Source organism: Tauraco erythrolophus, chromosome Z, assembly GCF_009769465.1.
Source record: "Tauraco erythrolophus isolate bTauEry1 chromosome Z, bTauEry1.pri, whole genome shotgun sequence".
Lineage (NCBI taxonomy): Eukaryota > Metazoa > Chordata > Aves > Musophagiformes > Musophagidae > Tauraco > Tauraco erythrolophus.
Window position 1 is genome coordinate 14,858,530 of NC_141496.1, and position 144,179 is coordinate 15,002,708.

Genomic DNA, 144,179 nt, shown 5'->3' on the forward strand with positions numbered 1-144,179 from the left:
GATACTTTAGTTTACTTTCCTATAGTAGAGCAAATGCAGCATTATCTTGTTAATCTGTTTTAAGTTGTTTTGGTTTTTATTAAATTTAACAGTAAGTAATGCTTGAGTCACTAATAGGCTTGTGTATGTCCCTTACAAAGGAGTTAATGGGCAACATAGCTTGTGAAAGCTGGAGTGGAGGAGTGTTGGGAGGTTGGAAGATACTGGGTATTCTACTGCTTCACGGTTTGCAGCCTTAGGTTTATGCCTTAAATTACTTGAAAAAAAGTAAATCTTTGCAGCACAGCACTATTGTAAATTCTTCTTTTTCTCCCTATGCACAATGTAACCCCATACAACTTCTCTTGCATTTAATAAAGATCTAAGGAATTTGCTATATTGTACAAAATTACTGATGGATGGGAGAATGTTTTTCCTGACTTAACATCAACTTTGTGTCATGGGTTAAAAAAAAAGACAAGTTTGTCCAAGCAGTGTCTGAACAATGGTGGTTGAGAGGACAGGGTGCTACCACCAATACATTTAATATTTAATAAAGATCCTGTACAGAATTGGGATAGTAGTATGGCTTTAGCTGGAAGAAATAATCCTGAACTTTTTTTTAAATACCAGGTTAAGTGTTGGAAAAGGACAAACACTTCTATTGCAGGTCTACTGGTTATGATAGCAGCTGTAGCAGACAGGTAATGGAAGTTGTCTGGGTAAGATGCAGCACTGACCTTTTGTTGTGGTTCAACCCACCTGGCAACTAAACACCACCCATCTGCTTGCTCCCTCTCCTCCACTCTGGGAAAATGGGGAAGAGAATTAAAGGGAAAAAGGGAAGGAGAATCATGGGTTTGACATAAGTATAATTTAATAATAATATAAAATTAAAAGTAATGAGAAAATAATAATATATGAATGTATGTATTGATGATAATAATATACACTAGCAAGTCATGCACAGTGTAAGTGCTTACCACCTGCTGACCAACACCTGTCCTGTCCCAGCAGACAATTCTGAAACATATATGTCCTAATACCACAATCCTGCGGAGTGAGAGGTTTGAAGAGAGACAGAGAGAGAAGGTGCACTCTGAGAGACCAAGAGTATGAGAGCCCTCAGAATAGCCAGAGCTGCTTCTTGGTCAGCCCTCATCTATCCACTGGGCATGATGTGTTGAATGGTATGGAATATTTTATTGGCCAATTTGACCCTCAATCCAAAGTCTAAGTTCAAATCATTAGGTGATTTCTGGACCCTTTGTCCCAGCTGTGCTCCCCCCAGCCTGTTGTGCTTCTGCATACTGGCAAGAACACGGCAGCTAAAAAGTCCTTGAGGTCTCAGTGCCAACTATAAACATCAGTGCACTGTCAGCATTCTTCTCATAACAAATAGAGTCATAGACTGGTTTGGGTTGGAAGGGACCTCAAAGATCATCCAGTTCCAATCCCCCTGCCATGGGCAGGGAAACCCTCCACTACACCAGGTTGCCCAAAGCCTCATCCAACCTGGCCTTGAACACTTCCAGGGATGGGGCATCTACAACTTCTCTGGGCAACCTGTGCCAGTGCCTCACCACCCTCACAGTGAAAAATTTCTTCCTTAGATCTAATCTAAATCTGCCCTCTTTCAGTTTAAATCCATTGCCCCTTGACCTATCACTACACACCCTTGGAAAAGTCCCTCTCCAGCTTTCCTGTAGGCACCCAACCTGGAAGGCTGCAATAAGATCACCCCAGAGTCTTCTCTTCTCCAGGCTGAACAGCCCCAACTCTCTCAGCCTGTCTTCATAGCAGAGGTGCTCCAGCCCTCAGATCATCTTCATGGCCCTCCTCTGGAATCGCTCTAGCAGCTCCATTTCCTTCTTATGTTGAGGACTCCAATCTCAGACTAAATCTAAACCAGAGATCTTCCAGCTGCTAAAAAAACAACTAACTGTCCCAGTCAAAACCAAGACACCTTTTCCTAGTTGAAAAAAAAAAAAAAGTTATTTGGTATCTCCAAGCAATCCACACCAAAAACTGCTAGATTGTTAAGCCTCTGCATTTTACCTATAGCACTAAGGCTTAGAAATGTATTTAAAACAAGCTGCATCGTAAGTGAGAAGAAGCTGAGCACATGAAACACTTTTGAAAGTTGAAATAAGGCACAGGACAGCTTCATGTACCTACCAAGTTTTTAATTTTTATTACATAATGTATTAACACCACTTTTTTAAAAAAAGCAAAGAATGACAGGTCAAGTTTAGCAGAACAGTGTGGACTGGCACTAAATGAAAACACCATGGATTTGATTAAGCAGGTAGAAGAGGTGCAGAGTTCAGTGCCAGTCCAGGCAGATTAAATCAGTGTTAAACCAATACTCAGTCCTGTCACAGAATACTGTTTACCAGATAAGTTGTCTGAATTGCAATCCTTTGTAATAAAGGATTCTTGAAAAGGATTCTACAATTCTTTAACAATAAAAGGTAGCTGCTTACTGTTTATCTATTATAGATCTCTGAATCATCCTAGTTATTTAAATCAAGCATTCACCAGAAAATGCTTCAACAGAAGTACAAATAAATACAGGCAAAACCAGTAGAGGCCACTCATGAGTAGGTCAGGTTTCCATTTTGCTAAGTCAGTCAGGAATTTGACTGTGGAATCTCTTACTAAGCCGTAAACCAGATCATACTTGGGGTCTGTAGGGCCTGAAAATACTGCCTTTTAGTCTCAGCATTCATAATAAGGAATGACAGGCATTTTTCAGAGGTAAGCACCCTGATCAGACTAATCAGTCTCCATTAAAACATTACAGCACAAATGTCTGTAATAGGGACACAGTTTCTGCCATAAATTTGTCTGCAGGTGTTCAAGGACACTTTCAATACCTAAACCTCTCATCTAACACAGTGGTAAAGTCCTAGTAAGTCATAAATTAGTGTTAACAGCATTGAGGGGTGGTTTGATTTTTTTTAGTCGGAACAGCATACTGACTACTGCACTAGACAGAGGCACATAAACAATCCTTAACTGGTTACAGGTGGATTAGGAGTAACTAAAACACCTTAGTCTCTGCAGCCGATTTTCTAAGGAAAGATTAGTCTTTTGCATCTTTACCTTTAGACCAGTTTTGCAAACTATTTTAGACAGTAAGAGCTTTATTCTGATAGGTCCTGAAATTAACAAGTTTTGAAAGAGTATTTGGCTACTTTAATTTTCCCCTTCTGGTCTGCAGTCCTAGTAACTCAAGCTGTTAGTGTACGTAACTCAAGTTGCAGCACACTTAAAAGGTGAAATGTACACAAACAGTGATAGCTTATTCAAAAAGCTCCATCAGTATCGTATTTTCTTAGAGTTGAATGGTCTGGTCAAATCAATTTTCTCTAAATTCTGGTTTAGCATGAATACAAACACTTCAGTAGTAGAAGGAAAGATCCTTTATCTGCTTCCTCCACCTATAAAGATCAGTTTACATTTTGTGATTGGCAATAAATATGTAGATTGGCTGCACAGGAGAACATTTCCATTAGACCTGAGAACATCTGTTACAGAAGTCTCTTCATTCAAAACTAGTTTCAAGAAAACTCACTTTCGGAAATAGACCTGTAGTAGACGGGAGAAAACACATTTGTTTCAAGTCATGCAGCAGAAGAGTTCCTGCTGTAGGAATCTTCATTTTGTCAAACTCTGCCTTCTCTGTGCAATTATCAGCACAGACTTTCAAAGGCAGTCATAGTTCACAGTTTCTCTGAAACATTACCTAAGAAGTCACTTCCTTATCCATAATCAGAGTTTTTCCCTATTATCAGCTTGCTTACCTAACTCATGATCAGAGGCATGTAAAATTAAAATTTATTTGCTGCCAATTAAATATCAGTAGAATTCAGCAAAAGACTGGACATTTAAACTTTCTGGGGAAGTTAAAACACATACTTGGAAAACTGGGAGACATACAGGTATTAACTCGTGCTCCATCTACTAGCATCCAGCACATCTCCTGGATGTAAAGAAAACTCAGAACATGATATTGCAAACCATTCAACTTAATAAGGCCAAATATCTTTCTTAATGATAGCCACCTACATACTGAAACCAGGACAACACAATACTGTGACTCAACACCTGCTAGCCAGCTAATCCATTCAGTGAAGGAGCATATCAACATGTTTCCTATAGCTTGTAGGTCTCAAGAAAACCCTTGGGTTTCAAGTCCCTCTCTAGGCAAAGAGAAAATGTAAGACCTATTTCATTCAAGATGTGATTCAATCAGACTTTTACTTTTGATGTAAATCTCCAAAGTAGAAAAAAAATACTGAAGAGCAAAAAAAAATTGTCAGAAGTTGTATGAAACTACAAAGTTGTAAAACTTTTGAAAAGCATACAAAAGGTTTGTATTTCCATTTTATTACATCAACATCAGGATTTACCAAAGTTCTATATATGCTTGCATCAAATTGCTAGATTGACAGTCAAATTTTCTACAAAAGTATACGTATGAAGGTGTTTAGTTTCATCAGTCCCAGACTGTTACTAAAAAACTGTACATCTGAATATTTAATGCTACTCACTTAATACTTGAACTCATCTACTTGTGTTTAAAAATACGTTCTTTCATGTTTGCCTTGCAGGTTAAAAATGCCAATTTTCACTGAAGTTAGAGGTAAGACTTCAGATACAGTTCTTTTACACCAGATGCAAAAGAGGTTAAAATATCAGGCTAATATATCCCCAATCCAAAGGAATGAAAAGCATCTCAAGCTTCCTCCAAATGCTCTTGCATCCAAAAAGGCCAACTCCAACATAATGCAGCATTGTGATGTGCTGTCTGTCTCCAGGAGTTCTCTCTCTGGATCCAGAATTGTTTCAGCAGAAGACACTAAGGTCCTTCATTCTTCCAGCAGAACAGTGCACAGTGCATCCTCCGTATCAATCATTATTGAGGCTATTGCCCCATCATTGAACTCAAAAGATGTTCCTCCATCTACAACCATACATGCATCCCAACAACGGGAACGGACACAGACTCTGCAAAAACCCAAAAAAAAAGTTTTCACAAAATAGCTTAAAAAAATTAAGCATCTGAACAGTAAGACTGGTTCTTGGACATTCCTTGTGTGGGTCAGTAAATGTTTAATCACACAGAAGCATACTTAGAGAAGAATTTAGCATGGTACTAAGCAGTAGAATCCCCCAGCTATCAGTACTTTGTATAGACACTGCAGAAGAGGACTGCAGGACTTGTTCAAATGGAGAAGACTATCACTCCAAGAGTCTGAGAACAGCCTATAACTATTGGAACTGCAGTTTAAGTGTATTCTTTAAAGAAAGCTACTGATGATCCCATTTAATAGTGATTTACGTGATCTTTCACAGAGGAGTTTTCAATTAGTTTATGATTCTAATGTACAGTCATCACGTTAAGACGAACATGCAGTTTCAACTAGCAGCGCTTGAGATTCAAATAATTTGGATAGAAATATAATCTATTTTGTAACATGAATCATTCACAGAGAGAAGGGAAAGTAATTTCAAACACAAAGCTGAAGGTCAACATGCTTGCCAGGCAACATCATAAATAGGTATTGCAGCACATTACTGTCAATATTAGAGTTTGACTACTATATCTTTAAGCTAATAAATTTACATTTAAGCTTATAAAACTTAAGGCAGCTCTTTTAGAGCTGGACAAGACAGAATAAAGCTACTAACCATCATCTTCTTCACTTACCTTTAAAAGGAAGATTAACTTAACCATTGGAATTTATCCTTTCACATATGTATAAAGTGAGAACACTATTAAATAAAGAGATCTCCAAACTTTTTTCTTATTGCTGGATGAGAACCAATAGTTATGCCAGAGCAGCTGCAAGACTGCAGTCTCACGTAGATGTGCTTGATTGTTTCTGACTTAGGCCTTGGACTATACAATGATCTCCAAAATTCAATCAACAATTATCCAGTGACTTAAATTTTCAGGAAGACACATCTTTTACAAATATGAAAAGCTTGGAAGCACAGCTGCAGTGTCAAAGCTTAATTGGCCTGTGCATCACTAAAACACAGCCAAGTCTGGACACTGCAGAGCAACATGGAGCCATGTTCCATTCCTCTATTTCACTCTGGGCAGCTACTATGTCAAATGCCATAAGGAACAGCAATGGGGAGATGCCTAGTATCAAGAGCTAAAGATCAACTGTGACAGGCAGCAAATTCTACTTAAAGGAAAAATGGGCAGATATCTCTCATAGGTATGCAGACATTTGTAGCTCCAGTATAGTTTTTATATTAGATACCATGCTGAGGACTCCAAAGACAACACCTATGGAACCCATGGATGAAAATGCGATTATTTTAACCTCTCCTCTTACCACCTCTTAACATTTACTCACCCTTGAAAAACTCACAGATCCAAATGACTAAGAAACAGTAAACATTTAGAGACATGACGCATACACAGTGGGCATCTAATATCATAATATTTAGTCCCAGTAGCCAGAGATATGCTTTATTACTAGGTCATAAAATGTCATTGTAACACAGATGCGGCTCAAAAGGAGCAGACTTCGGGTCTCCTTCAAGTCAGAGCTCCTTTTGACATTTCTTTTGATATAAAAGGTTGAACTGACATTTAATTAATCATGAGATACTGTATGGTTCTCAATACAGTTATTTTGAACATACAACTAACAGTTGCATGTGTTTATATTTAATTGTGGCAAACTCCAGAAAAATCACAGAATCATTTAGGTTGGAAAAGACCTTTAAGATCATCGAGTCCAACTGCCAACCTAACGCTGCCACGACCACCACTAAACCATGTCCCGAAGCACCACATCCACATGTCCTTTAAAAACTTCCAGGGATCGTGACTCAACCACTTCCCTGGGCAGCTTGTTCAGTGCTTGCCAACCCTTTTGGTGAAGAAATTTTTCCTATTATCTAATCTAAACCTCCCCTGGCACAATGCCAAGTTAAAATGACTGAATTACCAAATAAATTAGTTCAGACGTGCACTTAGTCCAACCTTCTACTCTAAGCAGACCTTACTTCCAAGACACATTAGGTTGCTAAGGGCCTTGCCAAGTTTTGAGTATCTCCAAGGACAGTGATAGTACAATCTCTGGGCAACCTGTTATACTGCCCAATCATTGTCACTGTGAAAAATCTTTCCTTTTTTTCATCAGAATCTTACATCCTATAAAATCATGGCTGCTGCCTCATACTCTGCTCTGAAAAGAGTTTAACTCAGCCTCCTCTGTAACCATCCACCGGTATCTGAAGACAGCCACTGGATCCACCTTGTTTAGTCTTGTCTCCTCCAGGCTAAACAAAAGCACTGCTTGAGTTCACTTGGGGTATAAAAACCCCAAGCATCGCTACAGGCTCGGGGAAGAGTAGCTGGAGAGCTGCCTGGCGGAGAAGGACCTGGGGGTCTTGGTTGACTACCAGCTTGATATGAGCCAGCAGTGTGCCCAGGTGGCCAAAAAGGCCAATGGGATACTGGCGTGTATCAAGAATAGTGTGACCAGCAGGAACAGGGAAGTGATCCTGCCCCTGTACTCGGCACTGGTGAGGCCGCACCTGGAATATTGTGTCCAGTTTTGGGCCCCTCACTTTAAGAAAGATATTGAGCTCCCAGAGCGAGTCCAGAGAAGGGCGACTAAACTGGTGAAGGGGCTGGAAAATAAAACTTATGAGGAGCGGCTGAGGGAGTCGGGGCTGTTTAGCCTGCAGAAGAGGAGGCTGAGGGGAGACCTGATTACAGCCTACAAGTACTTGAGAAGGGATGTGGGGAGGTGGGGGAAGGGCTCTTTACATTGGTGATGGGTGATAGAACAAGAGGAAATGGGTATAAGCTTAGTCAGGGGAGATTCAGGTTGGATGTTAGGAAGTATTTCTTCTCTGAAAGGGTTGTCAGCCACTGGAATAGGCTGCCCAGGGAGGTGGTTGAGTCCCCATCCCTGGATGTGTTTAAAAATAGGGTGGATGATCTATTTAAGGATATGGTTTAATGGGGATTAGGGACGGTTGCACTGGATGATCTCTAAGGTCTTTTCCAACCTAGAAATCTATGAAATCTATGAGTCTCTCCTTCATACACCATGTGTTTTGGCCCCCTAATCATCTCAGTGGCCCTCTCCTGAATTCATACCCGTTTGTCAATGCCTGCATCTCATACTGAGAGCAATGGCACACACCCAAAACTGGAGACAGTTAGACCCTCTTATTCTGTAAGATTGTGCATGGATATAACATTAACAAGGTATAGCACAGCTTCGAAACACTTTCTTCCTGTTGTTATTAGAACAATATTCAAGCCCCTCGAAACACAAACTGGATGTTGAAACACTTCAAGGGAAACTCCTGGATTACTCATACTTTGACAAATACACAGAATTCATTAACTCTTCAGCGACTACTAGAACCAATACTTACTTTGAGGAGAAGCCACGCTGCTGGCTACTTGAGAAAACTCTGTTTACAATAGGTTCTCGAATACTGAAAAACATCTTTGGTTCTTCTGGATTGTACAGCAGGGACTCATTGTAATCATTTGTTACTATAAATAGAGAAATCGGCCATTAGTTTTTCCAGAGAAAATTAGTTATTCTTAGAAACACACCTTCCTCCAGGAAAGAGCAGCTTCCCTACCGAGAGGGAATACCAAGTCTTGCCAAACGTTTAATAGCCTTCACCTGCAAAAAAAATTAATTTTACAGAAGATTTCTTTCCATTCTATTCCATGATACACACTCAACAACTCTCTTCAGGTGATTAAATATTGAGTGTCTCAATAGGAGTACTGAGTGTCTTAGGAGAACTGGAATTCTTCTGAAGATCTATGCATACTAAACTCTAAATAAGTGCTTTCGTACCAAGTCAGACATTTTTCACCAAATGTGCCTAAATAATGTTTATAAGAAAGATTAATATTGCAGAAGGGCTAAAATACTGAAAGCAGTGCTAAGTGTTAGGAGTACAAACAAAATGAACTGGTCAAGTTAAGATACCTTAAAGAAATCTTGCCTTTTTCACTAACCTTTTTGTACTAGTTCCGCGTTCAATGGCATATTCAAACTTCCATGCTTTTTAGCTGTTGAGTCAAGAGAAGGAGCCCCAATTAGATAGGTGTATTTTTATATAAACTTGGCCAGTAATGCCACACTGTTCACTCACCAATCTTAAGGATCTCTTCAACAGCTTGGTGTGCTATCTTGTTAATATTATAGGACCTATACAGAAAAGTAGAAGTCTTGTTTAACAGGCAATACAACTTGGGAGAAAAACAAAAACAAAGCAAGAAATCTTGCATACAGATCATGAACTATGATCGATATGAGGAAGAAAAAGAAATAAAGAATGCTATTAAGTGTGAACTGACATCAGTTTCTTAAAAAAAAAATGCCTTAAATTAACTCTTAGTTTGTCATCTACGTGTGGCTTTGTAAACCTTAATAATCCATTAAGTGAAGTCTTCAGGAAAGAAGAACGTGATACACAGGATGTAGTCTCCTTATCAGTAATCCTCCTGCCTTAAAACCCCAATAATTGCTGATTAATGTCTGCATTAAAAAAATGAAGCATGAGAGTTCTACAGTGTGTTCTTATCTCTTCTATCCACTTCTTGTTAATTAATTTCTTCTGTTAGTTCTCATTTACGGCACCCAACACTTCTTTACAAATTATTATGCCTCTCTGTCAGTACCCTAAGGTTTGGGCTTGAATCACACGACAACTGGTGTATATAGAAAAGGAAGAGTCAGATCAGGCACTTCAGCATTTGCCACACTTGGACGTGCAAGAAGTCAGCATAAAGCCTCAGCCTGAACCAGGCCTAAACAGAAGACTCCCTGCTGCACCCAGGCTCTAAAGGGATCACGTGCTAATCAAAGCCTCCATGCAGCAGCACTGTGAACATCTCAGTTGCTCAGGTCTCAATACAGCTTAAAATCATAGAATTATAGAATGGCATAGGCTGGAAGGGACCTCAGAGATCATCTAGTTCCAACCTCCCTGTCATGGGCAGGGACGCCTCTCAACTAGACCAGGCTACTCAAGGCTCTGTCCAACTTGGCCTTGAACACCTCCAGGGAGGGGGCATCCACAACTTCTCTGGGCATTTATTCCAAAGTCTTACCACCCTCGTACTGAAGAATTTCTTCCTAAGATCTAATCTAAATCTGTTCTCCTTCAACTTAAATCCATTTCTCCTTGTCCTATCAGTGGACACTCTTGTAAAAAGTCCCTTCCCAGCCTTCCTATAGGTTCCCTTCAGGTATTGGAAGGCAGCTATTAGGTCCCCTCAAAGTCTTCTCTTTTCAAGGCTGAACAATCCCAGCTCCCGCAACCTGTCCTCGTAGCAGAGGTGCTCCAGCCCTTGGATCATCTTTGTGGCCCTCCTCTGAACACGCTCCAACACATCTATGTCTCTCTTATGGTGGGGACACCAGAACTGGATGCAGTATTCGAGGTGGAGTCTCATAAGAGCAGAGTAAACGGGGAGAATCACCTCTCGACCTGCTGACCACGCTTCTCTTGATACATCCCAGGATGCAGTTGGCCTTCAGTCCAACCTCAGTCCAGCACTTCTGTCATGGCAGTAAAACACCTCAGACTGCAACAGATGTCCACTATATGTCTATCAGACTACAGTGCTGCTGAGGGTGGTTATCCATGGCTCGCTCTCTTACACTTACTGCTTACCTGCAAGCCTGAGCAGACACTAGCAAGAAACTGAGCTACACAGTCTGAAATTGTTCTCTCTCTCAACGAGATAGCCTTTTATGCAAGGTTTGGCAGCTGAAGGAAGCACTTGGACATTTAAATGCCTCTCAGTCTGAGGAGGTCTGAAATCCCAGGAGAGCCCCCAAACCACAGGCTAAGGAAGGTCACTTCACTGAGGCTTGGTCTCCGTTTAGAGAAGTCGAGCAGTACACACTGAATAGGGCAATGGAGGTGTGCAATCCTGGAGTTTGGTCCCTGGTTCTGAGATTACTCAGTACAGAATGTATAAGCAAATGAAATGCGTAAGAACAGCTCTGAACTAAGACTGTACATTCCCAAGGTACTGAACACTAGGAAAGTTCCCCTAGCATTCTGCCCGTTTCACCCTTGGCAGTCTCCAGGACTAAGTTATGCTGACTGAATACAAAATTCGGAATGACAAAGAAGAGTAAATCCAGTAACCATGGTTACAGCATGAATATTCATTTTTGAATTTCATTAAAAGCTTCAGTTTTAGTTCATCTTAGCCTGCCACATAAATCCAGAGCCTGTTATACAACTTTAAGCTATAAGCACAGCCAGATTTCCAACTGAATGAAGCTCTCAATGTACACGTCTCTCACATCTCAAAACCAAATCGATTAGGCTTACATGCAGTACTGCAACTTGTTTAAACAGAAGTTAAGATAATTCACCCCTTTGATTAAGCTAGCACAGCTCTGCTTAGATATGCCTGTCTTTGTTTAAGGAGAATATTTTGGCAAAGAGACTGTGCCCTTTCAATTAAGTTTGAAAGAGGCAAGGGGTTTGGAAGGAGAATGGACAGCAGATGTGCCAGAGAATGCTTTACACTGTTTCCAAGTATGTTTTGCCATTTCTTAGAGCTTAGATTTTTATGTGTTTTCTGAGCTACTTCATCTACACATTTTAATTTTATCCAACAAGAGTAGTCAGAGATTCCCCTAATATGCTCTGCAAATCAGAGCAGAACCTCTTTCCCCCATCGCCCCAACCATTCATCTCCACATGCAGCATGCAACCTCTTTCACCAAAATTACACCTAAGGTAAACTTCTGTCCCAATGCCTCAGCTCCTCACCCTTTCAACTCTTCTCTCTGTATCTGCAAATGAGGAGTGCTCTGCACTTCTCATATGTCTCAGAGACAGCTTTGAACCACACCAACTGTGAGAATATTTGGACAAAACTGACATGCACTGACTTATCCACAGCCTAAAAGAGTCTCAGTATGGACAAAACTCTTAAGCTAAATAGGTCCCTGTAGCTTATCTGAAGCGGTATTTTATACCAAGTAGAAAGAAGTACTTACCATGCTTTTGATCCTGTTCCAGTACACACATTAAGCCCTGAACTCTTCTGTTTTTCCCAAGGACCATCATCAACAGATATCTCATAATAGGAGGCCCTATGAAGCGAGAATTTAAAACTGGGTTTGCAGGACTTAAAGTTCTCCCTGAATAAGACAGAACACACAGCCTTATCAGGCACATAAAAATTTAGAGGGGCTAGTTTCAAATCTGGATGATAATTTCACAAGCTTTGCACAGTGTTTCCAGTTTGTCAGCCACTTTCAATTCATTGTTTTATAGCAGTTTTTATAATTGACAAAAGTGATTTGCAGCATGAACTTTTAGGTAGTTTTTCTGCAGCCACTTTTCATATTGAACTATACACAAAGAACTGTGGTTCATCTGGGAATAGCTTCGTATACAAGCAGGTTTGCTGGACTTATAAATCAAACTACAAATACATTACCTTCCTTGCATAATCGTTGAACTACTGAAAAACTGCATTTATTCTGTGATTGAGTCTCATAAAATTACATCAGGGAACGCTAACATGTAAGGCATTCCAACGTCATTAAGTAATAGCACGGCTTCAAGCTGAATTCTTGATCACTTCAGTAATTAAAAATCCGCTGTGATTCTTCACAGTTTTAGTTTTACAACAGTCAGCAGGCTTACATTTCTCTCCAGGGCAAATTCTTCCTAAAACTGAAGTGTAGTACATCTTGGGGCACAATCATCATTCTGCACAGTATTATTCATGTATCAGGGTATTCCTACTGTTAGGTTCAGACAGACCAGACAGTCTCTCTGTGTAAGCTTCAGAACATTCAGGGGTATATTTATGAACTAAAGTTGCTGATGGCCACAGTGCCTAATTCAAATAGTACGATATAGCCTTCTTAGAAAAACAGCACATTCACTGTGTTCAGCATGACTGAGTTTCACCCTCCTTAGTAGAAGCTTACTAAGTTTTTGCATGCTGGATATGAAAGGCGTTTTTTTCTTTCCTTCAATCTCCTTGTTTTCTTAACTGACTTGTAAAAAAGACCTTGGAAGAAGCACCTAGAGTCATTTTGTCTTAATATACAGCACACTTGTGTATTTGTACTGAATTCCAGAAGATTCATCTGTGTGACATCATTATTTAAGTCTTCAAGTGTAAGGTCCTATTAATACAGTATTTATTACTAGAGATTTGTTCCTACAGGCATTGTGTTCCTCAATGCTTCTCAAATACACTGGAACCAACAAGCACAATGTATTTGTGACAATCAGAAGCAGAGAGCTATTATAAAGTGTTGGAAGCTGCTTTGTGTTCCTCTGTCACTGTATGTTAAAGAAACTTCTTACAATCTTGACAAAATTAGGTTTGATTTAGTAGAAAGCACAATTTGTATATCTTTTGAGACTAATTCTTTCTGCCAGACTAGATGGAAGATAGAGCACTCATGGACCATTTATACTGTTTCCAGCAGACATCACAGTGTCCCAAGCACTATACAAACACAAGGAGATATAACACACTAAAAGTTTTTAAAATTAAAAAAAAAAAGATACACAATAAAGGGGAAAAGGATACAAAATACAAGTAAAAGTCTGGCCAAATCCTGACCAAAGATTATGTTTTAACTCCTTCCTGTACCCGCAGCCACATTCCCCACATCCTTTTTATCATTTCACTGGCAGAAACGCATTGATCTTCAGGACAGAAAGGACAGTCAAAGGTATCCTGGATAACGCAGTACAAGAATTTGATACAAACTCGTTTCTTAAAACAAGGAAGTAAGTGTTTACCCACAATAACAAAGCTTCTGCCAAAGGCAGGCTGATACCTTTGCTCCTAATGACAGAGAGGCAAGGAAAGGTCATGTTAAAAGCTGTTTCTGCTTGGTCATGCTCATGCTAAAAAATTATGAAAAGATATTTAAGAAGAGATCCAGGAGAGGAGGCAGTTTAAGGACAGATATTTAAATCTTCAATCTACTGTAAACATAGTAACTGAAGGCATTTTATTACATAAGAACTAACCAGGAAAGGAGTAAAACAATGAAGAGGAAAGAAAGCAGCCAGGAATAATTACCGGTGAAAGAATGGCCAGACAGGAAGGTGAAAAACAGAAATTAACATCTCTGTGCTTACATCTCTGAAAACATGCTTTGTAATCAGCAACAATACAATCAGTTTTATACATTCATGGACTAGAACTGAAATTTGACAGCAAAGACATCCTGTCACCGATTGTCAATTGCAATGTCATAAAAAGAAATAAGTCTATTGTGCCTTGCTGCAACAACAAACAATTAAACATACCTGGATGAAAGGGATTCCCCAATGAAGACTTCATTGAGCGCTCTCACTGGTAAAAGATGTGGACCAGAAACATCGGATCCTGCAGATATTGAACATAACAGTTTTGAATCACGGCTCCAAAACGCAAATTTTCAAAAAGAATTCACAACTCATTGGAGGACACACTCTGCTGTCTGGGTTTGTATTCTAGACCTAGTGTTCCGTTTTCTTCAAGGACTCAATTTTTCACTGATTTGGTCTGTAGCCAGTCACTGTCCTTTACTAGAGACTATAAATATTTGAACCAAGGTCAAAGAGGTAATGATACTTATGTTCAGACCTTGCTTTCCCTGAAAACTCATGGGCACCAGACAGATTGAAGTCTTCTCTTCTATCAGTCACTCTTCCAGCCTAGTTAAATTTACTTACAGTGACTTAACAGACATTTCTGATAAAGTTCAAAGAATTAAACTTTATACCACTGGGTAACTAAGAGGGATTAACAAATTGTTCATGTTGACTAAGGACTTCTCAATGAGGAAATGCAGTGCCAGACACAGTTCAAGGATAGAATCATGCATCCTCAATCCATCATAAAGAAAACAGTCGAAAGTGTCCGATGACCAAAGAATTACCCAGTGAGAGATTCTCACCTCTAGTTTCTCATTTGCTTGCTGGCAGTATGTGACCAGCTTTTTCAATTCTGAAGTAACCTACCTCAAATTTAGCACAAATTCAGAGCGCGCACACACACTCTTTTAGTGTGGAGCAGTTAAGTGCACAGTCAAATATTCATGTGGTAATCCCCAAGTGTCTACAGTAACCCTAAGAGACATCATTTAAAAAAGGTAAAGGTATTTCGCCAGCAGATAATACTATTTAAAAACATCCTTAGATTAACCGTTAATACCGAAAACTGGTTCTAAGTGTACAGTTGAGAACAAACATATATAAATAAAATATACTCCCTTCTAAAATACCTTAATCTGGGTCTTCAGCTAATGAGAGCTGTCTCCCCCTGCCTCTCAAATACAGCAACTAGACTTCAAATACTTCAACTCTTGCACATCTTTATCTCCTATTCCAACTTATCACAGCAAAGTGATAATATTTTTGTCAGATTTTAACCTACTTTGATCCTGGAATCTTTCATTTATGTGAGCCCTGCTGTGTTGCTCTTGGCTTAGCTGCTGCTCATGTAAATCTACAGGAGTTGGGTTAATACCAGTTCCTTCAAGATACAGTCGGATTCTTTGCCGCCACTGCCACCTTAGAGAGGAGAAAGAAGTTGGTATCAGTAGCTGAAATATCCATTACGGAATTAGACAGGATCAGAGAGTCTTCACTCTCAAAGCAGAGCATTTTAAGGTTGAAAGTTAAATATATTCAAAGTCACATTTCAAGTTTTATAGCTTCCACTATCATTTCTAAAGTTGCAAAGCTAATCATACTAAAATGTAAATACTTTCCACTTACCAATTTGCTACCTAATGTTTTTTGTATGCGTGCAGTAAGACAACACTGGCCAAAAGTAGTCCACAAACATTATAGATAACAACACAACTTTTTAGGCATGTGATCCTAACTTACAAATTCATGACTGATGCAATGCCTTTGAGAACAACAAGCTCTCAGGAATTTATACAGCAATACATGCGGTATTTTTACCATCTTTCATCTGTATTTGGAGATGTCCAGAAAAGCAGCTCTATCCACCCCTTTTTACAAAAGGGCCACAAGTATCCTCTCATTTTAAGAATCTCTCCTAGCCTAGGAACTTTAGGATGCCTAAGAGGAATTCAAATGAAGAAAGAGAAAGATGTAAAATGCATTCTTCCTCATCTGTTACAACATTCAATTTTTTTTTTCCTACACGAGGTACCAAATCCTTTTTCCTCTTACAATTTAGAGCTTATATAAAACAAAACAGCAGTTTTGATTAAGAAAGCAAATCACAAGAGAGTGTTATGAGTGCACATTTTCCCAGTTCATACTATTGATATCCATTGACAGTAACTAGTTTACATTTCTTGAAATTACAGCAAAGAAGATTTACACTTTATATGACTACAGTACTAGTATTATCTCGTTGTGTCCTGGTTTTAGCTGGGACAGAGTTAGCTCTTTCTTTTTAGCAGCTAGAAGAGCTTCGTGTTTTGGTTTTACTCAGAGGCTCGCTCTGAGAAGAATGTTGATAGCAAGTTGATGTTTGTAGTTGGCCAAGGACTTTTCAGTGTGCCGTGTTCTGGCTGGAGTGCAGAAGCACGGCAGAATAAGGAGGGAGCATAGCCAGGACAAGGGGGCCACAATTCCCCTTGTGATTTGTGGTGGAAGTTAAGATTGAGGGCCAAACTGGCCAATTAGTATTCCATATCATGCAGCATCATGCCCAGTATAAGGGTGAGGAACAGCCGGACAGAAGGGCTTTTTGCGCTTTGGCTCTTTCACCACTTCTGCTCTTTTGCGCTTGCTGCGCTTTTGCTCTATTGCCTGTTTTTTCTCTCTCTCCCAGTACTCCCACTCTCAGAGTACTCTCTCTCTCTCTCCCCCTCTCTATTTCAGGGCCTCGTGTTCGTCTGGGATTGCAGCTTCGGGACGAGACGGGCTTCACATATGAGGGGGTGGTGAGCATCTACACTGTGTATTAAATCATCTGTATTAAACTGTTCTTATCTCAACCCACGGGTTTCCCGTTTCTCCTTTAATTCTCTCCCTCATCTCTGGGGCTGGGCGAGGGTAAAGTCAACGACTGGGGGGGGAGGGGGAGGCGGTTTGGTTGCCAGAGCAGCCTAGCCCACGACACGTTGTCATCCTTGTAGAGCTTCATTCAACACATGCTTAGTATAATTACCTATCTGTCCTTAAATTCTAAGTATGGTTTTAGGTAGTCAGGCAGACAGCACACAGTGCGTATCATAATGCTAGCCTCCTTACAATACTCAAGCTAGAAAATGTCAAAATTAGAAAATGAGACTGTTATTCCTATTAATACCCCTATTCTGAGATCCTATTACACCGACCATCAAAAAAAGAAATATGGGTAGTCTAATATAGTTTGTCCTTTATAAATCAAATATGTTGATTGTTTCATGGGACCATGAGGTAAGTGCTTACACAGATTGTTGCACTGAAGTGGCTGATGCTTCAAGGATAAGGAGAAAAGACAAACTTCCTTCTGCAGGCTCCTTATACAACACTAAGCCACCAGAAGCTTTTCCAGAGGGGCTGATCCAGTTACTCACGTATTTTAAAGTTTCCTTAGGGCAAAATAAATCTGAGAACTGCAAAGTGAAATACTCACTCAGGATCTTTCTTAGGAATATCAGTTCTTACTATTCTGGAAAAATAACCAGGGAGATCGTTTCTGTTTCACTCTAGTGAGGCTTCAGCTCCATAATGAGCAACAACAGGAGTGTCAGCAACAAAAACGTATCACAGCAGCCAACAAAACATTAGAATTGTCTAGATTATCAAGGGAGGTTACCGGCATTAGCACTACCAGCTTTATCTAAGCAACTTAGCATGATAGAGAGTTAAAAGACTCTGTTTTCTAGGTCTCAGAATATGTGAGTTGAAAGTACTTTTTCATTTAGCAATACCTATTGAAACCCCTCCAGTTACTTATAATCATTCCTCATGACTGTATTCACCTCATTTCAGAACTTTTCTATGGTACAAGTACAGTTAAACTTCAAGCTACAAATTAAATATGCTAGAAGTATAAACAAAAGCCAATTGCAATATATTTTCACGTGAATGACATTTCTGTTTGAAGGTTTGCCATCATAAAAGTATTCTGGAATGTTAATACACCACAGAACAATGTCTATTTTTTAATAGTTATTAAAAAAACTCTTCCATATTCTGTCCCTTAAAATTCAACTTGCTTCCTTCCTAATTCAAGTGAGATTCTTCTATTTCAAGAATATCTAATATAGAAAACAACAAGCTATCTTCAGCATAAAAAAATGCTTTGCCTTACACTAATCTGTTAACAAAATTTAAGCCACTTCTTTAATCACCAAAACCCCAGATGCAACACACCGATCATTTCCTAACTGTACAGGCTTCATTAGCTTTATGGCACATCACTGTACTACAAATACTTTCGAGTGTCGAAATATGTAAACCAATACACCCTTTACAAGAATGCAGTTCCTCATTTATGAATCTGCTTAAGTCAGAAAAGCAAATCAGTTACTGATGGTCGTAACAAAAGTCTTTTTGCTGGAACTGGCAGCCAATTTCATCCTTTGTATTCCAATCTCACCCTTGACCACAAACCCATTTTTCAACATGGTAAATATTTACACAGAATTCACGATTTGAGGCATTAAGATTTTACTAAGGATTGTCTGCTCCTTAGGAATTGTACATCGTCAAGTATTTTCCAGTCATAACATGTTTTGGAAAGCCAAAGATCAGTGAATCCTACCTGAACTCACCACGATAAAGCTTCTGTAGTGCTTCAGGAAACGAGTGCGTGTATCTCACAGGCAAGCATAAGTGGCCCTCTGATCTGGCAGCAAAAATGGACAATGAAAATGACAGTTTAACTATAAGATTTGGTATCTTTAAAAACAAAACAAACACCTCTGTTACATAAAGCAAAGCTACACTTTGACCTTTATGAACCTGAACTATTCTTATATAATAGCACATCAGCAACAAAAGACACCTTTCAGCTCCTGAGGTGTATGTATGTGAGACATAGGATATTTCTCCCATATTTCCCCTAAAAATTGGCTGTTCAGCTAGCAATCCTGCAGGAATATGTAGGTACAAATATAGTTCCTGTCACCATAGTTCTAGGCAAGCAGTTCAAGCTTAATAAACTTTGCAAGTTAGAAAGAAAATTTCCTCCATTTATACACAACTTAGTGATACGAGACAGGTAAGCAACATGTCTATGATCAACGGAATTTCTAGTGAAAGCCAAAAGACTAAACACTGCTCCCCTTTCACGAGTGATACTTGATAACTTGAAGGCACTTGTTATTTGAACCCTGCTATTCAGGCGTGATAGTGTAGAGTATCTATTCACAGCATCTGAAAAGTTTTGAAAGAGGAGTAAGGTATGGAAGAAATTAAAACTTTTGGCAACTGCTTTCTTATCTACTACAATTCAATTAACTGGTAGTATCACAAAAGCAAAAACCTAAATCTGGAAATCTCAGCAGACAGATCAGTGAATTCTGAGTTTTACTTGCCATTCATTTGAAGGTTATACCAACCAGGCAGTACTAATACACTGCATCCACCTGCCCAAATCAATCTTATGGCTAGGTGGATGCAACTTACGTGGAGTTTATAATAGGACAACTAAATGCCATTAACTGGCTGAGGAGACTGCGTCCTCTGAGGTACGACATGGTTTACACAAAGAAACTGGAACAAACATCTTCACATGATGCCCTATTGGATTTCCAATAGGATTCACCTTCTCCATAAAGAAACCAAGTTTCTCTGTGTTCAGGCACCACACTTAGTTGCTTTTGTTTAGTCTCTTTTCCCATCTCTGTTCTACACCACCATCTCTAGCCTCAAGCTTCTGGTTAGTAATACACGTTAACTAGCTGCAAGTTTTGTTACACTGATGTGTGAATACATCTGTGGTAGTTTAACACAGTCATGCTCATCCAATACTACTTAACGTCCTTTCAGGTGAGACAGGATAAATCCTTGTGAAAACTTTTCTAGTAAAACAACAGATTCACTTGATATCTACAATCCACTATCTACAATCCACTAAACCAGACATTTATGAGGCCAGATGCTAATGGCATGCTTCACGCATCATGAAAACAGATGCATACTGTGCCTGATATTAAATAAAGCACTGCTTTCCCAAATGTGTGTTTACCTTTCAGGATCAGTATTTACTCCAATAACTGGTTTAAATTTATCAAAGACCTTACTGGCTGCCAACAACATTGTACCATCGCCTACAGAAAAAATAAAACAAAAGTTAGTTTCACTTCACATTCCAGTATCCCAAACAAAAGAGCCTCAAATGTACCACAGCGTTATCACTACGTGCTTTTATATCAACAACCGAGCAGGTAACCTGCACAAAAATAAAACGGGTCCACAAAACTACTGACACCTTTCAAAACAGAGTAGTGACAATGGAATTCAGAATAAAATGGCAAACATGATTGGAAAAAGTAAAACTTATCTGACAGCTATACATGCCCAGGCAACTGAATTCATAGGAGTCCGAAAAGAGATTCATGGAAATTTCTGTATGTTTATCAGCTGGTAAGAGAATACTTTAAGAAAATAAATTTGAAGAGTATTGCTAATCAAAGCCACAAGAGACAGGAAACAACACCAAATTTTACTATGAATCACATGAAAACAACGACTATAGTTCCATCTCAGTTGTTCTCCTAGAAGGCATAATTTAAAGGTCTCACTTGGCCCCAAGTAGGCATGTTTGGAAAAGAAGTCTTAGATAAAACTGTTGAAGCAGAAATCTTGAAGTGTCATTGGTTTCTTCAGATATTAATATTCCTTCCTGTCTGTTAAATGGAAGGACAACTATAACCTGAATCAGTCTTTGCACCAAGATATAAGCTCTGAAAACCTCAGGTGATGTATTACTTCCCAGCTGCTGCCTCATAACATGACAAATGCTCCCACAGCCAAACTGGCACTTCAGTCTCCAGCTCTGAGGAGTTCTTTGAAATCTACAGGAGTATATTAGGATGCTTCAGGAATGTACAGATATCCTTTTCTACCCATTCTGCATGGTAACTAGTAGCTAAGGGCAAGGTGGACCAGTGAGGAGGAAAGAAAGGCAGAGCAGTAGCCAAGCAACTGCCACAGATGATGGAACGTTACATCAGAGCTCACAACACATTGCAGTATTTGCAGCAAATCACAAAATAACACTGAATGAACTGCTGTGATTCAATGTTAGAAAGAAACAATCAGGTTAGTTGCTCATCAGCTTTTCAGGCTGCTCAAAAGTTGCATACTTTTACCTGTAGCATCCAACCAGACATTCCAGTCACTGGAATTAAGTGCAAAAGCAGGAAAGACATTTGAGTAAGGGGAGGAAAAGGTAGTATGTTAATCTCCACCTCACATACCAAAAACCAAAGGGTTTAGGGCTATGTATAATCACATGACAGCAAGCATTTTGTTCTCTTTAGTTGAAAAGTATAGTAAATTGCACAGTTTATACTGTTTTACACAAGACAATTAAACATTTCCAAAGTAGCCATGCACTGGGATTCGCTTTCTAGTGCCACTATTTTAGATACTAGAGATAGAGAGGATGGTCACAACCATTGCATTTTGTCCTGTTTTCTGACAATTAGATAAGCAATTTGCTTTCAAAATGTGCATACATCCAGATGCTTTACACACTGCAAAATATTTTTGAAAAATTATCTATGAAAACATACTGAAACAAATACTTCCCTTCCGTAAAGTCGTACCTCCTGCTGATATAACAGCATCTGCCCACCGAACTGTCTCTTCATTGTATTCTCGACGTTTAACAAGACGAACTTCTATCTTCTCATTCCTATAAAGTGCAGAAAAGACTGAATATGTCCCATGTTTTTCCTTGTCCTATCCTTCTGAAAAACTGGCATGTAATTAAAGACTGATTACAGCAGTATTCAGCTTACAAGCATTTGAAACTCACACAAACCCTTTATATATTTTTCATTTGTTTTCAGGATAATGCAGTCTTAGTTAACTGAACTACTTCAGGTTATGATTGTCTCAGAAACGACTGTTCATCCGCATCACCCTGTTTTCAGTGTTGCTATTTTATTAGAGCTTGTAACACAAAGCTTCCTTTTGTTGTTTTACACAACTCATGGATATTTGCACCGTGCCTGAAATTCTCAACATCCACACATTCTTACCGTAAACTGTCCACAACATGTTCCACGTTTTTCGTATGAATGCGATGCCGCTCCAGCAGACCAGCATAGTTAGACCCCTTCAAAGCAAGCTGTAAGACATAAATTGATTTTGTAGAAGTTAATCACTACAGTAAATGTTCTTGAGTAATAGAAAGAGAAGCTATAAAAAAAAAGCATATATTTTATCTCAGTAGAGACACATGCTTTTCTAAGCATTACATTAACTACATCTCTATATACATCCCAGTCAGCTTACATTGACTAGTTCATTAAGTGGGTTACATGGCCACAGCAGCCAAGAATCACAGACCTTGTAAGGGCTCTACAGAAATATGCAAACAAGTATGCTACACTGATTTCTATACCACTTCGGATACATTACTTTTCCTGAATCTCCTAAGTAATTTAAACTCTAGGCAAATCTACATAAAAGAGTTATACTAACTATACTTGTCATGTGCTAAAAGCACCCAGACAAACAGCTAATTGCCTTAAAAGTTATAAACATTGTGCTATAGAGAAAGAGGACAACACAAAAAGTAACAGAAATTATAATTAAGAATACAGGGAGTCTTTGAAATATCTAGCACATTAACCTTCACATTGTACTTGAGCTAAAATGGAAGACTGCCAAGTGTCGACAAAGGTGACAATTCCTCTGCCTCAAAAAAAGCTTAAGGACAATCTACCTACTCCCTTTGATACTGTCCTCTGGATTATACACCAGATCCTTCGAATTCACATCCATAACAAGACAAACAGTATTTAGCGGTTGCATTCTAGCACCACTCTCCTCAGAAGCCAAAGAATTTAAATACTTAAATCTTGACACACTCTTTAGACGATGGAAACTTTCTGCAGTTCATACAGGCAGACTCTTATGAGCAGGCAGGTGAGACTGCTGGCTAAAGATTAGATTTATTTTTTTTTTTTTGCAACAGGTTTCTGTGCAAGTAATTCAGTCACCATCTGTATGCATTCATTCTTCACCTCACTTAACAATGCTCATCTGGGGCTGGTACTGCCAAATATGTGTTTTCATGGAGATTAAGCAAGTAGGAGAAAGAGGGTAAAAAGGATGTTAAGCAAAAGGAGTTTATAAATACATTCATAACAAAAGTCATCCTGCTTTGAGCATCTAGACTAGATGACCTCCTGAGGCTTCTTCTAGACTGAACTATTCTACAATTACACTGTCATTGCTTCCTTTCCCTGAATAGTTAAAACCAGTTTATCAGCACAGAAACAGAACTTCTCCTAGAGTTTGTGTAGAGAAATTCATCTGTGCCAGGAGCTTTTAGCAGGCACTTCCAGCAATTTATTCAAGTGCCTTTACTCAAAGTTGCACACGCTTCCAAGAGAGAGTGGTGCCAGCCAGCCACATCTGATCCCATTTCCATAGAGACTCCCACACTACAGAACTCCACAGTAAAGGGGAGAGGACTTCCAGAATATGACAATTACGGTTAACTGCAATCCAATCCCAACAAATGCAATTTTTCTTCATCTGACACCCATTGATGTCAAGAAATCCAACCATGAGCTAAGTACAAAGACAGACTTGGCGCTGAAGAAATTAGAGCGAAGAATGGAACTGCATCACTGTCCTGCTCAATGTATTCACAATCAGCAATCAACTTGCAGAAACGAAATCTTCAGATGATCCTACAGCTCAGATCGGGAAACTACCTCCAACAGAGGGGCTCCTAGACTTTGCCTGGATGCCGCCAAAGGCAGAGAGTGGAGTAACAGGCAGCTGTGCTTGGTCACACACACATATAGGCATGTGGGTGATAAGAAAACACCCAGACAAAGCTCTCAGGTCATCTTTACAAAGCTTGTTAGGACTGGTTTACTGGGGTATGGAGTGTTATGTTCCATTAATTGCCCACACACTTGAACCCTTTGTTTCTAATTCCCCAGCTACAAGGCTTGCACACCCCCGTACACCTCTTGGTCCTCCAGAACCCACAGTGTTGCACTGGGAATTTGAACATGACACTGTGCTGCTGTGAGGAGGGAAGGAGGACACAAGGCTATGGCCAGTTACAGCACTGCCCATTGCTGGGTCTGCTGTCAGCCTCTCGTGATCCATTTGCAGCAGAATGGAGAAAGCCGGAAGGAGAAAAGACGGTAGTATTCACTTCCCATAGCCAACATCTGCTGCTGAGCACCTCAGGTCTGGTGAAAGAGGGATTTTTCCACCACCTCTTTGGTGGAAGAGGGATTTTTCAATTGCACATTTGAAGCACAAATTGACCTTGCTTTACCACCAGAAAGAACAGAAAACCCACAGCAAACAACCTCAAAAAAGTCAACTGTGTTACTAAAATCCGGGTTCCCACTCACGCCTCCTCTAGAAACCTCTGCTGCGAATGAAACACAAGCACCTGACAAGCAGACTGCTGCTGCAGCACACGTTTTTCAGGCTGCTATTTCCACAGGCTATTGCTTCCACACAAAACAGAAGCTGAAAACTCCATCTTGCAGTTTTATGTACCTCATTTATTTGGCTAATTTATCAGCATGCTACCTTTCAGCTTGGCCAAAGAGCACTTTTAACTCAGAACAATGACAGTGTAATGAATCTCTGCATGATCATTTTCAGGCTTCTGAGCCACCAACATCAGTGGTGAGCCTACAGCTAACATTTCACCAGCATTACTCACAAGAAGAGGTACGGGTAGTGACACTGCTGCAGAACAGAGTCTGTTCTGTAACTCACACTTGCCTTAGGTGGGTTAAATTATTTCATCAACAGCTTCAGAAAGCAGAAGAGAATGCTCAGCAAGTAAGCTGCCAGTATCCTGATGACTGAAAAATTTCCATGGGTACTTCTACTCTTGCTAAGAGCAGCACAGGTATCTAATGTGCAGAGGACTCCTCTGAATGTAGCTCTAGAATAAGTACCAGGTATTACTAAGCAACAAGATAAATAAAAAGTTAGGGCCTTGAATTTTAAATGGCTAAGCTACATCTACGGAGTTAATGAACTGTCCTACTTCGCAAAAGGCTCCAGAAATTAAAACAGGCTGCTCGTCTCTAGCCTCATCCCTTTAGCTCAGAAATAAACAACTCACAAGGTCATTCATCTAAGAACTCACAAAGAGACAGCCTGCCTGAGCCTAACCACAGTCAAGTATATCACATAGGAATGCTAATCATCAGCTGCTTTTCACGTGTCTACTCCAAAGAACCAGAGAAGTGTCTACAGTCCTTGTGGTCAGAAGCCACAGAACCACAGAGTGGTTGAGGTGGGAAGGGACCTCTGCAAGTCATCTGGTTCAACCCTCCTGCTCAAGCAGGGCCACCCAGAGCTGCTTGCCCAAGACCATGACCACATGACTTTAGAAGATCTTCACAGATGGAATCTCCACCACCTCTCTGGGCAACCTGTCCCTGTGCTCAGTCACGCTCACAGTGAAAAAGTGTCTCCCAATATTCAGACAGACCTTCCTGTATTCCAGTTTGTGCCCACTGCCTCTGGTCCTGCCTCGTATCCAGAAGCTCAACACCATACTAAAACTACGACAAATGCTGCTTCTCAAAAGAGCTCTGCACTGAGGATAAAAAAAAATAAGATAAACTGAGACCACCACCTCCTTTTTACTTTAAAAAAGCTGAAGGCAAAGATCAACAGTCCAGTTGCTGCGTGCACGATCACCTCCCCAAAGAGCCTGGAAGGAACTTGTGACACACAAAAAGCCCCAGACTGCAGGACAGCCTGGCTCCCAAGCCCACTGACCAGACAGGCCCACAAACCCATGTCAGGCTTGGGTCTTACCAACCAAATCTCTCAAACAGGCCCGTAGGTTTTAGCTGCTGCATGACGACAACTTGCAAATTCTTCTTCCTGCAGAGGAAGCTCTGATTTACAATTGTTGCAGTCATCTTTCCAAAGGGAAAGGGTTTGACAGGCTACTTTCCACCTTCAACATCAGAGAGTAAGTCTGCCAGTCTTACTGAGCAGGTACCTTTATACCAAGTATTGACATTCTTGGCTAAAATGTGAAAAAACTATTATGACAGACCCATGATGAGTTTATTTGGTATTTCAAGCTGTATGGAGTAGCAGTTTGATCTAAGTATCAAGTCTACCTAAAGAAATATGGAGTTACACCAAACATGCAACAACATTTACGTAAGTGATTTTGTATAAGGTAGTTTCCTCAGGTTTTCTTTTATAAAATCCTCACTGAGACTTAAATGAAGTAAAGCAACAGAGTTCTGATGTTTTACAGGAAAAAGTTCTCATCCAAAGTTATCTCTCTACTTCATTTCACCACTAACCTTTTTATGAAAAGTCATTTCCTTCCACAGAATACACAGCTACATTTGGCCCATGGAACTGCAGAGAATCTTATAAAACTGAAAAAGGCCCAAACTAAGTGTCACAGGGTAATAGCATATACTCCTGCAAAACTTACCCATACTGACACAGAAAACCTAAAAAAAAAAAATCACAAAGAATGTTAAGAAGCCTGCCAGTACACTACAAGGAGTATACTGCAAAACACAAAACATTTAAACTTAGTGAAATTCTTCCAGAAACTGCCAGACTACAGACTGACTTTCTCGACATGAGCTAGAAAATAAAAATGCTATCCGTACAGAGCTCAGGAACTTCAAACTAGAGTACACTTGGCATTTCTTGGTGTTAAAGTTGTAAAAGCCTACGTGAGGGGCCACACACAGGTCTGGAGCCCTGCACTGCACGTTAAATAATTTCTTCCAGTGGTTATCTGGAAAGATCAGTAAGAGCAAAGGAAACTGAAAGTACTGATGAATAAATGTTATCAGCTAATGGTCTATAAACACACGGGAAACATGGCATTTGCTAAGGCTCCTGGAACAGGAAAAAATAAGGCTAGAACGTACAGGAAATGTCACACCAGGCTAGTCAGCTACAGGGGGCATTAGTGGAAGTACCCAAAAGCAGAAGTATTCCTGGAGAGTAGGAAGAAACAGCAAATACAACTGTAGGCCTATTAATCTGACCTCAAGAGCACGCAAGACAGTAAAATAAAACGTATGAATATACATGAGAGCTATTCTAGCTAAAAGTGCATTGGCGTACGAAAACACGGACCCACTGGCCAAAAATACACTCAGGCATAGCTTCAGTAGAGTTCTTAAACCTCACAGGAGAGATGCAATGCAAAGCAGGCTTCCAGAAGAGCCTGCATGGGAAAACACACTCAGGTGAGCAGAACACATCCTACGATGAAGTTATTTTTCCTTAGGAGCCTGAAGGAGAAAACTGCTAGACTGAATGCCTGAAAAAAGCTCTTCTCGTATCTTCCGGCCTGATGCTTTTTTAATTAGAGGATAGTTTTTCACAGAGCTCCTTTAACAGTCATTTAGGCACAAGATATTTGCTTGATTGCCTTCCTTCTGGAGTCTTAGCTCTCACCTCTGGCAAGTCTCACCCCACTTGAACTGTGGGTCTGCTCTACTTGAGTAATGCTGGCCCTCCTGGAGTAACGCTGTGCAACAGGACACGGCCCGTAGCCACAAATACAGAAGCAACACGAAGCCAAGCAAAATCCGAATGCCCAAGGTTGCGTACGTATGTGGATTTTGATCCTTGATTTAGAGAATGGGGAAAAGAAAACCCATAGCTAAGTCTTACTGACATTGCTAACCTAAGCATTAAGATAAACTAGTACGCTCTCTTTCAAAACAGTGATGTGAACGTTGCCCAGAGTGAAATTCTGAATCGAGCACTTTCTACATCTCATCCTAGTACACTAAAAAAAAATATATTCATGTTATCATTATTAGGCTTATTCTGAATTTACAGCACTAACCTTCATGTCACCTTAAAACTGCCACTGCACCAGGGTAGAGTTAATGCCTCAATGTACCAATCAGCTATTTTATGACTGTTGCTCACTTGGGAGTTAAACTAAATGTCTGACTAGAAGCAAAAATAAAAAAAGCATAGATCTAGAAATTATTACTCTAAAATTTCCACAATGAGCTTGCCCACACACACAGCCCAGCAGGAAAACAACAGACCACTGTTTTCCAATCTACCTAATTTCTACAGAAAGAACCACGAAACAAATGGATTTAGAGAGCAACAGCTAAACACAGAATTTTGAATTTTAACTTGAAGAGGAAAATACTATGACCACTATAGGTATAATCACCTAAACATTTCTAACAGTTTAGTTTTTTCTAACATTTCTAGCACTATCAAAAGTCCTGTATTTTCAGAAATTGTCTAGATTAACCACATCTCTCAAGTATAGACAAAGTTAGTGCTCTTGGTTTTAAAAGAAGCAAGCATTTATTTTGACAGGAATATGAATATAGCACATGCTTCAAATAATACACTCCTCTTAGCTTCCCTGAAAAATAAGGAACACTGACACAAAATTTGCTTAATTACCAAAGCCAAAGACTGGCAATCTACAGTTGCATGCAAGTAATTTTCCTGTGTTCTAGTGTTGACTGCTAGTTAAGTTGAATCATCATCCATCCCACTGAAAACAAATTGTTTTCCTCACAGGTCAGGCAGACACTGAATTTTCTGATTCCTTAAGAGCTCCAGTCATATATTAAACATTCCTATTTCATAGTGTAAAAACAATCCACGTACAAATAAGTGGGATTAAAGCATGATTCAGCTTCTGAATCTTAGATAATAAGGTGCAGAAGACAACATAGACAAAAACAAACTGAGCAGTTAGCCATGGCAGAACCTGCCAGTAGAATCTGCACATTGGAGAGACATTCCAAGTGCTACACACAGAAGCGTCTGCTAAAAGGACAGCCACAGCAACCTTGAACCACAACCCTTCAGTGGGTTTTCCAGCAACAGTTGGAACTGATGGGGGAGTTGAATTTGGTGGTTGCATGCAACAGATGTCCAGGTTTGGATATGACACCAACTTTCACAGTAAATAAAGGACAGCAGGGCCACCCTCAATTTCTTCTAAATAGAGAATTATGAAGACAAGTATCATTTATGAGCTTCAACTGCTGTATTTATAATAATGACAGCAAGTTTGCTGATGATACCAAGCTGAATGATGCAGTTGATACTCTACAGGGAAGGGATGCCGTCCAGAGGGACCCTGACAGGCTGGAGAGGTGGGCCAACATCAGTTGAACTTCATGAAGTTCAACAAGGTCATGGGCAAGGTCCTGCACATGGATCAGGGCAACTCCCAGAATCAATACAGACTGGGGAACAGATGAGAGCAGCCCTGCCAAGAAGGACTTAGGGTACTGTGGATGAAAAGCCAGACATGAGCCGGCAATGTGCGCATGCAGCCCAGAAAGCCAACCATATCCTGGGCTGAATCCAAAGAAGCGTGGCCAGCAGGTTGAGAGAGGTGATTCTGCCCCTCTCCTCCACTCTGGTGAGATCCCACCCGGAGTACTTACACCCAGGTCTGGAGTCCTCAGCACAGGGAAGACATGGACCTGTTGGAGTGGGTCCAGAGGTGGGCCACAAAAAATTCCAGGCTCCTTGAATTGATACTTCGATAAATCTCAGGATCAACCTTTCACTAACAGGGCAAGTTTCAGCAGAATCATGCTTGTGGTACTAGTAGATTAACCCGTTTTGGGACATCCAGCTCTTTCAGGGACCTGCAGTCCAGCTCATTCCAACTAGCAGGAATCCTCTGAAGCAAACCTGAGAACTAGTTTCACTAAGCAGCTGCAGATTCTAGGTGAACTTAAAATGCATTGGTTTCAGATACCTTACTAGTCAAAAGAAGCAATCCACAAATGTGTTGTTTACAGGATCGTTTTAATAAGGAGCATTTGCCTTAGCTAAAGTAGCAGGGAAACCATGCAGCTTCCCAAAACAAAGTCCTACTGAGAATCAGCATTACCTAGGCTTAGGTTTAAGTTGTTTATAAAGCTTCAAACATGAATCAAGCCTTCAATTACAAACTACCACTGAGTTGCAAGCCGTAAGCATTAAGTCCTGTTCCTCCTCCCTTTCCAGTCTGGGTTATTAGACATTATACAGGCCACTAACTGCTTGCTTACAAAAAAAAAAAAAAATGGTAGGTTACCCTACGCAGTAGGTCAGTATGTACCATAGAAGAAAGCTGGTAGGCTGGTCCTACCCGACCAGCACTCTTGCCAGTCTACTGTTGATGGATGTACTAAATAGCAGTGAATTGCTCAGAATTGTTCCTAATACTGTTTCTGGCCATTTGCTAGCTTTCTATCAGTTTCCTACTTTGCCCCTCAGGCTGTACAAGCCAAGTGGGCTACTTCAGCTAGGAATTTTTTTTCCTTATACTTTGCTCGGTTTTCTTCAGCAACTTAGATGCCTCACTTTCATTAGATAGCCACAGCAGCCTTTCAAGTGCTGCCTTTATACCTGCTACAGAGTAATGATTATGAAGTGTTTCGCACATTGTAGCACTTTGTATGCCATTATTTCTATAGTAACTAACTTCGATACTGAATTTCTTCACTTGGTAAGTGAAACTGGCAACATCGTGCTCCTGAATCTTTACTGAAATGCTGCTTTGAGGCAAGAGTTTGATCTGCACATGAACAACAGTAAAAATGCCATCAACTGTTTTCTAATTCTTCATCTACCACATTGAAGTATTATTGTCATTTTAACCACAACTGAAGAATACACATAGTGGTTTGCAATTCAAAGACTAAGGCAGAGCAAATTGTTGTGTTAACTATAAACAGAGCAGTAACCATTTTCTGCACTAACAGGTTTCTAGAAACCCAATGCAACCCAGGCAATTCAATCATTGAGTTCTCACTAATTCAGCAGGATGACAACACAATGTCATAAATCACAACTAGCTAAGTACTTAAAAACAATATTAAAGCCACTTCCAAAAAGCAGCCTTTTCAGCTGTATAAAGTACCAGATGCTTGGTGAGATAGTTCATGAAGTTTAATTTAGGTACACTGAAATGCCCTACTTTTGCAACTATTGGCTATATATGACTGAGTGTACTTGAATGATGTGCTGGAAAACACAAATGCTATGGAAAAAGGAATTACTAACATCCCATTTATTTATTTTCGTAATTTTCCAGACTCCTCTTACCACCGAACGACAACCTAGAAGGAACTTTTTAATAAAGCAGATGCAACTGAAGTTACTTAACACTGATGCAAGTATATCAAATTTCAAAGGTAAAGATAAACAAATGCACACTGTGGTTGTGTAACCTGAAAAATGCTTACACCCATCCCACCTTCCAGTGGACTAGCTCAAAAATTTTATTTCTGAAAAAGTGTCTTTAGCTTTATATAATCTTGATGTACTATAACCTGTTTTGAATTCTGTATGCCTCCAATCCAGTAGACTGAGATGAAAATTTTTTCCCCCCACTTTTCAGTGTGAGGTAGAGTCAAGTACAGCCCTACCAGTTTTCAAACACTTGTGCTCTCTAGAAGAGCATCTACTGAAACAGCTCACATTACAAAATAAGCAGAGATGGGCAGTCTGAACTCAACAAAACAGTGAAAAGCTTCACAGAACCACTTCATTCATTAAATATGTTTCTATTTAAAGATACTACCTTCAAATGTACCACTGTACATTTGGATTCACAAGAGAACACGGGGTAAATACCCTAATACTCACGGCTTTTTAGAATAGAATCATAGAATGGTTAGGGTTGGAAGGGACCTCAGAGATCATCTAGTTCCAAACCCCCTGCCATGGGCAGGGAAACCCTCCACTACACCAGGTTGCCCAAAGCCTCATCCAATCTGGCCTTGAACACTTCCAGGGATGGAGCATCTACAACTTCTCTGGGCAACCTGTTCCACTGCCTCACCATCCTCACGGTGAAAAATTTCTTCCTTAGATCTAATCTAAATCTGCCCTCTTTCAGTTTACATCCATTGTCCCTTGTCCTATCACTACACGTCCTTGTAAAAAGTCCCTCTCCAGCTTTCCTGTAGGCCTTCTTTAAGTACTGGAAGACAATAGCTCAACTTTCTCTTTTCCCAAAGAATAAAACACAATTTTTCAAGATAAAAGAGTCTGATGAATTATCTGATTTTATTTAAAAACTTGAATTCAGTTGAACTTTGAAGTTTTTCATATTACTTTTTCCTTCTGCTACCTTCCTTGCATCTGTAAAAATCCTACTGTTTCGAACATTTTCTAAATACAGTTCTAGTGGATCACAAGAATCCAGACTGAAGCACAGTTCTCTAAAATAGAAAACTAAGAACAAAATACCTGGCTAGTTTCCAAAAGCCCACCTTGGGGTGGTGATGTGACATTTACAAACCTGAAACACTAGTACTTCAGAAAGGTAACTCAGAAGTGACACTAAAAATGTATCTTTCACCATTTAATGTAAAAGAAGGTAAAGATTTTTTTTTCTGTAACTAAAATAAAATCACCTATCAAGCTACAGGTAAAATAGTACCTTTCTCGCAAGAGGGAATTTTCTAAGAAATTTGAAAATTTTAATGTGCAGATGAGTAACAGATGGTGCTGTAAGCATCTAAATTAGGAATTAGTAGTGGTTCTGTGGAGTTTTTTTCCTTAGGTGCACAAGAAAATACAAGCTCCAACTGAAGCTCTCCCACCTGCTGGGAGACTCACCTTCCTTCTTGACTCACCCTGCTCAGAATGCTGTTGGTGCCTAACACCAAAAATGAAGTCACATTGTGCCTCTTTTAGGTGACACAATATGCTGCTAACAGGTTACCTTTTCTCAACCCAGATAGCAGTTTTCAAGTAAGCTACCTGAACTACAGATTTCTGAGATGACCACTCCTGACAATTTGTTGCAGCAGTCCAAAAAAGCCAAAACTTGTTACAAACCTCCAACTCCTTGCTCTGCCTCCCTGCTCCACATAAGGACACATAAACCAGCCACAGAGTATCAACTGTGGTCCACAATGAATCGTCTTCCTCCTATTAAGACCAAATCCAACATAACTTTTCATCTGACAAGACATTTTCGAAGGTAATTAAAACTGCATGTGAAGTGTGTTTGGACAGCTAAATTTTTTATCTTCTCTGAATACCTTCCAGAAGCGAGAAGTCAGCAGCTGCATCTCAACTGCGCTATCAAATAAAAAAAAAAAAACAGGACTCAGGAAATCAGCTTTATCTGCTACTGGGATATTAAGTTCTCTTAGTTTACATAATGACAACAGCAATGCTTGCTCTGCGTGGGTTTGCTGAGAGTGAAATAAAGAGTCAGTCGGGACATACAGTAGCTTTCAGTATTAGTTGACTGGATCGTTCATTTTTTTTAACAAGCCATATTTAGATGCCAATCCAAATAACCCGGTCAGAGGAAATTCAAATCGCTGTCATTTGTGGTAAGCAAACTGTTTGTAGGGATTTAGGAAAAAGACTAGTATTTTTATTTAACTTAAAGCTGGTAACTGCAAACGTTAAAAATCCAGTAGTTTCTTTAAATCTCATGAGGGCAAACAAAATTTTTCCTCATGTGATCTGATGCACAGAATTTACTGATGCAACACTGGGGCATTTCTTGGTATTAGAAGAGAAATCTCTCATTTTCAAAGGTCTCTAATCTCCCTCCCGAACTAAAGACTCCAAAAACCTCCCCTGTACAACCGCATTCAGAGCGCTTAACTACACTTTTCAGAATTAGAATACTAACTATGGCAGTCAGATGCGTTTAGGTACAGTTATAAACAGATTTAAAAGACTCATTTGTAAGTGTGCAAGCATCTGCCACAAGATACATAAAAACAACTACCAGAAGCAAGCATGCATAGCATGTATCTAGAGATACAGCAAAAGATTTAAGCTTTCACAGATCTACTAAAGACTCTTTCAAGAGCGTTTGCCCTTGCTCCCCATCTATCCCCTCTCTGTTCTGCTGTCTGGATCACTGCTTCACCTCTCCCATCTTCACGCAGAGAAAAAATTGAGGAATCGTGACCTTGCAGCTTTGACTTGGTAAGATTTAGTAGTGTTTGTATAGCATGACTCACTTGGTGCGTCCAAAAGAAAGGCCACAGAAGTATTTAGGCTACAGCTGCTCAGGGCCTCATTGCCCGTTAGCATCAGCCAGCCAGTCAGCTTCGACACGAAGATATTCTGCTGCTTGGAGTGTACTGTGATTTATACAGTATATCATATATGCAACACGTTATGATCTGTATCATATTTTAGCATCTATTGGTGCATGTCAGTGATGCATCTGTCTTCAGCCTCTTTAAATATAAAGCAAATCCCACCTAATGAGGATGTGTGCCCAAAGGCACACACGCAGTGCCAATTCTGCGTTAAGTCACCTGCTGCATTTTCTGTCTTAATACACAAATACACTGATTGCAACCAGTAAGTGCAGGTCTGCTCTCCTGTCTCAGTAATCAGGCACAACTGCTTAGGCCCACAATGACCATTATTTGTGCTGCACTAAAATATGAAGCTTCCAAGTAGAGAAGTCTGTTATCTTCTAGGAACTTGCAAGCACCTCTTCTGCCTTGTAGGCAGACAAGCCTCATATGGGTTCTCAAAGCTAAGGCCCCCAACACTGCCTTGAAACTTAATTTCTGTATTTCAGACAGCCAGCATCTGGATGTCAGATGCTGACAGACAACAACAGAATCGTGCTCCTCCATGCATATGGGCTCCCTCAAGCCACCACACTGCCACACCACAAGCCAGCTCTAGGGCAAGCCAGTAAAACGTAACACAACACCCACCACTACCCCCCATCTGGGTCAGCTAACAGCTTAAAGCATCAGGTGAGCCAAACCCTTCCTATGTGCTTCGATGACAGCCCAACCGCAGGCTTTCACGAGGCCTGGACTCCCACCCTGTCCTCTGGGCGGCCATCCGGTGTGACAGAGCTCCCAGGCCAGACTCGTGACAGCTTCAGTTCTCAACCTTCAGGATAAACTCAGCATCACCCTGGGTAGCAGCAGACTCATTGCACATCCAAGGCCAGCGTTTGGCCTCACTTCTCAGAGACAAGCAGCCTTGGGGACCAGCTTCTGAAGTGTCCCCAGGAGAAGCAGGGACACAGGGAGCACAGAGCGCAGCTAATCTCGGGAAGCAAAACACATCATCTTCCCAAGCTGCCTGCAAAGGACGTGGCGCAGAGGGTAAAGGACACTTCTCAGCAATCACTCTGCTAAGAGGTGATCTCTGTCCACAACAGAGAGGGTAAGAGTTTCCTGAACCTTCACCTAACGTATTTACTGAGACTGCCATTAGCTCAGACAGTTTGAGGAAAAAAGCCTGAGACCAGAGTCACAGTAAACTGTAAATACAAAAATTTTTACAGGTCAGCTAAAAAATCTGAGAAACAGGCAGTAAGGGGAATTCCTTCACTCTCTGATTTCCTATTTCAAAAACCTAATTCTGGAAGAGTGGCTCACCATGTTCTTGCACAAATCTTTGTATTCCCACCCACGCAGCAAGAGCCTAACTTAACATTGCTACGCACACAGCGAGGCAAGTCAGGCTACCTGGTGACACTACGAGTTTTACTGTTGCAGTTCCTCACATGGAAGTCTCTTCAGGGGAAAGCTAGATTAAAAAAGCACCAGTCCTATAACAAAAACTCTAGAATTCTCTCAAATATGGAGAATTACCCATTAGTTTATTCAAAAGAAAAAATTCTAAAGCGTTTCCGCAACTACTACAATCAGACACTGCGCATTCATAGCTGCTTTTTTTAAAATGCATCTTCAGACCAAACCAGGCTACCGATCATGCAAAACACACATTCCTATGAGAAGGGAAACTGCAGCAATCCACATTCAGTGGAGAGGACCTTTAGGGACCTGCAACATTAATGACACTGCGTGCTAAATGATTCACTGTCCCAGTCCTGGGACAAGCAGTTAGGGAAAGGCGATCAAACATGTGATTTTGTTTTCCTTGGTTGTAGCTGCAGGCTCAGGACAACCTGATTGTCTATACTTAACAGCAAAAAATGCTTCCTCAAGAGAAGCTTAAACAAAGACAGAAAAGCAGTCTGACAGATGAGCTGTGAGAGACATTGTTTTTCCATAGCCACCACATGAAAGGAAGCAGAAGGACATCTCAGCAACAGGAACCTACATGTAGGTGAGAATAACACAGGCAAAGGTTTTCACATCAAATTTGGTTCTATATGAAACCTGACTAGACCTCTACAAAATAGTCTAAAAATGTTTGGACAGGAATTCCATAGGAGATGGATGGTCAACTAAAGTACACAGAAAAATACAAGAACTAGATGTTGTACTTTTTACCCTAGTGCTTTACAAAGTAATGCTATGCAACCATAGCATTTGTCCCTGGAATGCAAGTTAATCACATTTGCAAGTTTAATTTAATTACAATTAAATGTTGCAAGAGAGGTCTAAAATATTTCCAGTTGTAAGAGACCGAAGACCAGACAGACCCAAATTAATGGTCTTATTCAGAATAAAGACAATAATATAAGCTCATAACCTGGTCTGCACAGAATGCTGGCAACCAAAGTAACTCCAGCAGGTACCATCCTTCAGCCCACTGGTGGCAGATGAACACTGGAAGGAGACAGTCACAGGGTACATGGAGTATATGGATGGGGTCACTGAGCAAAGTGGAGATGAACACACTAGACACTCAGTGCACATATCAACTCTTTGAGATGCCTGCTTTCCTTAACATACCTCCACTAATGGAACAGCCACCTGTTTTTGTACCGTATGTTTCTTAAAGACCAAAGAAGAAAGCTTTTTTAAAAGCTATAACAAAACAGATGCATGCAAATGAGAGATCTGGCTGTTTAGCTGGAGATGTTGGAAAAACACCTGAAGGATGAAGTAAGAAAGTGAGGCAAGGATATAGGGCAAAGGAGCAGAAGGAAATGAATGAGTTCTAAGTCTCGGGGGGGGGATTTTCACAACACAGCACTTTCCTCAGCATGCATTTCTCTAAGCACAGTCTTCGCATTACACTCCGCAAGAAAAAACCTGCAGCTTGCTGCAGAAGGCTGGAATCACTCCGAGGATAAAACCCCGACACGCTTACTCCACAAATCCCTCGTCAATTTGCAACAGATGAACGGGAGGGAGGTTAAGCGGCGCTGCTCGTACCCCCTCTCCGAGTGGGGCTCACGGTCTCGGGAGGCGGCGGGACGGGCACAGCCGCCCGGCAGCGGCCCAGGGCGGGGAGAGCGGCCGCGCCCCCGCTCACTCCCAGTCACCAGCACCGCGCACCAGGGCGAGGGGAAGCCCCCGGCCCGCTCCAGTGGCCGGTCACCGCCGTGGCAACCCCTCAAGCTCCCCCTGCGCCCGGCGAGGCCGGGACCACCGCCCCCTCCCGCCACTCACCAGCTGCTTGAGGTCCTCCTCGGAGAGCCCGGCGTAGCGGTACCGCTGCTGCTCGAACTCGTACCGTGTGGTCTTCACCACCACGGCCACTCGCGACGGCCGGAACCCGCTGCCCGCCACCCCCAGCCCGGCGCAGCCCTGCCTCCGCGGCGCGCACGGCCCGGCCCTCGCCGCCGTCGCCCCCCGCCCTGCCGCCGCACCGCGGGCAGCCGGGCTCAGCCCGCGGAGGGTGAGGAGTCGTCGGCGGGCGCCGCCGAGCAGCGGCAGCCCCGGCAGGGCGGAGGACGCCCCCGCCGCGCGTGGGAGGAGCGGCGGGGAACGGCGGGCGGCCGCCCGGCTGGTGAGGCATAAGTAGCCATGGAGGAAGCTCCGCACGGAGGACATCGCCCGGGCTCGCTCCCCCTGCGCGGCGGCAGCTTGCGACCGGCGAGCGGGAGGGCGCAGCGCTCCCCGGCGGCTGCTGCCCCCGCTCTGAGGCGGCCCCGGCGCCCGAGCGGCGCACGGCACACATGGCACGGCCGCGCCGCGGCGCCCCACCCCTCCCCGCGCGCAGGCGCCGCCTCCACCAATGGGGCAGAGCGCCGCTCAGACACCGCCCCGCGCCGGGGCGGGGCGGGGCGCGGCGGGGAGCGCTGCCCAGCGGGGCCCGGCGCCGCGCGCGCATGCGCCCTTCTCGGCCAACCGCGCGGGCCTGAGGGCGTGGACGGCGGGCGGCGAGCGCCTGTCTTCCCGCGCCTCGGGAGCACCGGCTGCGCATGCGCGGGGCGCGCTGCGTCTGCCCCCTCCCCTCCGCCGGCTCGCGGGCGCGGCGGGAGGCGCGGGGACAGCGGCACGTAGGCTGCGCGCGCCGCCGCCGCCCGCTGAGAGGTTCCGCGTCCCGTCAGCGGCGCCGCCTCGGCGCCTCCCAAAGGGGCACCGCTCGTGTCCCCTCGCCGCCTTCCAGGCGGCCTCCGTGCGTCCTAACGGTGTGTAAAATGAAGCCGGTAGTGTCGGCTGGTGGAGGCGGGAGCTGGCGCTGGGCAGACAGTGGGAGTACTGAGGTGGACCTCGGTGAGGTTCCTCGCCGGGAAGCTGGCTTGCTTCCTCGTTAAGCTTGCCTGAGGAAAAGGACTGTGAAAGTCAGAAAAACACAGCAAAAGGACCAAATGCTGGATCTTGTGAGGACCTAACCAGAAACATGTAGTTCGAGAAGTCCATCTCTTGTGACCGTTCTGCTCTTTCGTTTATCGCCCTGAGCGAGCGCAGAAAGAGCCACGACCGTGAAAGCAGCAGGCTTGGGAAAAGACCTGTGCAGCAGCGCTGTGAGCGCCTGCGAGTCTGCGTTTTGCAAGTCCGGGTAGAAAAAAAAAAAAAATGATCAGCAGTTACTTTCTAATACTGTGACCAAGCGATCTAGAAACACTGTGAGTTTTTATACCATTATTAATAACTGCCTTTTCCGGTATTGGCTTCCACAGGCAGTGCTCCTGCACTGGAAGTGCGTTTGCGCACGTTTTCCTCGTTACTCGTCTTGTGCCTGCTCTTTCCCGGGGGAACTCGCGGCCTCCTGCTGTGGGGAGGGACTGAAGCAGCAGTTTGGCCTGTCAGTGCAGCACCTTTCCACACTGCTCTGCCAAGAGAGGTTTAGGAAATGAGAGCAGACAAATTCATTCGGCCCTTCCCTATGCTTGTACAAGAACACAAAAGCTCCATCCCGTCTTTGCTGACAGGTAGGAGGATTTTCTATCTACTGATTAGCTTAGCCTTGAAGGAGGCTACCAGAAACCAGATTACCAGGACAGTAATTAAACATAACTAATTCCCTTGCTAACCAGAAAGCGCTTCATTCCGTCTAACCATTAACTTTTGGATTGTACAAAGCAACAGATAATATGAGATCCTGGAGACTAAAGGATAGAAGAGGTTTTGAAAATTTACGGCTCTGTTCTGAATGGCATCTATTTTATAACTTACTTGACCATCGAGCTGCTCCTCTAGGATTCTGTGCTTCATGCATTACCTATTTATGTTGAACCGTTTTGATCTTTCTTTGAAACACAAATCAGCTTCAACCACTAAGGCAAGCTAGAATATGGAACAGTACTTTACTCTGAGGCCATGCACTCACTATGTTACGGTCTTTTGAATTAATGCCCACAGCAAGCATTATAAGCATAAAATATGAAATACATATTTTAAAATGTAAATTCAACACAGTAGATGATACTTTAATGTTCTGGACGCAAAGCTGAGGCACGGAGCATGAAATGATTGATCCAGGATTCCCAGAAGGAAGTCTCTGACAGACTAGCTGAAGGGTACACAGTTTGTCTGACAGCCCATTGTCTATACGGAAAACAGTTTAAACTTTCCATAACACATAAAACAGAGTTTATGGAATGTTACTTACAGTTTGCATCTTACTTTGTAAATGGACCTGCTTGCAAAATGTTAATAGACACTACTTAACTTCTCCCTTACTACACCTTTTGATTTGAACATACACCTGGCACATGGAAACAAGACACAAACACCTGTCAATGACACGTTACTTATTTTGAAATATATTCAGTTTGTGACATGTCTTCATGCTCCATCTTCAATGACTGTGACATGTCTTCATGCTCCATCTTCAATGACTTCAGAACAGCGTACTCCGTGCATTAAGGAACAGAGTAATTCATACAGAATTAAATCAATAAGCATAGGCATTTTAGCCTGTTATTCTTAATAGGATACGAGTATGGAGCAGGGGTGAATTCCCACTATAATAACTTTTTAAATCCCTAGCTGATCACAACCAGCTTTGTTTTGGGCACAGAGTATGTAAAAATGGACACCTCAACACTTCCTGCAGTAAGGAAAATGCTTCAGAGTCATGCTCGTTTTAGACACCAAGGTGTTATAATACATGAGGTGAATTTCAAGACACAAATCCACAGAAAACCAGGCAACCTTAGCTCCATGTTCTTCAAGTTATATAGCAGACTTTAAAAAACTCGTATGTAATAAACTTAAAATAATCTACTCCGTGTTACAACACAATGTAACTGGAAAAATTTACATGTAAACATTAAAATATTCCTAAGTCATTACAATAGCTGTGAAACTGGCGGCACATGACTGTACCGTCAGTTTTACGTAAGGTCTCTAAATGTAGCCTTCTTCCATCCAAAAGAATTTACACATTGCTTCCAGTGTAGTTACAATCCTTGTGGAAGTTTGTGAGCAATGCCGTCTTGTGATCGTTTAATTAACAGGCAGTCATATAATTGACTAATCCAATCACATTCTCTAGACTTTCTTTATGTGCCCCTAAGTACTGCTGGTATCTGAAAATGATACTTGTGTTGAAAATGGTAATGCTGTTAGTGTTAGTGGCATTCACAGAGGAGGAGGTAAACAGACCATCACGGTAACATTTCACAAAACTGAGTCCTCAGATTTTGAGCCCGGCTGACCACAGCTGTTAATTGTGATTATCCAGGGAAAACTCCAGACTAATGCTTAGAGAACGTGACACTCATGTGACACGTCAGAATCCTACAGGGCAGGTAGATGAACACATTAGCAGGTGTAGTCTGATTGAATTTCTGATCCCAGATTCTATCTATGCTTGCTTGGATTTTGCTTGCAACGTATGTACTCTCATCAATGATTACATAGTTGGGTCATATAATTTGCTTTTAAATTCCAAAACGGAGGAGGACACTTCAGAAAAAGCAAAATAAATCCATTTAGTCTTATGAATGCAAATTATTGGAAGTTTTTCACACAAAACTAATGGCATGGAGCAAGCTTTCTTGTCCACGCTTTCATATGTTTTAATGAAAAGTAATTTACTTTTCTACTTTTCTTTGCACTCTTTGTTTATGCGAAACAAGCTACACCATCCCTGAAGTGGACTAACACAACTGACAACCATTTCAGAAGCAATTTGAATATGCTCAAACAGCTGCAGGCACATTGTTTTGTCAGAATAACTTTAGTGTTTGTGAAAGACGACTCAGGAATCTGAACTCCACTTTTTAGACAGACAACGGCTACAGAACAGGCAATGCATGCTTTTTCTAGATTTTCTTGCCAGCATGTCCCAGTGCTAGGTCTTCTAAAACCCAGCTAGGGAAAAGAGGATGCCGTTTCCCTCACTGTCATGTTGTACAGGCTGACAGTAGCACTGAAAGCAGTGTCAAAAGTGCTAAAGGTTTTCCCTGTATTCATTTATTCAGTAGAGACATTACCAAACTCTTAACTTCATACGGTTTGCCAGAACTAATTCAGAGGTCGCTAAAGATTGGGACATAAAAACCTGAGTGACGAGATTGAAGAGGTACAAACACCTCTGGAACGTAAAGTAAGCCATTTAGGCTATCCCATCCAAGTGGATTTAGCCAGAAACTCATAATCTTAGTGGCAGATATCTGCATATGTATCCTTATATTAGAAATTGTCAGTTTTCCCTCCTTTTGAAAATTATTACTGCACTAATACATAAAAGCTTCCGGTTGGGCATCCCTTAAGTATATAAATTATTCACTGGGATTTGTTAGAAATAAACAAACAAACAAACAAATAAAATTAATCTGAAAAAAAAAACTATAGAAGAACAGGGTGTGCCACAAACAGCAAAATTATTGATGTCTAGTTTCATATAGATTTGGGTCATCTCCCTACACCCCTCTTCAGGCCACACTAATCCTGTACTAACTCCATCCTTCCATGGTTTTCCTTTCTCCTCCCTCCCAGCAAATGCTACCGTGTGTTCAAAAGCCAGAACGCGCCACAGCCCCACAAGCCTCACAGAAAATACCAAGCTTATCCTAAAACTTTTTCCTCAAAGGATATTTTCCTCTGAGTTTTGTCACTCAACAACTGCCAATTTTCATGAATGGCTTAAATTGTCTGTGAGCTTTCTACCTCCTCCTGTCCAATTTTTCTTAAACTGAGCAGTGGTCTGGAAGTGGGTCTAACAGACAAATGGATGGAGTACATAACTGTTTACATCTTATTTCCTTAAGAAAACAGGCTTGAAATTCTGCAACATGGAAGGAACTGTCTGTAGAAAGCTCTAACTGGTACACAAAATAAGGCAACTAGTTAGGTGGAAATTAAAGCTGTAAGAAAAATTTTTTATTGTTCAGGCATAAAAATTGTTGCTCCAGCTGTCATAAAATGACAAACTTTACATTTTTATTACATATTAGCTTACCTTCAGTCTTGAGAAACAATGAATTTTAGTGCAATGAGACTAAACAGAATAAATAATTAGGATCTCAAGAGTAAAAATTCACACCATAAATATGCTTGCACATGCGTTTATTTATATGTCCTCTATTAACACAGTATCCAAACTCTTCCAAATAGTTAAACATCTCTTTTCCTCCTCAGCTTTTAGGAGACGTCGCTTCGTGTTTAAGAGTGTGTTTGTGCGCATGAGCGTGTGTGTCCACGTGTACATTTGTGTATGCCTGTAACGATCTTGGGAAGAGGCAGGTCAGAAAAGAGTTTGTTTGTTTGTGAATGATCACAAGCCGTATTCCTTATGCTGTGGGAGCAAACGGCAAAGTGTAAGTCCTATGTCTGCAAAAGTTCTGTTGTGCCTGCTCTGGAACGCTTCTTCATTTGCCAAGGATTTTACAGCTGTAGTAGAACTTAGAGGGATATCATGACACTCCAGTGCTTAAATCCTGTTTCACAGAAGGCTTTGATTATCAGGACAGACTTTGAAATCAAACTCTGCATTCAGTGCATAGCCAGCTGAACTCCAGGGCAAAGCTATCACCGTGACCTGTTGCTAAATACGTAGGGCTGCTGTGTTTTACAGCTGCTGAAGTTTTTATGACATGGAGCTTTGTTCCTGAGCATGAGTTGCCGCAATGAAATATGAAGGTCAGTGATGTAAATATTGTTGTGGTCAGGAATGAGGCTGATAGAAAAGGACACGATGTACAGCTAGTTGTGGAAAGAACATTTTTGTTATTGACAGACTGAAGAGTCAAAGAGAATTCCAGTGCTTCACTATACGACACAGGTGCCCTGTTGTGAAGCACTCCCCTTTTCCTGAAGGCAAAAATCCAGTCCCACTTGAGCTTACTGATCCAGATGCGAAATCAATGCCAGATAAGTGCTAATTTTGGCAGGCTATTTGGGATTCAGTATAATTCAGATTCTAGTTCAGCTTCATCGGGATGCTAACCTTGACAGAGCACTGAGAATTCGGGAAGAAGCTGGTACTCTTCCAACTTCATACGTATATTCAGATGGAAAACTAAACTGTAATTTGACTCTTCAGGTGTGATGCAGCTTTTATAATCAAGATATCGTTACAACTACCTTAATTAAAAGGACTTTGGATATTTCAGAACATCGTTTCAACTCTGAGGATGACAAAGAGATAATATTTGGTAGCCAACCACATACAAGGTGCAGAGAGTTGCAGCAGAATGATTACATACATAATTTCTTTTGACAGAACTAATAGAGAATGATTAGGTAGAAGGCAATAGTTTGTGGAATCAGTTTTACAGAGTGACTGGGTCTTTGGCACTGTTGGGATTATTGCACGTACTAGGATGTGTAACATATTCCACTATTTCAAGGAATGATGCTGTTAAGGGATAGCTACAGCTCAGGCAGAGGTAATCTCAGATAATCTCACACATTTAAGATAAATTTTTATGCAGATATCCAGTTATACTGTGCATGCATTTATTTGCCTACACCAAATGGACAATTAACAGTGCAGGTGCTTGTTTTGTGCCACTGAAAAGATGTTCATGAGTGCAAGCAGGTACACTTGTAGATCTTAAAGCTAATGTGCCCTCTAGAACTGGCTTGCAGATCTGCGTGGTGAATCCTCCTGGTGCTTGTGGCCGTAGAGGCAGATTGTGGTACTTTGCCCTTTAACAAAATTCTACAACCAGTATACAACTCCAGATATTTTCAAAGCAAACAGAGGAAAAACTTGCTATGAAGGCTGGTTTCCACAGGTCTTCGTCATGCTAAACTGCCGCTCCCAATTCTGCTTGTATGTGCTTACAAACGGGATGCTGAACGTCACCACACAATTTTAAATGTTTTCAGTGAAGCCTGATTTAAAGCTTTCCAAGTGTATGTTGTAAATAACAGGTGTAAAGTACCAAATATCTCTTCATGTATATTATTAGTTCATGGTTATGTGGTTTTTATCCATCAGTATGACGAACAAGCATACATTTCCCATAAAATTCCTTACTTTAATAATGCATCTAAATATATTTAATTCTAAAATCTGAAGCCTTTGTTGCACTTGGAAGCTGTTGTGTCATTCCTGTTTCAGTGCAAAGCAGGCCTACTGGAATCCTCAAAAGTGCATCTCAACTTTTTTTCTGAACATTAAGCTGTCCCTAAAATTAATCTTTGCTTAAAAGTCATAAAGCAAAATGCATCTAATTTCCTGCCTCCAGGGACTGATGAGTCAGCTTAGACATTTTGGGAAGATGAGCTCCCAGCCATGCTCTTGTAACCTCTGGTAGGTGTCATGAGCAGACTATGGACTGCCTGCAGTTCCATCTAGAATGATCTGAAAAAGAATTTTTTAAAAATCTTGCTTATTTGAGCATATTCATCTTTTGAAACAATCTGGCATTTCATAATACCAAAGCAGCAGGTTAAAGTCCGGATATGATCAGTTCCTGGTTTAGGTAAACATCTAACTAGATAACACAGGATTATTCACAAATATTTGAGCATGTGAATAGTGAATGAAGCCTGTGACCCCCCCTCCATGTCAATAAAGACAAGCACACAAGCACTAAGGATTCCAATGTCTAGATAGGACAATGTGTCTGGGATGCAAATCATCTCACTTTATACAGGGAACACTGTCTTAACACTTCTTGACAGTGGCTCAGTAAACTGTGAGAAATCCGACATATCTTCAAATAGCTCATTGCTTGTTACAAAGTACCCCAGGGTGGTTTTGATGTGTAATCTCTACCACTATGACTGGTCTGCAAGAAGAAGATACAGCTGACTACTGCCAGGCACGTAATATCACTGCCTCAGTATCTGCTTAAAAATTGCTGTGGCCATCTGGCCACCGCTAATACTTACTAAAAATTTTAAACTTAACAGGTGAAATGAAAGGCCTTGAGTTTGTCAGAATAAAATCTGATTTCCCTCCCTCTCTTTCCTGATATGTCAGCATTTAAAGACAATCAGAGAGTTACTTGTCTTTTCTCCTCTTCTTTAGATGTTAATGGTATCTGCTGCAAAGAATACAGAAACTTGGGCTCCAACAAAGAAGTTAATTCTTAACTTTTCCTCAGTTTTAATCAGTATCGGGGGGTGTGTGTGAGATTTATGTTTTGAAATCCTTAACAATTGGTAAGAATTTAAATTAAATTGACAAGAAACGTCGAACAAAGATAGCAGTTTTTCAGTAGCTGCCATGGTGTTACTGAACAGTAGTTCCTTTAAGAACTTTAAAAGTATTATACCTAGAAATAAAAAAAAAAGCTCTTGTAACATTTTAAATCTTGATAAACACCAGCAGATGAGAGAGTCCTAATGAGGCCAACATGGGAGGTATGTGTATAGTGGACTAGAAAACATCTCTAAAATAAAATAAAGGTTGCACTTCTGTGATGTGACACTGTCTGGCTCTCAATACCAGTAGTCTCCAAATTCCATGCAATTCTTGGTGGATCCATATGGGACACACTATGTCTTCGCACACTATGGCTTTCTCTTAAGGTCTATGGCTACATATGGAGAGGCTTCTTGGGACTTACCTAGTCCCAAGCATCTTTGAATTCACTCTAATAGCTTGTAAAAGAAAATTCCATGCCAGGAAGGAGAGGACACCTCAATCAAAAGAGAAAAGCCCTCAGTAAGGGTGAAGTTAGAAGATTTAAGAGAGTTATTGGTGAGGGGCAGTATAAGATATAACGCATAAAACATTTCTTTGCCTAGTGACACTGTCTTCATTGTCCCTCACATGTACTTTTCCAGCTTCTCTTTTCCCCCTCAGGGATAAAAATAAACAAAGTCCTGCAAAATCAGAAAAGGGAAAAGGACGGAAAACATAAGAACCATCCTACCTATAGCCCTATGCTATTTTACTGCTATGACTGACATTTCATACTCCCCTGTGAAAGAAATGCCTTATGCCTCTAACAAATAACAATTCTTTCTAGATACTAACAGGGTTATGACACTTTAAGGACCTTCTGCTCTTTCTGATGATCATGATGGGAAAAAAAAAAACCCTGTTTCTAAATGTAAACAAAATGCATTCTTTTGGAACAAGGGCAAAAGCTCCTTATGGCTATGAAGAAAACATGGAAAAATCTCTAGAAGTGTCAGAAGCAAGGAGTAACATTTTCAGAGACATCTTAGTCACTTATGGGTCTAAGCAGTGACTTCAGATCACTTGCTACCAATGGCTAGGTATTAGCGCTCTAACAGATCCACCTTCTGGCAGGATGATTTTTTGAGCCTGACATAGATACCTCGTTTGTTTGTGCTGCCAGTGGAAAGAGATGGACACCATGGAATAGTTGCACAGTGTCCCCTAATTTATGCATATTAGCAGTGCAACTCAGTACTCCTAAATGGTGAATTTGTAACAGCCTGTAGTCAAACTGCTTGAAAAACAGGAGTAAGAAGACTTTGTCTGCACAGATACCTGACATGGGTCTGCCAACATACACGAAAGCCCCAAATCAATGGTTGACATCTATTAGCAAAGCAGGAGGAGGTAGAGGCAACAGTTTGACACAGAATCATAGAATCATAGAATGGTTAGGGTTGGAAGGGACCTCAAAGATCATCTAGTTCCAACCCCCCTGCCATGGGCAGGGAAATCCTCCACTACACCAGGTTGCCCAAAGCCTCATCCAAACTGGCCTTGAACACCTCCAGTGATAGGGCATCCACAAATTCTCTGGAAAACCTATGCCAGTGCTTTATCACCCTCAGAGGGAAGAATTTCTTCCTTAGATCTAATCTAAACTTAGGAAGGGCTGTAGATGTAGTTTTTCCTAGACCTCAGTAAAGCCTTTGATAGTTTCTCATAGTGTTCTGGTTGAGAAACTGATAACTGCTGGCCTGGATAGGCACACCCTCCTTTGGGTTAAAAACTGGCTGGACGGCCGGGCCCAAAGAGTGGTGGTAAATGGGGCTAAATCCGGCTGGAGGCCGGTCACCAGTGGGGTTCCCCAGGGCTCAGTGCTGGGTCCAGTTCTGTTTAACATCTTTATCAATGACCTGGATGAGGGGATCGAATGTACCCTCAGTAAATTTGCGGACAACACCAAGCTGGGAGGCTGTGTCGATCTGCTCGAGGGTAGGGAGGCCCTTCAGAGGGATTTGAACAGACTGGATCGTTGGGCTGAGGCCAATGGCATGAGCTTTAATAAGGCCAAGTGCAGAGTCCTTCACTCGGGGTATAAAAACCCCAAGCATCGCTATAGGCTCGGGGAAGAGTGGCTGGAGAGCTGCCTGGCGGAGAAGGACCTGGGGGTGTTGGTTGACTACCGGCTTGATATGAGCCAGCAGTGTGCCCAGGTGGCCAAAAAGGCCAATGGGATACTGGCGTGTATCAAGAATAGTGTGACCAGCAGGAGCAGGGAAGTGATCCTGCCCCTGTACTCGGCACTGGTGAGGCCGCACCTGGAATATTGTGTCCAGTTTTGGGCCCCTTGCTTTAAGAGAGATATTGAGCTCCTGGAGCGAGTCCAAAGAAGGGCGACTAAACTGGTGAAGGGGCTGGAAAATAAAACTTATGAAGAGAGGCTGAGGGAGTTGGGGCTGTTTAGCCTGGAGAAGAGGAGGCTGAGGGGAGACCTGATTACGGCCTATAAATACTTGAGAAAAGATGGTGGGGAGGTAGGGGAAGGACTCTTTACATTAGTGATGGGTGATAGAACAAGAGGAAATGGGCATAAGCTTAGTCAAGGGAGATTCAGGTTGGATGTTAGGAAGTATTTCTTCTCTGAAAGGGTTGTCAGCCACTGGAATAGGCTGCCCAGGGAGGTGGTTGAGTCCCCATCCCTGGATGTGTTTAAGAATAGGGTGGATGATCTACTTGAGGATATGGTTTAATGGGGATTAGGGATGGTTGGACTCGATGATCTCTAAGGTCTTTTCCAACCTAGAAATCTATGAATCTATGAATCTATGAATAAACCTACCCTTTTTCATTTTAAAGTCATTGCCTCTTGTCCTGTCACTACACGTCCTTGTCAAAAGTCTCTCTCCAGCTTTCCTGTAGGCCTCCTTTAGGTACTGGAAAGCTGCTATAAGATCACCCTGGAGCCTTCTCTTCTCCAGGCTAAACAGCCCCAACTCCCTCAGCCTGTCTTCATAGCAGAGCTGCTCCCGCCCTCTGATCATCTTCGTGGCGCTCCTCTGGACACGTTCCAGTAGCTCCATGAATCATAGAATCATAGAATGGTTTGGGTTGGAAGAGACCTTAAAGATCACCTAGTTACAACCCCCCTGCCATGGGCAGGGAAACCCTCCACTACATCAGGTTGCTCAAAGCCTCATCCAACCTGGCCTTGAACACTTCCAGGGATGGGGCATCCACAACTCCTCTGGGCAACCTGTGCCAGTGCCTCACCACCCTCACAGTAAAGAATTTCTTTCTAAGATCTAAACTAAATCTACCCTCTTTCAGTTTAAAAACAATTCCCCTTGTCCTATCACTACGTGCCCTCGTGAATCTCCAGCTTTCCTATAGGCCCCCTTGAAGTACTGGAAGGCTGCGATAAGATCACCCTGGAGCCTTCTCTTCTCCAGGCTGAACAGCCCCAACTCTCTCAGCCTGTCTTCATAGGAGAGCTGCTCCAGCCCTTGGATCATCTTTGTTGCCCTCCTCTGGACCCGCTCCAGCAGCTCCATGTCCTTCTTGTGTTGGGGACTCCAAAGCTGAATGCAGAACTGCAGGTGGGTCTCAGAGAGCAGAGTAGAGGGGCAGAATCCCCTCCCTCGACCTGTGTCACTCATTGCAGGACACACCCTAGACACAGGCCTGTAGGGTGCTAGGTCCTTTTTATCCACAGGGGTCAGGTACCACTCCTTGCCTACCAGGAGACCAAGCTCCCTTACTAGGCTATTCTATGTGCCTGGCTAAGGGGAATTCTCTGTTCTGTTTGTTGAAGCAGATCTACCACACATCAAAGAATGTAAGGCTTACAAGTCCAAGGAGGGGAAAAATGAAAGGGGAGAGTCATGCATCTGTGGCCAGTGGCATTTCCCTCAGCAGGGAGCACTTTTGGTCCAATCATTCACAAATTGTCATATCAGCATTTTTCATTGCTTTATTTGTTAAATTATCTAGTGAGAAACTTTTTCATATGGGTAATAAAGAATTCTGCTGGTCTTTCCTCAGCTAGATATTACAAAGACAACTGGAGGCAAACATAGTTACAATACTTAGCAGAGAAATGAATTAGCAATGAAAGAAATGGAAGAAGAGATTTGCTTGACTTTGGTCAGCCTAGAAGATTGCTGTCTGGTCTAAATACATTTCCTCAGTTCACCTTGTAGTCAGTGGGTAAAGATAAATATTTCCCAAAGAGTTCTTGATCCACTCTTAAAATCTGTTTAAAGATGAATTCTTCTGTTTCTCTCCATTTATATTTAGAACAATTTGTTGGTAAAAATATCCAGGCTGTAACTGGAGAAATACGATCGGATGAAAATATCAGGTACAGCAACTTATTCTTTATGGAATTTATGAAATTAATATCTCTACTTGAAAGTAAAGCAATGCAATTAATTTTTTTTAAAATGGAATAAATGTCTATAATGCATTTTAAAATGGTAGAAATATCTCTACTACCTTATACACTGTCCTCACAAAAAATTAACATCCTGTGGATGATATAGTGAAGAATTCTGTGTAAAAAATTCTAACAAAAATGTCTTGCAACCATGTATTTTTCTTTCTGTTTTGGAAATGGGAGTTCCAGGGACAGACGTGTAAGATGTGAGTATCTGCATGTAAAGTGGAACTTGGATACCAGGAACTGAAATGTATGCACAATTAAAACCTCATGGTTCTGCGAATAATAGAAGAGATTAAGATAATCAGGAAATACTAGAAGTCATCGAAAAAGCACTCGAAAGGGGTTGTTAGAACTGCTGTCAGTAACCGGACGTGGATGAAGGACAGATGCTTAAACCAAAAGGTCAAGAAAAAACAGCACCTGACACTCATATCTCCAAATCTGTTTGCTGGCTCCATCTGAATATTTGTATCAGAAGTCTCTGCAAATCAAAATAAATATTTAACTTGTAAATCCATGCTCCTACACTAGTTTGACATTCCCTTTTCCCTTTTTTTTTTTTTGTTTTTTGTTTTTTGTTTTCCCCTAAAAGAACAAAGAGTTCTTATCATCAATAATTCTGGAAAGGAATCAAGCTCCATCCAGAGTTTTTCAAGTTACCAGAAACTCTTTGTAAAGTCAACAGAGACTATTTAGGAATTACAGAGGGAATGTTTGATTATCTGAGAGCAATTCAGGGAGTTCTCAGAGCTAACAATTTTCCCATTTCCTAAACAGAAAAAAGGTATTTGTGAGAAAATGTTGTATAAGAGCATCATGCTTTGTTTAGAGCACTGAAGGCTACTGGAATGTAGATAAACAACAATTAATAGTGGGAACAAGCACTGTAAAATGCCATCTGTTTGCCTAAAGGGGAAAAAAAGACTTTTTCCTTAAGGAAGGAGTCACTGGTACTTGTTACTCGTACATAACTAGATTCTTGTTGAATAATTGTTAACAGGAAGAGTTTACAGTATAAGGACAGTATGTGGCTCAGGTGAAGAGGGAAACTAACGCTATGAGCAACTACTCAAACATGCCTGCTGTAGTCCTTCTATTACAAAATCAAATTTAATTGGCAGTTCCTGTATCCACTGCAGGAATTTGGCACAAGCAAGTGAATTCACCCCAGAAACATAACTTCTCTTTTGCTGAGATAGAAGAGCCTTAAGTCCGACAGCTTTTTCTGCCCTGCTTTCTGCAAATGTGACCCCAGCCTTGTTGTGAGCTGTATTAACGGCTTCTAGAGAAGGATTAAGTCAGCAGCTTGTTCTAGTTGCATTCTTCCCTCTGAGGAGCCTGTGTTTTTCTTATGTGGAAGAAAGCTGGCAAAAGTGATGTATAAATCTTGACCTACAAATTTCTGAGTGAGGTAGTTGTTACAGCTGATCAAGAATCAGTGATTTAATGAAGTTAACCACTGCATAATAAATATCTCAGTACACACATTATGCTTCTAGCCATTAGTAACCACCTAAGCACTGATGTGAATGGACTCAACTTTCACTTTCCGAAGGAACAACTAGTATCTCAATACCTGTAGTCGTTTCTACTTAAATATACTGAAGAAACCTTTAGGTAAAGCTTGACAATATTAAAATTTCTTAACCCTCAGCCTGTTTTCAAGAGAGTATTCCATCACTATAAAGATGCAGTAAATTGATCTGGCAAACCCTTGCATTTTAACAGTATTAAGTCAAAATGCTAAACGGAATTATCCTCTTCTACCTGAAAAGGGGTATCTATAACAGATAAATATTATAGTCAGCATGAAAAAAAAAAACCACAATTTTCATTGCTCACAAGAAAATACCATGAAAAGATTACAGCATTCCCAGGAAAATTTCAGCTTACCAGATGCACTGCTGCTCACCTTTTCTCGTCATCTTCATCATCACTATCACAATTTAATGGCTGAAAAGCTATTTCTGACTCTGTGTCTACTTGATTAGCATCTGGCTCTTGCTCAGCAAAGCTTCGCAATGCCACAAGGCGGTGATATATTGCTGCATACAGGTGCCCAGTGTCTTTCGAGCTTGCCTGCAGAACATAAAACGCATACAGTCCAAGCTAATCAAGAAAAATCTCAGTTTTTCACGGAGAAGCTGACTGAGAAATTTTCAAAAGTAAAGATCTATATTTTGTCCTTTTTCATTTCAGAAAATAAATACAAATAATGTCAAGTTCCTTTAAGTAGTCTGAGTTTTGTAGCCGTTGATTATTTTCTCTGTCGTTACAAGAAACATAAGCTTAAACATTATTATTTCCCCTGAAGAATGGCTCAGTTTATACTGAATACTTGATATTCCAGACAATTCCTGAACACGATTCTAGAAGTAAGAAAGCACTGAAATTTTAATATATGTATTGCATTTCAGTTTGCAGAATAAATAAGAATTTTAAAACCTAACTACAAAAAATTATTTGTGATTCTAGTATTTAAAGATACCATGAGTTCTGCTCCTATTGTTGAACAGAAAATGAGCATCATCCAGAGGGTACTAAGAAATGGAGAAGACAGCATTTTGTCGGTACATAAAACCTTCAAGCAGCTATATCCTGAGTACTGTGTTTCATTCTGGTCATCACATCTCAAGGATATAGTACAATTGCAGAATGTAAAGAGAAGGGAACCAAAAATGGTCAAGGATGTGGTGCAGCTCCTCATGTAGAGTTGAGACTTTTCAGTCTAAAGAGATGGATGACGATGTGGTATAACTCAGGATTTCAAAATTATAAAAGCAGTGGATAAACTGAATGTGGTGCAGCTGTTTGTCAGACCACACAATAAATGCCCTAGGGTACACTCAGTGAAAGCAGTAGAGTATCAGGGTAAAATAAAGTGCTTCTTCACAGAGTCATAAGAACTTCTTGAATTTGCTGCCTCAGGAGAGAGTGGGGACAGACAGCATAAACTAAAAACAATAGGCCAAAAATATAGTATTGAAAGTTTAAAACAAAAGGAATTAGAAAAATCCAGGGACAATCATTTCACAAATAGATAGCACAAGAAGCACGTAGGGGTGAATGCTGTCAAATCCCTAATACAGCACCTAGAGACGCTGGGGGCTGATGAGGTGAACAGACCTACAAAGTGGCCATGCTTGCCTGTGCTTCCTAAAAGCACTACATTTGGGCACTGTTAGAAGTGCCAGTAGAGTACTTCTTACTTTCTTCTAAAGCAGATCCTCTACTAGAGAGTAACTGAATGCATATGGTCTTCTGTAGCCCAGTTCTAGACTTCCGTGTATCATGTGGAGTCATTTCTATCTGTATCACTTGACAACAGGAAGAAATATGCCTTATTTGAATTGGAATGACGCATTTCAGTATGTACAGGTGGAAGAGCTAGGCAAATTGGGAAGCAGCAGCAGATAATGGTTGCCTTCTGTGCTACACAGACTCACGGCAGCAAACAATTCTCTCCCTACAGCCAGGCAAAGCAGCAAGCAATTCACAGTTGTTCAGGTGTCTCAACTGCAAATGCAATTCTCAATGGACAAATCTGAGCTCTGAACATAACATGGCTTTTCAGGAAACGCAGTGTCATAAATATGGAAGAGGGAGGTATTCAGTCTGATAATTTCTATCTGTAGCTTTCGACTTATCCATTCAAAAGCCAGAATTCCTCTGTCCCTTTAATCTAATATGAACTCTGGCTTCTGCCAAGAAGGGTGGACTCACCTCCGTACATCCTCTGACTCTTCATTTCTACCCTCTCCATTGTGCCAGTACCACCACCAGGGTGATCACAGGGTGAATAAAATCAAGCTAAAAAATAACTTGGGAAAGCAAAAAAAAACCCCACCCAGATCAGTTCTCTGAACTGCCTCACTCAGAGCTGTGCAAATTCCAATGCCACCAAAAGCAGGAAGAAACAAGCATGAGGGGAGGGGGCAGGGTCAGCCCTCTGTGCATACCTGAGTGAGTACTACAGGACTAACCTAATGGAATCTTGTGGGCTGCCTCCTTTGTAGTCAGCATCATAGGACTGTTCTCCCTCGAGAAGCCCTTTGGATAATATCCCTGAACCAAATGCATCAATCACTCATGTGACATGAGAAAAACAAATTTAAAAGGCAGTTAAAAGTATCTGCTGGTGCCTTGGAGGAGTGGGCCCCACTGACTACTAGACCAGCCTGATTTACGTTCCAAGGCTTTGGTGATGCCTGCTGGGTGTCTCACACATTGACCAGTTTGCCTTCCACACTCAATAGTCGCGGTGTTAGTTTGGCTGGATACCAGCTATAGGGATGGATACCAGCTGCTTCAGTGATGACTGCAGAAGCAGCTTCCTGCAGCCCTTGCCACACAAATACAGCTGTCATATGTCTCAGTTTCCTAATAGGTATCTTTTTTACTGTCCAGAAGTACCAGGACAGAATTTAAGGAATGCTTTCATCTATATACACTAGAAAAACTGTGCATCGCAAATGGAAATCTAGGACATTTCTAATTCTCACATGCAGACCAGCTGTGCAGCACAGCTGTAGTTAAGTCAATCACTGTTTGGAAGTGATAGACTTCAGTGCTTGCAGATACAGTGCGTGGTGCTCTGCTTGTGTATGGCATGTGATGCCTCCTGGAAGTGGTGACTTATTTTTCTTGCCCAGGAGGCTGAACCCTCCCCAGAAGCGTCTACTGGGGAAATCGGAGACGTCCTTAAACTCACATAGATGCTCACTTCCCAACCTAGGACATATGTGCTATTTATTTGCAAATAAGTCCACTACATTTCCATCCTCAACTTACCAGCCCCTGCTGGAGAACACCAGGATTCCCAAGACTACAGCATTACATAAGGTGACACTGCAAAACCTGTGTTCCTCCTCACCTGAGAAACAGAGGTCCTTCACTGCATGGATTATTGCAAGCATTGTGTCAACCACGGCATGAAGCTGCTGCCTTGTATCGAAGTAACTTGCAAATAAGTAACTACCTGTGTAGAAATTCTAACAGTGTTGCTGTTAGAATTAAGAAAGAGTAATTGCTGCATGTGACTAGAATTATATCCATTCCATTGGTGGCACGTGAAACAGAGTGTGGAAATGTTTGTCCTAAGGCTATATCCCATCCTCACACCTTTTTTTTCTAAATACCAAGGGACAGCGCTTCTAACTCATTTCATAATAGCCATGTAACAGGTAAGCTAAGCAGAGCCTGACGGAGCATCAGAGGCCGTTTGCTAAAACCAAAGCCTCAGCAAGTCGTCAGAATCTTAGATGAAATGAGGATTTGGGTGGGGTTTTTATCTCTTGCTTACCTGAATTAGAAATACTTGAACAGAGTGGTCCTCTTGGTCTGTTGCAGTGAAGCACAGGCTCTTTCTGTTTGCTCTTTTTATGACCATTCGATCCCAGAGTCGGGTGTTGAGAATCAGTCTCAAGCTGCCTTGATTTCGCATGACTAGAATAAGGTTTATATATAAAGTTATTGGAAATGTCTTCATTTTTGCTGCAGCAGTTTCCTCTAGCACTTCTATGCAACTAATATTTTCATGAATTATTCTTTTTAATTTGTTCTAAAACCTGATATGGTGAGATATTTTTTTAAATTATTTTTTAACATACCAAAATATATTTGTTTCTTTCAATACGTCTGGCACAAAAGCAAATAATCTGCAGAAACTGCGAAATACAGTACAAAAAAATGACAGCACAGTAAAACCAACATTCCAGAAGTGACTTGAAACAGTGCTCCTGGACAAGCAGAATCAACAAAGAGCAAACTGTCAGACTGGTGACTGAGCTAAAGATACATTGCAGAAGAAATACACAGAACCTGACAACCTATGCAAGCATGAGTGTACAAACAGTGAAGAACGCCCACTGCCTCGGTCCAAAACACAGCTGACTTTACCAGGCAATGTTAAAAAGATTCTCGGCAGCTTGGCTGAAATATGGCTGGCTACTCACTTTTAATGTTCTGAAATAAACTTATTCTAGCCAGTAATAGTACAAGTTATTTTGTGTTTTGTGTATATGTTACTTTGTTATTTAATTCTTACTTAGCCTTGACTGCAACATTCCACGTTTATTGCTAGAAATGTCATTAAGCCTCAGGGATCCTCTGCCTCTTTCAATCCAGGTTAAAGAAAGCTTATGAAATACAAAGAGCTTGCAGTTGATCTGAAAGAGAAATACATGATGGAAATTGCCAGCCAATGTTAATTTTACTGGTTCTAAAACTTTATGTTTTTAAACCTTTTGATACAGCTTTAATACACCCATATGCATGTATACAAAGACAGATATATAGATACATCACTATTATTACTTCGAATGAAATGGCTCCCAGATCTGTGCTAAACTTTCTCCTAGTCATGGAATGCATCTCACTTTACTTTTTCAATTACTTCATCTTCATTAACTCTTCATTGGTGATATCCACTAACACGGCTGAATTTGTTGCAAGTGCTCTACAGTCTTATTCCCTCACTCATTAGAAACATTATGCAGCCCAGGATACCAGTACCACTACTAGAAGAGTACTACTCCAAAGTAAACTTTGGAGTAAAACTTCGATGTTCTGACAAGACAGAAGATTTAATCGATATAATGGTGTGACTTTCGATGTTAAGATTTTTTGAATTATATACAACGTCGCTATTTTCTGAGAAAATAACATTTTGAAGATGAAGCATAGCAAGATATGTCCTGCCTGGTCAGAAAGATAATTTATATTTTAGATGAACTATAAAACTAATTACTTTGACAAAACATTGTTTTTTTCAAAAAAAAAAGTTTTGTCATAAAAAAATCTTTATTCAAATCACTTCCAATTTTGAAGTTTTAGTTACTGCTGGTTCACTGTGTAGATACTTATAAAACATAACTGTAGAATGAAGTTCTGAAGCGGTCACTTACTGAAAGGCACTATAAAATGAAAATATAATGAGAAAAAGAAAATATCAGCCTACAGAAAAATGGGTTAGCAGAGGCAAATCTTTAAAAAGTGAAAATCTGAAATATAAACTAAAGTTATTTTCAGATTGCTGCAATCTGTAATAGATCTAGATGTTCTTTTCAACAAAAAAAAACCTGCTCACCATCAAGGCTTTATGAAATACACACCTGTAATACGTTGTGTTCTGCTTCTTCTCCAGTTATAACTTCAACTTTATCTAACAGAATTTTCTCCACTGGCTTGGAAATACAAGCAGCTGCTGATTCAATTAGTGATGCATTCCTCAACAAAGCTGTTTCAAGAGGGAAAAAAAAAAAAAAAAAGAAACCCCTTTCTGTACAGGGAATATTTTCAGGACAACAAAACATAGGATGGCCTGTGACTTCAGTAATCCCTGTGATGTCTGATATTATTTAGTGTTATTAACAAGTTTTTGGCCAAAGCAGTAAATAGAGGAGAAAAAAAAAAAAAGGCCAGAATACTGCAAAATGTCTCACCTGTCTAGGTTCATTTTGAATTGAACAGGGCTCTCTGCCATTGCAGTGGTTTGCCCCAAGGGACAATTTGCAGAAACAAACACTAAATAATTAGAATTTGATTTTCCAAATGAAACTGGTCTGTCAGATTAATAAACAATGAAAGACATCTGTCCCAATACTCCGAATAGTAATACATATACAATGAATATTTGACAAGAAAACAAAAGGACAATATTTGAAAGGAATAAAATAGTTATAAAATTTTGTATATTTGCATAATCTATACACGTTTTCCATAGGCTTTAATTATTTTTTTTTCACTTGTAAGAATGTTTATGCAAAGTAAGAGGATCCAATACATCCATTAGTAAAGAGGGGTTCAAAATTTGGCAAGAAGGCTCAAGACAGGGGCCTATTTGAGATTCCCTCACAGCCTAGGTTTACGTGGCTTGCCTAGTAGAAAAGCTCACACTAGAGTCACAAGCAACCCCTGAAATCTCTCTGTACAGAATTTTCAGTCCTACAATTAGGATACAAATATGGCAAAGTAATTTATATGAGCAGTCACAAAACACAAGCAGCAGACAGTTTAAAATTTTAGCTCAAAAACGCGGTGCAAAAAGCATTCACAAAGTTCACTGCATTTTTTTTTAAATGATAATCTGCAATAAATAATAATAATCTGTAAAACCCTCCTCTCATTTCCTGAGTAACTTAGATCATTCATTCTGAAGATAGTGCAGTTCAAATGTCATAAACCAAACTGTAGCTGCCTTCTGAACACAGATTTTGACACATTTTGCAAGCGAACTAGTAACTGGATAACTTGAGAATAGGTTAAAATTATTGGCCACCACTCATTTGACATCCTCTAAAATACAGTGAAACATAATAATAAAGCTAACCGCAATTGTCTGCTAAGTATGCTTACTTGTGTGAGGACTGACATGAAAAGATTCTCTGTACATGGATGTTATTTCTCCTTTGTATGAATCAGCTTCATTACATGACTTGGGATGCTTTTCAGGACTCTAGAAAGAAAAAAAAAAAAAACAGACAAAATAAGAATTCTTATTTAAATAAAATGGATATGTTCATCTCAAACAGAACACTGAATTGTTTAATGCTTGCTAAGCTAAAGTTTAGCAACTGTAATATCTTCAGAGTAAAAACTGATCCAGATGATACAATTTCAGTCTCTAGTAGGGGAAATTTTATTACCATAAAATCAGTACATCATTCTTCCACCAAGAAGAATGGCCTCTTTGTACGGATCCTGGACTAAGATTTAAATCCATTGAAGGACTTAGATGTTTAAGTACCAGCTAATTTCCAGTTTAAGCACTTAAACCCCATAAGAATAGTTTAAAACTCCCAGACACCACAAACAACCTGAAAGGAATTAAAAATTTCCAAAAACTTCAGTTTTTGCAGATAAAGTTTCTTAGGCATGTCTAAATAAATCCTTCTGGCTCCTGACAATGCTCAGTGGCCACACTCCTACTTTATAACTAAACCTTGGTCAGAAGTCATAACCCAGACCTGTGGTTGCCAAACTTTTTCACTGGCAGATATGCATACTGTTTTCATTCTACTTCTACTAGAAACTGAATTTCAAGTTCATTTAAACGGTGCAGACCTCAGCTTGGGAACTACCTTTTTGTTTGAGTTTCCTTCAGAACTCTATCCATTAAGCTATCTCACAGCATGTACAATACAGTTTAACATGGATGCTAGCTAGGATGCGTGTTCCATTTTCCCCTCAGATTAATTTCTCCCATCTCTTAACAGTTGTGATATAAACTATTAGAGCAGTGGGGGCCATATTCTTTTATGTTGCATTGCAGCTGTCCCACTTTATAAGGAATATAAAACAAACCCTTTTTCGGTAAAAAAAATGAGCAAAAGAGAATAAGGGCATACTGGTATGGCTTAGTAATTAGAGTATTTATCTAGGATGGGCAAGATAGGAATGGCTACCCCTTCTACAGCAAACATTTACATATTTTTTTCCTCAATGGTCATTGGAGTCATATTTACTCACATCTTTAAAAGACCGGGAGCAGCTAAAAAGAATCAATCTCTGAAAAAAAATTACACTCCTCAGTACATTAACCTTGATAAAAAGTCTGCCAGCATTTACATATCTTACCAAAACTCTCTCAACCATGTTTTCTCCAAACACAAAATCAGAATTGCTGCTGTTCTGTACACTTCTGTCTTCAAACAACTGTCTTCTACAGGAACAAAATAACATAATAATGTGATTTAGAACTATTTATAACTTTATAAAGAATATAAATAACTTCATGCATGCATTTTACCACACCTAACATTAAAGACAAACAAAAAATGACCACTTAAGTGATCAGACAAATTCTTTAAAAAAATCTGAGAATATTCTCTACATAACATTTCACAAATGTTATGTAGAGAATATTCTACATAGCGGGGAAGTTCCGCTGGACTGGAGGCTGGCGGATGATACCCCCATTTACACAAAAGGGCGGAAGGAGGATCCGGGAACTACAGGCCTGTCAGTCTGACCTCGGTGATGGGCAAAGTCATGGAACAGGTTATCTTGAGTGCTATTAATGAGCACATACAGGTTAACCGGGTGATCAGGCCCAGTCAACATGGGTTTGTGAAAGGCAGGTCTTGTCAATCAAACCTGATCACCTTCTGTGATGGGGTGACCTGCCTGGTTGACGAGGGAAGGGCTGTGGATGCAGTTTTCCTTGACCTCAGTAAAGCCTTTGATACAGTTTCTCATAGTGTTCTGGTTGAGAAACTGATAACTGCTGGCCTGGATAGGCACACCCTCCTTTGGGTTAAAAACTGGCTGGATGGCCGGGCCCAAAGAGTGGTGGTAAATGGGGCTAAATCCGGCTGGAGGCCGGTCACCAGTGGGGTTCCCCAGGGCTCAGTGCTGGGTCCAGTTCTGTTTAACATCTTTATCAATGACCTGGATGAGGGAATTGAATGTACCCTCAGAAAGTTTGCGGACGACACCAAGCTGGGAGGCTGTGTCGATCTGCTCGAGGGTAGGAAGGCCCTTCAGAGGGATTTGAACAGACTGGATCGTTGGGCTGAGGCCAATGGCATGAGTTTTAATAAGGCCAAGTGCAGAGTCCTTCACTTGGGGTATAAAAACCCCAAGCATCACTATAGGCTCGGGGAAGAGTGGCTGGAGAGCTGCCTGGTGGAGAAGGACCTGGGGGTGTTAGTTGACTACTGGCTTGATATGAGCCAGCAGTGTGCCCAGGTGGCCAAAAAGGCCAATGGGATACTGGCGTGTATCAAGAATAGTGTAACCAGCAGGAATAGGGAAGTGATCCTGCCCCTGTACTCGGCACTGGTGAGGCCGCACCTGGAATATTGTGTCCAGTTTTGGGCCCCTCGCTTTAAGAGAGATATTGAGCTCCTGGAGCGAGTCCAAAGAAGGGCGACTAAACTGGTGAAGGGGCTGGAAAATAAAACTTATGAGGAGTGGCTGAGGGAGTTGGAGCTGTTTAGCCTGGAGAAGAGGAGGCTGAGGGGAGACCTGATTACAGCCAACAAATACTTGAGAAAAGATGGTGGGGAGGTAGGGGAAGGGCTCTTTACATTAGTGATGGGTGATAGAACAAGAGGAAATGGGTATAAGCTTAGTCAGGGGAGATTCAGGTTGGATGTTAGGAAGTATTTCTTCTCTGAAAGGGTTGTCAGCCACCGGAATAGGCTGCCCAGGGAGGTGGTTGAGTCCCCATCCCTGGATGTGTTTAAGAATAGGGTGGACGATCTACTTAGCGATATGGTTTAATGGGGATTAGGGATGGTTGGACTCGATGATCTCTGAGGTCTTTTCCAACCTAGAAATCTATGAATCTATCTATGAAATGGTATAGAAAGTATCACATTGTATTTCATTAAGATTATTGCAAGGTCCTGCATGTGGGTCAGGGCAATCCCAAGCACAAGTACAGGCTGGGCGGAGAATGGATTGAGAGCAGCCCTGAGGAAAAGGACTTGGGAGTGCTGGTGGATGAGAAGCTCAACGTGAGCCGGCAATGTGCGCTGGCAGCCCAGAAAGCCAACCACATCCTGGGCTGTATCAAAAGGAGCGTGGCCAGCAGGTCGAGGGAGGGGATTCTGCCCCTCTACTCTGCTCTCGTGAGACCCCACCTGGAATACTGTGTTCAGCTCTGGAGTCCCCAGCAAAAGAAGAACATGGAGCTACTGGAACGAGTCCAGAGGAGGGCCACGAAGATGATCAGAGGGCTGGAGCACCTCTGCTATGAAGACAGGCTGAGAGAGTTGGGGCTGTTCAGCTTGGAGAAGAGAAGGCTCTGGGGTGATCTTATTGCAGCTTTCCAGTACCTAAAGGGGGCCTACAGGAAAGCTGGAGAGGGACTTCTGACAAGGACGTGTAGTGACAGGACAAGAGGCAATGACTTTAAACTGAAAAAGGGTAGGTTTAGATTAGATTAGATCTAAGGAAGAAATTCTTCCCTCTGAGGGTGATAAAGCACTGGCATAGGTTTTCCAGAGAATTTGTGGATGCCCCATCACTGGAGGTGTCCAAGGCCAGGTTGGATGAGGCTTTGGGCAACCTGGTGTAGTGGAGGATTTCTCTGCCCGTGGCAGAGGGATTGGAACTAGATGATCTTTGAGGTCCCTTCCAACCCTAACCATTCTACGATTCTATGATTCTATGATTGAGGATGTTCCTTAAAAGAAAAGAACAAGAAGCAAAACAACGTGCCTCCTCCTCAGGGAAGCATCTTACACCAGAAACTCCAATGAGTTACATTTGTTTCCCTGTTTCCTTTTGTTCTAACAAAAGGTTACCAACAATTAACAATTATTCCTTCATGTTGATGCAGCTCTGGTACCCTTCAGAATAACACAGCCCGCAGTGCCTTACAGGCACTCCTCGGTCATCCATCTAATATCTTGGAAAGGCAGAGGGGCAGTATATTCTAATGCAGACATTTTCAATTCACATAATACTGCAAAAATGTAAAGGTCTGATAGCAGATGGCTTATGATGAGGTATAACTACAACAGAAAAAAAAGATCTTTTTTTCCGTTTTTTCATGACCTGTTCCATGGATATACTTAAAACGAGAAGTGAAGAAAACAAAATACTTTCAATCTGCTCAACTACAGTTTGGGGTCAGAAGGTATCACTAGATGTCTGTGCTTCTTTCTATCAAGACAAGCTGAGAGCATCTGAAGAGCAGCAGAAAGGAATTCCAGCCACTCCAGCCAGGAAGTCGGCTTCATCAGGGGCTCAGCGTAAATGTCTTTATGCAAATACACACAGCATGGGGAATAAAACAAGAAGAGCTGGAAATGTGTGCACACCTGCAGGATTATGATCTTATTGGCATCACAGAGAGGTGGTGGGATGAATCCTATGACTGGAGTGTCGGAATGGAAGGATACAGGCTCTTTAGGAAGGACAGGCAGGGGAGAAGAGGAAGAGGTGTCACCCTCTATGTCAAAGATCAGATGGAGTGCATGGAGCTCCACCTGGGGATGGATAAGCAGCCAACCAAGAGCTTATAGGTCAGGGTTAAAGGGAGGGCAAGGACAGGTGACATTATAGTGGGGGTCTGCTACAGGACACCTGACTGGAAAGATTGAGCGGATGAGGCCCTCTACAGACAGATAGGAGCAGCCTCACGTTCATGAGCCCTGGTCCTCATGGGGGACTTCAACCACCTTGATATCTGTGGGGACAGACAGCGGGGACAACACAGCAGGGCAGAACCAATCCAGGAGGTTCCTGGAATGCATTGATGATAACTTCCTCCTTGAAGTGATAGAGGAACTAATGAGGAGAGGTGCCATGCTGGACCTTGTTCTCACCAACAAGCAGGAGCTGGTGTGGAATGTGAAGCTCAAGAGCAGCCTTGGCTGCAGTGATCATGAAATGGTGGAGTTCAAGACATTTAGGGAGGCAAGGAGCGTGCTCAACAAGCTCACTGCCCTGGATTTCAGGAGAGCAGACTTCGGCCTCTTCAGGGATCACCTTGGTAGAGTACAACGGGATGATGCCCTGGAGGGAAGAGGGGACCCAATAAAGGTGAATAATATTCAAGGATCACCTCCTTCAAGCTCAGGAGCAGTGCATCCCAACAAAGAGAAAGTCAGGTAGGAACACTAGGAGGCCTGCATGGAACGAGATGCTCCTGGACAAACTCGGACACAAAAAGAAGGACTACAGAGGGTAGAAGCAAGGACAGGTAGCCTGGGAAGAATACAGAGAAAGTGTCCGAGGAACCAGAGATCAGATTAGGAAGCTAAAGCCCTGATAGAGTTAAATCTGGCCAGGGACATCAAGGGCAACGAGAAAAACTCATATAGATATGTCAGTGATAAAAACAGATCTAGGGAAAATGTGGGCCCTCTCTGGAAGGAAACGGGAGACCTGGCTACCTGGGATATGGAGAAGTTTGAGGTACTCAATGACTTCTTTGCCTCTGTCTTCACTGGCAAGAGCTCCAGTGGCACAGCCCAAGTCACAGAAGGCAAATGCAGGGACTGGGAGAATGAAGAACCGCCCACTGTAGGAGAAGATCAGGTTCGAGACCATCTAAGGAAACCTGAAGGTGTACAGCCCATAGGACTTGTATGGTCCAGGTACTAAGGGAACTGGCAGTTTAAGATGCTGAACAATTATCCATCGTATTTGAGAAGTCATGGCAGTCCAGTTATGTTCCCATCGACTGGAAAAAGGGAAAAAAGGAAGACCTGGGGAACTACAGGCCAGTAAGTCTCACCTCTGTGCCTGGCAAGATCATGGAGCAGATCCTCCTGGCATATATGCTAAGGCACATGGGAAATAAGGAGGTGATTGGTGACAGCAAACATGGCTTCACTAAGGGCAAATCCTGCCTGACTAATTTTGTGGCCTTCTATGATGGGTTTACAGAGTTTCTGGATAAGGGAAGAGCAACTGACATCTTTTACTTGGACTTGTCCAAAGCATTTGACACTGACCACATGACATCCTTGTCTCGTGGAGAGACACGGATTTGATGGATGGACCATCGGTTGATAAGGAATTGGCTGGGTGGTCGCACTCAAAGAGTTGCGGTCAGCGGCTTGATGTCCAAGTGGAGGCCAGTGACGAGTGGTGTTCCTCAGGGGTCAGTACTGGGACCAATGCTGTTTAAAATCTTTGTTGGTGACATGGACAGTGGGATTGAGTGCACCCTCAGCAAGTTTGCTGACGACACCAAGCTGTGTGGTGTTGAGGACACGCTGGAGGGAAGGGATGCCATCCAGAGGGACCTTGACAGGCTGGAGAGGTGGGCCTGTGAGAACCTCATGAAGTTCAACAAGGCCAAGTGCAAGGTCCTGCACATGACTCGGGGCAATCCCAAGCACAAGTACAGGCTGGGCAGAGAATGGATTGAGAGCAGCCCTGAGGAAAAGGACTTGGGAGTGCTGGTCGATGAGAAGCTCAACATGAGCCAGCAATGTGTGCTGGTAGCCCAGAAAGCCAACCGTTTCCTGGGCTGCATCAAAAGAAGCGTGGCCAGCAGGTTGAGGGAGGGGATTCTGCCCCTCTACTCTGCTCTGGTGAGACCCCACCTGGAATACTGCATTTGGCTCTGGAATCCCCAACACAAGAAGGACATGGAGCTGCTGGAGTGGGTCCAGAGGAGGGCCCCGAAGATAATCTGAAGGCTGGAGCACCTCTGCTATGAAGACAAGCTGAGAGAGTTGGGGCTGTTCAGCCTGGAGAAGAGAAGGCTCCGGGGTGATATTATAGCAGCTTTCCAGTACCTAAAGGGGGCCTACAGGAAAGCTGGAGAGGGACTTTTTACAAGGGTGTGTAGTGACAGGACAAGGGGCAATGGATTTAAACTGAAAGAGGGTAAATTTTGATTAGATCTAAGGAAGAAATTTTTTACAGTGAGGGTGGTGAAACACTGGAACAGGTTGCCCAGAGAAATTGTGTCCACCTCATCCCTGTGTTACCCAACAATAAAGGGGTTAAGGTTTTGTGTAAGAAATTCATGAAGGCTTCAGTACGTAGTAAGTGATTTACACATACCTAAAGAATATAACAAGATGACCATCCTTGAAGCTGTCAGAAGTGATTAAAACGGAGACTCTTTTATCAAGAACTGTCTGCCCTTGAAGGGAACATCCCAGAAACTTTGTTATCATGTTTTTCTGAACTGGGAACATGCGCAGCAGTGACTTAGGGAAAAGGTAATTCCGGCAGGGGGAGATCGTGACCACCGACTCATGGAGGGCCTGCCTTAAACATACCCCGGACCTAAAAGAAAGGGGAGCAGGAAGAGAACTTAGAACTTGTGGAAGAGAACACAAGAGAACTTGTGTAAAGTAATTTGCGTGTAAAGCGAGATAAAATTAACCAATTGTTTAAGAGAGTAACAATGAATATCTAAACATGTTAGGAATACGCATGATTGTAGTGTATTTTCTGTAGAGACGCCAGGTGTGCAGGCTAGGAGGAGATACCGCCCCCGCTGCACCCGGCACCGCAATAAAGAATGCCTGCTTTCTAAAACTCCAGAATGAGTCTTGGAAAGTTCGATTTCAATTGCAGCTTCTCGGGTATCACCTGGAAGCGTTCAAGGCCAGGCTGGATGAGGCATTGAGCAACCTGGTGTAGTGGAGGGTTTCCCTGCCCATGGCAGGGGGGTTGGAACTAGATGATCTTTAAGGCCTGTTCCAACCCTAACCATTTTATGATTCTATGATACAGATTTGGGAGAAAATTTCATACAGTAGGTAAATCACTTTATGTTTAGGATCTGGAGTGTAACTGGTTTTGGCAGAAGCTACATTAAAGCAACACTTGTCCTCTTCTGTACATTTTTCCTTCTTAATGTCTCAGGTTTTCCATATAAAAAACATCAATTTTTTATTTTTTTTTTGGCATTGCCACCCTGAGTTTAACCATTCTCAGTCATTCTCTTACCTCTCAGGTTTTAAGAGAAGATGAATGTGTTTTTAAATAGTGACGCAGTCACAACTTGTAAAAAGTAGATTACTTGTGGATTATATTCAAGAATATTCTAATATGAGTTGTGATTGGACATGCTAATTACATAGCCACTTTAAATTAACAGCATCCATTTTTTATAAAAGTCATTAGAAAAGTTCTTGTAAACTTCTTTATGTGGAAGTTGTTCCTGCTGCTGGTTTTTTTTTTGGAGGTTTGTTTTACAAAAGGCTTATGGTTTGTTCATGCTTTCTGTAGAGCTTAATCACTGCATCTGTTCCTGTCAAAGGCAAAACCATCCAAGTCCTCGACTCTTTCTGTTCCAGAAGGACAACTCGGCAGAAGGACAATGGGATGTTCTGTCACAAACTGCATAGTTTGGCACCACTTATCTGCTCTTCCAGATCATTTATCACCCTTGGGAGGGCTTAATGGCACGTTTTTCATGCAGAGGATAATCCTGTTAATAAGCTTGGTTTGTTGCCAGAACTTTGGTGATTGCCTCTAAAATTCAGTTTCTGTTTTCACAACTACAGTGTGCTTTTCACATAGGATTTTGAAGTAGAAGCTATCTCCATTTCACACTTAAGGAAAAAAATATTCCTTAACATTCTCATACTTGATGTGTTGCTAAGACTAAGAGCAAATAAGAAAGAAAAATCAGAAAATCCATCTCTTTTCAGCCTTGAATCCTTCCACAAGTGTTTTGGGCCATGAACAGAGAATCTGAAGTGTGTTTGATGAGTTTCTTATCCTCAAGAAAAATTCCCACTAAAATTCACTGAATTGTGATCAGTTTCCATCCTGATATTTCATCTGCTGCTTCTAGGCTGCTCAGGAACGACTTAGTAAGGATAGCACTCGAGAAGAGCTAAAAGTCAGAAACTAGAACCTTGTCTTAAAGAAATAATGGAGAAATGGATTTTGATTATTTTCAGAAATGTAAGGAAAATGTAAACAGTGCAGGATCTTTCTTTTTCCAGACAGTTACCTGTGAGTGCCAGCCTTAAAGTCTTATTTAAACCTCAATATCCTTATGTTGCTGCAGGACAAGAACAAAGTGTTCCAGGGATGATGTTGCCATGGAAATGCAAAACAGAGGCACTAAATTGAGGGAATGACCACTAACAAGGAAGAATGGGAGAAGGAGAAATGTGGGTAAGATACTGGAAGGGGACTACAGAAAAGGAGTAGATCCAGGTCTGTCCTTCTCAGTGTCCAGAAGGGTCTGAGTAGCTGCCAGTTCCGGTGCTGGCCTTGAACCTTTGCAGTTTTCCAAGCAAATTCTCGTGCAAACCTAAATACATGACCAGAAGCCTGCATTTTCCCAGCATTATATTTCTGTCAGTTATGACACGATCTCCTTTCCAAGCTTTTAATTAGAATCAAGAAACTGCAAGTTTCCCCTTTTCCGTTCATTACTACTGCCAGTTCAGGAAATGGAACTGTTGGCGGTTTCCTGGGACACGGACAGCTGCAGCAACTGCAGAGGACTAACAAACCATTTCCATTGATCTCTATAAAGAACCGTCTCACAAAAAGAAGAGGTGGAAGAGGAGGGTAAGTAAGAGGGACATTTGCAGACAGCAGCAATCTCTGCTGTTGAGTCTCTCTGCATTTTATTATGTAAATAAATATATTTGCATAATTGATAATTTAAAAGATATCTAAATGATTCCTTTCTTAGCAACGAACAGGTCTGGCTGCAATGTTCACTACTGTTTAGCATATATGTGAAGTTTAATAAAATTGTTTGTTTCAATACTTGTTGTGAAGTTATCTATGAGAAAACAGCTATGCCAAAAAGATTTTATTGAAGTATTTTAAAGCATCAGTGAACTTAACACTGATCAGAAGGATGGCACCTCCCTGCAATCTCAGAAGAGCAGTAAGCACCTGGTTGTAATCAAAGTAGTTTCAACTTGTCAGATAAACCAACATTTACTACAATTATAATACACTGAATTAATGAGGCACAAACACCCCAAGCAGATTAGCAATTCCTCTTTTAAAAAAGAAAATACTGTAAGTACTTTTAAGTACTTTTAAGTCTTTTAACTCGTAAGCACTGAAACACTGCATTGCATTTCTCTATCCGTCTACTTCATAAGAGAAAGCCACTCACCTATCTTCTCCTAGATATTGTACAGGTGACAGAAGGTAAAAAGATTTGGAGTATCGATACCAACTGATGTTGAAGTCAGTACCATCTTCGCTTTAGCTTTTCCAGTATGTGCATTACCATCATTATAAATCTGCTAAAAATCCAGTGTGCTGTGTGGCACCATGTTGTCCTCACAGAGCATCATCGCAGAGTTAATTGTGATAGAAAAGGACAGGCTAGCTCTTCCAAATCACAGTGAACATCTGCACTCTAATGATGCTGCTCTTGTTGATGAGGATTAAGCATCTAAGTTGTCTGTGCATCTAAAAATCCCTTGTCTCCTCAGAGCCCCGGCACCATGCATCCCAAATATTGTGTGCAGGACCCTCTATCCGTGGCCCATACAGCTCTGAAGAAGACCAGAATAGACTCTTCTGTAGTTAACATGTTCTCTGCCCAATTTGGGTGGGAGATGGAAAGGAGGCAACATCACAAATGTGTTACCTGTGGCACTAGCAATTTTGAAATGTCATTCTCTCATCATAACTGATCTCAGGTGTATTCCTCATGCTCACAACTTTCAGGTGAATAACCGTCAGCCATCAGCAAGCAGTACTAATACCCACAAGACAACATGCTGTCTAAACATAGACCTAATGCTCTCATCAGCCAGTCTCCAGAGAGAGACAATAGCGCACTTGTACACCAGTGTGAGTTCTTTCAGTCATATACAGAAGCAAAGGCATGGGGCAATGTCCTAGTCCCAGGAAGTCAGCTTCCTCATGCAGAAATTCTGAAGTCTGTGGTGGTCAACCCACGTCTGCACAAAGATGTCATCCTATCACAATCATCACAGCTAGTTTTCAGGCTAGAAATTCTGGTGTGTGCACAGAAGTACAGCATCAGTTGCAGCATTCACCTTGTTTCCCAAATCAGTCCTGTATGGTTTTCTTCATGTCTGCAGTGTCCCATAGGCTGACATATTTTGGCAATTCCTGAGTTTCTCTGCATCTGTTTATGAGATGCAGCAGCTATGCATTCAGAGGAGAATTCTCCAAAGAGACACAAAGATGACTGTAAACATTCAAAACCATTTCAAAATATTTTGAACTGCCAAAGCTGCATGGGATGGCAAACCAAAATAGTTTCTGCCTTGGGGGTTGATAATGAGAAACAAACTGTACCACAGAGATTAATCCTGGTCAAGGGATCAGGAGCACAGGTCGTGTTCTCCTCTATCCCTCCAGCTGTGGGCAATGACAAGCGATTAGGCAGGAAGTACCAACAGGTTAATACCTGGCTCCGAGCCTGGTGTGTCCGGCAGGGGTTTGGGTTTTTTGACAGTGGCTGGATCTGCAAGAGGCCAGGTCTGTTAGACAGGCATGGTAATAGCCTGTCCCACAGAGGGAGAAGGGTTTTGGGAAGGGAGTTGGCAGGGCTCATAGAGCTTTAAACTAGGTATGAAAAGGGGTGGGGGTGAAATCAGGATCACTGGAAGGGAGCCGGAATGCAGTATGCCAGTGCTTGTGGGGGAGGAATGCACTAGCAAGATCGCGCAGTCTTGTGAATTAGCAAGGGATCAAGGTGTCATGCCAGATTGCAGACAGAGCACAGGGGTTGTTGAGGGATTGGTTACTGTGGAAACATCTGAGCATCATCAGGGGGCTCCAGGTACCTCATCAGGGACCCAACTCAAATGTCTCTCTATGAATGCCCGCAGCTTGGGCAATAAACAAGAGGAGCTGGAGATGCTTGTGAGCCTGCAGCGCTATGACCTGATCGGCATCACAGAGACATGGTGGAATGACTCCTGCGATTGGTGTGTTGGACTAGCCCTCTATGTCAACAAACAGCTAGAATGCATGGAGCTCCACCTGGCAAGTGATGACGAAAGAACCGAGTGCCTGGGCCAGGGTGAAAGGAAGGGTAGGAGACTTTACAGTGGGACTGTGCTACAGACCACCCAATCAGGAGGACCAAGTGGATGAGGCCCTACATAGGCAGATAGGAGGTGCTGCTCGTTCACAAGCCCTGGTCCTCTTGGGGGATTTTAACCACCCTGATATCAGTTGGAAAAACAACACGGCGGGGAACAAGCAATCCAGGGGATTCCTGGAATGCATTAACGATAACTTCCTTATCCAAGTGATAGAGGAACCAATGAGGAGAGGTGCCATGTTAGACCTCGTTCTCGTCAATAGGGAAGGGCTGGTAGGTAATGTTGAACTCATGGGTAGCCTTGGCTGCAGTGACCATGAGATGGTGGAGTTTGAGGTCCTAAGGGCAGCTAAGAGGGGGAAGCTCAGCAAGCTTGAAACCCTCGATTTCAGAAGAGCTGACTTTCGCCGCTTCAGGAACCGCCTTGGTAGTGTGCCATGGGATAAAGCCCTGGAAGGACTGGGAGCCCAAGATTGCTGGTTGACTTTCAAGGATCATCTCCTCCAAGTTCAAAGGCATTGCATCCCTAAAAGGAAGAAATCAGGCAAAACCACCAGGAGACCTATGTGGATAAACAAAGAACTCCTGGCTAAAATCAAATACAAAAGGGGATTACACAAAGCATGGAAGCAGGGACCGGTAACCTGGGATGAGTACAAGGAAGTTGCTCGTGTACTCAGAGACCAGGTTAGAAAAGCTAAGGCCCTGACAGAGTCAAATTTGGCCAGCGATATTAGAAATAACAGAAAAGGATTTTATAGGTATGTGAGAGAAAAAAGGAAAACGAGAGAGAATGTGGGGCCCCTCCAGAAAGATGCGGGTGACCTGGTTGCTGAAGACATGGAGAAGGCTGAAATTTTCAACAACATTTTTGCCTCAGTCTTCACTGGCAACCACTTGAACCACACCACCCAAATCACAGAGGATGTAGGCTGGGTCTGGGAGAGTGAAGAACCAGCCAGGGTAGGAGTAGATCAGGTCTGGGAACACCTAGAGAACCTGAAGGTGCACAAGTGCATGGGACCTGATGAGATACATCCACGGGTCCTGAAGGAACTGGCGGCTGAAGTTGCTAGGCCACTAGCCATCGTATTTGAGAGGTCCTGGCAGTCTGGTGAGGTTCCTACAGATTGGAAAAGGGCAAATGTAACCCCCATCTTTAAAAAAGGGACCAAGGACAACCCGGGAAACTACAGACCAGTCAGCCTTACCTCTGTGCCAGGTAAAATCATGGAACAGATTCTCCTGGTAGCTGTACTAAGGCACATAAAAAATAACCAAGTGGTTGGTGACAGCCAACATGGCTTCCCTAGGGACAAGTCGTGCCTGACTACTTTAGTGGCCTTCTACAACAAAGCTACAGCGCTGGTTGATGTGGGTAAAGCAACGGATATCGTTTTTCTGGACTTGTGCAAGGCGTTTGACACTGTCCCACATGACATCCTTGTCTCTAAAGGATGAGAGATGTCTTGGTGAGACACGGATTTGACAGACGGACCACTCAGTGGATAAAGAACTGGCTGGATGGTCGCACTCAAAGAGTTGTGGTCAATGGTGCGATGTCTACATGGAGACCAGTGTCAAGCGGTGTCCCTCAGGGGTCTGTTCTGGGTCCAGTGCTGTTCAACATCTTTGTCAGCGACATGGATGAAGGCATTGAGTGTACCCTCAGTAAGTTTGCCGATGACACCAAGTTGTGTGGTGCCATGGACTCACTTGAGGGAAGAGATGCCATCCAGAGGGACCTTGATAGGCTTGAGAAATGGGCCAGTGCAAACTGCATGAGCTTCAACAAGTCAAAATGCAAGGTCCTTCACCTGGGTCAGGCCAGTCCTAGGCACAAATACAAACTGGGCACAGAGTGGGTTGAGAGTAGCCCTGAAGAGAAGGATTTGGGGGTGTTTATAGATGAGAAGCTCAACATGAGCCAGCAGTGTGCTCAACCGCATCCTGGGATGTATCAAGAGAAGCGTGGTCAGCAGGTCAAGAGGGGTAATTCTCCCCCTCTACTCTGCTCTTCTGAGACTCCACCTCGAATACTGCATCCAGTTCTGGTGTCCCCACCATAAGAGAGACATAGATTTGTTGGAGCGTGTTCAGAGGAGGGCCACAAAGATGATCCAGGGGCTGGAGCACCTCTGCTACGAGGACAGGTTGCGGGAGCTGGGATTGTTCAGCCTTGAAAAGAGAAGACTTCGGGGGGACCTAATAGCTGCCTTCCAATACCTGAAGGGAACCTACAGGAAGGCTGGGGAGGGACTTTTTACAAGAGTGTCCACTGATAGGACAAGGAGAAATGGGTTTAAGTTGAAGGAGAACAGATTTAGATTAGATTTTAGGAAGAAGTTCTTCAGTACGAGGGTGGTAAGACTTTGGAATAAATTGCCCAGAGACGTTGTGGATGCCCCCTCCCTGGAGGTGTTCAAGGCCGGTTTGGACAGAGCCTTGAGTAGCCTGGTCTAGTTGAGAGGCGTCCCTGCCCATGACAGGGAGGTTGGATTAGATGATCTCTGAGGTCTTTTCCAGCCTATGCCATTCTATGATTCTATGCGATCAGAGGAGAGTTCTCCAAAGAGACACAAAGATGACTGTAAACATTCAAAACCATTTCAAAATATTTTGAACTGCCAAAGCTGCATGAGATGGCAAACCAAAATAGTTTCTGCCTTGGGGGTTGATAATGAGAAACAAAGTGTACCACAGAGATTAATTCTCAGCAGGACACCATTTCTTGTGGTGTATGGAGCTCATGTCAGTACCCACAAATCCTGGCACCACACATAAACGTGAGGGAGCACTGTGTGGGTGCAGATAGCATGGGCTTAGTACCATGTTAGACATGTAGGACAAAAAGGCATGCCATAGGCCAAGTGACAAAATGGTGTAGAAATAAAATAAAAAAAAACTTACTGTGTGGTTTCAGAGCTAGAAGGATTCATAGTAGTAGATGACCTCACTGCTGTTTTGGAACTTAATGAATTCCCAACTGAGGAATAAAAGCTGTCTTCAGATAGCTGGGAATAATAAAACCAGATGAATTAATTAGACCAAGCTTATTTTCTGCTATAAACAGATCTGCTAGAAGTCCAGCATCACTGGACTTCTATATATGTGGTATATATGTGGACATATATATATGTGGTAGGTGGCAGAGCTTCCTGTGTACTAAGCCAGTGCCCTTAATCAAAACACTAAAGTGTTACTTTCTAAATAAACAAAACCCAAAAGACCCTCAAAGCTGATTTGCCCACAGAACCCTGGTATCTGAAGGTTGAGACAGCCTGCAGAGAGGGATGTTTTTTTTCACAAGAGTTTAACAGTTCACACCATGTCAGTGATGCATCAATTCCACTGAAACTGACATGGGAACTTACTTGAAAACCACGCAGTGGAATAATTAACTGTTTTAAAATAGCACTGTTGGTTTTTTTTTTAATTTGAGCTGCAAACATATATTAGTCAGTAAAATTACTTTTCTTTTTACCTGCACACGTACTTCTTCCTTAGTTATTAGAGACACTACAGGATTTTCAGGACAGGTCAGGCCTTGTGGGGGTTGTAAAACGGCAGGTCTAATGACATTCCGCAATTGACTTTGTGACAAGGATCCTTGCAAAATGCAAAGACAAAATATTTAAACAGAGACTTTTTCTTCACATCTAATTCAGACCTATATGTCTTGCCTCTTTAACTGAAAGCTTCAAAGCATATTTAAATAACATTTGTTGTGGTTTACTTGCTATATATTTTGAAAAATTGTAATCCCTTCTAAAAGACACAACTCTGCAGTGACACCAACCCTTGTTATCCTATCAGAATAAAACGGTAATGCACTATATAAAAAAATATTTATATTTATAAAATGTATTTATGTATTTAAATATATCTTTATATTTATACTCAGAATCATAGAATCACAGAATGGTTAGGGTTGGAATGGACCTCAAAGATCACCTAGTTCCAACCCCCCTGCCATGGGCAGGGAAACCCTCCACTACACCAGGTTGCCCAAAGCCTCATCCAACCTGGCCTTGAACACTTCCAGGGATGGGGCATCTACAACTTCTCTGGGCAACCTGTTCCACTGCCTCACCACCCTCAGCGCAAAAAATTTCTTCCTTATATCTAATCTAAATCTGCCCTTTTTCAATTTAAAGCCATTGCCCCTTGTCCTATCACTACACGCCCTTGTCAAAAGTCTGAGGTGAGACTGACTGGCCTGTAGTTCCTGGGTCTTCCTTTCTTCCCTTTTTAAAGATGGGGTTATGTTTCCCTTTTTCCAGTCGATGGGAACATCACTGGGCTGCCATGACTTCTCAAATATGATGGATAATTGTTCAGCATCTTAAACTGCCAGTTCCCTTAGTACCCAGGGATGCATCTCATCAGGTCTCATGGACTTGTCCATCTTCTGGTTCTTTAGATGGTCTCAGACCTGATCTTCTCCTACAGTAGGCAGTTCTTCATTCTCCCAGTCCCTGCCTTTGCCTTCTGGGACTTGGGCTGTGCCGCCGGAGCTCTTGCCAGTGAAGACTGAAGCAAAGAAGTCATTGAGAACCTCAGCCTTCTCCATATCCCGGGTAGCCAGGTCCCCCGTTTCCTTCCAGAGAGGGCCTACATTTTCCCTAGATCTTTTTTTATCACTGACTTATCTATAGAAGTTTTTCTTGTTGCCGTTGATGTCTCTGGCCAGATTTAAGTCTATCAGGGCTTTAGCTTTTCTAGCCTGATCTCTGGTTGCTCAGACAATTGCTCTGCATTTACTGCTTTGTGTTAGATCTGTCTCTTCTGGTATTTCAAATTTAATCCTGCACCTGCAGACACCAAGAGGGTTCTTCATTGCCTTCTGCAGGAGCAGAGTTATTCAGTTAGAAATGTGGAATTTCACTACTCAAGGTTATATTCAGTCCACTCAGGAATTAATTAGTCAGAGCAGAGGCTCAGCACAGAGCTCACACACTGTCAAAAAAATAACTTATGAACCTCATAAAGACAGTTAGCCTATCCCTCAGCATAGAGAGTAGTTATTTTTATGTCTAAGAATGTCTTTGTGGAACTACAGTGAACAAACATTGCAATGACAGTTACCTTCTTCTGTACTTTTGATCAAGTCAGGGTTTCTTCGAAGAAGAGCTGAGGTCATGAATATATTATTCTTCTTTACTACATAACAAGGAATTTAAACTTTAATAATCAGTAATAACAAACTTGAATTATTAATTCATGTTCCTGTAACCTCTCCCTATTTTGATAGTAACTGAGCAATAATCCAACCTATCCATCTAAACAAGATCTTTGAGATAACTGTTACTGTCTCCATTTTACAGGTGGGTAGACTTATGCACGGAAAACACCATGGGTTTTATGGCTATGTCAGAGACAGAAGTCTTTTGGATACTAACGAATGTTTTAAACTCATGAAATCCTTCTTCAGTTTTGAAAACCAGGTGCTGCTGGTTTGCAAAAGCTATTGAAATGGCAGTGCTATCTGGGCCAGTCTTAGGCATTTTTCAAGATGAGTAAATGAGGCCCAAGAACTTGGGAATAAATAAATGTGCTCTGCCTTGTTCTGGTAAAAAGGCTTTCACAACCTAATGTAACGATGGCAGCGAACCACTGATACTTTCACTGATTTAATAAAGATACCGAACACCGACCAGAAAGTGATGGCAACCATGTACCACGTCCCGTAAAACCGACACAACTGATAGTCTACACACAATCACTACTTTTTCACTGCAGAAAGCGTGAGGTTTCTTGCCATAACAATGTGGTGTCCTCTTAAGATTGTTTAAAAATCCTTTATACCAATGTCTGTCAAGGACCTGTCTCTAGTAAGAGATATAGACTAGGATTTAAGACCACTTCATCATTCCCATTAGTGGTAAGTGGGAGAATACTCATAGGGTCACTGGTTAGGTGGAAGACAGGCTCCTAGGATAGAAAATGGTATTTCTACAGGAACCATCACCATTAAATTGCAAGCAAAATAATTCATGTAATTACTTTAAATCCATTTTGTTTTACAAGTATAATTTGTACCACACTACGTGTATGCCTGTTTGCAAATTATTCAAAAGATTCCTACCCAGCACTGCAGAATTTCCTAACAACAAATGCAAAAAACATTTCTTGTAGTGAAGTGCCAGTCCTCCTCCTAAAACATTCCTTCCTCCTGTCCAAATACCAATCTAGTCCAATGCACTCCAGTTCTGTCCTGCAGAAAAAGCATTTCTGTACACCTCTCTATTTTAGCTAATACCTGCTTTTCTACATAAATATTTTTTGGTTTTGTTGTTTTCCTTTTTTTTTTAATTACCTGGCTGAGAGGGAGGGAAGGTAGGAAAAATGGTAAAGGAAGATGACCTCCCTCTTCTCTGAGTGACAGTTGCATCTGAAAGAATAAGAGACTGAAATTATTAGTTGTTTGAAAAAAAGAAAAAAAAAATTCAGGTTAGCCAATTTGACGTCATGCCTTCATTGGCAGTAGACTAGATTACTACTGCTAACTACCAGCTTTCTGAAGCGGACTGTTAGGTTATGCCTACACTGCTGAATCAGAGAGGTCTCTGAGGCCAAGTGGCACAGCCTGGCTCAGGCACACTGCTTATGGCAAGTCCATTCTGTAACAGTTTTGTCGTGGAGATCACATGTTGGAGAGGTTCAAAACAGAACCAGGGCATGAGCTATCAGTTAAGCAGTGGGGACAATCAAGAGGTCAAAAGCTCAAGCTTTCTCCTGCACCCTGCTTCATTTTTTGGTATAGGCATACCCTAAAATTTCTACCATATCTATGATTTTCTGTGTATGATCTCAATATAATTTTCAGAGTAAACCAAACTCAGCTTATCTTAAATTGTCTTAGCTACATTTAAGTGCATCACAGGACTAGAGAAAACAAAATATAGTGTACACATATTAATGCCTGAATTCAGAAATAACTTTCTGGTCCCATCTGTATGTTAAAAATAAACACTGTAAGAAATGGATCATTCCTTCTGCACAGTATCCTCAGTGACTTCCATGCATTTTCCATGGAAGCAATATCCAGTCCTCACAAGGCCTTCAAGCCACGTTGGCTGAAAACTGCTTTTCATTTTCAGGGATTGCCCAGGGAACATCAATCCCTTCCACAAACCAGGGAGTCTCATTCCTTTCCAGCCCTCCTCCTTCCTTGCCTGTGTGAGCAATTCAAGGAAATGATATGAAATACACAGATTTGTCACTTCTTGATGCAATATTGTGTAAGTCTGGAAAATTAATATATTTTTATTTTAAATGGGATTTATTGGAGATCACTAGCAAATTTATATCCATGTTTCAGTTTTCATGCCTTGCAGCATTTCTACAGTGCAGAAATGTTTCTTAGACAGGAAAATTCCTTCTTTACCAGATGAGAATACAGAACTATAGTAATTCAAACATGACTGGAGCTAAACATCATACCTGCATTAGGAAAGTCAGACTTCTGGCATGTAAAAGATGATGATCTTGCACGCTTTCTGGCACAACTAATGAAATCTGAAGAAAAGTAAATATAATGTTCTGCAGGGAGAGACTGGCAGGAGATTTCAGCACAATGATGTGATACGGAACTAAAACTTGAACACAATAAATTCTAGGAATGACTTACAGGAACAGCTTTAAGGCAGTACCTAAGAGCACAAGGGCTTTGGAATCTCAGTCAACACCTGGTATAAAGCCAGGGAGTCTTTGTTATTTCTGCTAAGTTTAGGGAACCTAAATCAAGCACTTAGAATCAATTCAGAGCCAATAGGCTCAGATACACTAAGAATGAGAAGTTAAATTACGATGTAGCCTAAACAAATAGAAAAGGGCAGCTAGGATCTCATACAGCTGATGAATGTATTTGGTCACTTTTCAGGGCTTCTGGAGTTTGGCTTTCTGGTAAATATGAGAAGTAAGATGGAAAAATTCTTGAGGATAAGACAGGGACATATATACTAGGACATAGTAGGTGGCTCTACAAGCCACATAGTCTTAGTTACTAACAGGGGTTTCTCCCAGCTCATACAAAGTAAGAGTCTGAACACTATTTTCACAGGCAACAGTCAGATCTATGAATAACTCTGTATTATTATACCATTTCAGTGAGGTGGTTATTACCATTTTCAGCTTTGCAAACTGGATCCTCTGCAGGCCGCTGGGAAAAAAATATAAATGTGGAAAGGTCATGGAGAATAGAACAACCATTTTCTAGACCAGGGCACAAAGTATATCAATCCAGCATATATGCACTAAAAGCAGTCTTGTTTCCAGTTTCTACTTTTCCTTGTTCTATTTTGAGACCATTTATTACAAGTCTTAACGTGGGCTAAAATCTTTTATTACTGCTAGGATCATTGTCTATACAATTCTCATTTCTCATCATTTTTTATCAATTATAGGAAAAAAAAAAAAGTTTTTACCTTCAAAGGATGGTCCTTCTTTTCAAAAACAAATGTCGGCTGGGCAAGCACTGATCTCTCTGGAAAAGAGAAAAGATCATTTTTGTTAAGAATTCTGTAATAGCACTTCTCAACCCCAATTCTCAAAGTGCTGTGCAATAACAAACAAGACTTTATCCTTTTGCTGCAAACAAAGAAAATGTAGACCTGCAGGGACGTACAGCACAGTCTGTAAATAATAAAAAAGAAAAGCTAGAGTCATAGAATCATAGAATGTTTTGGGTAGGAAGGGACCTCAAAGATCATCTAGTTCCAACCCCCCTGCCATGGGCAGGGAAACCCTCCACTACATCAGGTTGCTCAAAGCCTCATCCAACCTGGCCTTGAACACCTCCAGGGATGGGGTATCCACAACTTCTGTGGGCAACCTGTTCCAGTGCCTCACCACCCTCAGAGGGAAGAATTTCTTCCTTAGATCTAATCAAAATCTCCTCTCTTTCAGTTTAGATCCATTGCCCCTTGTCCTATCACTACATGTCCTTGTTAAAAGTCCCTCTCCAGCTTTCTTGTAGGCCCCCTTAAGGTACTGGAAGGCTGCTGGAAGGTCTCCCCAGAGCCTTCTCTTCTCCAGGCTGGACAATCCAAACTCTCTCAGCTTGTCTTCATAGCAGAGGTGCTCCAGACCTCGGATCATTTTCGTGGCCCTCCTCTGGACCTGCTCCAACAGTTCCATGTTGGAACAGTCCACATATCCCAGTGTGAGTTTTACCACAGGATTTGGCCTCATATTGTTTTATACTCATTTTAGTTAAAAAGAACAAAAAAAGTGCTTTTAGCTTTTACAAACAACATCTGCCATCCTTTAAGGGTGAACTGCAGCTTTGGTTTTCAGAAAAGTGCAAGGATGTGAAATGCAAAATGATCCCAAAAGGAAAGCAAGGAAATGCCTTACATTTGGCCTCTCACCTACATTCATACTTTCCATTCTTTAGGCTTCAGGTAAGTGAATGGCTAGTGTTAGTTTTAATGTGTGGGTACGTGTAAACATACGAAGATCTATAGAGCAAATTCTACTCAGAGGTATACCTCTACATTTCTTAGGTATGACTGAAAACGACTTTGGATCCATGCTCTTTTTTTTTTTTTTTTCAAATGAAACATATTTCAGCATACAGTTGCCTCACATCAAATTTTGTGTTGATTTAGGGTTCAGTACATCTTACATGACTTCTTTGGGCTACTTACTTTGCTAAGAATGAGACCTTCATAGCATGTGCAACTCTAACGGACTAACTTTGGTTGTCAGTGTGAAAAAGGAGTTTTTTTCATCAGTACTACCAATGAATGACACATTTATTATGCCAATAAATGGCACAATTAAAGAGCAAACAAGCAGACACAAATGGACTTTTTTTAGACCACCACATACATGATTCACCTCATGCTACATTGAGATGTCTGTAATATGCAGTCAATAGAAACAATCTGCTTCTGAGTATGAGCATATTTTTGTTGTGTACATTAGGAGGTCAATGGAGACCTAAATGAACGTATTTCTCTCCATGGGTGATAAGGACAGACTGTGGTGACTATGGAGCTTTATCACTGGCCTTTAGCGAGAGAAATCCTGTACTTGATATCTTATCAACTGAGATTTGACAGAATATTTATCACATACACACCATTTTTATAACATTGGCTTCCTCGGTTTTATATTCGAATATTTACCTGTTCAACAAAAACGTCCATGTGAACAATACATGGATTGACATTTTTATCTTGGCTTGAACAGCTATTTGTGACCAAACGACTCCAGCATTGCTATAAAATACTTAGCGGTTTAATAAAGCAAATATCAGCCTATCATGGAGGTTTTAAAATTACTAAATAAATATATATTCAACAATCAAAAAGGAAACAGTTAAAATAAATGCTGCATGTATGTAAACAGGGGCAAGAAGCATGAAACTATTACTCAAATCCATTACAGACACAGCAGTAATAACTAATACTGTTTTGCTGCTGTTGAAGTTGATTTTGTATTTACTTGGGCATTATGAGTGTGCAAAGAACTGAATTTAGCAAACTTGGCATGCTTTGCAGTGAAGGTCTGGTTTGTCCTTAAAAGAAAAAGCAGAAAAATTTCACATTGTTCAACTCCAAAAAAAGATAATTCTCTGTCACTGAAAGTTAAAGAAAATTTCCATAATCTGGTTGCAGCTGGGGCCATGGCACGGCATGAGATAGAGCAATTCCAACTCTATTCACTAGAGGGAAGTGGCACACATAAATAATAGTATTTCACTGAAACATGGTCTATTCAATAGAATAGGCTTTTTTCCTGTCTTGTATTCTTATTGAATGAAGGAAGAATACAAAACTAGTAGCATGACTATAGCATGACTTCATATCCTCCACAGTACCTCTCAAATCTCGGAAGCTGGCAGTATTTCTAAAGGTACATTTACTATTCCAAAATATGGAATTAGCAAAGATGAATTGCTATGAAAAAGGAACTGATTTCCTATCTCAGAGTTAACTTTTGCTGGAGCTAAAAGTCTGTAGGGAGTTTGAAGTAACTAGGAACACTCACCACAATTTAAACAACAAAATTCCACTAATAGTTTAAAACCCAGAAGTTCCTGAGGAAAAATTCTTAATTGGTTGATTATCAACAGAAACATATGAAGCTAGGGTATAAAGGTATCTCTTACAGATAGATACGCGTATTTTGATATTGCAGTAAATATTAAAGATATATCCCATCAACTGCTTTTGAGCCAAAGGGAAAACTTTCTTGCCATCAGTAGATTTAATCAGAGGGTGCTGACGCTGCCGCCACGGCTATTTATCATTTTTATGGTTCTGTATTGCTTCTACCCAAACCAAGAAAATCTTTTTGCAATTCCTGAAAAGTATTCCACGTAGCTTATCAGTAAGATCTTCACTCGTCAATCAGGCCATTCATAACAGAGTTTTAAAAATATATTTGGGTTAACTATATATGTATCCTATGCATCAATATCCAATTACATTTTAAACTTCTCAGATATTCAAGCACCTGATCCCCACAGAAAAAACAATGCAGAATCACTTCTGGATATAACATAAAGCCATCAAGGAGTTACCCCAATTGTGTCAACGTGCTAATTTTAACACTAGTGAGCAACTTTACATTTCTCTCCTTCATTTTCCGTGCTAAGGTTGCCGCTGCCAGAGTGGATGGCTGTATGCCTGGAGAAGAAGAAGCCCTTCTGCACCCTCCCTTCCTAGCAGCAGCGAGGGCACTCAGCCTGGCAGGGCCTGAGTCCGTCCCAGGGAAGAGGCAGCAGCAGCCAAGGCCAGGTGCATGCAGACGCAGAGGGAGGGACGGGATGAAGTGGGCTGGAGCTGCTCCTCCTTCTTATCACCAACAGGACAGACAGACGGACACAGGCTGACTAGTGCCTGGTTAAGACTGGACTGCTCCTCAGCAGCTTGGTGCTTGTGGATAAAAGAGGCTGTTGGAGAAGTTACCAGAAAATCCTGCCAAATGGGCTACCTCTGGCTGCAGGGACTGCAATAATTCACCAGCCTCAGCCAAGAGTCCAGAGAGAGGACCTGTCTGTCTGCCCACAAATAATGCCCACAAATTTGGCCCTCTTTTCCTCACTACAGTTCCTCTGAAGTTGCTGAATTAGAAAAGTCTTGGCCTAATGTTGGCTGCATTCAGAGTTCAAAATAAGCCCTTTCGCAGAAGACACATTAGAAATGTCCGGTTCCCTTGTTTGAGATCTTATCTGCAAGGCCTCCTGGCTCTTGGCTGTGGTCCTGCACAGTAGCACTATCAGACACGCTCTGACCTGGGCTCCCCGACACAGAAGGCACCTGGGTCTCAGGTCTGGTGCCTGCTCTGCTCTGCTCTGCTCATCCAGCATGGGCATCCCTGCTCCATCGCTCTCCTCAACACTCTCCTTGGCAATTGGCAAATTATCGTCATTCATCTGCCCAGATGGAGTCTGCATTTATAGAGTTTCATTTGAAAGAACATACAGAGGTGCATTTTGGGAAAACCAATTGCTGGCTGCTGCCTAAGCCTAGGAAGCTCTAGTCAGAATGACATGCAAGAAATAACGTAAAATTGCTTTCACCAGCTCCAGTTGTATCCCAAAAGCCAGCACCGTTCATGGGTCCTTCAGCCTTTGCTGTGTGACATTTCACTCATCGCTTTTATTGCTGTTACTTTTCCTATAGCTGCAGAAACTTCACAAAATATATACTTGAAAAAATAAGCGGCACTGATGGTTTTGAAAATTTGAGAGTTGTTATTATTATTGCTCCATCTTGCCCAGAGAACAGATAAGTGATCTTTAACATTTGAGGGGAAAGGACACAGTGGAGAGAATATAAGCCCAAATCTTCCTCCAATTTTCAGGCAGTCATATGCCTGAAGTCGTATGTCAAGAGTGGCTGACAGTGCTCAGGCTCTACCCCTCGCAAAGCTAAGCAAAACTCAAATCTTTAAGAGGGTAGATAGGAATTTGTGATCTCAATAGAAGTTTTTTACTTCTGACTTTTAAACAGTTAATTTTTACATTTTCAGATTCAAAAGAAAATAAATTCTGACGTATCTTCAAACTTGTGAGAAGTCTGAAAACATTTTAATTCATATTCATAGTAAGTACTTTCACATTTTTGTATCTAAAGTTAGGCACCTATATCTATAAAAAATAACAATAGAACGTTTTATATCACTCAGGATGGCTGACAACAGTGAAAGTTGTGAATGTCCATCAAATCTAAAAATCAAACTGATTTAATGTATGCATTAAAATGCTAAAATGCTGGCTTCAGAGTTTGACAGTGTGAATCATACTTTTCTCCTCCAGTCTTAGCAACATATACTATTGTAGAGAGGAAGTACAGAAACTGATTTTCTCATTCAAATTTGTGTTCTGTTCAAATTGATTTCACTGGTTAGTCATCCCCTTTAGCTAATTACAAAACTGAGTAACTATTTAAGGAATTAGGCTTTCTGTGATGTCAGAGGTATGCAACATCACCCAGATTTTTCAACTCCTGCTCAGTGACTAGACAATACTCTCTTAAGGGACTAGCCAGTCAGTGTTGAAGAAAGCTGTAACTACTTTTCCAGTAAATTAACTTAATACGTTCTAAAATGTAAGGTTAGACACTTTACATGGTGTTCTGCTTTTCTGCTTTGTATTAGATTTTAAAATTGGGCTTAACTGAAAGCCATATGAAAAACTCTACTTTTAAATACTTCACCACAGAGCTGGCAGTAGACGTTTTTTATTCTATTTGTCAAGTGAATCATAGAATCATAGAGTCATAGAATCATAGAATGGTTAGGGTTGGAAGGGACCTTAAAGATCATCTAGTTCCAACCCCCCTGCCATGGGTAGAGAAATCCTCCACTACACCAGGTTGCCCAAAGCCATTGACCAGTTGGGTTGCAGGATTCTCAGATCTCTCTTGTTCCTTTCAACAGTTTGATACAGAGAATTTCTTTAAAGGCCTAATGCCAATCGACGGGATTTTGCCTGAGCTTCTTCTATTCTGACAATCATAGAATCATAGAATGGCATAGGCTGGAAGGGACCTCAGAGATCATCTAATCCAACCTCCCTGTCACAGGCAGGGACGCCTCTCAACTAGACCAGCCAACTCAAGGCTCCGTCCAACTTGGCCTTGAACACCTCCAGGGAGGGGGCATCCACAACGTCTCCGGGCAATTTATTCCAAAGTCTTACCACCCTCGTACTGAAGAATTTCTTCCTAAGATCTAATCTAAATCTGTTCTCCTTCAACTTAAACCCATTTCTCCTTGTCCTATCAGTGGACCCTCTTGTAAAAAGTCCCTCCCCAGCCTTCCTGTAAGTTCCCTTCAGGTATTGGAAGGCAGCTATTAGGTCCCCCCGAAGTCTTCTCTTTTCAAGGCTGAACAATCCCAGCTCCCGCAACCTGTCCTCGTAGCAGAGGTGCTCCAGCCTCTGGATCATCTTTGTGGCCCTCCTCTGAACACGCTCCAACAGATCTATGTCTCTCTTATGGTGGGGACACCAGAACTGGATGCAGTATTCGAGGTGGGGTCTCACAAGAGCAGAGTAAAGGGGAAGAATCACCCCTCTTGACCTGCTGACTGCACTTCTCTTGGTACATCCCAGGATGCATATATGTTATTTGTTTAGCTCTTTACAAATAACTATCAATCCTGCAATCAGGTATTTCAGATTGACTTAGCTACAAAACTGAATCCTTCACACAAAACCCGGGAAAATTCCCCACCCAGTAGTTCATAACTGCCAACAAAGATGTAACACCGATAACAAAATCTGATTTGCAAGAAATTACATTTTTCTCATAATTCCTTAAATTAAAATAACAACTTGCATCTCTTTGTTTTTTGCAGCAATCCCATATGCACCTCACAGGAAAACTTTTAACTCTAAACCAGAAACTACAATTTTTACTTTACACAGTAAAAAGAAAAAAGAAAATAACTTCTTACTCAAAGATCATTTTATCAAGTAGAATAAGATTCTGGAAAATTGTGTAATCTCCAAATAATGTCACTAACTTACAAAAACTGCATCCAGCTTTCCCTAACAACATCCTAGTAAGCCTTACACCACACACAAAACCTACTACACGGAAATTTATAATCAGATTCTAATTTTATCCTATCAAAAGATAAGGCTATGATATAGTGTTAGCAAGCTTCTGTGCTCTGATACACTATAGCACGAACTTCACTAGCTTTATATATTAGTTATAATTTGCAAAAATAAAAGCAGAAACACTTCTGCATTTTGATATTACAGTTTAGATTGCTGGCTCCCAAGTCATAGAACTCAAATCAAATAAAGTTAAGCAGTAACAACAAATTCTTGTACTAACATTGTCATTGTGTTTTTCACATACAAATTAGCTCAGCAGGAACATGTAATTGGGGAAGATGTTGAGAAGAAAAGTAGATTTACTGTTACTTTAGTTGCTACATTCCCAGAGGTACTTCCACATTACCAAAATACTAACAAAAAGAAACCAAGGGAGAGCTTTGCCTCTGCCGTTTATGAATATATGCTATCTACAGCTATTGCTTGAAAAAAACACTAGGACAAAATACTGTGCCTGGTATTTTGTGGCAATACATGTGAAGAAAAAGAAAGCAACAAGGGACTAGCATGTAAGTGGGAGATATGGATCCAGAAAATAGTATAGTCTGTTTCAAAAAAATTGGAATTATTTTGACTATGCTAGCTGATGATGTTTCCATTAACATATTGCCTCAAGGAGCATCAGAGTTAAACTATGTACTAATGTGACCAATTTTTGTTCAATATGCTCCAAAAATGATGGAAAACTACCTGTATTTCAGATAATAAAACTGTAATAACAGGCAGAAGAGAAATACATGTAGTTAAAATATGCAGTAGGATAAATTAACAAAATACTTTGTTATCCAAGTTGAGACTCATGTTTAAATATTGTTTCTGGCTTTTGATACAAAAAGAGATTTGTCAGTATTTCCAGAGATGGACGTCTTAATCTAAAAAGAGGTGAAGAAATAGCAAAAACCTTCTGGCTCAGAATGGGATTTGCAAACCTGCAGTAGAACCGCGGTTTCTGTTTTATAAATACTCACTGAACTTTCAACATAAAATAGTCAGTTCACAGCCAAGCAAGGAGTGCAACAAGGCTGCCAGCCAACATCTCCAGTCCCTCAGTGACCCCACTACGTAAACCAGGCTTTCCTCTGCCAAAACTTAAATAAGCAAGATGACACAAGGCCAAATGGGGATGTCCTAGAACAGTACTTTAGACACTTGACTTCATAAAATTGACTGACTTTAAGGCATACAGAAAAAGCTTCTAAAAATTTCATGTTGCTGATCCTTAGTAACAGGTCTGTTTCTGAAAGCGCTGAGCAGTTGAGAACACCAGTGGAATTCACGTGCACGGATGGCTGCTCAGCACCTTTGAAAAATCAGGTCACTTACTTAAGACTCTAAATATGGACCTGGAAACCTACTTTCAGATTCTTGTTTATTACCCTTCACACTTCTGATTTTTGCTTTTGAAGCGTATTCAGTACCCTCTAGGACAACTCCCTTAAAAATTAAGATCAGTTTTAATGCCAAGATGGCAGGATTTTCTAAGCAAATTTACATATATATTTTTTTGCTAAGACATTATGAGACAAGATTGATTAATACATTTGCATCTAAATCCATTGTATGTACATGGTGGGTTTTTTTAATTGGTAACCACTAAAAAGAATACAGGAAAATAAAAAAGAGTCATAAAGGAAATTAAATTCTAATCTGCTCAAATCTCCAATGCTAATCAGAAGGGTTTTCCATACACAGAGGTACCAGAGATGCATGTTGCTATACAGGCAACAAATTTTCAAAATCACTATCTTAGTCATACTTTCAGACTTGTAAGCTAATAGGATATTTTCTTTTAGAATAATCTCCTGTTGAAGAGTGTCAGCCAATCAATACATTTGCAACAAGTTCTCATGAATCCCTATGTTCCAAAAATGTTCAGTAAAAACTGTTCTAAATAATTGGTCCAAAATCATACTGAAGTTTTATGAGAAGAAATAACTTCAGCATTATTAAAATAAAGTACTTCGAACACATGTAGATGAAATATTGGACAAAGCCTTTCCTTTTTTGAAAAACAATGTTGTTGAGAATTTTATTCCTAGAGATCTTCATACAACAGACATTTGGCCACCTGGCTCTGCTTGCTACAGAAATGACTGTACTTCAGTGGCCTATGTAGAGACTGCTGAACACAGCACTGCATGCTGTTCAAATGCTCTATGCTAAATACAAAGTGTACATTGCTTATCTTGGGTTCAGATTGCATCCTGTAAATACAGTTTGAGGAACTGGTAAATAACTTCACATGTCCCTGTTTGGATCAACAGAAAGTACATCATCAAAAAAGTGAGTTTCCATTCCATCATACTCAGAAAGAGGAAAGGAAAAGTTCATCCAACTGATTATTGCAAAATGAAACTTCTGGAAGAACTTGTCCTAGGACAGCTTTACTGTACTGTTAAGACTCCAGTCCTGCATATTCTTTGTCATACAAATAGTTCATAACCCACAGAGATAATTTCACTGTCATCAGTGAGACTGGTTATGAGAGCAAGGATTCTGCATCCAGGCACAGTTGTGCAGAATCGGGCCCTAACTTTTCAAGGCATGTTCACCCTCTCTTCAGTCACTCTTCTCAGTGCTACAGATTCTAAATACAGTTGTGCTGATCCGTGTGAAAAAGGTTCTTTTACTCGAACAATTCCACTTACTACTCTTAGCTTCAACTGTGGGTTTATAGCATGCCATTTGAGATTTAAAAATTAACATACTTCCCTTTAGCCATGGAAACTTAGCTGACAGCCTGCTAAATGTTTATAAATACAGCATATGTCACACCCATTCATTCTGTTGAGCACAGTCCTCATCTTTATACGGGCAAGACATAAATAGGCATTAAAAAAACCCAAACCCTAATCCAGCAATACTTTAACACAATTTCTGAGAGAAATGAAACCCCATTGGCTTTATTTCAAACATAAGAGTGAAGAAAATATTTTTAGGAGTCTCATCACTGCAATGTAATTCTAGCAGTGATGCAATGACAGAAGTAACTGTGTCACTAGACCAGCAGGACTGTGCCAAAGTATGTAACAAAAAATAGTTTTGTAAACATGGAAACTTCCAACATCCCAGTGCTTAGCATTTTTAATCTACCATAAAAGTCTGTAAAACACTTAAAGCAAGGGCAATAAAATTCACAGGCATATAAAGCTTTACCATTTTCAGGACATTGTACTAATATTAAACTTCATCAATCCCTACAAAATAGCATGAAAGAAATACTCTTTCCTTTTTGTGTAGAAATTGAACTATACAGGTAATAATGATCCAACAGCACTTACATATCCTTAAATTTTAGGCATGTAAATAAGTTGGACTATGTGTGCTCAACATGTAGCACAAACTGAAAGGCTGGTTAACTAACAAATTAGCCCAAGCACTCTAAACTGTATCAGTCACAGCATCAGGTTTAGACCTGCAAAGCGCATGCTTCCTCTTGCTACTTTGGGTTCTTTCATGCATGATATGGAATACTTCATTGACCAATTTAGCCCTCAATCCTAAGTCTAAGTTAAAATCATAAGGAGAGTTGTGGACCCTTTCTGCTGACTACGCCCCCCCCCACTAGCCTGTTGTGCTCCTGCACACTGGCAAGAACACGGCAGCTGAAAAGTCCTTGAGGTCTCAGTACCAACTATAAACATCAGTGTGCTATCAACATTCTTCTTATAAAAAATCCCAAACTAAAACTAAAACATAGAGCTCTTCTAGCTGCTAAAAAAAAAACTAATTCAAAAAATGGTTGGTGGTGTCATCTGCAAAATGTCCTTCATATTAGCACTTGTTTCTTTGTGCATCCTCTTAAAAAATGTTACTATTACAATTTCATAGAAATCATTATCAATTCTTGGCCCTCCTCACTACCTAGATGATAATGGATTTTGCTGTCCACCTCTGCAGTCAGGCATCTCTCTGAAGAGCTAGACTGGGCCAGTTTTGCTCTTGGTGCCCAGGGTTGCAGGGCAAGCCAGGAACAGCCAGGAAGGCAAGCACTGTTCCCACCTGCTGTCCGGCTCAGCATTTTGGAAAACTGCAGAAAGTTTAAATGACAGGGAAGGCAACACTCTCAGAAACATGGAGAGACAGCTTTGTGGTGCTCTACAAGTAAAACCCCCAACATAGACTATCTGGCAGCATCTTTTCTTCAACTAAAATACACATTGGAGATTCTTGGCAGATTACCACTGTCCTGGTTTCAGCTGGGACAGAGTTAGGATTTTTTTTTTAGCAGCTAGAAGAGCTCTATGTTTTAGTTTTAGTTTTAGTTTGGGATTTTTTATAAGAAGAATGTTGATAGCACACTGATGTTTATAGTTGGTACTGAGACCTCAAGGACTTTTCAGCTGCCGTGTTCTTGCCCGTGTGCAGGAGCACAACAGGCTAGGGGGGAACGTAGTCAGCACAAAGGGTCCACAACTCTCCTTATGATTTTAACTTAGACTTAGGATTGAGGGCTAAATTGGTCAATGAAGTATTCCATATCATGCAGCGTCATGCCCAGTATAGAGATGAGAGGTGTTCAGAAAGAAGGGCTTTTGCTCTTCTGGGGGCTCTCACTCTTGGACTCTTGAAGTGCTCTCTCTCTCTTTTTTTCTTTTTTAGGCCTCTCACTCATTTGAGATGGCAGTGTTGGGACTCACCTGTTTCAGAATTGTTTACTGGGATGGGACAGACCTTGGTCATCAGGCGGTAAGCAATTACACTGTGCATCACTTGATTGTATATACTATTATTATAATTTTTTTTCATATATTATTGTTGTTATTAAATTGTTCTTACCTCAAACCATGAGTCTCCTTCCCTTTTCCCCTTTAATTCTCTTTCCCATTCCCAGAGGGTGGGAGAGGGTGAGCGAGCGGCTGTGTGACATTCATTTGCTGGCTGGGCTAAATCACGACCGCCACTAAAAACTTGCAATAAAGAAACTACAACCAGCCAAGCTCTTGTTTTGCATCACCCACATCAACCGCGCACGTTCTTTGTGTTCATCCCATTCCCCAGAAACCTCCTTGCAGGAGTAACACAAGAGACATGTAGAAAATATTAGAATCATAGAATGGTTTGGGTTGGAAGGGACCTCAAAGATCATCCAGTTCCAACCCCCCTGCCATGGGCAGGGAAACCCTCCACAACAAAACCGACAAAACCTACCTCTGCAGCTATCCTCCTCGGGATTTAACTTGTCGCTACAGGAGCCGCGGCAGGGCCTGCAGATGGTCTGTTCTTGCAGTCGAGCAGCTTGGTGCAGAGCCCAGGGGTCACTTGGCCATTCTCTTCTTTTGGGGAGGTAAGGCTTCGCCTTTGCACCGTGCCCGGATCTGGCTGAAACGTCGTAGCCTGCACAGGAGCGCTGTGTACCTGTACACAGAACATTCCCTTTGCAAGCAGAAATTGGCTGGTTTTTCATTATGAGGTCCTCAGCAGTACCTTTACATATATATATGTAATCATATATATATATATAAGCCGTAGTTGGGTCTAGAACTTTGGATTTAGGCTTATTTGCTGTTCCCCACGCCACACATCGCCCCCCTAACAACTAGCCCGGCAAGGCCCGGCAACGGGCAGCCCTGGCAGCCGCCACCGGACGGGAACAGCGGCGCCGCCGCCGGCGGCCGGGAGCGGCGGGACGGCGCCCCGCGGGCAGCGCTCCGCCGGACCGAGGGGCGGCCGCTGCGCCGGCCCGCCGGGAATGGGAACACGCCGGCGGCACGGTGACAGCTCGAGCAGCTCCCGGCGGGGGCCGGCCGCTGGGAGGGGATATGCAAAGCCGGACACATTAACATAAGAGGGCGGGCGGGGACGCGGCCGGAGGGGCTCTGCGCGGTGTTTGCCGGCGGCGGCTGAGAGAACGCGGCGGCGTTCAGCCATGGGTGGGCGCAGCGGCGTGCGGCGTGTGGCGCGTGCCGGGCGGGGAGCGCCGGGGCCGCCCGCGACCCGCGGCGCGGAGCGAGGGCCCCGCGGGGACGGGCTGGCGGCGGCCGCGGCTGATGGGGCTGTCAGTGCCCGGCGGCGGCCGAGGAAGCACCGCCGGGGCCGGCTCCTGCCCCGCGGGGGGCGGCTGCAGCTGCTGTCCCGCTGCTCCGGACACCGCCGGGGTCGGGATCTCGCCAGCTGCCCGGCGGCACTGCGGGGACGGACCCTACGCGGCGTTCACCTGGTTGTGAGGGCTGAACGCCGTCGTCCACCGCCTCCAGCCCGGCAAAGGGCGGCGGAAGGCCGGCAGCCGCCTCTGAGGGCTTGTCGCGGCGCAGGGGCCGGCAGCCGCCGGGCTCGGAGCGGACAGGGGCCCGCGGGGAGCGCTGCCGGGCGGCGCTGGAGCGGGAGGCGGCGGGAGGGGCCGCCGCGCTTGGCGCGAACGCACCCTCGGTTCGGGCCGCCGCTGCCCCGGCGCCGCCCGCTGGGCCTTTGATCGGCCGGTGGAAACGCAGCCGGTCGTGAGAATGTATCTGGAAAAGCCCTTAAAAAGATCCATGCTGCCGCCCTAATTGGTGATTTCATCGTGAAGGACCTGTGTTACCTCTCTAATGGAATTGCAGAGTTTGCTCAGGAGCTATCTGCTTCGATACTGCGCTCGATATTGATTTTTTGGCTTTTTGTTTTCAAAAAGAAGATGAAATGTCAAGCAAAGCAGGCAAGCGCTATGATTATTCCCACGCTGATGTGGACCAAACACAGTGTCAGCAAAAAAAGATGTGAAGAGTCCCCTCCTTCCAGATGCACTGTGCGGCAAGTTTATACTGCCTCTTCTGTGTCTCCTGTTGTTCGCTTAAATGATAACAGTCCCGAATTCTCCATTTCAAGTCAGAGCAATTTCAGACTATGATATTGCAGGCCGGGTGTTAAACTGCCTCTAATGCTGATAGTTCAAGACTAAAAGATAGGAATTTGCTAAAAGTTCATCAGAATCATACATGTAGTCTCATCTAGTTTCACCGCACAGCCAGTATCAGATGTTTCACAGAAAAAGATGCGAGAAGTTGAAGAGCAGGCAGATGTTGAGTAATTTTCCCTCATTAGAACCCCCGTGTGTAATTGCATAAATGCTGAAGTGTGCCATTTTACCTCTGCTGCAGTAGAATCATAGAATTATTTAGGTTGGAAAAGACCTTTAAGATCATTGAGTCCAATGGCAAACCTAGTACTGCCAAGTCCGCCATTAAACCATGTCCTGAAGCACCACATCTACACGTCTTTTAAATCCCTCCAGGGATGGTGACTAAACCACTTCCCAGACAGCCTGTGCCAATCAATGCTTGACAACCCTTTCAGTGAAGAATATTTTCCTAATATCCAATCTAAACCTCTCCTGCCCCAACTTGAGGCCGTTTCTTCTCACCCTATCATGTGTTGCTTGAACAAAGAAGGCTGCGGGGAGACCTTATCATGCTCTACAACCTCCTTTCAGGTAGTTGTAGAGCACAATAAAGTCTCCTGTCAGTCTCCTTTTCTCCAGACTAAACAACTCCAGTTCCCTCAGCTGCTCCTCAAAAGACCTGTGCTCTAGACCCTTCATCAGCTTCGCTGCCCTTCTTTGGACCTCAGTGTCTTTCTTGCAACGAGAGGCCCAAAACTAAGCACAGTATTGAAGGTGTGGTACCCTCAGCCTTAACTCTTAGCACTAGGCATTTTTGTAAACTCCAATTAAATGTGCAACTTCTGTCTAAACCTTACTAAACCCTTGACTTCGTGGGTGCATTACATCAGCAGGTTCCACAGTCACCCTATTGCATGAAGAACTGTTTGCCATTTTTTATTTTGCAAGTTTTCAGTTGAAGTTGAATACTGCCTTGTTACTGGTATGTGCAACAGTTCTAGCTTCTGAACAACATTTCATTGTTTTATGCTTTTATCACATATTCTATTTGTCTTCTGAGATAAACTGTTCAAAACTTTTCAGTCATTATTCCTCTGAGAATTGGTCCAGCTTCTGTTGCAGCTCTCGAGCTTCGAATTCCAGAACACCGTTCTTCAGACTGAGGTGGCCCGTGGTCAGCATGGCAGAAAAGACAATGGCAAAGAGCTAAGCCTTATTTCTCCAGAATTATTTCTCATTCTCTTCCATGTGTTTCCTAACGTCTCAGTCATTTTTCTTTCATATTGCAGATAGAACAGAGCTGTTATCACACGTTTTGGGGTGACGCCCAATTCCATTTTTTTGAGATTATCAAGGAGTTAATTTAGAATCACGTAACGTGTATTTATAAAGGATTTTTTCTTCAAGGCAGAATTTGTCATTAGTATTATATTATGAGTCATAGTATTTGTCATTTCAGTGACTATTCACCTAGTAGGGTGGAAGACTTCTCAACTTCTTCAGCGTCTTCTCTCAACTGACTGACTTAAGTAACTCATTTGCAAATGCTGCTGCTGGATTTTTGGCCCCTTTCCAATTCATCTGCACTAGAGGCCTTAATATGAAATCTGTTTTCCATCTCTACTCAATAAAACTAACAATATCTTTCTACTTTCTTTCCCTATCTCTTAGGTAGCTCTTGAGTCATGTTAATGCTTGGTCTGATCCCAAGAATATTTAGTTGTGGGCTAACTTCAGACTTAATAAATGTCTAAATAACTGACATAAATGTTTTTCTTTAATCTGCTACACATTGATTTCTGCCAAATAAATGAATTCTTGAAATTCTTGAAATTGAATACTACTAAACTGGTGATACGTTTTCTTCAGTGTATTCATTCATAGTGATCTACAGATTTTCTAGGTACTGAGAGTTTTCAATTGTGATTACATATACGCTATGCATATATGCATACTGTACCGTATAATCTTACCGTGTGCTGTACTGCAGGATTGTGACCCTTATGCTTTCGGTGAACAATCTGAATAATACGGTGAATAAAGACATAAATCATCAGACCATTTGCATGTTGGAAGATGCGGAGTGCTTTCTGCTCCTGATTGATGTGTCTAAGATAGCTTAAAAAGAACAGGTTTTGTATGTTGTGTTGTTAACTTAGAAACATAGAGTCATAGAATGGTTTGGGTTGGAACGGGCCTTACAGATCATCTAGTTTCAACCCCCTTGCCATGGGCAGGGAAACCCTCCACTACACCAGGTTGCCCAAAGCCTCATCCAACCTGGCCTTGAACACTTCCAGGGATGGGGTATCTACAACTTCTCTGGGCAACCTGTTCCAGTGTCTCACTACCCTCACTGTAAAAAATTTCTTCCTTATACCTGATCTAAATCTACCCTTTTTCAGTTTAAAGTCATTGCCTCTTGTCCTGTCACTACACGTCCTTTTCAATAGTCCCTCTTTAGCTTTCTTGTAGGCCCCCTTTAGGTAGCGAAGGCTGCTAAAGGTCTCCCCAGAGCCTTCTCTTCTCCAGGCTGGACAACTCCATCTCTCTCAGCCTGTCTTCATAGGAGAGGTGCTCCAGCCCTCTGATCATCTTCGTGGCCCTCCTCTGGACCCGCTCCAGCAGCTCCATGTCCTTCTTACGTTGGAGACCCCAGAGCTGAAGGCAGTACTCCAGGTGGGTCTCATGAGAGCAGAGTAGAGGGGCAGAATCACCTCCCTCGACCTGCTGGCCACGCTTCTTTGGATGAGCCCAGGATACCGTTGGCTTTCTGGGCTGCAAGTGCACATAGAATCATAGAATCATAGAATGGTTAGGGCTGGAAGGGACCTTCAAAGGTCATCTAGTCCAACCCCCCTGCAAGGAACAGGGATATCTCCAACTAGATCAGGTTGCTCAGGGCCTCGTTCAACCTGGCCTTGAACGTCTCCAGGGATGGAGCATCCACCACCTCTCTGGGCAACCTGTTCCAGTGTTCTACCACTCTCATGGTAAAAAAATTTTTTCCTAATATCCAACCTGAATCTACCTCCCTCTATTTTAAAACCATTACCCCTTGTCCTATCACAACTGGCCCTCCTGAACAGCCTCTCCCCATCTTTCTTGTAGGCCCCCTTGAGGTACTGGAAGACCGCTATAAGGTCACCCCGGAGCCTCCTCTTCTCCAGGCTGAACAGCCCCAACTCTTTCAGCCTGTCCTCATAGGAAAGGTGCTCCAGCCCTCTTATCATCTTCGTGGCCCTCCTCTGGACCCTCTCCAACTGGTCCATGTCCTTCTTATGTTGGGGACTCCAGAACTGGACGCAGTACTCCAAGTGAGGTCTCACGAGGGCAGAGTAGAGGGGGAGAATCACCTCCCTCGACCTGCTGGCCACGCTCCTCTTGATGCAGCCCAGGACGCGGTTGGTCTTCTGGGCCGCAAGAGCACATTGCCGGCTCCTATTGAGCTTCTCGTCCACCAGTACTCCCAAGTCCTTCTCCTCAGGGCTGCTCTCAATCCATTCTCCGCCCAGTCTGTATTTGTGCCTTTCGTGTTTTTTTGTCAAACATGAGCTTGTTTTGTAATCTAAAACCCTAGTATCCCAGAACATTTGGAAAACCTGGATCCAGAGGTCCCAACTTTGCAGATGTGTCCCCTTCCTAGTTAAGAGAATGTTTTCTTCATATGTGATCCATGTTGGATCACATGAAATTTATATATTTAGGTCTGAAAAATCTAAACTGTTTAATGTCTGATTTTACAGACATTTTCCTGACTTCCATTTTACCAACTTAATTTGGAAATTATGCATTGCTTCAGCTTAGCTTAACATTTGGCCCACACTTGTTCAAAACAATTACGAATATTAGTATACACTAGTTGAACTTAGGTAAGTTTAAAATGTAAAACTGTAGAAGAGGCAAGATTGACATAGTGTTACGTTTCATTGACAGTATGTTGTTTTATATACCTCCAGGTAGTGATCCGAAAAACCTCAGGGTATTTCAAAACGTAAAATAACACAACTTATATAGTAGTAAAAAAAGAAATGCCCAGGAAATCTGATGTTTAAGTTTCTTCCTTAAAAGCAGTTGTCATGAGAAATACTCCAGTTCTCCAAAAACAAGCTCTGAGTATTTCCACTTCATTTGCTTTTCATGTTTCCATTGGTTTAATATGAATTATGCTTTGATGCTTTTCACAATGTGAAGAGCCGTAGTCAGTTTTTCCTCACACTGTATCTTTTCCTCCTTACTCGGTATCACTTGATTTGGCCATGCTTTTCAAACACCTACATTTTTTTTGAAAATGCAACAGTTATCTATCTCCATGTTTCACTCCGATTCTTAATGCCTCTTTCCACTGTAGTAGAATGCTTTATTTCTAGAGGTCTTATTTTTGTCAGTTAAATTGAACATTCGGAAAAAAATGCAAAAGTAGAGAGTCCTTCTTCCTGCCAAGTGACATGGTAATCGTAGAGAAAGGAAGCAGAGCAAAGCCTGCACAGCCCGCACTGCTGTCCCGCTCTGCATGCTGCCCTCACTGCTACACCTTCCCTGGCGTTGCCTGTTGGACCAACATGGAACCTGCGGCCCATTTTGTATCGGTGACAGGAGTCTCTCCAAAATTGGTGGGTTTGAATGACACAGAAAACACGTGATTCTTAATCTTTTATGCATGTGGCTGTGTCTATCTAGGGACACCTTTGAAATAAAACATATAAAGAATGGCTGCCTCAGCCATCTGATTGTTGAGAGCACTGAGATCAGCCCACAGACAGCACCAGCCCTTACAGCAACAGAAAGTCTGCAGCGAAACTGGCTGCACCAGCTGACAATCAACAGGTGTAGGTGTTTGAAATGAATCCTTATGACTCCCTAGGACAGATTTTATAGAATCCTTTGAGATTATTAGGTGTCACTAACTACAGCTTCTGGAGAAAGAGAATATTCTGGGGAAGCACCACATCAGCTCCTCCTGTTCTCAGTTTCAGCATCCATTGCTGGCCACCGCTGAAGACAGCATACTGTGGTCCAACCCAGTGTCGCCATTCTCATATCCTTATCTTAATACCATATTGATTTTCCTTGCAGAAATCCATCAAATAATAAATTCTTTAATATACTGTGACAGCCAAATGAGTGAAGAACATCATCTGAAACTGTAAAATAAAAGCAAAAAAAAGGGAAAATAATCTGTTTGGAAATCATAAAGCACAAATATCCTGTGCTTTTGACATTTCAGCTATGAAAACGTAAATTAACCAACAGTTAGCTTCTCCACAGTAGTTTTTCATCACATCATGAAGAAATTCATTTTGGATTAAGAGACATAGATGTTAAAAGCAGGGAAGTTAGCTATGCTATAGTCTTTGCTAGGTCACAAGATAAATTCCTTATTTCTTCAAGCCCCAAATAGTGTGATGTTCTTTTATAGACAAAGTGACTATGAACTCTAGACCCAAGACATCATAAGCTAATTATGAGTCTAACAGTTTTGTGAACACTCAATTATAACAAAAAACCCCAAGCATTTGCAAATAGTGTTCAAAGTCCTGAAAATGCCTGCATGTGTCCTGCTGTCATTGGCAGGGCTGGAACTCTCCCCTGCCAATCTGTTCCTCTCATGAAAGAGAACCTCCAAGGGTAGCACAGATTTTGTGAATGTCAGCATGATGCACTCACATGACTCCTATTTATCCCAAGAAAACCTCTGAGAATTTCTTCTTTAACATGAATAAAACAAGCACAATACATTCATTTCAGTTTTCAGATATATTAATCACTCAACCAAAAGGAACCTATCCCATGCTCTGAGCACTCTCCACTTAGTAAGTAATTTCAGGAGGGAATATCATATCACAGTATCTGTCACCTTGCCCCCCACCCTCATGAACAAATACGGTCTATAATGGCACCTTGCAGCTGCGACATTTCTTTTCTCCATGTCTAAACAACAGAGGAATGGACATGAGATTTTGGTAACAGCCGTCATCTAGTTTCAAGGAATAAATACTTAAAAAGCAGTTTTCTTAGTACTTTACTCATTGTCCTTTACTGATTTCCCATAACACAGAGTTTACGTTCTGCTCAATTTGGCCTAGTGCAGCAGCGCTTTTTATTGATTTTTAACCCCTTCCTACATTTTTTTTTCTCAGACCAGTTCCAATGCTGTACTTGGGAGAGGTCTGTGTGCCAGAATTTCTGTCCTGCCTGTCTGTTCAGTTGTGTGGTGGAAGAGCTGAAGAGAGGGCAGCTCAGTGAGGTAACTGAGTACGTGCCTGTTACGCTGTGAGTACTCACAGCAAGTTCTCCTTTCCCCTGCCCCAAAGGTGAGGACAACTAGAGCTAGGGTTGCAACGCACCAGGTCTTTGAATGGGAAGGAGTCATGAAGGTGGTGAGAGAGCGCATGTTGCTTCCAGCTCCAGTTACTGCTTACGCAGACGGGGAGAGCTGCAGACTGGATGTTTACGGCAGCATCAGGGCTAGTAAGTGAGAGCTAGCTCCTAACTTAGGAGGAGTCACACAGAAGGAAACGGAAAAGGCTCCGAGCCATGCTGGGATGCTTAACACAGCTGCCTGACAAGGGATTAGGAGGTACGAAGCTTAGTGAAGACTGTTGAAACTAGAGAGGGATGTGTTTGGCAGTAAGTTGCTACTTAAATTTCCACTATAGTATTCCAGAACAAACAGACAGTGCAAAACAAGAGTTCTGCTAACCAACAGCTGAGGAAAATCAACTGACTTCCCAGGCATGTTGCTCTTTCAGGACACCCATATTAATTTTTTATCCCCAGAGCTGCCAAATCAAACTCATTAAGGAGTAAGAGACACCAGCCAGTTCAGAATTAGCTCTATGTTTATTATATCATCCTCCAAGTACTTTGAAGTCCAAAAATGAAAGACACTGTAAAAATCAAGTGTATTATTACTGGTAGTACTATGTAAGATTTGGGGGAATGCGCTTTATTAAAAGGGCATGTTTTCCACAGATGTACATCTGTGTGAATGTGCATGTGCAGTGCTTCCCGCGTACTTATTTGTGAAAGCCAATGTGTGCGTTACTGAATCTATTTATAGCACATACTTTGCACTAAAGAAGTGTAACTATATACATCTAAATATAAGGGGTTTTTTTCAGTTTTTAAGTCATTGGCTTGGATTTTTTAATTTCTTTTGATTTTTCACATCAGAAATTATGTATTGAAATCATGGAATAACAGAATAATTCGGATTAGAATGCGCCTCAGGGAATCACCAAGTCCAACCTCCTGCTTAAAGCAGGGTGGACACTGAAATCAGACCAAATTGCTCCGGGCTTTATTCAGTTTAGTCTTGAAAACATCCATGAACAGAGATTCCACAACTTCTCTGGACAACCTCTTCTTCTTTCTTTATATTCATTAAGATCTTCCCCATTTCAACTTATGACCACTCTATCTTGTTCTTACTGTGTCTCTCAGTAAAGAGTCTGGCTCCATCCTCTTAATAAGCTTCTCTAAGGTTTTGGAAGGTTTTGGACAGCTGCTACAAGACTGCCTTGAAGCTGTTTCTCCAGGCTAAACAAGCCCAGCTCCCTCAGCCCCTCATCACAGGGCAAGTGCTCCAGGCCCCTGATCACCTTCATGGCCCTGTGCTGAACTTGCCCCAGTTTATCAGTCTATTTTGTACTGTGGGGCCACAAACTGAATGCAATATTCTACATACAGTCTCGCAAGTGGTGATCAAGGGACAATAATCACTTACATTGCCTATGCCAATCACCTTTGTCTCCTTCATATGCTATCAATACATAAAATAATATACTATGAAATAATACATACTATCAGTATCTGGCCATGCATATTTTATAAAGAAATAGAACTACCTCTTTAGCCTACAACCCCTGTTGACTTGTTTTACAATGTACTGTAAAACAACCTGCAAACTTACAAACTGTTTCCTGAGCAGTTCTGTTAATTTATATTGTGATAACAAGAGCATTTCTCAGCTCTTGAGTTGCCGTGTGTGTGTTCTGGCTGCATGCTGACTTCCTGTCTTGATAAAACCTGAAAAATCACTGTGGTCCTTACTTTTTTTCCCTTAATCTTAAAATAGAATAGCATAGTTCCAGTTAGAAGGGACCTAAAATGATCATCTAGTCCACCTGCCTGACCACTTCAGGGCTGACCAAAAGTTAAAGCAAATTATTAAGGCCACTGTCCAAATGCCTTTTAAACACTGACACGCTTGAGGCATCGACCACCTCTCCAGGAAGCCTGTTCCACTATTTGGCCCTCTCCTCCATGTCCTCTCCTCAGGAAGCTGTAGAGAGCCATGAGGTTGCCCCTCAACCTCCTTTTCTCCAAACTAGATAAATCCGAAGTCCTAAGCTGCTCCTCATAGGACATGCCTTCCAGCCCTTTCAGTAAATAAATGTTTTTTAATATGTAGTCTGAACATCCTCTGGTGCACTTTGAACCATTTCCAGGGGACAGGGTCGATGAAAAGCTCAACATGAGCCGTCAACATGCGCTTGCAGCCCAGAAAGCCAACCGTACCCTGGGCTGCATCCAAAGAAGTGTGGCCAGCAGGCACAGGGAGGTGATTCGGCCCCTCTACTCTGCTCTCGTTAGACCCACCTGCAGTACTGCCTTCAGCTCTGGGGCCTCCAACATCGGAAGGACTTGGACCTGTTGGAGCGAGTCCAGAGAAGGGCCATGAAGATAATCCGAGGGCTGGAGCACCTCTCCTATGAAGAGAGGTTGACAGAGTTGGAGTGTCTGGAGAAGAGAAGGCGCTGGGGAGACCTTCCAGCAGCCTTCCAATACCTGAAGGGGGCCTACAAGAAAGCTGGAGAGGGACTTTTGGCAAGGACATGCAGTGATAGGACAAGAGGCAATGGCTTTAAACTGAAAGATGGCAGATTTCAATTAGATCTAAGGAAGAAATTCTTCCCTCTGATGGTGGTGGGGCACTGGCACAGGTTGCCCAGAGAAGTTGTAGATGCCCCATTCCTGGAGGTGTTCAAGGCCAGGTTGGATGAGGGTTTGGGCAACCTGATGTAATGGAGGGTGTCCCTGCCCATGGCAGGGGGGTTAGAATCTTTAAGGCCCATTCCAACCCAAACCATTCTATGAGTCTATGATTCTATGACAGCATCAAAAGCCTTACTGAAATACAGAAAAACTACATCAACACCCTTCCCTTCATCCACTAAGTGGGTCACCTAATCATAGAAGGATATCACATTAGTTAAACAGGACTTTCCCTTTGTGAACCCATGTTGACTGTGCCTGCTGATTGCACTGTTCTTTAAATGCCTCTCTTCCCACTCTCTACTCCTAATGTGCTCTGTTTTCATACCAAGCAAATCTAAGCAGACACAGACTTGTAGCTCCCTCCAGCACATCCTCTGAACTTGTGGGACAGGAGAGCAGGACTGTGTTAATACCACACTACAAGTATGACTTCTAGCCCTTCCAGAGTCAGGGCTTTTCACAATACATTTCTCCACTCCATGCAGATGCACACATTCCTCCTGCTAGACTTTTAACTTTACCTTTTGCCATATTAAAGCATTCTTTCTTTAAATAGGCCTGAATTACAAAGTTATCTAGGCAACATCTTCCGAAATTGTTATGCCATCCATACGCTGTTGATGGAAATGTAGAACAGCTGCAGGCTTCCAATCTCTAGAAGACCCCACACATGTTCACTGGACATTCCCCAAAGACAGCTACTTTTTGAGCAACACCAGCCAATTTTTAATTCATTCTACATGTGCTCTATCTATACTGTAGAGTACAACTTTTTAATCAGGACTTGATGCAGTACTAAATCAAAAGTCTTGCAAAACTTTATTTGGAAATTTATAAGGGCCATATTTTTATTCTAAGCACAGATGTACTACCTAACTTTTACTCCAGAGCCTAGTTTTATTATTAAGGTCTAAATATTTGGACCTTTATTTTAAATTACTCATGATAATTCGTAAGATAACAATACTTACTTTGGTCTAATATTTTAGAGTACATCATGAGTAAGTATCCAACAAAACATTCAATACAGTAGAACACCTAGCAAAATACTCCTGGTATTTATGGGTTTCAAACAGGAATCAAGAAAAGAATTGTTAACAAATATTGTGGAAGCTGTTAATGCCTTGTAGTTACTCAAGGAAAACACATTCCTGTTCTCTGTATTCAAAGCACTGTTGCCTGAAATTACACCCGTCTAATTTTAGGCACTTAAGTAAGGCATCTAAATTAGCAGTCTCATTGCTCCTACATTGTACCTCAGAGAGGGTGATTTACTCTTATGATCTGAACTGCCTCTGGACAGACACTCTCCCTCCACTGACTGTGGAAGAGCCTAGACTCTCAAAGTTTTCCTTCAGACACCTCCAAAGTGAGACAGATGAAGTCACATCTACAAAAAGATAAAAATAAGATGTTTAGTTAAAAGCAATTCGGTAGACATACCCTGCAAAGTCAGGGAAGGTAAGCTTTATTATCTTTCTCTCTGTCTCTTTTACTCTCCTCCTCTCCAGCAAACCATCTGTGAGAATCTCTCCTGTGAACACCTCACCTGTGAGCCGAATGTCAGATGCTGAAAGCAGAGCTTGTGCAGAGCTTTATTCTTGTACGTAACAGAAACAGACATAAAGAAAATTCCATTCCTTCTAAGAGTGGACATTACTGTGCTAACTGCATTGCTAGCTAGGGTTTTGGCTCATAGTTTGAAATGAGTTCGTGTGGCAATTCCATGTTTTACCACCTGCCAGCTATTCACACATCAGAGTTTACTGTCCTGCAATGGAGGGAAGTTTGTGCCTGTGTTGCAGTCAATAGGCTAGTGTGTGTTGGTTTAAGTGGCCAGTGACAGTGAGTCTAATACTAAACTCTAAATTGTGATGAGTGAAAACATAGAAGTCTACATAAAATTCTATGTTATGTTACTAACATAAAACTTAGTAACTCAGCTAGGAGCAGTGCATTCTTAAGCCATAATACAAAGACTCACTAGGGCCCCGCTGTGGTAGCTCACGCTCTAAAAATAGGAAAAGCAGCACTGTACGTATAGTCATTTAAAGAGAAAGGTTTGAAAAAGGTCAGATGACTCATGCCCCAGAGATGTAAGTTTGCCTGCAGAGACTGTAAAAAAAACCAAGGGTCATTGTCCCAGCTGCAGGTGACCTCCAACTGCAGTTGAGTTGAATGGATCTCATCCCCAACAGGAAAATTTCACTAAGTAGAACACGTTTTAAAATCAGTTTAGGAAACTGATTACCAAGCGATATCACCAGGGCTTGTTAATGAAAATCAGGCCAACGTCTTTTCTTTCCAGACTTTAGAAAGCTTCGTTGTAATGTCATGAAGAACAACCAGCTCACTTGGAAAAGTATTTTAATTAAGGTACAAGGAGAATGTGTACATCAGTTTTCTTTAAAAAGAATTCTGAAGCTAGCAGGTGACTTTCTCTGTCAAAATTGTCCTCTTCGTGTCCTCTTCGGCTGATATTTAGTAAACTCTGCATGTCCTGAAAATCGTGATAATCCTGAATAGTTCAAACTTAGGGAACTGTCGCTCTGAAATATATGTAACATTTTACTACAGCTTATGCATAAACATAACTACATGAAAAGTCAAGAGTTTTAAGTATTCATAGAATCATATCTATATTTTATAATCATTAAAATACTTACCATGGCTTCTTATTATAAAATGAGGTAGATTACGACAGGCCTTCTTCTTAGGGTTTTATTTTATTTGTTAAGTCATTTACCACTGGAATGTCTTTGTGTGTAAAGATAAGGTAAAAAAGATTCATTTCTTATTCTTCTTCATCTACCTACTTCATTCAACTAATTTATTTTACACTATGTTAATTGCATCGTGGTATTACAAAGAGTAAAGTTGGACTGTCTGATACTGTGTTGCATTGCTGTTATTACAATTCTGCATGTTCTGCTCTAAATCACAGGACAAAATTAGCTGCATTCAACGCCCTGGTAACTTTCCAGTGTTTCTGTAATAGATATTCTAGGACATTGCTAACATTACTTAATGCTATGCACAACAGACTTGGTTTTAATTAACCTGCTTGCAGCAATTATTGAAAGAAAATTGAAGGAGAACTGGGAGAAAAAACTCCTGCTGTGCTCAGTGGGACAGAATCAGAGCACAGGCTGTCTTGTTTGCTCCCAGGGAAGGAGAGGACTTGAAAAGGTCCTCTATCTGCTCTATTAGCTGACCTTAAGCCATGTTAATAGCCACCTCAAAAATTTCTGTAAGCACTAGTCCAGAGATGGAACTAAAAGAATGAAAAGCAATGAAGAAGAAACATTTAGGAAACCAAGAGAAAACTGATTAAAACAGGAGTTAAATGAATATGTCGTAGGTCTAGTAGTGAACAGAAGCTTAAGTCCTTGAAACTGGTTATAAAAGACTGCTTTTAGATAGGAATATCTGGTTTTTGCTTCGCTGTTAGCAAGTACAGTGTTCTGTGTTGGCATCTAAGTCCACTTAACAGACTCCTCTCTGAGTTTTCATTCTCTTCTCTGTTTGTATTGCACTCCCTCCTGGGATACAAAATAGGCTTGTTACCAGCAGACCTCTAATCAAATACAGATGCACAATGAGCTACAAGACACATGTAAGTCTTGGTTTTATGCTGTAATATTATTTGAGATCTCTGTAAAGTTTTAAGTTTCATGCAAAATTGCTTTTGAGTAGCTGAAACTTCACTAATTTAACAGGACACTTATGTTTAATAATCAAAAATAATATGAAGAATGTATCTTAAAGTGAAACCATAACACTGTTTGTGGTAGGTTTGTGTCTTCTCTTCTTGTCCAGATAATAGTTTTGGAGGCTTTTGTAGATTATTTGCAAATGGAAAAATACTAAAGGCCGGTGGTGAAACCCTGAAGTCTTTAGACAAGCTATGCTATTTTTTAAAAATTTTGAATTAAAATAACTTTTTCCCTATGGAAAACATATCACTTATGTTCACTTACTTACAATCCAGAAAATTTAAACTGCTTCATGGTGAAAATTCCTATAGCTCCTGCCTCAATGCTCTTAGTACACTACAGGCTCTTTCACACCTGAGCTGAACTATTTAAATACTGTCACTATTAACCACATAATTTCAATCCTGTTTATCTAAGCAGCCTTTACTTTCAAAATGATATAGATATTTAATGTAGAAGCTGTTTTACAATAGCCTTAGTGCTGTAGACTTTATGTTAGAAAAACAACATCCATGCTTCATCAGTAAGTGAAAGTGGCGGTATTAAGTGGTTTGTGGCATTTATTACATAAATTATACGAAGATAGTAATCAATGTATTTAGCCAGGGAAACAGGAATAGAAAGTACAGATCAGTTGTAGTAGTGGTGTTGTTAGAAATATCATGTTTTCATTTCCTGGCTTTTGTGATTTGAACTCTACAACTTTTATCTTGAGTGAATGTAGGGTTGTTTTGTTTATCAACAGAACTCCAGAAATGTTTCCACTCTACAAGTGCTTACCTCCCAGAATATCCCTAGAACACTTAAGCTGTTCATCACTACTTCCCAGTTCCCACACCCTGTCAAGATTCAAAGAGATATTTCCAAAAGTGACTGATGTGAATATACTAATAGTTATACTAGCTGATGAATGATAGTGGTAAATGTGATAGATGTTGAGACTTTGAAAATAAGAAGGCAAAGCAAAGTAAGTCTTTTGTTATTATACAGCTTCTATTTTCAGATACCTGTCTTGTTCAGCTACCTACCTTTTTAAAGCCAAAACAGACAAAGAACTGTATTGTGAAACAAAGCATTCACTTCAGGTCATTTACCTTCCTTAGGTATCCTGGAAAACAGAAATGAGAAGCTCGGCAACTGAACCTTTAGTTTTATCAACTGTGGAACTTTCCATCTTCAAATAATCATAGAATATATTGGGTTGGAAGGGACCTTTAAAGGTCATCTAATCAACTGCCCCCTGCAATAAGCAAGGATATCTTTAACTAGATCAGGTTGCTCAGAGCCCCATCCAACCTGATCTTGAATGCTCCCAGGGATGGGGCACCTACCATCTCTCTGGGCAACCTGTTCCAGTGCTTCACCATCCTCATCATAAAAAATGTCTCTCTTATCGGAATCTACCCTACAGTAGTTTAAAATCATCACCCCTTGTCCTATTGCTACAGGCCTTACAAAAAAGCCTGTCCTCATCTTTCTCATAAGCCCCCTTTAAATAGCTAAAGGCTGCAACAAGATCTGTCCGGAGCCTTCTCTTCTCCAGACTAAACAACCCAACTCCCTCAGCCTGTTCTCATAGGAGAGGTGCTCCAGCTCTCTGATCGTTTTTGTGGCCCTCCTCTGGACTCACTCCAGCAGCTCTATGTCCTTCTCATGTTGGGGGCCTCAGAGCTGAAGGCAGTACTGCAGGTGGGTCTCAGAAGAGCAGAGTAGAGGGGCAGAATCACCTCCCTCAACATGCTGACCACAATTCTTTGGATGCAGCCCAGGATACGGTTGGCTTTCTGGACTGCAAATGCATATTAGCGGCTCATGTTCAGCTTTTCATCCATCAGTATCCCCAAGTCCTTCTTTGCAGGACTTTGAAGGACCTCAATCTCTTCAACACCAGCCTGTAATGATATAGATGGTTGCTTCTAGCCATGTTCAGGACCTTGCACGTGGCCATGTGGAACCTCATGAGGTTCGCATGGGCCCACTTCCTCAGCTTGTCCAGATCCCTTTGGATGGCACCCTATCCCTCAGATGTGTCAACCACAACACACAGCTTGGTGTCATCTGCAAATTTGCAGAGCGTGCACTCGATCCCACTGTTTATGTCATTGATGAAGATACTAAACATTACTAATACGGACCCCTGAGGGACACCAGTTGTCACCGATCTCCATCCAGACATCGAGCTGTTGAGCACTACTCTCTGGATGCAACCATCCAGCCAATTCCTTATTCCCTGAATAGTCCACCCATCAAATCCATCTCTCTCCAATTTAGAGAGAAGGATGTTGTGGGGAACCATGTAAGATGTGCATGAGTCACATATTCCTCTGCAAATTGAAAGTTTCACAGATAATCCATATCTAACAGTTACTTCTTCTGAAAATCAATTACAAATGTACTGTTTCATTTTTTAATGAAGTGCAAAGCCTGTCCTAAGGTTTGCTAATCTAAAGAACACAGTTATATCGTGTGCTGCAGAGGTTGTAACACTGACAATGAGTATTGCCATCATTGTGTTCTGTTGCATAGTGCAAAGCAACAGAACTAGCTCTTAATAGCTCAGGGTAGGGAAGTATTACAGTTCCAGGAATATATATTTCTGCATAGGCGAATATATTTTACTCCTCTATAGGTTAAAGCTTCCTTAGGTATTTTCGTAGGCTTCACACAACTGGGAGATGTTTCCTTAAAGCTTGGTGACTGGTAGTATTGCTACTTTTATAACCTAGCTCTAGGGAAAAATTGTTTCTAGAGCTGATTGAAAGAATTCAGGAGGAAAGTGAAAGGCAGCTGAATGCCTGACTTTCATGAGTGTCTTAGAATTATCTGTGCCCATTTAAGTAAATGCTAAGGGGCAACAAGACTTGGTTTAGCTTCAAATAAAATAATGCTAATTAATAATGGTTGTAGTCATGCTATTAATATAATTATGTCCTGAAAATGAAGGCATTTTAACGAGAAGAATATGGAGAGTAGGAGCCCTATTAACTCAGTTATCTGTCAGGACAAAAGCAAATGGATGAATTTGATGGAAAAATATATTTCCTATTTCACCATTTTGTTATGTCAGAGGAGCAATTTCCCAAGAGAACCCTACCCATCAACTGAAAGACAATTGCACCCTTCATATTTTCTTAAAAAAAGAAAGGCTAGAGCCCCCTGTGGTCCTTGAAGGCTTTCTATATGGCAATTTGGCTACCAAGAGCCATCAGCAGATTATCACACATTAAAACAGAGACATTTGATGATTACTTCAGACTTCAGGCAAAACTAGGTTTAATTGTCAGTTGGTTTCTCTTTCAAACATTGCCAAATTAAATGACTGAATTGTAAGAATCACTCAATTGCTTTGTGGTGTAGTAGTACCACCTTTTTATGTGCTTTCTTTTGGTTCTTTGCAAGTACAAAGTGACTTCCTGGACCACAGGGCAAGAATAGCTGAAATTCTTTGCCTGCGCTATGCAGGAGGTCATGAAATGTTCAGAATGATCTCTTTTAGCAATATAACCTATTAATTTGTAAATCAATGATAGCAAAAGCTGCTCCAGCTGTCAGAACTCCTTAGTTTTTAGCACATGTAGAACAATCCCTTCTCACTTCTCTTGCTTCTGGAAACATTCAGAGGAAATTCCTTAGTTCTCTTCTGAGTATAAAAGTTGTATTACTTTAACTGTTCAAGTATACTAAAAGTAGTGCTGCTCACCTGGTGGGAAGGCAAATGTATTCTTCAACTCAATTCTCATTTACTCATGTATAGGAAGAGGAATAAGCCATAAAGTCCCTTTCTACTGGTGCCATTAAGTCAAACTTGGATATTATCAAACCAACAATATATAGGGCCTTTGACCAAATCTGATTCAAAACCTGGGTATAAACGAAGCCTTAATTCTATAATACTGAAAAATGGTCAAATAAATGAAACAGTATTTCTCCAAGAGTGTTTACAAAACACTTCCCCACTTCAAAGGCAATTCACGAGTTATTACTTCAAGGAACAAGAATTGTCTGTCAGTAACACAGTACATGAAATCAGCAAGCTAGCTGTGGTCAACAGTTGATGCTTCACACAAATTTAAACTCGAACTTGATGCATCTAAGAGCCAGAACTATATAAGTTCTGTTAGGGAAGCACTTTGGATTTCAACAAGAGTCAGTTCAAACCCTTATTAAATTCTATTAAACTTATTAAACTCCACTTTCTTGCAGCAAGTAACCAGCCTGCTTTGTGGTATGAAACATGAGGTGTTATTTATATCAATTTTTTTACCTTGCTTAAATACAGTCTAATTATCTAGTCCTTTAAAAATAGAACATATATAATCATTCCAGATACTGTTTTTTCATTACTTTTTGAAGCATTAAATTCACCAGGCTTATCCTGTGGACTAGATTTCCTTATACAAATTCATATTTCTCTATTTTTGGTGTCTGAAACCCTGGGAGTTCTTTTGAAGCTGATCCTCAAAGTTACACTTGGAAGCTGTTTAAGCCTAAATCAAGAAAAATTCTAAAAAGAGCCTGAACAAGCTCTGTGGAATGCAAGTGTCATATTTTACACATCTCTGATGAATACTGATGTTCTCTATTTGACTCCTATTTTAATGTAATTTTTCAAGAGTGTGCTGTATGCTGTGGTAGTGTGTACACTGAACAAATGGGCAGGTCCCAGAAAAAGGAAACTGAACTTTAGTCACTACTGTAGCACATTGGCAGGCACTAAACATCAGAAGGCTTCCTTCCTTTGCAGCCCCCACTGTGCAAGTGCCAAGCATACTGCAGGACTGGCAAGTTTTAAGTCCAGCTCCTCTGCCTGTCTGTGAAAGGTTTCTTAATGTTCAGCACAAAGGAGAGAAAGAAGGTTGCTTCCCACAGCCTACAGTGGATGATGGATCTTGCCGACACATATAGAGACATGGCAAGGCTGCATTTTGCTTCTCTGAACTTGTTTTTAATAAACTAACTTTTTACTGGGCAGAGAAACTTCATCAAGCCCCACAAAAGCTACTGTGGTGATATAATCTCCTCATCAACGAATGATTTGTTTTGGTTTTGGTTTTAGTGTCAACATCTTTTTATTACTTTATGTTTGTTTGTACTAGTACGTGGTTCACCAAGTAACTAACTACTCACAGTTGCCAGTTCATAGTATTTTAGAGTAAACAAGACCCCAAAGGAAACAGCTCTACATTAATATGTTTTTATGTGATGGCTTGTCATACAGTATATTAAAATTACTATAATTAATATTGCTACAGTGGAAACTATTAACTAATTATCAGGTGAGTTTTTCCTGATTAGATAAACACAAACAGGAACTAAGCTACAAATGCTGGCTTTTTGTTATCCTTTATTCCAGGAAAATCAGAGATCCAAGCAGGCTAACATACAAAGCATGGTCTGGAAACAAAAGCTACTGCTCAAGGTTAAATACAAAACTAGAAGGCCTGAAGTGAATCGCTGGGACTGATGGCAAATGTTGGGATTGAGAGATTGCTTGGGATTTTGTGTAAGAGATCAACAAGTGAAAAGGAAATCAGGAAGAAAGAGAGAGGTGTTTATGTTCTTTTGAGAGCAAATGAGGCCGAACAAGTTCAGCATGGAAAGGCAAGTAGTTTTTTCTCTCCTCATCACAGAGGCTTTATTCATTTCCTCCTTTGTTAAATGGAGAAAATAATAACAAGAATAGTAGGTAACGACAGATTTCACCATAGTCCAGAAAAGTTTAATTCATTAATAGTGATTGCAGAGGTCCTCAGTATGACGGGAGATAAATTGCCAGAGAAACACAAATGACAAAAAACACAGTTACTGAGGATAAATAAAAAGACAGCACTGTAAAATACGTAATTGTGGGTTTTTTTCCCCAGGAAATGTAATGACAGGCTTCTCCCTTTGTGTTTGGCCTATGAAACAGAACATGCTTTCATACTGTCAAAGCACAAGTAATATATGCCTTTGCATCCCTATAACTGGACTTGACTTCATCAAAAAGAGTGATGGAGATCATTTACTTGTGTAAAACTAGTGAGAAATGAGGACTGGCCAGTGTCATACCCTATTGTGCAACTACATTAAAACAGTTCAACAAATCAATCAACCATCCAACCAAATGGGAAAATGTCCTGAGTCAAAAGAATAGCTACCTCTACGTATAATACCGAGCTGAGTGTTTCTGCACCAAGCTCAGCTGTGGTAACAGCTACTCGTCCTGAAACTGCACAATAAAAAAATTAAAACTGAGAAAAGACGTTCTTTACAGAATGGACAAACGTCGCAAGATACATTTTTAGCAACATAGTAGTAAGAGTGTAAAAGGTCATATAGGTAGGAGTAACACATTATGTAGACTGATAAATGAGTAAGGGATTCTCATAATTCAAGGCATAAACGACGCATGCATTTACAAGAGGTGGGAAAAAATTCCCTATTGAGGTATTATGGAATTGCACCTTCCTCTGAAGTTCACTCAAACTACTACTACTACAAATAACAAACCATTTATCTGAGTCTAAAAATAACAGCCTTAAAACAAGGTCTGGTTTCTTTAAAGTCTTGCACTTAGACTTGCTTGAAATATTTTATGAAACATTAAACTTTTAATTTGGAAAGCTGTGTAACATGTGAATCCCACAAACTCTTTCCTCATAAAGAAGCTATTTCTGCTTCCTATCAAAACATGGATTCTCTGATACTGTGATTTTGTTACAATTTATTTCCTGACTTCATTTATCAGGTCACTTTTACTAAAGACCTGAGCACAATCTCATAATAATTAGGTAAAATTATAAAACAACAAGGGAAGAGGTAGGGGAGACAAAACAGCTTACGAAACCTTGTGCACAAACATTCCTCCTCAGAAGTGATTCACCCATAAGGGCAGGAGAAAAGCAAGAGAGTGCTGGAATAAAGGAAGTATTTGGAGGAAGAGAAGAAAATGATTCAAGACATGACAAATGAATGAAAAATAGAGGTTTATAAACAAAGGAACCAGGTCAAGGGCAGGAATAGAAATCCACCTACTAGGAACCATTGCTTCGGTCTACTTTCAATCCAATGGATAACAATGTTACATAATGTAAAAGCCCTGAATTTGTTCTCCATCAAGTGGTGAGACTTCCACGGAAATAAATGGGACTTCAGAATTCCCAAAGATTTGTCCAGCACAACTCTTTGAAAAGAGTACCTGCAGAACTCTAATAAAAACACAGGCAGGTACTTTCTGCTTCTCCCCGCTTCAAATAAATTGTATTCTTTTACTATGTCTCTTTAGGTAAGCATCCTGGTCCTTTTTTGTGGCTAACAGCTCTGATTCCTCACTGCGAGTAGAATATGAACTTGTGCTTGCCTGGATCCTTCTCTGGCCTTTTTGCCTCTCCTGCTCTGAGGCAGAAGTGGACCTGGACTCAGAACTCAAAGGCTTACTTCTTCAAAGCAAATAAGCTTGACTAATCCATTTCACATCCAGACACAAAATTACAAGCCCAAATTAAATAAAGAGCTTGATCTCCAAGTGTGCACCTGCTATAAATATATGCTTTCTGTTCAGAGCTATGGAAAAGTCACAACTGTTAGTCTGGAAGACTGTACAGAACGAGTACCACACATACTATGCAGCAGTAAGTTGTGCAACGGTGAGCCTGCGAAAATATTTATCAGCAGAAGACTAAAGTAAGCAGTGTAATGAATGATAAGAAAAACAGAGATTCAGCATCTCACAGTCTGTCATACTATTAATCAAAAACTGGTAAACACCTGAAGGCAATCAAAGGAAATGCTAACTGAGGGCAACATGAGCAAAGTCACAGGTATTGAAGCATAACTAGCTATATGATGGAAAGTACGATGGCTTATAAAACTTAGAGACAAGGAATTATCCAAGTCACCTTCTTTAGGATATTAAAAGCCTTCATTATATGCACTTTCCAGTTACCTGTTAAACACTTGTATTCCAAAAGTGTCCTTTGTACTATTTTTCATGCCGCATCTATATGAATGCTTTCACCGTTATAGGAGAATCTCCTTTTTTTGTCTCCGCTGACTACCTTTTCAACATCATAATTCGTATTTAGAATTTCTTAAATAGAAAAAATTAACTGTGGTTACTGTTTTATGAATTTTCGTTACCCTCTAACGGTCATCTTTATCAAGGATAATAGCCCACCACTGGCTTTGTGAACCTGTTGTGAGAGTGTCTACAGGGAATGTCACAGTCTATTGCCGGTATATTCCAGTGAGATGGCAACAACAGCAAAGATTTATGTAATGATTAAACTGCTTTTATTACACAAAAGTGCTTGCTTAGAATTTGTTTGAGTATCTCTAGAGTGTGGTAGTTCGTACAGATAAAACCTGTATCTGTGTTTCCTTTCCTATCAATGTTAATGATCCAAAACACTTCCATAGGAAGAAAAACATTTCCTTTCACATGCATTCTAATTCAAAATTGCCTACTTCATCTATGCTGTAATCTCATCAACCACCATCTTCTTTCCATTGAAAAGGAATTGCCTATGAACACAAATGATACAGTTTTTGTCCTAACACAAATACCTGAGCAGCCAAGAGCACAAGAAAAAGGAAAAAGAATTGGCATTTTCACGGACAGGCAATAAACTAGCATGGCCTGTATCTTTATCCCAATTGTGTGAGCCATGGAAGGCCAACTCGTATTGCCAGCTCCCACTGCCTAAAAAAAGTGACTTCAAATATTCTGAGATTTTTAAAAGTACAATCAGGATCGTTTGTCTTTAACATTTGATTTTTAGCTTTAAGGACATTTTCATGCCTCTGTAGATTAAAAGGAGAACAATAAGAGTAAATCTGGAAAGGTGGTCTTGGTGTATGGTGTGATAGAAGTGTATTGCAGCTTCCCAGGAGTGCACAGAACCTTTTCAGGGGAATATTCAGCATTGCACAACAGCAGAGTGCTGTTCACAGGAGACCACAGATTCTGTCACACAACCTAGCGGAGCAGAATTTCAGCAGAAGAAACAAAAGTTTTAAACTCTATTGAATCTTGGGTTGAAACTTTTGTCTGCTGTTTTCTGAATTAATTTATTTTAGTTCAAGTTAAGGAGCTTTGATAAGTGCAAGAAAAAAATATTTTTCCAGTTTTATTCAGTATTTTATAATGTCTGTTGACTTTGTTGCTGGAAGGCCAGGAAAGATTTATTTGAATTTTGTGTAACATTGTGCATTTTATTTATTTGTTGTGTTAAAAGATTTCAAACTGGTTTCACATGGATGTTTTTAAGGGTAGCCAGGAAAGCTCTTTGTTGTATTCAAGTAACTTCTTAGCTACACGGTAAGATATTAAAAGAATTAGATTCATTACTCTTGCAGTTTTAACAGGAAACTTACTGCTGGAGATCAAAAAATATTTCATGTTTGTAAATCTGCCTGGAACAGGACTCTTCTTATTTCTACTGTAACAAAGAGACCTACTGTTTCTACTTTTCAAGATGTGCTCCTGGTCCGTTTTGGAATCCTGAAGGGATTTAAGACGCTTTGAAATCCATTGGGTGATGAGCATTTAACTGGGTTAGGCTCTTTTGAAATCCTAGCCTTACATTCTGAAATACTAACTAGAGAAACTCTTAGCAGAAATAGTTTACTATATCTAGTGTTCAGTCTTGGGGTTTACAGTGAGCTAATACTCAAAAGCCTAAGGCAGACCGAACATGAAACTGTAAGCTTTATGAGTCTTATTTTTCTCAAGAGTTCCCTAGTATTGAATTCAGACACACTTATTTGATTTTACAATAACTTGGTTTATATTTGTCTGGTAGTTCACTTTAGGAATTCGAAATGAGATTATGTTTATTATCCCAGTACAAGACATACATGTTTGAGACATCTTTCCTCTAGAGTTTTTAAAGCAATCAACAGTCTGTACTTCTTAAACTCTAGACAAAGCTGTTCATTTTCATGTAAACTTCATAAAATACAATCTAAAAAATATATTTATTGAAATATTGGTCCTAAATCAAAATCAAAATTTATTACCTAATCAAATGACATAAACTGCTGCTAAATGTCCAGCAGGTTTGTATTGGGACTTTACCTCAGAAAAGACGAAAGATGAGTGAAAACTGAGCAGAGGCTTAAGAAATTTGCGAAGGATTTGTTTATCCAGACAACAGGCTAGTATATCTGGCTAAAAAAAAACCAAACAAGCCAACTAAGAAGCTATATATGTAGAAATATAGTCTTTAAAATAGCTCAGTGAGCTGAGTATGTTATAGATCCTTTAAAAACTGAAAAAAAAGTTCAGATTATTTTGTCATCATCTAAATAAATAAATAAATATTAATATTTCTTTATATACATAAAGATATATGAGATATAAAAAAGCTAGACATGCTCATAATAATGCAGTATCTGTATTCATACCATTTATAATTATACATCATATGAATTCTTAATATATAGCAATTACTTGTATTTGACAGACCAACCATATTTATACCAAAGTTACATTGAAGAAAGGAATAATAATTGAGAAAACAGCTAAAAAGATAAATAACAGGATAAATGGCGGATGTCATTGCCAAACCCCTGTCCATTATCTTTGGGCAGTCTTGGCTCACTGGGGAAGTTCCGCTGGACTGGAGGCTGGCGGATGTTACCCCCATTTACACAAAAGGGCGGAAGGAGGATCCGGGAACTACAGGCCTGTCAGTCTGACCTCGGTGACGGGCAAAGTCATGGAACAGGTTATCTTGAGTGCTATTAATGAGCACATACAGGTTAACCGGGTGATCAGGCCCAGTCAACATGGGTTTGTGAAAGGCAGGTCTTGCCAATCAAACCTGATCACCTTCTATGATGGGGTGACCCGCCTGGTTGATGAGGGAAGGGCTGTGGATGTAGTTTTCCTTGACCTCAGTAAAGCCTTTGATACAGTTTCTCATAGTGTTCTGGTTGAGAAACTGGTAACTGCTGGCCTGGATAGGCACACCCTCCTTTGGGTTAAAAACTGGCTGGATGGCCGGGCCCAAAGAGTGGTGGTAAATGGGGCTAAATCCGGCTGGAGGCCGGTCACCACTGGGGTTCCCCAGGGCTCAGTGCTGGGTCCGGTTCTGTTTAACATCTTTATCAATGACCTGGATGAGGGGATTGAATGTACCCTCAGTAAGTTTGCGGACGACACCAAGCTGGGAGGCTGTGTCGATCTGCTCGAGGGTAGGGAGGCCCTTCAGAGGGATTTGAACAGACTGGATCGTTGGGCTGAGGCCAATGGCATGAGTTTTAATAAGGCCAAGTGCAGAGTCCTTAACCCCAAGCATCGCTATAGGCTCGGGGAAGAGTGGCTGGAGAGCTGCCTGGTGGAGAAGGACCTGGGGGTGTTGGTTGACTACCGGCTTGATATGAGCCAGCAGTGTGCCCAGGTGGCCAAAAAGGCCAATACTTTTTGGATACTGGAGTGTATCAAGAATAGTGTGACCAGCAGGAGCAGGGAAGTGATCCTGCCCCTGTACTTGGCACTGGTGAGGCCGCACCTGGAATATTGCGTCCAGTTTTGGGCCCCTCGCTTTAAGAGAGATATTGAGCTCCTGGAGCGGGTCCAAAGAAGGGCAACTAAACTGGTCAAGGGGCTGGAAAATAAAACTTACGAGGAGCAGCTGAGGGAGTTGGAGCTGTTTAGCCTAGAGAAGAGGAGGCTGAGGGGAGACCTGATTACAGCCTACAAATACTTGAGAAGGGATGGTGGGGAGGTGGGGGAAGGGCTCTTTACACTAGTGATGGGTGATAGGACAAGAGGAAATGGGTATAAGCTTAGTCAGGGGAGATTCAGGTTGGATGTTAGAAAGAATTTCTTCTCTGAAAAGGTTGTCAGCCACTGGAATAGGCTGCCCAGGGAGGTGGTTGAGTCCCCATCCCTGGATGTGTTTAAGAAAAGGGTGGATGATCTACTTAGGGATATGGTTTAATGGGGATTAGGGACGGTTGGACTCGATGATCTCTAAGGTCTTTTCCAACCTAGAAATCTATGAAATCTATGAAATAAAAGAAGACAATGTAAAAGTAATAAATCGATGAAGTAATGAGAAGGTGGCAGTCAGCAAGAGTGTAAATCCTCTTACATGTTTATTCAAACAAGTTTAGGTTAAAGTATCCCCTGTTTTCCAGGTTGCCGTGGAAACAGCCACATCCTCGGTGGCAGTGAAGCTAGAGGAGGAATAATAAACTCAGAAGATCCTCTGTGAATATCCTTTTATTCTCCTGCTCATACTGCGTGCCAGGTCACTGCTCCTCCGATACTCTCGGAAGTAACGCTTTAGCCTTGGTTTCAGTGGTTTCAGGACCTACATTGGCTGCAGATGGCTCCATGGGTGCTTATAAGATAAACAAACCTCTATCTCTCCTCATGACCAGGCTCCTTTCTCTGTCTATTGTCTTTTATTCATAAACAGTTGGCTAGACCATCTCTGAGTCTTCTCTTCACCCCATACATGGACTCCATTACTTAGGCTATCTTGTTGGAGAAACTCTTGCCTGTGCCTCAGTGGCATGTATCTTCCCAAAGCACGGCACAAAAGAATTGAGAATGACACAATGCTGAGAGATTTTGATGTTCCTATTAGGAACCTGGGAGCTGTGTCTCTCCTAAAGAAAGTTAGTTGCAATGTGAAGGCTTGGGGATGACTGAGATGAATGATGGAAAACTCTGTATATCCAATTTGACAGTGTCTAAAGTCTGTTTTATTCTCTTGATGTGTTATGGAGATGGACCATGAGTTCTGAGTAAGATAGGAAGCCAAGGAAAAGTCCTTGGTCTAGAAGGCTTTTTTTTTCTTTGTAGTTTTTTCTTATAGAGACAGGTGGCACTGTTTTCCCCAAACTGGGCTGTTATCTTGCTCTGGAGGCCAACTTCAAGTGAGAGAATTGGAAATTTTCCTCTTTGATAGCTGTTTTGCAGTTTTTGTCATTTGTTCTGCTCTCACAGAAGCCATTGATGGGAAGAAAACAAAGATCCCTTGCCCTTTATAACAATAACACTTTTTGGGTCTCACCAATAAAGTGTGTGTTCTTACAAGACAGAGGTTTTCTCTCCTGATGTTTTGTTCTAGCCTGTGTGGGCTGCCATGACAGACAAGATTGCGATTGGGGCAGAATGTAGAAGGCTGATTTCTCAGGTGAGCCAGCCCTCCCGCTTTTTGCTACATCAGTCTGGCAGATGAACAGAGTGAGGTAGTGTTCTTTAGATACGATGACAAGGTGGATCACCTTTCAAATGTACACATGAAGTGGGATCAAGATGGGTATTTAAAGGCCTTGCTGAGTTGGTGCAATAGCTTTTGGATGAAATATGGCAGCCAAGGGCATTCAGGGCAGTGTGTTGTGTGGATGTGACTAGGGAAATTGGAAGAGCCTTAAACCTCTGAGAAAGTCCTTGGAAGTGATCTAATACATTAGTTCAGATGTAACCAAAGATATCCCAATTATTTTATAATAGACTAGAACAGCTTTGACCATTGTGGGTTGATTCCTCGCCAGTATTTGACTTTCAAATGACAATCAGAAACTGCAGAATTGTACTTTGAGTTGTTCATACTATTTTGCTTGCCAGAAGTTAGTTAACCTCTTCTGCTCCTTAATAGCTCCTCCAAGTGCTATTTCAAGCCTACTATACCCAGAATGTTGCGTTGTTGCCTTAAATGATGAGGAATGAAATCATGACCTTCTTTCAAAACAATGGTAGAAAACTAGCAGTTTTAGACAATGTTTCTCTTCATATAGCTTTTCAATACTGAAAAAGGACATTCCTGAGTAATGTAAAAATAGCTTCCCAAATTTTCTTCTGAAGAATGAGCAATAAAGCTGAATGGAGCAATTTGTACAGGACATCAATTGAGGTATGCCCTTCTTGGTAGCTACAGTATAGTGTACAGCCACATCTTCCTCTCCTTACTGAACTTTTGTGTAGTTAGTGTTCTCATTTAACCCAACAGTTGTTTTTCCTGGATAAAAATTGTCAAGGTGAGCAGCCTTACAGGAAAAATTAGCATGGAGAGGGAAGGAAAGACAAAGAATTGAAGAGACATAAAGGAGTGTGCTGGTTTTGGCTGGGATAGAGTGAATTTTCTTCATGGTAGCTAGTATGGGCTATGTTTTGCATTTGTGCTGCAAAGAGTATTGATAATTCAGACATGTTTTAGTTATTGCTGAGCAGTGCTTACACAGAGCCAAGGCCTTTTCCATTCCTGACACTGCCCTGCCAGCGAGTAGGCTGGGGGTGCACAAGAAGCTGGGAGAGGACACAGCTGGGACAGCTGACCCCAACTGACCAAAGGGATCTTCTATACCATATAATGTCATTCTCAGCAATAAACTAGGGGGAAGGTTGGCTGGAGGGGCTGCTGCTCAGGACTGGCTGAGCATCAGTCGATTGGTAGTGAGCAATTGTTTTCATTTTCATCAGTTGTCTTTCATGAATTTAATTTCTCTCTGTTATTTTGCTTTTTGTTACAAGTTGTTGATGTTATTATTATTATTATTATTCATTATTACTATTGTTATTATTATTTCAATTATTACACCGTTCTTATCTCAACCCAAGAGTTTTCTCATTTTTACCTCTTCAGTTCTCTTTCCCCCATCCTGCTTGGTGGGGAGTGAGTGAGCAGCTGTCTGGCGCTTAGTTGCCAGCTGGGGTTAAACCACAACAAGGAGGGATATTTTTGTTTGTTTCCTGACTTCCATGGAGTGAAATCTCTGCCTAGACTTAAACAATTTCATGTTCTGCTCCTCTCTGACATTTGTTCTTGGCCTTCACTCATGATTCGGCTTTCTGTCTTAGTATCTCTTATAAAACAACGGAAAGAACATTCAATTGTCTCCACAACCACCCAAATAATTAATTAATTAGTACTTTTTAAGCAGTCTAATATAGATCGAACCATTAATAATTAGAAAAAAAATTATTGTAGAGAATCTGCTCTAGGTGTATGTTATAACAACTGCTAAACTGTGTTTCATTCATTTAAAATGTTGTTACCACTCTCAATCCTTTATGCTCTGCTATTCACTGATATGCATCATCCATTTTATTTGGCAGTTTTCCGTGCTAGGGAGCAAGCCGAGTCTCCGTGATGTCAGTGAAAGAATCCTCTCTGACATCAACAGACACCACACTTTATCAGTTAATTGTAAAATACCACTATTTAGGTTCTCAGATAAAACTCTAGAACCTAGGTTTATACACAAATTTGGAAAATCTCAGTCATTACAGGATTTACTCAATTTTTTCCTTTGATTATTTTTTAAAGTGAAAGATGAGAATAGATGTCACACACACCTCCCCTACTATTACTATTTCACTAGTTTTACATTTGTGGTGCCTTTACTCTACTAACTTTTTTCCAATCCATTTAATCATTACTCTGTCACATTCATTTAATCAGCTTTATTAGGTTCTAAATGTTACCTATACATTTAGGTTCTTCAGTAACAACTATCAGAGACATACTTAATCACTTTAAAATACATACTTCTCCTTCTCTCTTATGCTTCCATTCTAAACAGTCATTGTTTCCTGTGAGTATTGCCCAAATTTAACTAGATGGCCGAAAGTACATTCTCATTGTCAATCATGAACTTATCAGGAATATCTCATGCTTTTTTGATGACACAGATTTCAGTCCTAGAGTGCTTAATGAATGTGAATAATATATGTTCCTTAATCACAGCAGTAGTTCCGGTGTCTTTGTATATTCTAGAGAATGTCAGTCATAAAGAGAGCTAAGGTGAGGTCTTCAGTGTTTTCCTGTTTCTTTCTGGGCTGCTACTCATTTTTCAAATATAAGTACTCGAATGACAGAGAGAAACTGATGCCAGATTTACTTTTTTCTGGTTCTTGTAAGTGTTGCTTGAGTTCAGGATAACCCACTGTTTCACAAGAAGATTATCACGTAACTTTGAGTACATGATCTCCCTATATGTTTAACTCAAAAAGCATCTTTTTAAATCATGTTCTTTTAATATTTTTCTGTTTCTAAGAACTGGGAATTTGCAGCCTCAGTGTTCGTACTAGCTGCTACTGGCTTAATGTATTGATTTGTGGCCTTCCACTGCCCGGAGTTCTAGCTATCTATAACACTATTGTTTTCCTTTAATAAATTGTGTTTTCAAATGAAAGACAGCGAAGCAAAGAAATACAAGACTGTTGATACAGCTATATTGTGGCAGAATATACATTACTAGGACCAATGGATTATCCGTGCTGTCTCAAATACTGAAAAATCTAGATTAGTGTGATTAAAAATAACAAGGCACAACATGAATTACACCTGGTGGACTCATTCGAAGTAAAACTCTTATGATAGTTGTTCTTGTTCCAACATATACACAAATCTAATCTGTTAACAGAGCTCATGAGCAAATACTGCTTTGTAACAGATCATGGGATTATCTTTATACAATTGAAGGGAGCTCTCACTTAACCTACCTATTTCAGTCATCAAACCTGTGAATACAATTAAATTTTTTTTTCCCAGTCAGAAAAATTAGGTTACAAATCTTTTGGAACATACTGACTCTTCTAAATGAAATGGTTGTGAAATGGTTGTAAAATGGTGCAAGGCATTACTTTCCAGAAGCTGATGAGAATGTGTATTTTCAATCCGGTGAGATAAATGGATATTAAGCTAGGAAGCTTGAATGATATTCATCATACAAAGGAAAAATTATATTTCATTGCAATGACACTTTGGAGGATCTGACACTCCAAAATGTAAGATCCTTACCTCCAAATCCCAGGAAAATTCTGCAACATGAAAGATAGATTTTTTCAAACAAGAAATTTTATATAAATACTTCATTTTTAAAAAATTCATTTTACTACAGAGGAGGCTCAAAAGTGTGATCAGAACCCTGCAACATGGAACGTGTGACTATTTATGTGAAGCCAGTAATTCATTTAATAATGGTGGCTGAACTGTTCATAAAACAGCTGACTCACAAACCATTGCAGTGCTCTACAAGAAACTAAAATCAATGACGGCTTACCTTACGTGTGCTGCAGATAACTGCAGAAGGATTTACTGGCTATGGTTCACACCGTCTTCTAGCCACCCAGACCTTGTGCAGGAAGCCATCAACTGGCATTTGAACCACGGTCTAGAGCTCATGTATTAATGCAAAATTAAGTTGATGACAGCCTGTGTTAATGCAGTGGCCTAAGGACTGATGCAGCTAAGAAACAAATAAATTCAGCAACAAACAACAGTCCCACTACTGAGGCAGTGACTTCTGGTGGCCCAGCAGAGCAGACGACTGGTAACTCCAATGACTTCAGTTGCCAGATCTGAGTTTGGCTCTGACTGTTGTTGGAAGCCTTGAGCTGCTCTCTCTGTGCTGGTGCTACTTTCTCTTGCATAGAAATTACCCTTCTGGAAACAAATCCCCGAGTTCTTGGCACTACTGCTAACCAAACTGCTCTACACAATCCTTCCTAGCGAACCATGGAAGAACTCATGTGCCCTTAATGACGAAGGCCTAGCAATATCAAATGTAACGAGCCAGTAACTTCCATAGAACAGTTTTGTTAGCTGCTGGTGAGTTATGCTGGTTTAAGCTCTTAGAAAGTTTACCCCACAGTAAACAGCCAGCCCGAGCTGAAAGAAGAGATAGGATTTCTGGGTGAATGGATTCAAGGCAGGGACAACACTCACATTATTATTCCAATGAACACTGGAGTGAAGATAAACCCGGTGAGGCAAAATGTCACTCAAGAAAGCATATATTAGGATTTAATTCTGGAAATAATGGAGACTATGATGATATAAAAACTCTTCCCTCAAAGATCCCCTGTTGTTCAACATTAGCTTTATTTTAGTAGAGCATGGAGACTAATAGACCTGAGGTATCTCACCAGGTGGAAACTACACATTTGGGAACATGGGGCAGGTACCTATATGTCACATGGAGCAACATAACAGGGAAAGGACTGTAATGCTGGGGTAGGGTGGTGAAATGGACCTGAGAACTCTGCTTCGAGGCACACTCTTTGGCTTCAGTGTAGCATTGCAATGCTTGCTGCTTTCTGGTTCTGTGAGCCCATCAGTCACAGATTAAGGAACCCACCTGAGTGGTCTTAGAAAGGGAGAGGAGAATGTACTCTCATCTAAATGAGTCAATGCATGAAAAGGATGAGTCTTTTAAGTATTTAGACTATATATTCACAATAATGTACGACACGGGTGAGCCATGCCCTGACCTTACCCCATGATGTTTGTCCAAAATTTTTTTCTCTACATCTCAACAGTTTTAGAGAGCCCAAGGACTACTTCACAGAGGGGAATGAAAGGTGAATACACAATAACTTCAAAATTCCTCTCCTTGCATAAAAATTAATAAAACCTTGTTTGTTGAGGGCTACCATGTAGTTGTGCTGTAGCTATGAGCTTTTATGAAAAACAATCTCATCTCTAATCTATTTCATGTATTTCTGATCCTTTTCCACACTTGAATCCCGTAACAGGTGCCTGGAGTACGTAAAGCTGGTGCTGGTTACGGGCACACATGGTGACAGGTAAATGATTACTTTTTCTCTATCCCCACCTCTGAGCTGGGGATTTTCCACTACAGTGTCTTTGCTTAGGGAAAGTTTTAAAATGGCAGCAGACTCTCAAGTTGTCTGATTTTAGGGCTGATAGAATGGTACTCGATTTGCTTGACTAAGGAAGCTGCTGGCAAAAAATGTAACAATTGGCAATTTACTTGTCTCCATGCATATTTTGGCCCCATATCAACTTTCTGAAGTTTTTTTCCAGGCAAGTGCAGAATAGTCACCACATCTGCCATGCAGCCAAATGTAGAGTTGATGAAAGTATTTTATTTATACAGTATAATGCAAAAATGTAGTTTGATATGATATAAATGTCAGTTCTAATACTACTAATTAAAACTATAATATCATTGTGGAATGAAAACATTTTTCTCGTTTACTCAGACTGTATTATATTTTTTAAATCCAGGTTTAGGGTTTACAAGATCAGAAACCTGCGTACACAAATAAAACACAGGGTATTTTACAGGAGTAAATATTTGAGGCTTACTCCCCTTCTCAGCCTCAAATATATAACTTTACATGATCTATTAACATTATAAAAGTCATAGCTCTAAACAAGATTTGTCAATGCCCTCATGAAATGCCTTCTGAACACAGTTCACAAAAATGAAAGATGGAAGTAGTCTACTTTACTGAATCACTGCATTTCAGTTGCCAAATATTTACACTTCTATGAGCATTCTCTTTTTTTTTCTAAGAAAAAAGATATACTCTTACACTGTATGTAATGGATTTATATTACATATCATTGTGCATATGTTGTACAGGGTTTTTTTTGAAAGACAACCACAGAATACATTTGGATAAATATACAGCAGTCTTAAACCATGCAAAAAATATTTTTAGCCTAGCCAGACTTTTTATTTTTCATTTCAAATATGTAAAATAAATAACACAGGAAAGATACTATCAGTGCAAGTAAAGACATCAGATTCTAACTCTTATTGCTAGCAGACTGCTAGAATAAGTAGTCTATCCTAAAAATAATTTGTAAAATGTAAGTCAGAAAAAATACAGTTTACATGAAAACTTGGAAAACATTAGAAAAGAATGCTGATTTAGTTCTAGTTCAACAAATCATCCCTATTTGACAAAGCTTTTACATGCATATGAATCTGTATACACAGCATAAGCTCATGCTAAAATCTGATTTATTTGAAGAAGACCTAAGCATATGCTTAAGTTCTTTGCTGAATTACAGTCCTAATATAGCTGATTTGTAAATTCAAAACCTAGGTTGATATAAAGTAATTGACATTATAACTTCAGCTTTCCTCATCAGTTTGAGCTTCCAAAGTTCATCTTTAAAGGCGACTCAGGAACCTCTAATTTTCTGCTGACATTTGCAACTAAGATGTAATAGGGTTAACTGCTAACAGCAATATAAAGAATAAGGACAAAATGAAAAAAAAATTACCATCTCTAACTGATTTAAAAGCTTCATAAAATGAACCATGAGATCCTGAGTGACTGGATAGAAACCTAATTTCTTTCTGTCAAATCCTCAATATTAGTTGAGATTTCTAAATCAAAGTTTCTTTGGAGTGTTTCTTATTTTTCCCTACAATGTGCAAGACAGACAGCAGGTTTTTTTGCAGTTGTTTCTGATCCAGCTAAATTTTCAAGTTTTCATACCTCACATATGTTGCATGTCACTAGGAGAATTGCCCTGGAAAATAGTGAAGTCACATCCTTTTATCCAGATAAAAGACTGAGCTTCTTGTTTATTATAATACACACCTAAATTCACATATGTAGCAAGTTCAAAGGTAATAATACACATGCATACTTAATTTTTAAATGTCTTCTTTATATGTAACTGTTAAGTGCATTTATTCTACTTTGATTTTTGAAGACTGTGATTTGACTTCAACAATTTTTTATGGCTTTTTTTTCCAATTGCTTTAATTCCCCTATGCTTTTTTCATGCAGGGATTTGAAAACGTAGGATACAAAGAAGGAACAATCAGCTTAAACAGGGAAGAATTCAAAATAAGGAAAATTTACACCATCACATAGAAAATTTAAGAAAATATTTTCCAAAAATTTACTTGCTAGAAATGTAATGCTACAATCTGGTCAAATTATTTTGATCTTCTACAGCCTGTTGTATTTGCTAATTAAAATTCAAAAGTGAAGTTATATTTGTTAGCTTGGATGTTTCCTGTTTGCTCTTTAATGATATTAATTTTAAATGGAATTTTTAAAAATTACATGAATATTGAAACTGCCATTGTGAAGTATTCACCCTTGAAGTCAGTGTTTGCACTGAAGCATGCTGCATGTTGTTCAGTCCAGTTTGACAGTACCATCTCATAAAATCACAAGTGATGGGTTAAAACCTGTGTGAGCGTCAGGCCCTACTGGATTCCCTATAAAAGGGCTGTCTTACAGACTAGATGATATTTCTGGGAGAACATGACGCCTGGTTCCTGCCACCTTTTATATATAATGTAGCTAACCATACACATGTAATGCTTCCGCAGGGCTTCAAACACATTAGCTTTAGAGTCTACAACAGTTTTCAGAGATCCAGTTCAACTCTTTGCTGTGTTTCATGGACATTTTCTGCCCTTCTGCTCTGCTCTTGTGAGACCCCACCTGGAGTACTGTGTCCAGCTCTGGGGCTCCCAACACAAGAAGGACATGGACCTGTTGGAGCAGGCCCAGAGGCCACAAAGGCAATCCAAGGGCTGGAGCACCTCTCCTATGAAGACAGGCTGAGAGAGTTGGGGTTGTTCAGCCTGGAGAAGAGAAGACTACAGGGAGAGTTACTTGGTTTTAAGTATTTGACTAAAAGGCCCACTCAGACTGAAATAACATTTGAACAGCTTGATCTGTGATTAGATGGAAGTCAGCTTCTTCCTTCCTAACCCTGCATGAAGAACACTCAGCTTAACTGCTTGAATAGACACCACCTGTACTTATCCACGTAAACAAATGAACAGAAAGATAACCTTGAATTTAAAAACCAGCTTAAATCAGCTGAAGTGGTATGGAAAATGAACCATCAACTGACATCATGAAAAGAGAAGAAAAGGCACTTGAATACTCTAGATGGAGGAAAGGGTGGTATTGATAGACCGAAGGAGTAGAAAGGAAAAGTGAAAGTTGAGAGCATTTGGGCAGCCGTCACAACATAGATAATTAAAGAAAGAGAGGATGACAAAGAGAGGACCCAGAGCCTCTGACAAGAAGTCCAAGGTCACTGAGCAGCAGAAAAGAGGATTACAGTAGGGAAAACAAAAGACTTTAGAATGCAATTGTGGTTGCTAGAACAACTGAACCACGGATAGATACAGTAAGAGGATACAACTGAGAACATAAACAAGGTGGACAACAGAGATTATGCCAGAAGCAAGAAGAACGTGATGAAGATCAGCTGCACGTTTATGGAGAAGGGAAGGGAGACCCTTTCTACAGTAATTATTATAAACACAGAAATCTCAACATGGCTTTGTAAAAAACTTCTTCACTGCCTTCATCCTTTAGAGCTCAGAAAGGAGAAAAACAAATAATATATGGCCAATATTTGTAAGACAATAATCACTTCATACCTGTAAGGACAATTTCTAATAAATGTAAAGTAAGAAGCAACAAGAATAAAGAATGAAGTCAAGTCTGCATCAGAATCACAGTTTTTAAGTACATACCTCCTAACTGAACACCTCCAGATGAAGCCATTCCTCCTGAAATTTGGCATGCTAAATATTGTGCCATTTTACTGACTTCTTACCTGAAAATGCTCTAAATATGACAAGAGTTTTAGGATGTTTGTGTTTTTAAAGTTTTTTCCTGATAACTTAAAACTTTTTAAGCAGCTTTTTTTCACTAGCTTTCTAAAATGGCATGAAATTAGTAGTTTTACTTATAGTTTGTTTTAATCGATATGTTAAGAAGATGGGCCTTTTAAAATTCCCTTGCAAGAAGAAAGTTTTATTTTATTGAACATCATAATATCTCTTTATAAATTACTCTTACTCTTCTATCACCTCTGAAGTCTTTTGCCTGACTAAGAGTCTAAATCAACACATAAACATACTGATAGGATGTGAAAATTTATATACAATTTTAATATGTACATTTGCATACAGTAACATCCAGCCCTAATTACAAATTTTGTTTTAAAAAGACTTAAAAATTATCAATTTTGAGACCAAATATAGAACATTTCCTTTATAAATTACTTAAAATAATTTGACTCTTTTGTAATTATTACAGGATTCTTAACAGCCTTTCTAATTATAATTGTTTACTCTGTTTGATTTTCCTTGCTCATCTGACCAGAATCTTGTCCCTTAAAATCTGAAAATGTTTTTAAAAATCAAATAACAAGCTTCTAGACAACTGTACACTTCTCTCTTTACAGAAAGATTGGTTTTCACAGTATTCTTTTAATCAGGTGTTATTCTAACTTCCACATACATCTTTTAAAATTTACAGATGAAGTCCAGATTAGTTAGGGAATGTAAACTAAGTAGGCAAATCATGAGTAAAGTGAGTAACAGACTGGATTTTTAAATGTTCAATGACAGAAACTGGTTTATTTTAATTTTAACAGTTTCCAGAAAGGACGAAGTATTTCTGGGCTTCCCTGAAACATGATGTCATACATCTTTTACTTGACATTAAGAAGTAGCATGCTCTTACATGAAAAACATCCTGGCTTTCCCATTCAGTTTTCCTTCAAGAAGTTAAGGACGAGGTGGTTTATAAACGGAACACTGTTATAATCTCTGATTTATGGATATTTTACTAATTCACATGAAAATTTTTTTAATAATGAACAGTTTATCTGCTATACTGCAAGGGACATTTTGCTACTATATCACCACACTGGAGTTTTTCTAATCAATGTTAGCAATAATTTAATTGCAAAACCCCGAAGAGATTGGTGTTTCCCCTCTAGCATCCAGAGACCTCCAACTTGAAAAAAAAGGTATCACAGCCACTCTGTAATGGCTACTTAAATTCCTTTAAAAGTTTCCTTCTACTAGCATAAGGGAAAGAAAAGAACATTCAGATAAGCAGTAGGTTGTTACATCTGATGAGTAATTGCTGCATAGAGAGAAACATGTTGTAAAAAGTCAGAGCAGTGGAAAGTTGTGCTAAAAGATATCAAGATAATATACTGATTTTTTAATTTAAAGATATTATGCTCCCACTGAAGTCAGTGGCAATTTTAACTGTGACATCAACTGGGGCAGGCAAGGTAGGTATTCTCTATTGGCCTTACACCTGTCATTACAAAGGTGATCATAGAAACATAGAACCACAGAATCATAGAATTATATATGGTAATGATTAGTCTGACGTTCTGAAACACAAAGCTTTTTTAAGGGTCTAGTTTACTGAACCCAAAGAAGCCTGACTAGTAATAACATGGTTTAGTATATGTAGAAAGAAGCTGTATGCAATATATATCGCCAGACTTCCATGTTGTTTCATCCCCAGCAGATGTTAATTTGTAGTGAGAATGCAAGAAAGCACATGACAAAATGCCTCGTATTGCTCCAAGATCTGACAAAATGCTTCAGTTAATTTTGTTCCAATTTTTTACTTCATTTACAAATTACATCTCTGCATTCCCTGTGTTGTACGTGGATCAGCTTGAGATGCTTGATTCTATCGTCTTAGAGATTGCTGAATTCACTGATCATATATGTGCTACGTTTACTGTAATAAATGAAACTCTTTGGACTGAAATCTAAAGACACACACTTCAACTTAACCTCTTCACCACTTTAAAGCTGTTGTGCTGAGGAGCTAAAGGCAGCTGGTATTCCCTTCTCTATTCTTTTGCACAGCCAGACGAATTCACTCTTAGAAGAATTTAATACTGTGATTCTGTTTCCAACAGATCAAACTAAGAGCTGATATGGGACTGAAGAATCTCCACAATGGTACCATGATGGTGATCAGGGAGTCCTAGTTTTCAAAGGAAAAGGCAACAATATTTTCAGAGCTGTCTAATTTTCTAAATTAATACTATTTAACTAGATTCTTCTGTTTTCCTTACAACTTGAATTTTGGTCTTTCATTTATGACAGGGAAAACACAACTCTAAGCCTTCTGACAAATCTGGACCAAAGTGTGAATAATTTTTATGCCAAAATCATATTTTTAGTGAAAGTCATCAAGAATATTTGCTTTGAGGTTTCTATCAAAAACATGATGCTTTTAGCTGAGTTTCCTCTTAGTTTTTGTTTGAATTCTCAGTGTATGCAAACCTTATGCAAACTGCAGCCAGAACAAAGTCAGAACTCTTGCCAGCAAAAACTGCTGAGTTTCACACAGCTTTAAATATTTTACAAGGTCTGAAGCTTTGTTTGCTCTCATTTGAAAGAACTGTTAGGATACTGCTCACGGTTTGCCTGACCTCAGCCTGTAATTTGGAAGGTTTGCTTTCAGGCATACCTGTAACTTTCCACTTCACACTCAGTCTCAACTATTTAGGAAGAATCGAGTAGGCAAAAAGTGGACAGAGAGTCTCAATCTATGTCAAAATGGCATTATTTCCAAGTCACCGTGAAGTTAGAAAAAAAGTTCTCGGATGCTTGTAAATCAATGTCCTAAAGCATAAACAAAGCAATATACTGTGTGGGCCTTGATACCTGTCACGCTAGTGAACATGATGATCATCACTGTAAGAACCAGTCTGTAATGTGTAGGCTAGAAAGCTGTATTACCACAAGTGACTTCAATCTCAGAAATACATAAATAACATCATGAAGTCTAAATGGAGTACACTCACATCTAATGTGAACAGAACGTATCCGTGTTTATTCTTCCAATTTTTTAATTTCTAAGTATTACTAATGAAATTGTGTTAACAATAATTATTAATAAAAATAATTATCAGTAACAATTTTGTCATTCTAAAGACACTGCACAGATAAAGAAGACGTGGACATTGAAAGAAATAGTAGCAGTAGTAAGGTGGCAAGGAACTCTAAGTTGAGCAGATTTCAACAGGTGAACAGGAGAAAACTGAAGCTACTAACATACATGCATATATTTATACATTTATCAGCATTTTTAAAAAGTTACTTTTATATTGCTGAAAATCAGTGAACCATCTGCCTGGGAGAAAAATGTGAATGGTAGCAGGAAACACTTTAAGGATATCAAGAAAATTTTGAAAAACAAAGACATTTTTAGATAAATAGGACAGTAGCAAGGATCTGTATGTATGCCTGTATCTATACACAAAAATATATACACAAATGAAAGAATCAGGATACTGTAAGAAAGAAAAATAAACTGAAATGTAGAAACTTCATAAAACTGTTAAAGACATCAACAGCTCTAAGAAGAAATCTATGGTCATAGGGATAAGAACAATAACAAGATTTTTCATACATTAGGAGCAAAGAATAGGTTCCTAATATTGGATTTAGACCATGGCCACATGGATACAAGACAGTGTTAGTAAAAGGCAGCATGCAGTTATTATTTCTGGTCTGTATCTGTAGAGGAAAAAAGTAGATGATTTATATATTCCAGGAAGACAGTTATACAATTTCCATGCAACAAGCAAGGATATCATACAAATACTAGAAAAAAACCCAAAACATTTTTAAGTCAACAGTTCAATGTAATTTGCACTTAAAAGTTTTAAAGAAATAGGGAGTTCAGAGTTATCTAAACCATAACTGTTGATTTTCAGGAACTATTGGAACACTAGAAAATTTCCAGAAAACTGGAAACAAAGCTGATGTTGAACATGTATTTAAAAGGTGAGTAGTCCAGATAATCACATATTTATCAACTTGTGATTGATTCCAACAAAATCAATCACTGATACAGCTTAATTAACATAGAACTTTCAAAAGGTACTAAAAATATAGCCTGTCGATAGAAACATAATGAAAACAGAGCCTGAGAGCCCAACTGATTATTTTTTTTGTGAAGACCCCAAGGTTGGAGTACTCTTTCTGAGACTTCTGTGTGACAACTGACTCTGTACTGTGCAGCGTTTTGGCTAACACAAAACTATGAGTATCACAAAGGTTAAGAACTGGTTAATTGAGGGCTGGAGCACCTCTCCTATGAATATAGGCTGAGAGAGTTGGGGCTGTTCAGCCTGGAGAAGAGAAGGCTCCGTAGTGATCTTATTGCAGCTTTCCAGTACTTAAAGGGGGCCTACAGGAAAGCTAGAGAGGGACTTTTTACAAGGGTGTGTAGTGACAGGACAAGGGGCAATGGCTTTAGACTGAAAGAGGGTAGATTTAGACTGGTTATAAGGAAGAAATTCTTCATTGTGAGGGTGGTGAGGCACTGGATCAGGTTGCCCAGAGAAGTTGAAGATGCCCCATGCCTGGAAGTGTTCAAGGCCAGGTTGTATGAGGCTTTGGGCAACCAGGTGTAGTGGAGGATTTCCCTGCCCATGGCAGTGGGGTTGGAACTAGATGATCTTTGAGGTCCCTTCCAACCCTAACCATTCTATGATTCTATGATTATTCTAATTTGAATAGTGCGATGTTTAAAATGAATAAGATCATTTTTTTCCGTAATGACTGTTTACTGTTATTATCAGTTATCTGCAACAAAAGATAAAATTATCATTGTTAAAACCTGTAGATGACACAGTTTGGAGGATTGGTAAGCAATGATAAAGATGAGTCACTGGTACAGAATAAAATAAAATATACAGCATACAAACAGTATGCAATTTAAGACAGCCAACCATGAAGCTCTATATCAAACTACGTTACCACAATGGGCACTTGCTCATCTTACAACTTATACATTAAACCATCCTAGTGAAAATCATCCTTTGAACTGCTGGACATGGAAAAGCTAATCAGCGAGAGCCAGGAGCCAGCCACAGCCTTGGATTCCAATATTGGTATTATGCCCTCTGACAGCTAATAAAAAAAAAACCCTGCAAATAGTAATGCTGACTTGCAACTTTATTCAAACCTGATAGTAACAAAAATATACAGGTAGCCCCCTTATCCTCAGTAACCCCAAAAAGGATAGGAACAACTTGCCTAGATTCAGAGTCTTTGCAATATTTCAGAGGCAAATACATGGGTCATACAATTCTTTGTCTCTGAAAGTTTTTCCTGACATGGAGAAATAGGGAAATCTCTTTCATGCTAGAAAAAAATGATGAACTGTGAGAAGTTATGAAGGACAAGAAGCTTGAATCTAATGAGAAGGCAGATGGGGAAAGTTTGCAAAGGTGGAAAGACCATGGTCAAATAAAGGGACAGGAACATGACTTTCAGTATTTTTAAAGGATTGACTTGAGAAAAAGATGTTGCAGTAGGTAATGCACAGTGTAACTGAGGCTTGCTCTAAAGGTATAAAACTGAGAATGGTAAGAAAAAGGGATGTGAAAAGGAGTAGAAGCAGTGATGAACAGTTTAAATATGTGAGACAAGGAAGAAGACATATAAATCTCTCAGTTTGCACAAAAATAGAAAAGCTGAAGAGGAGAAGGCTTACAGAGATCAATTAAAATTGAGATATTTTCAGCAAAACTGCAGATGTTTTCGAATACTAAGCACTGAATGGGTAACACTGGGCAGAGACTTAATTACTATCACTAGTGTTCAGATAAATGGAAGACAAATTGGTTACGTCTGTTACCTCTGTTAAGCCTTCATACCTCAGATCTGAAATAAATTAATCCTGCTATCAAAGACTCCCAGGGTAAAAGACTTTTGCCTGGGAACAGTGAGGCCCTGCATTATCACACTTGCCACCTCCTCCTGTCTCTCTTATGATGCTTAGTGTTCATGAAGCACAGCAAAGGAAGGCAGCAAGCGAAGTCACAGTGTAGACACAGCCAATACCACCACATGGAAGTTTTTCAAAATGGGATAAAGGGTAAGCTTTGCTGGCCCAGGAGTTTTCTTAGCAAAATAGTGGGGAAAAAAAGAAATATGAAGGAATCTTGCGAAGTTATATCATCTGTCCATTCCACCTTGAAAAAAAGTACTTCTTCCTTTTCTCTTGTCTCATACATCCAAGCCATATATTGGTTTTTCTTCCTTCTTAGCAACTCCAGGACTCCCTTGTTTTCCTTACGATTCTCATTTCTAGTTCTTCTATTCTCTTCTTTCTCAAAATCTTGCCTTAAAATAATTTTCCTAGAAATGCTTTCTGCTCTTTTTCTTTTCCTGAGTATTTCTTCTTACCTCTTCTGTCTGCTATGTTCTTTTAATCCCATCTGCTTTAAATAATAACTCTTTTAGGATAAGAAAATTATCATATTCAGTGGTTCACGAATGCGTATTTAGGCTTATTGGCATGCATTTATATGACAGTACTGAGGTGCACAGGCTTTAAAAGTTCTACCCATCAAACACAGCATTGGAGCTGGCTTCTGTTCACAAAATGTCCTGCTAATCAGCATACTCTGAATGGAAATGATTTGCTGTGAATAAAACAAAAATCTTGTTACATATTAAAAACTATTAAATATTAAAACATAAGAATACTCATATTTGCTATACGTATAGCAATTTTATCTATAAAGATGCTGACCACTATAAAATAATTTCTATTTAAAACAAATATTTATTATTTTGGTAAGATGGCTGATCATCATTCAAATTATTATATTTACATATTTCTCACTAGAACTGTAAAAAAGGATTTTTTGGATTAAACAAGAAAGATTAGATTAGATTAAAAAAAGCAGATTAGTTATCTCTAGAAAAGTAAAGTAAAGGTTATACATTTCAACTACCATAAAGAATTGCAAAACTTCAATATGTGTAGGGTTAAAGGGTGGAAACGTGCTGTAACTTGCAGTGGAAATTTCCACTGCGTGCTTTATTGGCAGAGGAATGAGCCATACCCATAGTAAGGGGGGTGTGTGTGTGTGGTCTCTTCATAAACACATTGGAATGCTGTGTCACATTATTTTTCCTTCCAGCCTTTGGATCGTTTTTTGGTTTTGGTCTTCCTGAGTTTTCTGGGCTCACAATGCACACAGATCCACTAAAATTTGTGGGACATTTGCCTAAGAATAAACTGCAGGATCATATTTTAGCCAGCTTTACTATTTTCTCGTACTGACACATTGTACTCTCTGTAGTATTCTCCAGTCTTCCTCACCCATTCAGTTGGTCATCCTCTTTTATAGTTGAATGTAACAGTTTGCCTTTTTTTTTTAATTCTGTACAACCAACACTTAATTACGGATATGGGAAAAACTGTAAGGTTTTGGGACAAGAACTGTTCTTCTGTCTGTAAAACAGCAGTTCCTATGCTTCCAAGCCAGTAACGGGTTACAGGATGAAAGAGGAAAGTTAGGAATATTTGGAGAGAAGTTACCTAGAAAGTCCCAAGAAGCTCAGTACCAGAATCTGAGGTATTCAATTTATTTATCAATTGTTTGGAAAAGGCCTTGCATAGTAAAGCAACAAAACGGACTGCCTTGTATGTACAATAGTCAAGAGTAAAGGTGGCTGCAAAGGAACTGCAAAAATGCACATTTGGGTGAGGAAATGATGCGCACGAGATAGGAAAGGGTTAATAGAAAAAAGTCTCTGAGTATATGTAAAAATGTAAGCTTAATTGAGCTTTTGGCACTCAGGGAATAAAAATCTTAGTCAATGTGGATAGTTTTCTGATAGCATTAATCCAGTGGGAATCGAAACATTACACAATGCTCTGAATTGCTAGGAAAAGAATAAAGAAAGCATAGATGGTTATACCTCTTTATAAATCCATTTTACGGATTAATCAATCCTGAATACTGCTCAGTTCTTTTCTCACTGCTAAACTGAATATACTGGAAACAAAAAAGACATAAAGAAATAAGTGAGAGATGTGGTTATCACATGAAGAAAGCCTGAGCAGAGTAGGACTTCTCATCTTAAAAAAGAAATATCTCAGAGATGATACAAAATCATGATTTGAATGAAAGTGAATAGAATGTTATTTATCCCAATTTAAACACTAGAGGGCACCAAGGAAACCACCCATCAGCAGATACGATAAGAGAAAGTATTTTTTCAACATAACACAGTTCAATGAGGCATTTCTTGCTGTAAAGTGTTGTGGTAGTCAATATTTTAGGGGATTTAAAATCCCCTAAAAGGAGACTAGAGTGACACTAGAGTGACAAAATGCAGTGAATCCAGTGAGCAGTGGTGAAGCTCCGCAGTTTCTAACTCAGGAAATACTTAGATGGAAGATGCGCAAGCAGAAGGTATGCCTTCTCTCATTGAGTCTTTCCCAAGCAACTGCTGTGGAGCCACTGTAAGAGGAAGACTCTGAGATGAGACAAACCTTTGTGATGTCCTAGCATGACAAATAAACATTCCTGACACTAAGTGTGCAACACCAATTTTAATGATAATCTGATACCAATGCCTACAAACTGTGAAACCATGACAATGTCTACAAACTGTGAAACCAAGACGTTTGTAACATAAGTGACTGAACAGCAGGGCTCAAAAGGCTGTAGTGAACAGGGCTACATCTGGCTGGTGGCCAGTCACCAGAGGTGTTCCTCAGGGTTCAATCATAGGGCCAGTTCTGTTCAACATATTTATCAGTGATCTGGATGCAGGAATTGAATGCACCATTAGCAAGTTTGCTGATGATACCGAACTGGGAGGTGCTGTTGACCCTCTTGAGGGACAAGAGGCATTGCAGAGAGATCTAGATAGATTGGAGCATTCAGCAGTGATCAATGGGATGAAATTTAACAAGTCCAAATGCCAGATTCTGCAACCAGGACAGAGCAACACCAGGCACAAGTATAAATTGGGAGAGGAGTGGCTGGAGAGCAGCCCTGCAGAAAGGGATCTGGGGGTGCTGGTCAGCAGCAGGCTCAAAGTGAGTCAGCAGCGTGCCCTGGCAGCCAAGGGGGCAAACCACATCCTGGGGTGCATCAAACAGCATAACCAGCCAGTCAAAACAGGGATTATCCTCTCTATTCAACGTTGGTGTGGCCTAACTTTGAGCACTGTGTGCAGTTCTGGGCCCCACAATTTAAGAAGGATGTTAAGGTCCTTGGATGCATCCAGAGAAGGGCAACAAAGCTGGTGAGAGGGCTGGAATGCGTGTCCTGGGAGAAATGGCTGAGGACTCTGAGTTTGCCTAGTTAGGAGAAAAGGAGGCTGGCTGTGGGTGGCCTCATTGCTCTCTGTGGCTTCCTGAGGAGGGGAAGTGGAGAGGGAGGTGCTGACCTCTTTTCCCTGGTACCTAGGAGAGGTTTAGACTGGACATTATGAAGCATTTATTTACCAAGAGTATGGTCAAACCCTGGAACAGGCTTCCTAAGAGGTGGTCGATGCCTCAAGCCTGTCAGTGCTTCAGAGGTATTTGGACAATGCCCTTAATAACATGCTTTAACTTTTGGTCAGCCCTGAAGTGAGGGGCAGCTGGACTAGAAGATCTTTATAGGTCCCTTCCAACTGAACTATTCTATTCTATTCTATTCTATTCTATTCTATTCTATTCTATTCTATTCTATTCTATTCTATTCTATTCTATTTGTCACTGAGAATTCAAGTCTACAGCTAGATGGTATCCTCTTGATAAAAATCCAGTTTGGTCATAGAAGCAGCATGGACAATCCCAGGCACAAATACAGACTGGGCGGAGAATGGATCGAGAGCAGCCCTGAGGAGAAGGACTTGGGAGTACTGGTGGACGAGAAGCTCAATAGGAGCCGGCAATGTGCTCTTGCGGCCCAGAAGGCCAACCGCGTCCTGGGCTGCATCAAGAGGAACGTGGCCAGCAGGTCAAGGGAGGTGATTCTCCCCCACTACTCTGCCCTCGTGAGACCTCACTTGGAGTATTGCATCCAGTTCTGGAGTCCCCAACATAAGAAGGACATGGAGCTGCTGGAGAGGGTCCAGAGGAGGGCCACGAAGATGATAAGAGGGCTGGAGCACCTTTCCTATGAGGACAGGCTGAAAGAGTTGGGGCTGTTCAGCCTGGAGAAAAGGAGGCTCCGGGGTGACCTGATAGCGGTCTTCCAGTACCTCAAGGGGGCCTACAAGAAAGATGGGGAGATGCTGTTCAGGAGGGCCTGTTGTGATAGGACAAGGGGTAATGGTTTTAAAATAGAGGGAGGTAGATTCAGATTGGATATTAGGAAAAAATTTTTTACCATGAGAGTGGTAGAACACTGGAACAGGTTGCCCAGAGAGGTGGTGGATGCTCCACCCCTGGAGACGTTCAAGGCCAGGTTGGATGAGGCCCTGAGCAACCTGATCTAGTTGGAGATATCCCTGTTTGTTGCAGGGGGGTTGGACTAGATGACCTTTGAAGGTCCCTTCCAGCCCTAACGATTCTATGATTCTATGATTCTATGACAGTGATAGCTAAAGCAATAACTCAGTATGCGAAGTAAAATCAAGTAGATAAGGCTCCAAGGATGTGTTCAAGAGGGAGATATCATTCCTCTGTGGAATTATGTTTATAGGCAACAGTGATCTGCTATGTTACACAAAGGTGCCCAATACATTAAAAGGAGTTATAAATTTCATTTATTTTGACATTAAAAAAATCTAAAGGAATGGTGAAAAATATTTTATGCTCTTTGTGTTCATAGCAACAGATTATGAAGTCTTGATCAACATGCCAAAATTATAAGCCAAGCCAAATAGAAATACCTCGACCACTGTTAAAGGAAGAACTGGCTCCTTGGAGCAAGACAGGCATAGACTTGATTGAAAAGCTCTTCAAAGGATCATGCACAGATTTTAAACAAATATTTTTAAGAAGAAATTACAATAGTAAAAGAACATAGCTATTTTTGCCTATTGATACCGTAAATCCTGTATCTAACAAAAAGCTCTTGGATATACATGTAAACAACTTGTACTAATTTCAATCCAAATGACTTTCAGTGCCATCTAAGCAGATGTATTGAAGATACTAATGGCTACCAAAACCAGAAACTACTCATTAATGATGAAGAGTCAGACCCTTATCCATGCTTAGTATTGTTAAATCAAGGACAGCACTAATGTACTTTGGTTTGTCACCTTTTGTTTTAAATGAAGGCTAAGAAATAGAAAGCTTACTATAATCAGAGCAGTGTCCAAAAGGAAAAGTATACAAAATCATGAAGCTGCCATCGCTGAATGGACCAAAGACTGTGCTTCAGGTGCAGAAATTAAATGGTCACAGAGTGGTGTTCCTTGTGTGGTCTCAAGTGTCTCTGATGTGGCTTGTCATCCCAGATGGCATATATCTATATGTGAAGAAGAGCAAAGTAAGACACAGGATGCCTATAATTTGGCCTGGAACAAATTAAAATTATGCAACAATCACAACCAAGGCACACAGTCAGGATATAAACAGACCAAATGAGCTCTCTGCTACAACGAAATTTCTAAAGAAATTGACCAGATAACTACCTAACTTGAAAATGTGTAAATTTTCGGCTTATCTTTGGTTCTGTTAATACGAGATAGCCAAGCACATTTTCGTTCTTTAACAGAATTCCTAGTAAACTTGGTTAGGCATATGGTAAGGAGTAAATTGCCATAATGAAGAAGTAAAGCAGCAGGTAAAGGGGAGGTTCTAAGTGCTGGTACCTCCCAGCTCATGCAAGTCCTTCCTCTTGGAAGGTCTGCATCATATGATGCCACACTTTTTGCAATCAGAACTATTCAGGTGCAGCAAGGTTTCTGCTGGGAGACTACAAGGCCACCATCATGTTTCTTAAGAAAATTGTGTACCTGTGGCTCATCAAGAGTTTAGTAAACACATCCTAAAATAACATGTTAAGCCTTCTACTTCTACTAATGAGATTTCAACCCTTCTTCAGGTCGCTTACAATTCAGTTATGTCAGGAAAATGAGACAGAAATGTAGCAAGAAGTAAGAAATATGTTTTAATGACAAATGCTACTACTACATCACCAAAACTTTCCTAAACTGATGAAAATAGAGGTCAGAAGACAACACTGGACTTCACATTGTACTTCAGATGTTAAAAGAAGGCTCCGGGGTGATCTTATAGCAGCTTTCCAGTACCTAAAGGGAGCCTACAGGAAAGCTGGAGAGGGACTTTTTACAAGGGTGTGTAGTGATAGGACAAGGGGCAATGGATACAAACTAAAAGAGGGGAGATTTAGATTAGATATAAGGAAGAAATTTTTTACATTGAGGATGGTGAGGCAGTGGAACAGGTTGCCCAGAGAAGTTGTGGATGCCCCATCCCTGGAAGTGTTCAAGGCCAGGTGGGATGAGGCTTTGGGCAACCTGGTGTACTGGAAGATTTCTCTACCCATGGCAGGGGGATTGGAACTAGATGATCTTTAAGGTCCCTTCCAACCCTAACCATTCTATGATTCTATGATTCTATGATTGGAATTATTTTATATTTTGAAATGTAACATTGTTGACATAATCAGTTACATTCACCTAAAATTGACATTTCAATGTTCTGGAAATTGAGTCAGGAATTAGTTATGAGGTGTTGGTGTTTGGAAGCTTTAGACACAATGAACCTTTCACTTTGAAGGTGAATGTAAGGCCCTCGGTCCATTATAATATCTTCTTCTTTAAAAACAGCTCCTACTGTAATAAATATAACTAAGATCATGGCAAATACTTTTAAGCAAAGATGCAATTAACAATCAGAAAAAAAAAAACGTCCCTGTCAGGAACAAAGTTTTAAATTATTTGTAAAAATTCAGATCTTAACAGGTGTGCGGTGACAAATTGTAGTTCACGCTGACCTTATCAAGAGGTCATAGGCAGACAGGATATCTGGAGCTAGGGCCCTTTAGAAGCACTGTACTACTTGTGGCAATGAGAAAAAGTAATACCCAGTGGACACACTTGGAGATGACAAATATGTCTACTTTGGATTAGAATTTCCAAATCTTTTAGAGACTTAAAATAAGCTATTACAAAAATGTCTTAAAAGTTTACAGGTGTGACTCACTGTTTTTAAAAGGATGCAAGCATTTGATTTACCTGAAGCAATTACAAAATGTGTTTAAATACCTTAGAATATGACTCTAGCCTCACTGTAGTGATTGTTCAAGTTTTGTATCAGTAGAATTGATAGTCTTAATTTCTGATCTGATCACACATTGTCAAATGGATTAATCCTTAACGTATTGATCAATTAATTAATTAATTGATTAATTAATGTAATGGATTAATGTAATGTATTGAGAGCAGCCCTGAGGAGATGGACTCAAGGGTGTTGGCTGATGAGGAGCTCAACATGAGCCGGCAATGTGCACTCGCAGCCCAGAAAGCCAACCGTATCCTGGGCTGCATGAAAGGAAGTGTGGCCAGCAGGGCGAGGGAGGTGATTCTGCCCCTCTGCTCTGCTCTCACAAGACCCCACCCGGAACACTGCATTCAGCTCTGGAGTCCCCAACATAAGAACTGTTGGAGCGAGTCCAGAGGAGGGCCACAAAGATGATCCAAGGGCTGGAGCACCTCTCCTGTGAAGACAGGCTGAGAGAGTTGGGGCTGTTTAGCCTGGAGAAGAGAAGGCTCCAGGGACACCTTCTAGCAGCTTTCCAGTACCTGAAGGAGCCTACAAGGAAGCTGGAGAGGGACTTTTGTCAATAGCATGTAGTGACACAAGGGGCAATGGCTTTAAACTGAGAGTAGATTTAGATTAGATCTAAGGAAGAAACTCTTCACTCTGAGGGTGGTGAGGCCCTGGAATAGGTTTCTAGAGAAGCTGTGGATGCCCCATCCCTGGAAGTGTTCAAGGCCAGGTTGGAAGAGGCTTTGAGCAACCTGGTCTAGTGGAAGGTGTCCCTTTCTGTAGCAAGGGGGTTGGAACTAGATGATCTTTAATTTCTCTTCCAATCCAAACCATTCTGTGATACTATGATTAAAACAAACACGTTCTAACCCTTTTTATAAAAGACAGGTAGCCACATAGTATCATCTCTGTTAATTCAATATATGCTGTGACTATAACCATCTCTCACACATTACTTACTTTGCATGTTTTATTGTGGTTGAGGGGAAAGCAGTGAGTAGTCTATACATCAATTTCAGTAATGGTTTTGACATTGTTTCCCCGAACATCCTTATAGACAAACTGAGGAAGTATAGATTAGATCAGGAGACAGAAACGGGTGTAAAACTGGCTGAACTGCTAGGCTCAAATGGATGTCACCAGCGGCACAAATCCAGCTGGCAGCCAGTCACTTGAGCCTAGGCATCACCACTGGTACCAACACTGGAGCGATTCCACTGAGGGGCCATGAAGACAATTAAAGAATTGCAGTGTCTGAATGCAAGGAGGGGCTGAGAGAGCTGAGACTGTTCAGTCTGGAGAAGAGAAAGCTCAGGGGGATGTTATCAATGTGTATAAATACCAGGAGTGTGAGGATGGCAGACTGAAGAAGATGGAGACAAAATCTTCTCAGTGGTGACCAGTGACAGGACAAGAGGCAATGGGAAGAAGCTGAAATACAGGAAATACTGTTTAAACAGCAGAAAAAACTTTTTTACTGTAAGAGTGATCAAACACTAAAACAGGTTGCCCAGAGGAGTAGTGCAGTCTCCTTCCTTGATGATATTCAAAACCCAAATGGACCCAGTCCTGGGCAGCCTGCCCTAGCTGACCCTGCTCTGAGCAGGGAGGTTGGACTAGACAATCTCTAGAGGTCCCTTCCAACTTCAACTAGTCAATGATTATATCATTTAATTCACATCATAAATTCCCCTAAGCAGGCACCTTACTGTCTTGTATATTAATAAAGCATAACATGACAATTTACAGAAAATTCGAATGACTGATTGAATTACACTCTGAACTGATCTAGAGGCTTTCTGTCATGTTTACCTAGTGATATACTTGGAAAATGAGGGTCTTCTACTTTCTCTGATATATTCTTTTTCAAAGGCTGAAGAATTATTACCACCTGCAAAACATTAACTGAATAAACAACACCCAATAACTTAGAACATCTGGGTTTTTGTGAGCAAATCTGAAAAAACAAACAGAAGGCTTTCTAATAAAATGCTCTCTATCAGTATAATCTTGAAGCAGTCTGACAAGTTGCCCAATTCTTTCGTGACTGGTGCCTTCTAAAACTGCTCCCTGTTGTGCAGTAGTTTGCTGAAGTTCCTGAAGTCTGTTTTGTCTTGCCAGTGTTACTCTCCTCATTCACATTTCAAAGACATGCTACACAAAGCACAGCATTTTTATGACTGACAATTACCATTGTTTATTATTTTGTCTTGCCCTGAGCATGCCAGATATTTCTCTAAAAGTGTATCACAGAAACATATGAGCCTGCCTTTATCTCATTGATAGTCTTCATGCCTATTACAGCATATTTCCTTCCTGCCATGTTGGCTATGGGGCAGTACAGAAACACTAGTTTCTTGTGTTTGTGAAATCACTTTCCTTGTCATCTAGAAAACTCAGGACCAGTGCAACCTTCTCTCATAAGCAATTGCCATCTGCCTGCTGAGCTATAGACTGAAGCCATATGATGAACAGTTGTTTTGCCCCTTAACTGGGACAAAACAAGAGAAGAGGTTGAAAAGCCATTCATTCCTCCCTCTCTAGCACCTGGCTGGTGCCAAGTTCAGCATATTTGAATCATCATGTGACCTGGGCATCACCTTGGACTCAGACTTTGTTCAAGAAGGTTCCACAGTGTTACGCTGAGGCTATGTTTTATTGCCACTGATTTTTTTCTGAAAAGCAGAGATCCCTGTTAACTTGCATAGCAAAACTCTTCAGGTATTATTATCCCATTTCTGTTAGAGTTTTTCTGCCTTTGACAGATTATATGTTGTCCTGCTTATACATATGAAGAAGAAAACTTCAACTTGTTATTTTGGCCCTGATACAATTTTCTGGGCAGTTTTTCACTGATATATTTTTCTTCTTCTCTAGAAAATACAAGCCATTGTCCTCTTTCCCCATCTCTAAGACTCTTTTGGGCCCACAGCCCCATCTACTATTTCCCATTTTTAATGAGATATTGACTTCATTATTCCATCAACTACCTTCTCCTGAAACATCCCTGTTTCTTATAAGCAACACTCTAAAACAGTTTTCACTAGACTGATAATTCAGTTTGTGGTTTGTTTATCATACTGACCAACAGTATCTCAACGTCCCCTTCCACTTGTCTGATGGTAACTAATGTAACTTGTTTCATATTGTTAGATTTTTGACCAAAAAAAATCCCACAGTAGACTCCTAGTCCGTGAATGAGGCTTATTGGCATTAAAGTAATCCTGTTATTACTCCATGAGATAATTCGAGTAATTAAGTAATAAAAATTATTATTAATAATAATAATAATATCAAGACATTTCTTTGAGCTATTTGTCTTGCTACGGTGTAAAAACTGGCAATATCAGAGAGTAAGAAATTCGAATATAGACTTTCAGTAACAAAACAA

The 144,179-nt window shown here is 40.8% G+C and overlaps 2 protein-coding genes across 3 annotated transcripts; both read right to left on the bottom strand.

Moving 5' to 3' along the window:
* Positions 1–4,856: 4,856 nt before the first annotated feature.
* Positions 4,857–37,832, bottom strand: NADK2 (NAD kinase 2, mitochondrial). The gene is made up of 12 exons (XM_086629441.1): positions 37,449–37,832; positions 22,179–22,267; positions 21,741–21,829; positions 20,156–20,237; positions 18,728–18,811; positions 15,425–15,561; positions 14,314–14,392; positions 12,024–12,167; positions 9,148–9,203; positions 9,011–9,064; positions 8,407–8,530; positions 4,857–4,995 (listed from the first exon to the last, which is right to left on the bottom strand). Exons 1-12 carry the CDS (start codon positions 37,830–37,832, stop codon positions 4,857–4,859), a joined length of 1,461 nt encoding a protein of 486 aa, XP_086485567.1.
* Positions 37,833–44,944: 7,112 nt separating this feature from the next.
* On the bottom strand, positions 44,945–91,141 carry RANBP3L (RAN binding protein 3 like). Of its 2 annotated transcripts, none has more exons than XM_086629638.1 (15): positions 90,886–91,141; positions 79,076–79,134; positions 78,774–78,810; positions 78,093–78,167; positions 76,966–77,040; positions 75,735–75,809; positions 74,131–74,255; positions 73,557–73,660; positions 59,783–59,867; positions 58,562–58,661; positions 57,319–57,443; positions 56,253–56,373; positions 55,509–55,651; positions 52,119–52,285; positions 44,945–45,011 (listed from the first exon to the last, which is right to left on the bottom strand). In XM_086629638.1, exons 1-15 carry the CDS (start codon positions 91,139–91,141, stop codon positions 44,945–44,947), a joined length of 1,614 nt encoding a protein of 537 aa, XP_086485764.1. The 2 variants fall into 2 exon arrangements, with proteins under 2 accessions (XP_086485764.1, XP_086485763.1); XM_086629637.1 differs by having other exon boundaries at positions 59,747–59,867.
* Positions 91,142–144,179: the final 53,038 nt, after the last annotated feature.

Coding starts and splice junctions, on each gene's coding strand:
- NADK2 (XM_086629441.1), bottom strand. CDS start 37,832: ATGTCCTCCGTGCGGAGCTTCCTCCATGGCTACTTATGCCTCACCAGC. Junction 9,065..9,147: donor TGAAGAGATCCTTAAGATTG/GTGAGTGAACAG, acceptor TTGACTCAACAG/CTAAAAAGCATGGAAGTTTG. Junction 8,531..9,010: donor CGCGGAACTAGTACAAAAAG/GTTAGTGAAAAA, acceptor CTCTATTTATAG/TAACAAATGATTACAATGAG.
- RANBP3L (XM_086629637.1), bottom strand. CDS start 91,141: ATGAAAAACCAGCCAATTTCTGCTTGCAAAGGGAATGTTCTGTGTACA. Junction 77,041..78,092: donor GTCTGACTTTCCTAATGCAG/GTATGATGTTTA, acceptor TTATTCTTTCAG/ATGCAACTGTCACTCAGAGA. Junction 56,374..57,318: donor CAGAACACAACGTATTACAG/GTGTGTATTTCA, acceptor TTTCTCTTTCAG/ATCAACTGCAAGCTCTTTGT.